At 41.9% G+C, this 144,179-nt stretch overlaps 1 protein-coding gene and 1 long non-coding RNA gene across 4 annotated transcripts; both read right to left on the reverse strand.

Moving 5' to 3' along the window:
- Positions 1–3,760: 3,760 nt before the first annotated feature.
- UBXN2B (UBX domain protein 2B) lies at positions 3,761–32,743 on the reverse strand. 3 transcript variants are annotated; one of them, XM_074944343.1, is made up of 10 exons: positions 32,414–32,743; positions 29,794–29,897; positions 26,527–26,598; positions 24,117–24,282; positions 23,675–23,761; positions 19,748–19,857; positions 14,667–14,804; positions 9,690–9,851; positions 6,985–7,350; positions 5,925–6,378 (listed from the first exon to the last, which is right to left on the reverse strand). In XM_074944343.1, exons 1-9 carry the CDS (start codon positions 32,525–32,527, stop codon positions 7,032–7,034), a joined length of 1,272 nt encoding a protein of 423 aa, XP_074800444.1. In that variant the 5' UTR covers positions 32,528–32,743; the 3' UTR covers positions 5,925–6,378; positions 6,985–7,031. The 3 variants fall into 3 exon arrangements, with proteins under 3 accessions (XP_074800446.1, XP_074800445.1, XP_074800444.1); XM_074944345.1 differs by lacking the exons at positions 5,925–6,378; positions 6,985–7,350 and adding an exon at positions 3,761–5,668 and having other exon boundaries at positions 32,414–32,729; XM_074944344.1 differs by lacking the exons at positions 5,925–6,378; positions 6,985–7,350; positions 32,414–32,743 and adding exons at positions 3,761–5,668; positions 31,501–32,207.
- Positions 32,744–36,608: 3,865 nt separating this feature from the next.
- Positions 36,609–120,906, reverse strand: LOC141981407 (uncharacterized). The gene is made up of 3 exons (XR_012637766.1): positions 120,773–120,906; positions 68,477–68,588; positions 36,609–36,801 (listed from the first exon to the last, which is right to left on the reverse strand). It is a non-coding gene; the product is annotated as an uncharacterized LOC141981407 (long non-coding RNA).
- Between the last annotated feature and the right edge of the window lie 23,273 nt (positions 120,907–144,179).

Raw genomic sequence — 144,179 nt, forward strand, 5'->3', positions numbered from 1 at the left:
AGTTTTGTAAAACCTTTGGCACTGAGCAAATAAACTACTAAGTTATTGCTGTATTTCAAAGAGCTTTATGGTATATTTTAATTAGCCTGTCAACCTACTCCTCTGCTGTTCAGTTACTCATGTCTGGCTAAGGAACAGTATGCCTTTGTTGGGGACTGGCATGCTTAACTAGCCAATGGGAACAGGGTGGGAGTCTGCTGGACAGACTCTATTGTCTGTAGAACTATGCAAATCGGACATCGTGGCGGCTCCAGTTAACTGCAGTGTTTATACGTCAGCTTCCTAGATTCATGAGTAAGAGCTAAATAAGCAACTACATTGACAAAACTCCCATTCTGCCCATCACCTGTATGTATACAACTGCTGCTGTAACATCCTTGCACTTGGCTGCCTTCTGTCCCCACCCTTTGTAAGCTGCTGTGACAGACCCAGACCAGTGGGGTACAAGAGTCTGGTAGAAGGCAAATATACTGGCCACTGAATGAATAGTTTTCTCTAGTGCAGTCCCTGTTCTGGTCACTCAGGGAACAGAAATCAGGTACCTGCTAGAACCAATTAAGACAGGCAAGCTAATTAAGACACCTGGAGCCAATTAAGAACATACTAGAATCAATTATGGCAGGCAGACTAATTTAACCTGGTTTAAAAAGAACCTCACATGGGGAGTGAGGAGTACAAGTGTGATCAGGCTTCAGGAGGAAGATCCTGCGGTGAGGATAAAGAAGGTGCTGGGGGGGAGGCCAAGGGAAGTAGCCCAGGGAGTTGTAGCTGTCATGCAGCTGATACAGGAGATGTAGACAGAGGCTATCCACAGGGCCCTAGGCTGGAACCTGGTATAGAGGGTGGGCCTGGGTTGCCCCCAATTCCTGATCGGACACAGGAGTTGACTTGATCTGTGAGCAACACCAGAAGGGAAGGTCTAATTTGGAAAGGGATCTGGCCTGTCCCTGATCCACTAGGTGGGACAACAGCGAGACTGAAGATTGTTCTCCATTTCCCCCATGCTGGCCAGTGATGAGGTTAGCTGAGTGAATGGCAGGTTCAAGCCTCTAGCAGAAGCAGCCAAACTGAGGGCTGCTGTGAACCTCTGAGATGAGCAAATCCGCCAAAAAGCACAGGACCCACCAAGGCAGAGGAAGAACTTTGTCACACTGCATATAAAGAGCATGTACAGTGGCCTATTGTACAGCTGCATGGTTTCTACTTGCTGATCACAAGGTTCACTGAATAGCAGGCATGCTTGAGGGGAGACCAAATGTCTTTCAGAGCAAAAGTATGAGACTAATAATAAAGGGGGTTGGATTCCTTAGCAGCTTGGCACTATGACTAGATGTTGCTGAGCACACTGCTAGCCAGTGTCTGGGCTGCACACATGATAGGGGCCAGGGTAAAGAGAAGCAAGGTGTGGTGTGCAGGGGACTTCACAGATGTTTAGCAGTAAAATTTCCAAGTGTGCCCACACATTACCTGAACGTCCCTGGGCAGACTATCCCACCCCCTACAGGTGAAAGCAGGGCCAAAAGAAAGCCCAAACACCCAGAATAGATATCCTCACTGGGAAATGCTTGTTGTAGCAGATTAAGTATTAGTGTCCTGCTCCAATAAACTCTTTGGAGAGAGAGAGAGAACACAGAGAGATGTGGTTGAATATTGTGGTTCAGATCTAAGATGCACAGTGGCCTGAAAGATGAGCCTCTACCCATATCACACTGAGATCAAGGAAGACCCTCAGAGGGTCATAGACCTGGCTTTAAGGGTAAAAGCATCTCCTCCTATCCACCTTATTCTCCCCCTTGTCAGACTCCTTTCCTTTATTTACCTCCTAGCATACAGAAGTCCAAGCACAATGATGTGTTGCAATGCAACCTTGCTCCCTGATGCTGTCCTCTCTATACCCACCCCCAAAGCACCAGTATATGAGCTCCCCACCATTTTCACTCCTCCCTCACTTATTCTGATCCCTGCCTGACTCCACCACCTATCTCTATAGTATTTATAGCTACTCTAAGCTGCATATCTGTGTGGATCCCTACTCCATGCACTGTCTGCTTTAAGTGTGTCAATACTGCAAAGCAGCCAGTGAGACACGGCTGCTTGAACACCTTAACCTGTGCCCCTTTACTTAGTTATGCTTCAGATACAATTTCGATAGAGAGTACATGGGATGAAACCCAGTGCCTTGGCAGCCCTTACCTAGGCCATTCTTGAACATCCATCATTACAGTACTCAATTTGCTGGGCACTCAGACAACTTAGCCAAGAGCAACTACCTGTAGTGTAAATGTGCTGGCCAACCAACTCTAACTGTTATCCAGAGGTAGCTGGCTAAATGGCTATTTGTGCCCATACAAGCTTTTGAAAATGCAGGTGTTTAGTAAAGGTTCTGTGGCTTCCACGTTTGGCACACAGCTCCCATAGGGTGGAGGAGATGATGTTATTCCCAAATATAGAAGTTTTTAAACTGTCGCGTGGCCCTCCAAGGGGTGTGTAACAGGACACACACCCCTCTTGTGAGCGCTCCCTTGGCCAAGTGCATTGTGCCTGCACTCTGTTTGTGGTGAGTCTTCAGTGATTCAGCCCTCCAGCAGTCTCACACAGTTGGTCTGTGAAAGCAAAGCAAAATCCCTTCTGGGGTACAAGTCCTACAGGGGTGTATCTCAGTGCTCTCTGTAACATCTCCCTCAAGTTGCCCAGCTCTGGGATAGAGCGGTGCTAGTCGTGCCGCTGCTTTAGTTCCCTGGGCCACTTCTCCGTGGCATCTTCACCTTTACCTCAGGGCCTTGTCCCGATGGAGTCCCAGCAACCCTCTCAGAGCTCCTCGCTCTCACCAGCTTCTGGCAGCACTGCCTCATCCAAGGTCCTGCAGGTCCCTCAGCCAGCCACACACCATCCATGCTCCTCCAGCTCCAGCAAGGAACTGGCCTTACTCTAGTCCTGCAGCTCCTCTTATACTGACCTGCTGGGCTCTGATTGGCTGTGTCCCAAACAAATACTCTAGGCAGTTTCTGGGCCCTTTTCTGGGGTGGGACGTGGCAGGGCTGTGAGGCCTTCAGCAGGGGGCCTCAGAGGGTCTGGTATACTCTGTCACAGGGGGGCATGGAGGAACATTTGGGGAGGAGGGTGTGAGTGGCAATGCCTACCTTGTGCAGTGGAGCATGGGGAGGGAGTACAATCTCTACCCCTTGACTTACCTCAGCAGGCCATCCAGCCTGTGGGTCAGGGCCAACATCCGCTGTGGCCACACCCAGCACTGGCTCTGGCCCCAGAGACCATTGGATGCACCTTCCCCGACCCTGAAAACCTGAGGGGGGAGTGGCAGGTATTGGGTCTATTTTTGCCTGGGTTGGGGGGGCGCAACCCAAAATTGTAACTCAAAGTGGGGGGGGGGGGCGCGCTCAGCTCAAAAAATTTAAAAAACGATGCCTGAATACCTCCAAAGATATTAATAAATACAAATGCATGCTGTATTTTCTCTGAGCGCTTTAATCTTGAAGTAAAGACTTTTACCCAGATGTTACAAAGCTCTTACATCAGAAGTTCACTGGCTATTTAAAATAAAGAAAGGGTGACAACATGTAGTTAGTGATGTCTTAGATTCTCATTTTTCAGGGTTGTTCAATTTCTTTTATGTAACCACAGTTCCTTACGCATTAAACTGTTCAATTTGTTATTACCTGAGCACTGCTTATATTTTATTAGGTATGGATGTGAAGCTAATCCTTGATTCCAAACATGCCCAAACTTTGCAGTGGTTCAGATCCACATCAGAACTCTGACTCGGAAATCTATATTTTATGTACCAAGTATTTAGGTCTAGTATATTGTTTTAAACATATATTTCCTTCCTCCCTCACCCCAAATACACAACACTCACCATGCAAAACACACAAACAACTCGTTTGTCACAGTGTAAAAAATAAGAATATGAAAGTTGTCTGGGACATTTTTAGCTTAAAATGTTTTCTTTATTGAGTAGCACACACAATGTATTTGTGATTGTTTAAATCATGCAGATATTTGTCTTACAAAACATTTGACCTCCTAAATGGTTGTAAATGATTGAAAATTACTTATAGTTGGAAATGCCTACTCTGAGGTAAGAACTTAAAATAAATTCTACTGACCAAGGGTGAGCGAAGTATAGTGAAATAAGTTTTCAAGTTTTTGGGAAATAATATTAAAGACAATATTCTATACATACTGGCACATGGGAGGCAGCCCATTCTCCTCATCTAAGATTTGATCCTCTCTTTTGACTCACAGTATGCAGATTTATAATATCTGTGGCTGTATAAATACAGGAGCCCATTTTCCATTTCACGCTATTTCTATCTGCATAGCAGAATGAAGGATTAAACTCTTTGAAAAGAATATATTTTCAAAGAATTGTCATGGTTTAGTCACGCAGCTGCCAGTGAGAATAAAGAAAATTGTATAACTAAATTCTCATTGCACTACTTTGAAAATTTAACACTTTTAGACAAAATATCAAATATGAAGAGCTAAAGTCCAGGTGCAAAATTGCATGCACAACTGCACATCTTCTTTTGTGCATTCAAATGACTAAATAAACAAGTCTTGTGTTTGTGCACGCATGTTATTTGGACACCTAAATAACTGCTTGTGCATGGAATTATGTATCTGCATAGGTCTCACTTGCACATGTGTGTTTGAATGTGATCATCAAGCCAATTCTTTTGAAAATATGGAGCTTTGTTTGTTCATTAGTTGCTATTACTCTCTACCATTTCTATTTAAAGTAAATTCTTTCCAACATGAGAATTACACCTGGAGCACAAGTGAGAAAAATATTAAATATGAATGAGAACAATATTAAATATATTCAGAAAAGGCTGAGATTTGTTTTTCTTTTGTTACTAATCCATTCATAGTGACGGTTATAGGATAATTTACAGGAAAAATATTTATAGGTTATTTTATGTAATTATACTGCACCAACAAAACACTACAAACAGAATATTTTAAAATCATATTAGGGCATGTAAACATGTCATCTTACAAAGAGAATACTTGAAAATCTATGTGCTAAGGGAGGTAAACATATCTCAACCTACTGGGTTAAGTTTTCAAAAGGCTGTTTGTCAATGCAGCATAAAACATTTCCTTAGTGCAAGACTTACCAAGTGTGTAAAAAGACACTGACTCCCTGAAAAAACTCCTTTTCTCCCCTAAAAATATCTGAATAATAAAGTGATATCTGTGTTTCTCAAGTAGCTTATTAGTTCTTGCTGAGTTTTGGAACATACCCATTTATACAAGCTTAGTTTTAAAACTGTAAAAACATTTGGTGAGAAATCGCTCTAAAATCTGATTCAAATATGCTATCGTTGGAAGACAGAACAGAAATAAAAACAAAACTGATCTGTGCAAGTGAAAAAAGATGTTGATTTGATTCCCTCCCTCTGCACCACTGGAAGCATCCTTGTATGACAGTTTGGCACATTACCTATCCGCAAAAGCTATATTGGACTGACAGGTGCAAGGTTACTTTAGTTGTTGAAGAATCACAGTGTTAAGTATATCTGCTTCTTGTAGTGTCAGACTTTCATCTGTTAGTTCTTTATTTGGAAATGTAGTCACAAGAACAAAGTCAGATGCTGCAAATGCAGGACGGGACTGGATAATAAAGTCTCGAACATCCATAATCCTGTTGAAATAAATATGATATAAACACTGAAAATTACTAATGATTTAATTTATACAGGAATCAGCTGCCAATACCAATAAAGGCAAAAAATTTGAATACTGCAAATACAGCATGCACTATTTACAAATGCACTTTTGATTGTATACCTATATTTTGATTATATTCGCCAGATTAGGATGATAATCTAGGGATTCTTGCTTTCTGAATACAAGGACTGAAAAGAAGAGTAGATGTATGGTTTGTCTTATATAATAGAAAGTTACTCATCTTGTAAAATCTTGAGCTGTTTCCCTCTATAAGTGCTCCACTTCAGGTGTGCAGGTGCCTCTTGAATCATTGATCGGAGATTTTCAGCTATCAGTGTCTGTTTAGCCTGTGTATTCGCCTATGCCTCCTTGTGCCAGACACCAAGGCTGTATAGGTGTGTGCAGGCAAACTGGCCTCAGGTCCTTCTCTACCCAAATGTCCCCCAAGGAACAGTGAGAAGCAGAGAAGAAGGAGGGCAGGTACTGGAGCATCCAAGGGGACACACATCTTGAAGACTGTAGTTACTGCACAAGTTGAGTAACCTCCTCCTCTTCTTCGAGTAGTCCCCCTATCGGTGCTCCACTTCAGGTGATTTCTGGACAGTATCCCCAGAAGGAGGAGGGAGCTTCAAAACAGAGTCCAGAACTGAAGAGGATGCTGTAGAACCTATTGATGTATCAGATCTGACCACATGGATAAGGAAATGAAGCTGGAATACAGGGTTGGTTCCACCACTGTTGATGACCAATACAATCTTCCCTGGGACTAGCCAAAAAGGAATTCCTGAAGGGGCAGGTTGGTGAACCCCTGACCAAGACAGAGAAGACTGATTGAAAGTCTCCCTCTTTCTTTTTTATGTCATCACATGGGGTCGGGGGGCACCACTGAAAATGGTGGAGATTCCTATGGTGCCAGAGGACAGTAGCCCAGAGACTGGTGTCTCAGTACCGAGAGGCACTTAGTACCCATAAGAAGCAGGGACTCTGGTCCATCAGATAACATAAGGTCCTTAGAGTGCTGGAATGCCTGTGATACTGAGAAGGGATCCAGTACTGAAGCAGTAGCCCAGGCCATGGTCACCAAAGCCAACGGTACTGATGATGATTACACTCCAGGTGAAGAAGGGGGTCATGCCAAATGCGCTGGCACTGATGGCTGGACAAACTGAATCAGTACCAATGGCTGGGCTAAGGGGAGTAATGGCACTCCTGGCTGGGTCGGATGCATTGGTACTGGCTGCTGGGCTGAACTCAACAGTGCCCCATGCTCTCCTTGTGGGTAAAGGATACTGGCATCCTGCCAGAGCAGTGTCTTCTTTCCTTGGAGCTCCAGTGCTTCACAGCCCCACCAGTCCCCATAGAAGAGTCTTTGGACTCAACAGTACCCTCGGAGACCATAGACTTGGTGGAGAGACTTGGTCTTTTCTGGTGCTGGCTCCTTGGATTGAGAATCTGCACTTCTCTTTTTGGGAGCCTTCCCAGAAGCCTCCAAAAATCTTCCCTTCCTTGGGGGAAGCTTGCCCCGGCGTGCTCTGGGTCTGTCTGAGGACAGGCATTCTGGAGGTGGGAGGTTTCTCCTGACCTGGTTCTGGCGGCAGGGAGTGTTCCGTCATGAACAGTCTTAGCTTGGTCTCCCTGTTCTTCCTTGGCCTACACCTGAAGATCAAGCAAAAGTTGCACTTCTGAGAGATATGGGACTCCCCCAAGCAATGAACACACTTAGAGTGGCCATAGTTTACAAGAATAGCCTCATTAGGAGAGGCAACATTTGAAACCTGGTGAGCCAGGCATGTCCTGCCAGGAAAAATGAGTCTCCCAAAGGAAAAAAGGGTAAGGAGAACAAAGCAATCCCCCCTCACTATCTACAGAAACTAACTATAACTATTACTACTAGTAGTCTCTCCATAGTAGTCGTCCATCACTGATGATGATGACAATATTGTTACAATTCTCATCTATGGCCATGCATATGACTCTGAAGTCCAAACCCTGATGCAGAGTTGGCTGCACTGAGGGCGCAGGAAGTCCGTATCCATGATATTTGACGATGCAGCTCTACGGCATCTTTCGTATGCAGCCTGGAAACAATTTGGTCAATCCCGCTCAAACCCATGGCATGCTAATCTTGTCAGAGACTACCAGTGAGTCCTGTTCTGAGCGGTTTGCTCAAGTTCTTTGAGATTGATTCCAGCCCACAACAGACCGCATTTCAAATTATCTTTGAAGCGCTCATACAGATGACACTTCTTTGTTTTGCCCTGCCTCAGCTCCCCATACAGGATCTGTTTTGGGAGGTGGTGGTCTTCCATTCTGAGGACATGTCCAGTCCACCTAAGTTGTGCTCTCAATAACATTTCCTCGATGCTGGTTGTGTTTGCTGTAACTATATACCATACTAACTATACTACCAACTGCTAAACTAAGTATCTTAACGCTAAGGAAAAACAGAATGGCCAATGTAGATACACTAAGGCTCCGTCTCAGGCTGAAGTGGTTGAGAAAAAGCTAAGGGCGGTTTGCCTGTGCACCCATATATAACCTTGGTGTCCGGCACAAGGAGGCACAGGGCGCATGCGAGAGCTGAACAGACACTGCTAGCTGAAAATCTCCAATCAAGGGCTTGAAAGGCACATGAGCACCTGAAGTGGAGCACCCATAGGGACACATCTTGAAGAATGAAGGTTGTGGCATAGGAGTTCACTAGATAAACTCCTTTTATTTTTCAACGTAAATTACTCCTGCAGCAGTTTGAGTACATGTGTAAAATCCAATACCCCACATGTAATGACAAAGCCAAGCTAAATAACGCCAGTTCCTTAATCAGCTTCAATTCTGAGTGATCAGTGCTGTCCCTACTTCCCAGACATGGCCAAATCTGAATGAAAAAAGAGAAGCATTACACTGTACCCCTGTGGTGTAGCTAGGTATCGAAATTTGGGTGGGCCCCAAATTCTGATGGAAGGGCAATGTCTAATACCTGAGCTCCCACCTTCACGTTGCATGGTTCCAAAATAAAGCCCATTAATAAATTCACTTAAACTTGGCATTCACACAGACTCTGATTCTGGTGGGCCTGAGTGAGCTACGATCCACACAGGCCCACCCATGTCTACACCCTTGATGTACCCTGAAAGTCAGCAGACTAGCTCTGACAGAAAAATGGTGGTTGGGGACAGGAATGTGTTCCAAGACCAAAAAGTTTTCTGCTGAATATCTACCACCCACAATCTAAAAACTGTCAGCAAAAGTACTTCAGATGACATCATAAGCAGTGTCAACACACAGAACAAGAAGTCATCTTAAGACAGCCAAGGTGCAAATTATATAGGGCTCGAGAACAAATTTAATGCTGCAAAATTGTCCCAGAAGAAAATAATAAGCCTGTGCAATCTTTGAAGAGTTAGTGTAAAATGTCCTCTTTAACCAATAATTAAGCAAGCAGACAGCAGCATCCTGCAGTAGCTGTAGTTCCTTACTGACCGTCTAGAGCAGGAACTACATAATTTCCTGTACATCTAATTTCCTGTACATCTAGAGCAACTACATAAAATGTATACTGTTTTGTCCATATGCAACTACATTTTATGTAGTTGCTCTAGATGTACAGGAAATTAGAGCAGGAAATGTGACAACAGTATAACTTTGCCAAACTCTGCACTCTTAGAATGGATAAGTAATTGCATAACACATCAAGCAGCCAAACAGAAGTAATTCTCAAGGCTATATCCAAACTAACATCCAGAATGATATGAGTATGGATGATGAAAGTTATATGAATTTAACAGTTACCAAATGCCTGAATCTGATCACCTCCAAAAGTGTAATTCTACATCTAGCGTTCCTCTACCGCAAACATTCATAATTAATAAACTGCTTACACACTTTACCTTTGTTACCATCATTCTTGCCTTTTTATATGCCAGCTGCTATTTTAGTTCTTTTTCTATCTTACTGAAAGAAGTGTGGTTACTTGTATCTCTGTGGCATTAGTTTACCTGTGTGTTTGATTGAACCTTTGTATCAAACGGCTTCCATCCGCTAGCCTAATCTGAATTTTAGTTGTTGCAATGGAGTCATCAATCAGAACAGTTGCATTAAGAATGGATTTTTCCTCTTCTTCTGGGGAAGAAGGTGTACTGACAATTTCAGGTGTGAGGCTAAAGGATTGAAGTATAGGTGTTACTGAAAGAATTAAACCACAACTGAAAAGATGTATTTTAGAACATTTCTTATCTTTCTTTTCTATCTGAAACCAGTATCATGCACTGTATACTAATTGACCTGGGTATTGAAAAGAGTGTCAAAGCTGTCTGCATTAATACACGGATAAGATTTTATAAACATGCACTTAGTTACACAAGAACATTTTCTCCATACATGAGGTTTCTTGTACATATTTTTTATATACAGAACTATTTCACACAGAGATATAAATATTGTTTAAAAAGTTAACCGTTTAAACGATTAAAATTTTTTCACTTAAATGGTTAACCGATTAAAGGACCAGAAAAAGGGCTGCTCCTGCCCTCGTGGCTGGGGCCAGCAGGTGGGCTGGTGTGGGGGTTAACAGTTAAGGCGGGTTAACCAGTAAGACTAATGCTTACAGGTTAACCAGTAAACATTTTACATCCCTAATTTAATGCACATCACTATGAAAGAGGGAAGGCTAATACAGTTGCATAATTTTATATATATGGAAAGATGATTATAAAACAACCTGCGGGCCGCAGGTTGCCCACCACTGGCTTACACTGAAAGCTCCAAATCAAAAACCCATGCAATTAATGGAACCAACTTACCTTACCTGCAAATGAAAGGTTTTTCAGCAAATTCATTTGAATATGTCAGTTAAGTGCAAAGAAGGAAGACTTGGAGAGGGAGAATCTGAAGAGGAGTTTTGAAGCAATAACAACATGTAGCTATTGCCTGTTGTAATCAAACAAATCTGCTTATGTGATCTTAGATATGTTATATAATTATTTTAACATAGTTAAAAATTAATTACCATATATACTTGTTTATAAGCCGACCCCCTGCCAAATGGCTATGTAAAAATAGTAAAAACTGTATGACCCTTTCATAAGCCGACCCTATATTTCAGGGGCTGGCAAACTTTGGCTCCCGGCCCATCAGGGTAAGCGGCTGGCGGGTCGGGATGTTTTGTTTACTTGGAGCATTCACAGCCATGGAGCCCCTCACTCCCAGTGGCTGTGGTTTGCCGTTCCCAGCCAATGGGAGCTGTGGGAAGTGGTGCCACTTTCTGCAGCTCCCATTGGCTGGGAACAGGAAACCACGGCCACTGGGAGCTGAGGGGCTCTGTGCCTGCAGACGCCCCAAGTGAACAAAAGGTCCTGACCCACCAGCAGCTTACCCTGACTGAACAATAACTGAACAAATATGTCTTCACTTTCAAAATTACAATCACTTTCAAAATTACAATCAACTGCACGCCACTTCCCGCACCTCCCATTGTCTGGGAATGGCGAACCGCGGCCACAGGGAACTGAGGGGCGCCATGCTCGCAGGCTCTCCAGGTAAACAAAACGACAATGTATTAGATAGTCAATTCAATGATTTCATAGAGTTTAAAATCATCAAATTTTGGTGTAGACCCGTTTATAAACTGACCCCTGCTCTTTGATGCGTCCTTTTTTACCAAAAATATTCGACTTATGAACGAGTGTATATTGTAAGCTGTTTCCAAAATGGTATCAGAACTGCCTTGCTGACAAAATTAATACACATTATATAACGTGGTGAGCATCAAGCAGTTGAGGTGTTTACTATTCAATTGCTAGGCATTATTGAGTTAGTCTATAAGATTGCTCTCGAGCCTATAATTCTGTGTTACATAAAAGCTTGAGGACAGAATGTTACCCGTGTATTTTTTGCTGCTTCTTCTTGCTGAGTTACCTTGAATAGTTTTTTAAAGCCTTGTCTAAAAAGGTATAATATCTCAAGTCTGATTAGGGATGCAAGCTGACTGTCACATCTCAGATGCTCAGTCACTAGAACATATTTTGCAGTTGCACTATTATGTAACTGTTTAGAATTTTATCATCCACATATTCTTGCCCCCAGATACCAGATTAAGCAATTCAAAGGCAGATGTCACATTCTTTAACATTATTGCTTATGTTTCAATGACTATTATCTATGTACTTCAGCTTTTTGTGGCAGCCTTTGAAGCTCTCACCAGGATTTCATTGGAATTCAGGTTTTAACATCATGCAATTTATTGTTCATATTCATTTTGTGTAAAATAAATCAAGCGGGATTCTCAAATTAATATCTCTTCTGTTTAAGGATACTGGACCTGTCAATTGTGTAGCTGGGAGTCTTATATTCAAAGGTGTCACCAGTTCATATATTATATCACAATATTTCTGCCACTGGCATTTCAGCCAATAGATACTTTAATTGCTGCCATACAGAAATCCCATCAGGAACTTGGTCAAGTATCAGACTATGAAAATGTTTATGGCTAAAAGCAGAAAATGACAGAGAAGGATGGGGGTTGGATGGTTCAGGGAATTAGTAATGGAATATACAGTTTGCTATTTATACTGAACGTCATTGGATTAAATACAGACCAAGTACTGACAGCTATAAGGTTGAATGAATTAGTGGTCTCAGTCAAATTCCTGTTGAACTGGTGCCTTCTTTAAAATCTCCAACAAAGTAGGCAAAGTTTTTGGCAGTCTCACGTGAGACAGCAAGGAATTAACAACGATCAAGACGTAAGTGTGAAGGACTACGTATAAAGAGTGGTCCTTCCAGATCAGGGTTGAGGCATATTGGCAAGGTTGCATGAGGAATCCTATACTACAGCTCTCGGCATTATACCCATTCAAACAGTAAAATAAGGGCTTCAATCTGGTTGGCAATCCATTACTTTTAATCAGCTACATTTCCTTAATAAAGGAAGGACAGGTCTTTGTATATATTCATTTATCAAGTGTCTAGGTAAACTGATCTGGCAGATTGGAATGACATTCCACTATGAATGTCAAATTCCACTTCATGATTCTCTAGAAACAGTAATAAAGCAGCAAGTTTAAATCTGAATAGAATAATCTTAACATCCTGCATACATTTTTTTCCGATGATTATAAGTAGAACTGGTAGCACCACCCTTCGTTAATGTTGCCCAAAAATGTTCCATTATTAGGATGACCATACATCCTGTTTTGGTGGGACAGTCCCCTTTTAAAGCCCTGTCCAGGATGTCCTGACATTTTTGGCAAAAGTGTGCATTTGTCACAAAAGCTAATGGGTCAAATGCACAGTTTTGCCAAAGCAGAGGAACGTGGCGGGGGGGGGGGGGGTGACGATGTCAGACCTTGGGCTGTCAGCCCTAGCCCTGGGTGGTGGGGCTAGGGTTTTCAACCCTGTGCTGGGGGCAAGGCTTGGGTGAGCCCCACACCGGGGGTGGTATGGGTGTGCAGTGGTGATAGTGTGGAGTGGTGGTGGAAGGCTTGCTATGTCAGCCCTGGGCAGCGGGGCTCAGGCTTCAGCCCCAGCCCTGGGTAGCGGGGCTAGGTCTGTCAGCCCTGCTCTTGTGGGGAAAGGCTTGGGCAAGCCCCACATGGGAGATGGGGAGAGAGAGGGCCTTAGGCTTCAACCCCAGCCCTGGGCAGCAGGGCTCAGGCAAGCCCCATGCGTCCTGTTTTCCCTTTGGGAAATATAGTCACCCTATCTATTATAAGACCCTGTTTTTAGTTGCCTATAACTTGGCCAAATGTTAAGCATTCAGGCTGAAATGTTCCATTCTGGGTGTCCACTTCAGGCTGAATTTTTTGTAAAATTTTAGCAAAAATGGCTGAGCCACATCTGAGAATAAAGATAAGGGTAAAATACATTGTTTTCCCAGTGTTAAAAAATATCTTATAACTTTGGCAACTCCATTCTTTGAAACAGGGACTTGAAATTTGGCAGGGGTATCACCCTGATTTCAAGGGTGCAGCTTCTGCTGTTCCCACAAAAACCCCCTAAATTTGACCAATTTATACAAAAAAACCCCCACAGTATGTGATCATGTAATTAAGCAGGGCTGCCCAGAGATGGGGGGGTGGGGAAGGGGCAGTTTGCCCCAGGGCCCCTGTTTGAGAGGGCCCACAAAATGACAGAGGTGTGGCCGAGCCAAATTTGAGTGAAGAGGTGTTGCAACATGGTGAACGGGATTGCAATGCTGCTCAGGTTTGATGCCTGCCATCAATAATGCAGGGAGCGAATTGCCCATCTCATCCAGGCCCAGAACCCATAGTCACCGTTATTGGCATCTTTATGTCAGGCTTGAGGCAACCTGCCACGCTGACAGCCCAGAGGAAGGAGTAAGGTCAGGGATACTGTTCCCGCTAGTGGCAGGGCTAGAGTTCAGGGAGAGGCAAGACCTGGCTACATGCAGAGAAGAGCATCCCCATTCCTGTGGGGAAGGCAGCAAACACACAGGCCTGGGGCCTCGCTGACCCCCTCCCCCTGTATCCTTTCCCCTCTTCTTAAATTTTCATTCCATGGTAATTTTTTTTTTATTTGGACGGGGACATCAATTTCAGATTTTGAACCGGACCCCCAAAACCCTCTCTGCAGCCTTGAAGACTATAAAATAAGGCATGCACACAATGGGACAGAATTACATTGCAAAGGCAACCTTAATTGGTCTTCTAACTTCAAAGTTTTGACATATTTGACTTGTGATATTTTAGATTAATAAAGTATTTGTTTTCATTCACTACATTCTCTGACCAAGATTGATCAGTAAACACTTCTGGTATTAACTGCCGTAAGTGGAAAGTGCACTGAGTTACCTTCTCCAGAAGTCTCCTATAACTCAATTAAAATCAGTGTTTGAAAACATTACAAAAATAAAATGCATCTTTTGCGGTCATCCTGAGTCCTACTCTTCTCTTTAATTGCAAATTACACATGCACATGACAGAAGAGAACATTAATTTGTTTACATTGATTTTTACCTTCCAAGCTTTTGTCCTTCTCCACTGAAAGCTTTGAATTTCAATCTAGGCTTTACATATTCCTGTTCTTGGTGGTCTTCCATATCCAAGTTAACTTGGCCACCATGCACCAACCGTTGAAGTTCCAAAGGAATCTCTCTTAAATGCAAAAATAAACCATTTTAGCTGTCTCCTTAAAGTACACAATAGAAATTCCCAATTACAGTACAGTAAAACATTTCAGTATGGATCCTACAAGAGCCTAAACAATATTTTAATAAAGAGTGAAAACTACTGCCCTATCTGTATCAAAATGCAGAGGAATCCAATTGCGCCTACTTCTTCTAGAAGCTAGAGTTAAAAATAAAGACTAATGGAATGTATAATTAATGTAGTTCATTATTAAGTCACAAGTTGAAATCTAGGGTGCACTGATAAAATTGTACACTCATTCATTGTAATAGCTACATTTTGCAAATGATGTTCAAGCAGATGAAGTTACTGGGGAGTTCTGTGTTTAAAAAAAAGGTGAGACGGAATATTGCCCATACTTAGATATTTTTAATATTTTGGTTGAGAATTTAAAAAATAATCAAGAGGAACAGAATTAGAAATGTCTAAAAATAGTTGCTGTAACTTTAAATTTATATTATAATTTTTCACTCAAACATTTTTAAAGTTTTCTCAAGTAATCTCTAATGCAGGCGTGGGGAACCTTTTTTCTATCAGGGGCCACTGACCCACAGAAAAAATCAGTCACGGGCCACACACAGCCCCACAAGCGGGGGGGGGGGCGGCGTGGAGGCTCAGGGCTTCCCCCACAGCGGCAGGAGCCAGCTAGGAGCTTACCCTAGGCTCCGGGGTGGAACTAGAAATGAGGGGTTCAGGGTGCAGCAGTGGGCTCCAGGCTGGGACAGGGGGTTGGGGTGCGGGATGGGGTGAGGGTTCCGGCTGGGAATGCAGCTCTGGGGTAGGGCTGGGGATGAGGAGTTTGGGGTGCAGGAGCAGGCTCAGGGCAGGGGAAGGGGATTGGGGGTGCAGGTGGGGGTCTGAGAGGGAATTAGGGTGCAGGAGGGTTTCAAAAACTGGGGTGGGGGTTGGGGTGCAGGTAGGGGTGCAGGCTCTGGGAAGAAGTTTGGGTATGGGAGGGGGCTGAGACCTGGGGGTTGGGATGCGGGGTCTGGGAGGGAGTTAAGGTGTGGTAGGGGGCTCAGGGTGCGGGCTCCGGCCAGGTGGTGCTTACCTGAGGTGACTCTGGTTGGCTGCGCGGTGGGGCTAAGGCAGGCTACCTGTTTGCCCTGGCCCTGCACTGCTTCCGGAAGCAGCTGGCATGTGCAGCCCCTAGGCGGAGGGGCAGCCAGGGAGCTCTGCACAGTGCATGCTGCCCATGCCTGCATCGCCGGGCCCGCAGCTCCCATTGGCCGTGGTTACCGGCCAATGGGAGCTGTGGAGCCGGTGCTGGGGGCATCATGCGCAGCTTCCCTGATTGCCCCTCCGCCTGGGAGCTGCGGGGAGAATGGGGGGTGGGAGGGGAGGGCGCAGAGGCTCAGGGCTTCTGGCCCACAGCACAGAGACTTGCTGTGAGCTGGATTAAATTAAGTAGTGGGCTGGAGGTTCCCTACCCCGGCTCTAATGGAACACATTTTTTTTGCCTGTCAATCACAGTCCTTAACAGGGATCATACTCCAATTGAGGGGAGGAAAAAGGCCTTGAGAAATAATCAACTGATTATTATATTGCAGTAGCACCCAGGGCCCTCAATTAGTAACATCGCCCCACTGTGCGAGGTGCTGTACAAATACATACAAAGACACAACCTCTACCCTCAAGATCTTACAATCTCAAACAATCAATATGTAAAGGGTGGAGGGAAGAGGGATGAAATCTAATATATACATATACAGTAAGAGGTATAACATGGATTTTGAAAACTGGACTTGCAGTCACTGGAGTAATTTCAAGTGTTCAAAATGTATTTCATTTTATAACTTTTGTGGTGTTTCAATATTCCTCCTCACAATAAAACTTGTAACCCTACATAAACAAAACTAAGCATGTTGAGTAAATATTAGCAATACTATATTTTACTTTTGCATAGTGCCATCCAATTCAAAGAATCAGTCCTTTGCAAGTCTTCATACATTATTTATTTATTTATTTTATATACCGCCAAAATGCATCCACCTCTTCGGTAGAGCTCAGCTGTTTAAAAACTTATATCAACACTTTACCTTCTATACTGTTAAGAAAATACTTTTGCTAAAATTGCCTAAGATAGCAAATCATGCTCTTCACATACATAGTGGACACTTCACAGGTATTAAAACTAGGGCTGTTGATTAATCTCAGTTAACTCACACGATTAACTAAAAAAAATTAATCATGATTAATGGCAGTTTTAATCTCACTGTTAAACAATAGAATACCAATTGAAATTTATTAAATATTTTGGATGATTTTCTACAGTTTTTCTAAGTGTATATTATTTTTATTACAAATATTTGCACTATAAAAATGATAAACAAAAGAAATAGTATTTTTCAATTCACCTTATCCAAGTACCGTAGTGCAATCTCTTTGTTGTGAAAGTGCAACTTACAAATATAGATTTTTTTTTGTTACATAACTGCACTCATAAATAAAACAATGTAACACTTCAGAGCCTACAAGTTCACTCAGTCCTACTTCTTGGTCAGCCAATCGCTAAGACAAACAAGTTTGTTTACATTTACAGGAGATAATGCTGGCCACTTCTTGTTTACAATGTCACCTGAAAGTGACAATAGGCCTTTTCATGGCACAGTTGTAGCCGTCACAAGATATTTATGTGCCAGATGTGCTAAAGATTCATATGTCCCTTCATGCTTCAACCACCATTGCAGGGGACGTGTCCATGCAGACATGGGCTCTGCTCGATAAGAATCCAAAGCAGTGCGGACCGATGCATGTTCATTTTCATTATGAGTCAGCTGCCACAAGCAGAAGGTTGATTTTCTTTTTTGGTGGTTCGGATTTTGTAGTTTCCGCATCAGAGAGTTGCTCTTTTAAGACTTCTGAAAGCATGCTCCACACCTCGTCCCTCTTAGATTTTCGAAGGCGCTTCAGATTCTTAAACCTTGGGCTGAGTGCTGTAGCTATCTTTAGAAATCTCATATTGGTACCTTCTTTGTGTTTTGTGAAATCTGCAGTGAAAGTGTTCTTAAAATGAACAACATGCGTTGGGTCATCATTTGAGACTGCTAATAACAAGAAATATATGGCAGAATACGGTTAACACAGAGCAGGAGACATACAGTTCTCCCCCAAGGAGTTCAGTCACAAATTTAATTAACACATTATTTTTTTAAACAAGCATCATCAGCATGGAAGCATGTCCTCTGGAATGGTGGCCAAAGAATGAAGGAGGATACGAATGTTTAGCATACCTGGCACGTAAATACCTTGCAATGCTAGCTACAAAAGTGCCATGCAAACGTGTGTTCTCACTTTCAGGTGACACTGTAAATAAGAAGGGGGCAACATTATCTCCTGTAAATGTAAATAAACTTGTTTGTCTTACCAATTGACTGAACAAGAAATAGGACTGAGTGGACTTGTAGGCTCTAAAATTTTACATTGTTTTATTTTTGAATGCAATTTTTCTGTACATAATTCTACATTTGTAGGTTCAACTTCTATGATAAAGAGATTGCACTACAGTACTTGTATTAGGTGAATTGAAAAATACTTTTTGGTTTTTTTTTTTACAGTGCAAATACTTGTAATCAAAAATAAATATAAAGTGAGCTCTGTACACTTTGTATTCTGTGTTGTAATTGAAATCAATATATTTGAAAATGTAGAAAACATCTAAAATATTTAAATAAAAATTGTATTCTATTATTAACAGTGCAATTAAATCGCACAACTAAAAAAAAATTAATCGCTTGACAGCCCTAATTAAAACATTATTCATGTTAAGGAATAACTACACCTGTTTTGCTCAGCCCAGCATAATATGAATATTCAAACAGAAGGAGGCATTTGTTGCAGTGAATAAACCGTGAATTATTTTGAATCACAGTTGGCACTTCTGAACCTACTGCTGGAGGTGGCCATCACATTGAAGTATTACGTTATTCGTGGCACAGGCAAGGTAGAGACCCAATCTTAGCATTTGACTACACATCACAGGGTGTGTGATTTGTAAAGTGCTCTAACATGCTGCACTCTAACTGCCCCACGTAGACTCTGCTGGCATCATCTAAAAGCTAATTAGTTCACATTAACATAGTCCAATGAGAATTAGGCACCTTTTAGAGTGAATCAGCAGGTCTCCAAGGAGTAGTTAGAGCATTTTACAAATCCCACCCTCTGGCACATTTTGCCGGTGCTATGTACACAAGGCCTAAGAGACTGAACTAATGTACAATTTGCTTTAATAGCGTTTAACCATCATAAAAATATGGTAAACATAATATTTTAATAATTAAACTTCAGATATTTTCTTCTGACTGTAAAAAGCATGGATGTGCACCTGTATTCTGCCCAGCAGGAACTAAAAGCATACCCCCTATGGAGATTGTTTCTGTTTAAGCATATTCGCAGAAATACATTGCATGGAGTGGCAATGTGTGTAGGCCCCTCGTTGTGTCAGAGGGCGCGCGTGTGTGTGTGTGTGTGTGTATATATATGCAGATAATGCTAGCTAACATCTAGGCTTCAGAGGTGTCCTCAGTGCAGCTATAGCATAATAAATAGACAGTCAATGGAATAGTCCCATACCGCAGTCCTTCTCCCATCACAAAAAAAGTTTTCAAGATAGGAGGAAATTAAGAAAGCGTATAACATCAATCCTTATAAAATTGCAGGAGGCATAAATGCCTTTTGATCCATTGCAAAGAGGTCCCTATGACAGTATACACTGTCTGTATCTCTGCAGTAACATTAATCAGCCTAATCTTGTTTCTGGTACAATGATTATTTAATGTTTCAGTACTCGGTTGCTTTACACTGCAAAAAGGTCATATACTTTAATATTCACCACTGTTTTATTACTATTTCCCTTCTCTCCACCCGATTGCTCCGATATAGTCAGCAAAGTAACCACCATTATAACTTACCCTCTTTTAACAGACTCAAGAAACTGAGCATTTGTTGGGTCTGTGTAAGATCTCAACTCTCCATCATCTAAACTGAAACCATTCCTCCACAGTTTAAGCAAAATTTGAACCTATTGAGCAAAGAAAGTATAATAAAAAACTAAATGAAAAAATTTCTAAGCAATTATCTGCTGATCGTTTTTGTTAGCTTTGTACATATTGGCAAACAGAGTACTGAATCTAAAACACACACATTTTGGAGCAACACATAGATACATAAGACAGAAGGCAAAAGAAATAAAAATACTGTGTTAGTTTTTGTAGAGAGATTTTGGACTGTCATTTTTAGATTCCCCCCCAATAGTGATATTGACTTCTAGTAACATTGGCACTGTTGCTACAGTTGAAATTACAAATTCAATGGGACTGAGACCTCAGACAGTTTGGCACCCTTGAACTTCACAATAAGCCTTGACTTTTAACAGTGACATAGCTAATAGATAAAATACAAGGTACACAGAAAATATATGCCAACAATAGTGTACTAGGCTTAACAGGTGATGCAACTGCTTTCAAAATAGTGAATACTGTTTTTGTTTAAAATTGACCTAGCACCCATAAACTTGCAGACTATTACTACTATTCTAATCACTTGTGGAATAAAGTGAGAGTTAGAATTAGTAATTCTGATAACTGGTTTTATCATTGTTATTTTTATTGTAACACCTAGGAGCCCCAAGTCATGGATTAGGACCCCACTGTGATAGGCACTGTACAAACACAGAACAAAAATACAGACCCTGCCTGCCCCCAAGACCTTACAATCTAAGTATAAGATAAGAGACAACAGATGGGTACAGACAGACTGACCAGGGAGTACAAGGAAACAATGAGACATATTGGTTAGCATGATAGGTATGTATGTATTCTCAGCATACCCAGCAACATAATGATTGCCATATTTTCTGTAGGCTTCAGGGCAAAGGAGAATTTTAAAGAGGGATTCAAAATAGGATAATGAGTTTGTTTTGTTTTACAGGGAGCTTCTCCAAGGCACAATGGGTAGCATAAGAGAAAGCATGAAGGTACTTGTCTGCCAATTTAACAAGTGGGTGATGGAAGCTAGCATCATGGGCTTATTGGAGGTAGGAGTCAACCTTTCAATATTGAATGAGAGATGACAGGTAGGGAGGCAGATAATCATGAAAGGCCTTGAAAGTGCAGACAAGTAGCTTATATTTTATACAATAGAGAAGAAGGGAGCCAGTGAAGGGATACAAAGAGAAAGGTTACATGGTCAAAGTAACAAGCTAGGAAAATGATCTTTGCAGAAGCATTCTTAGTGGAAATAAGCAGGGCAAGACTGCATTTGTCAAGGCCAGAGAAAGGATGTTTCAGTAATCAAGATGCGATTACTTAAGCATTTATACAACACTAAACAATTATGCAATGTTTTATAAAACATAAAAGAAGACATTCCTGCTCAGAAGAGCTTGCATTCTAAAACAGACAAGGAAAAAATTCAGGAAAATGTCTGGGTGAGAGTGTGACTTACTGCCAGGGAAAGTTGGTAAGAACAATTCAGGGTAAACAGAAGAAATATGTGGAAGTCTGGATTTACAGGAAGCAGCAAGAGAGGGCTCCCAAGTTTAGGAAAAGCATAAAAGATGAGGTATAGAGTAAGAAAAAGGAGAATGAGGGAGCAGCAGATACAGATGATTATAGCACAGAAAAGGAGCATGCAGGAGCATAGGAAGAAAGAAGAGTAGAGATAAGGATAGGGCAAAATTATGCAGAACCTTAAAGGCAAGGATGAAAAACCTGATGCAGTAAGAAAAGAATCCAGCAAAAGGGCTGAAGGGGACAATTATAAGGGCAGAGTAGATACAGATAAAGATGACTTTAGCAATGGTGTTTTGGAAAGTTTGGAGGGAGGTAGAGGTGAGAATTCCAAAGACCACAGAGGAAGTGGTTGCAAGAAGGAAGAGGAAATATGACAAAAGCATAGACAAGGGTTTTAACAGTAGCTATAGCTGAATTTTGGTTTTTTAGGGCTTGCAAACACAGGACTTGTGCAGAAATCCAGGGTGTGAATCTAGAGCCCACTAGCCTACTGCACAGTAGCAGGCCATGTGGACCCTGCTACTGTGCACTAAAAGTTCTGTAGTGTGCTTTGATTTACTGCTGTTTCTTACAACCTGTTTCAAACAGCAGTATGTCAAAGCACACTACAGAACTGTTAGTATGCAGTAGCAGGATCCACACAGGATTTAGTGTGCAACAGGCTAGTGTGCTGTTCATTCACACACTGGTTTGCCGCACACTAAGTTTCTATGTAGACAAGCCCTTAGAGAGGAAGAAGTGACAGAACTTAGCACTAGTTATGGTGGGGAAAGAGCAGAAGTCAAAGATAACACCAAGGTTGCAAATATGGGAGAGTAGGGGAGTGGAAAATGGTGTTAGAGAAGAAAAGAAAATGAAGAAATTTTAGGAGAAAAGTTCAGGGTTGGAGAAAATGAGTTTGAGATGGCAGGAGGACATTCACATAAGTATATCAAACATACTTGAAGAGGTGGACAGAGGGATGAAGATTAGAGGCAGAGAATTAGATTTGTAAAATTATTTGCATAGAGGTGTTAGCTGAAATCAAGTGGAGCTATCTTGAGCACAAAGGACAAAGAGGAGATGACCTAGCACAGGACCCTGAAAGGCACCAGAGAGAGAAAGATGCTTTAGTGTTAATTTAGTTTTACTGATGATATTATAGTGTAGTTTTACTCTGAAAACTGACTATATAAAATGGCATCATCTTAGTTCACAATTCTATTCCCTGTGTATATTCTGGGTCATGTCTGCTCTCGTTGGTGGCAAAAGTAAGTTTGACTCTTCTTTACTCCTGTTAGCACTGCCGACCAAGCTCAGCTAAGATTCAATTACTGCTGATGTTTTTTCCATCTTGTGCATCAACTAAGTTGTTTATTAAGCTCCTATCAGTCACACCTATCCAAGTCTGATGAAAACAATGGCAATCAGGAAACAACTCTTCTATTCTATTCAATTTGTCATACTGATCCCAGCACTTTCACAGGTGTAGTTGAAGGCCCAATTTGGATGTTAGAACATTTATTATTGGTGATGATGCATGATATGGAAAGAACCCTGTTTGACTCTCACTGTGCAAATAATATGAAAGGCTGACAGGAAAAGACACCTCTTTCTAACTATAAACTGACACAGAAATCACTGAGCTACAACAACACAGAATACTATGAAGCAGGAAGAGATTGAAGCCTCTTCTACAAAGTAGAACCATTCTGGTTGTTTTCTCTTCACCCTAAATAGGACTTAAAATTAGTCAAATATAATATTTATTTTCTTTCTACACAATATCAACTTTAGAAGGATCTTATTTAGCTAGGGAGTATTCCAGTAGCTTATTATCAATGACACTCAGTTTTCTATCTCACAGGGAATATAGACAACACACAAAATTACAAGTTATGAATTGTTGTGAGATGCTTAATAGGGCTGAATCAATACAACTAATTCCTACAGAGCCTTTAAATATTGTAGGCAACTCCTCACAAAATTAAGCTTTTAATTCCAAAGGAGCACTTTGCAACTCAGATTAGAATCACAGAGCACTCACAGCAATACAACCCTTTCTTTTCACAACACTGGACCCAGTCAGCCAACTTCTTTGCCAAACACCTCTTTCCTCTACCTGCAGAGCTTATGTACTTCATAATCTATGTATTGTTGTCCATGTAGACCCTTTGGCTTTAAAAAATTATTCTTAAAACGTACATTACATGGCTCTATAGCTATTCATTATAAACAAAACTATTGTTATATAAAAACATTATCTTGAAAACTTGGGCTTCAAACATTGCTAACCAGCGGTCAGAATGTGTAGCCCTATTTTCTGCTGTTCAACATTTTACGTACATCTTGCCCATTCTGATTTTCTCCATATATATATTCAGAGCGCTTCCGTGATGAGTCACCCAATCTGTATCCACCACCTGAAAATGACTGATAAAATATTTAAAAAGAAAGTTAATTAAAAAAAATTAAACAGCCAGAATAGATACATGAAACAAGTTACAAAGATATTTAATGGGGTGCAAGCATATAAATTAAAATGTGAACAAGCCTGCTTTTTTAGTTAACACAAACACATAATGTTCTAATTGATATGCCTTCTAACTAGCAAATTAGGTAGTTAGAAATTATAACCATGCAAAGCAGTCAGTGTACTATGAAATGTTAAGATTGGAAATTGAACATTTGCAAGCATTAGTAATATAATTCACGAGACAATAAGCCATTTAGGCAAAAATAACTATAATTCATTTGGTTTTCACCAAACTATCTTTTTTATACTTACTTTAGCTTTACTAAAATCACCTGAGGCTCTTGCGGCTTCATCCAGTGGAACTGCCCCATGTTCTTTCGCCTCTTTGAAAAGTTCATCAACAATTTTACTGGGATTCTTATTATCAGAAGGCCCAACAATCTGTAGTCCGCTATATTCTGAGTCACCTGAGTAAAATCTTTAAACAATAATGTACATCAGTGACAATCCTTTTGAAGTAATTGATGGACACCCATTTTTCAATAAAAAAGCTCAGTAAACAAATGGAGCCAAATTCTTGCACAAGACCTCTTCACTTTGATCACAGAAGGATTCATCCAGTTCTGGCTTTTGCAATACACAAAGAAGCACTGCTCAAAGAGTTGTTACAGTATTGGACCTCCAAAGGTATAGAGGTTCCCAGAGGTTAGGAACCATGGTCATATATTATAGCGAACACAGTCCTGACATAGCTGTGGCTTTACATGCCTTATCTTATGTGGATTCCACCAGCTCCTGGAAAGAATAATCTCCACTGGGAGGTTCTGTGCATGAGACTATGGCTGGTCTGATCAAAATAAGGATACACAATTAACACTGCCTTTGTAGAATTAACATACAACTGTTTGGGGGAACAACTAAAAATAGCACCAAAGTCAGATTTTAGGCTTACTGGTCAATTATGGTCACATTTCTAACAATATTAGTTCTTTTTTAACAACAATTAATTTATATTCTGAGGCACTTTAGAGTCTGCAGTAACTTCAGAGAAAACCACTGAATAAAAGAAACAGTAGTAAACATCTAGTTTATTTTCAAAATAGACTAATTTCTAGCCATTGCAGGAGATCCATTTCATAGGAGTGTATTATTTAGTAGTTGTATATAACTTCTGATTACAGATAATACATGCCGGATAGTAAGATTAAAAGACTAGAAGTGCTTGGGGCTAATATGTGCTTAGACACCATGGTGATGGATGCTATCCAAATTTAGACAGATAGATATGACATACTGTCAAGCTGTAGCATCTTTAATGTCTGTTTGATTTGATTTTAAACAGATAATAAAATGCTGAATGCTTCCTATTCTCTTTGGGCATAGTATTTAAGCATAGGAGGCAAGGTGAGTTGATTCAGGATGAAACAAGTCAACCTGCTGCTGCTTACTAGAATAAAACTGATTCTGCTATCTCAACACTGATGTCTATAAACTAAGGGTGATGTGATGAAGCGGAGCTGGAGGTGATTGTTCTAACAAGTTAATAACTTATTGCTAGCAGTTTAAGGATTAAGTGTTACCTTTAATATTAAATACAAGATTCACACAACTGAAGGTAACAAAGGAACAAAGTTAAGCTGTGAAACAAGAACACAAACACAGAGAAGAGTTGCAAGGAAAAGCGGGGAAAAGATTCATTAGAAAAGATTTTTTGAGTAATGGACAGAGTTAGATTATTCTAGAGGAAAATTACTCAATATGCACCTGTGTAAATCTGACTATGAACCAAAAACCAAACTATTAAATAAAAGGTGCTCGAGTGGCTTACCAAACATAATGGACAGTAATGCGGATGTAAAAAATAAGCATATTTGGAAGAGCTACTAGCACATTTTAATACCTCTACATCATATTCATTTCAGTTCCAGAAATAAAATCTCAGAAATATATAATTATTTACAAAATATGTAACATATAAATTTGATTTAATTCTAAAATTTATTTTCCTAAATTTGGCCTGGGCATTATGGATTATCAAGAGCAATACTTTGCCAGGGGGGAGGGGGGTTATAATAAATATTACATGTAAAACCAAAGAGATTAAGAATGGAAGCCTACAGTTCAGAAAGATTCAGATTATAGGTTGAATGTTGGACAAAGCATTTTATTTTAAATAGGAAAGGCTATCCTCCATACCTTGTGTTGCCATTTCCCTCTAATGAGTCACACAACAGCCCTTATGTTACCACTTAGAGCAGTGGTTCTCAGCTCTGATCTGCCGCTTGTTCAAGGAAAGCCCCTGGCGGGCTGGGCCAGTTTGTTTACCTGCTGCGTCCGCAGGTTCAGCCAATTGTGGCTCCCACTGGCTGCGGTTCGCTGCTCCATGCCAATGGGGGCTGCAGGAAGGGTGGCCAGCACATCCCTTGGCCCGCGCCACTTCCCGCAGCCCCCATTGGCCTGGAGCGGCGAACCGCAGCCAGTGGGAGCCATGATTGGCCAAACCTGCAGACGCGGCAGGAAAACAAACCGGTCCGGCGCACCAGGGGCTTTCCCTGAACAAGAGGTGGACCAGAGTTGAGAACCACTGACTTAGAGGAAAGACTAAGATCAACACCATTATGAAGAAAGAAGAAAGGAAAAAAATGTGTGAATGAAAAAAATAAAATCTAAATTAATATATTCATAATTGTTATAGATAAATAAGCTTCTGTTTTTACAGTACCTTTGGTTTTCTTTGTCATCACTCATGCTTCTTTCTGGTTTTCTCAAGCTTCTGAAGGAGTCAATTTTTAGACTGCCAACAAATATTTTAAAAAAATCATTCGATTAAAATCATTACTGATATATACACTGCATCATATATCCATGGTGACAAGCACTTCACACTTTATGACTGTCCTATGTAAAACAGTTTTTTGGTTTTTTTTTTAAGTATACAAAAAACTAAGAGAGAGAGCAAAAATAAGATCTCTCAAAAGTTCTGACCTGATGGGCTCCAACAGCCATTCAGGCTCACTGTTTAAGCATTTTATAAAATAATTCTAAATCGTTGACACACTGTAACAGCATATGTTCTTTTGACCACAGTAAATAGTTCCAAATATTTGCCATGTAGCAAGGAAAGAATGGAGGGCAGCTCATTTAGGACCACACAGCAATACCCTTATGCATGCTGAATGACAATTTACTTCAAAAGTGGCCTCACTGACATCAATAGGTAACATTCAGTGTGAATAAGGGTTGCAGAATCTGGCCCTTAACTTCAATTATATTTAAAAACTGGTTTTGTAGTACAGTAACTCCTCGCTTAACGTTGTAGTTATGTTCCTGAAAAATGTGACTTTAAGCGAAACGATGTTAAGCAAATCCAATTTTCCCATAAGAATTAATGTAATTGGGGGGGGTTAGGTTCCCGGGAAATTTTTTTCACCAAACAAAAAACTATATAAACACACACACACACACAATAAGTTTTAAACAAACAATTTAATACTGTACATAGCAATGATGATTGTGAAGCTTGGTTGAAGTCATGAAGTTAGAGGGTGGAAGAGGGTGGGATGTTTCCCAGGGAATGTCTTACTGCTAAATGATGAGCTAGCATTCAGCTGAGCCCTCAAGGGTTAACACATTTTTGTTAATGTAGCCTCACACTGTACAAGGCAGCACGAATGGAGGGAGGGGAGACAGCATGGCAGACAGAGACACACACCCTGTGTGTGTGGGGGAGAGAGAGAGATACGCATTGCCCCTTTAAGTACGCTGACACCATTCTAAGTACATTGCCTCAAAGATCAGGAAGTTGAGACAGCAGCTGCGGCCAGCGTCCTGAGTCCTGTCCCCATATGGAGAAGGGGCAAGCGGGGGGGCAGGAGTAGGGGGAGGGGGACACCCTGACATTAGTCCCCCTCTTCCCCCCTCCCCTGCACAGCAATCAGGAGGCTCCCGGGAGCAGCTCCAAGGCAGAGGGCAGGAGCAGCACATGGCGGGGGGGAGAGGGGGGGAAGGACAGCTGAACTGCCAGCAATTGGTAGCCTGCTGGGCGGCTGCTGCACAGGGAACTTAGGGGAGCGGGGAGCTGGTATGAGGGCTGCTGGTCCACCCTGGTTCCAAGCCCCCACCAGCTAGCTGCAACGAGCTGCTCTTCCTGCAAGCGGTGGACAAAGCAGGCGGCTGCCAAACAACAACATTATAAGGGAACACTGTGCAACTTTAAACGAGCATGTTCCCTAACTGATCAGCAACGTAACAACGTTTACCGGGACAAGTTTAAGTGAGGAGTTACTGTACTTGAACCTGCAATCGGACCAACCAGCATTACTATTATTTATTTGTATTACCAAAGTGCTAGGTGCCCCAGTCATGGACCCAGACCCCATTGTGATAGGTGCTGTACACAGACCAAAAAGACAGTCACTGGTCCCAAAGAGCTTACAAGCAGTAGTTTCCCAAATCCTTACTGTTTATTATATGAATTCAAAAATATTCTTAAAGCCAACATTGCAAAAGTTTACAGTAAACATTTAGAATGAATTTAAAAGATACTTTGAAATAGGGAATCAGAACCACGGCACTAGCTTCACATCCATGGGATAGGTCCACCACTGGTGCAAACTGTCCTAGCTCCACTGACTTCAGTGGTACGTTGACAATTGATGTAGACTACAATCTATCCAAATTAGGAATTATTTAACATTGTGTAGTTAAGGGGGCATCTTTTCTTTCCAAAAATGATTCATCTGAGTCATGGTATGTGATTGCCAATAAAGAGCCAGAGTTTGCCAACATATACCATTCTGAAGTATTCAAGATACAGTACCAACCTATTCCCTACTTGGAATAGGAAGTAAGTATAAAAACTTTGTGGTATGTATTGGCAAGCAGTTTTTTCATAGTGATATCCATAGATGGTTAACCATCCTAGATTGGCGATCTCAACCAGAAACAATTATTATTGTCCCCCAAGTATCCGACCCTGGGGTGAATTTCATCTTTCCAGAGATCCATGTGCACAAATGGACTGGAGGTTGTCCAGTCATGGAGATGTCCGCTGGTATACACCCATTTTTTAAAAAATGAGATTCACATTGACACATCTGTGTGGATGGGGTCTTTTTGGAAAGCCACAAAAGCCTTGTGTTTGGTTCATCATGTCCCAGTCACTTGCCACATACAGATCATTTTAAAAAACAAAACAAAACACATCTTACTGTTCAGTTGTTTTGTACTTGATTAATTTAAACTTGGCAAGATTTTTTAGAAGATTATTTGAGAGTGCTATAATGTGTCTCCATATATTCTGTTATGTGTACCCTAAGTACTTAAAGCAAATTCTTGTTGGCTGCATGCACCTAAACATGCTAGAAAAACAGAGAAATATATTCAATTTCTCTACCACACAGAGGTTGTCCACCCAAGTTCTTTGTTCCCATGAAGAATCTTAGACGATATTTGCCAAATCTCCTATGGTAAATGCTGCCGAGGGATAATTTTGGATAGGGCTTAATGGTCACGGATCATAGTCCTCATGTTGACATGAGCACTATGGTTTCCTGACCCAAAAGAGGCACCTATGCATAGTCCTCCTTGTGAATTGCTCCTGCTCCTAACACTTGTTCCCCTTAAAAAAGAAAACAGGTCATATGTCCAAATCTGTGCGACAGCATAACTACTTCTGCACTTAACTTTGAGTCTTTTTCCAGCATCTAACAGAAACATATAGTGGTTGGGAACAGCTGCAGAATGAAGACTACTCAATAAATAAATATATGCTACAAACACTTCCTAAGGAAGCAGAGTGGACATAGTATTATAGGGACGCCCACTTTACTCTTCTGTGTTGTTACTGTTTTTTAAATAAGTATTGGAATATAATACTTCTTTGATCTCAAATTTCTGAATGTTGTGACAAAAGCAGGGTTAGTAAACTGAAACAGATATTACAGATGTCAAATAAATTACAAATCCTAATGTACAAATCACTTCTTACCTCTGAACAGGTAGTCTTGGGTTACCGACCACTGTAGCTGGTGGTCTGTCAGAATGGGATAACTTGCTTTTAACTTCATCTTCATATAACCCAGCCAAAGCCAACTACATACAATACCAGACTTTTTAGAAAATCGATAAGACTAGAGATATAAACTATACAAAGAACAAGAGAATAAACATTGTATGCATTGTTTTAGAAGCCTAGGTTCCTTATTGATTTAGAAAGATGAGTGACATTATTCAGATACTCATAAATATTTGTCTGGATACTTGTACTCTGAAATAAACACACTTGTATTTATTTACATATTAAAATAAACACAAGTCTGAATTACCTCATTAAGTATGTAATAAGGCTACATTAGCACAGAATGACTAGACTTTTATACAGAAGCATCTGTTCAGAATACATAGAAAGCACTCACATTACTTGTAAAAGGTTAAGACAAAGATATTCTGTGTTCATGTGAAGCAATATGCCACATTACTTTCAATAAGGTTGTTAGAGAACACAACAGTAATAGCTTTTGATTTATATTTTTCAGTTTCTATATAACAGGTTTATAACCAGGACAGAATGTACTAATATTAAGATCCCAATTTAGCAAAGCACCTTAGCATGTGTTAACACTGACTTCAGCAAGTGTTTAAAGGCTTACACACAAGCGTAATAATCTGTATTAGAAAGGCTTTTCCCAAGGATAGTCCTAGATGCTGCCATTTCTCTGGCAGATTCAGCTTTAAAAACAGTACGCGAAGGGATACCAAATACGACATTTTTAGTAGCTTGATTTCTATTGTCTTTAACAATGTTGTACTTTGGTTCTGAGACAAAAATTTTAATATTTTAAAAAACATTAAATTTTTTGTCTCAAAACCAGAGTTCTAAAATTTGATTCTGCTTTTCCCTGGAGTGATATTAACATTTTACCACATGGTGCTGCAGGGCTGTAATTCTACTATGGTTTGGCTTACAAACAACAAACATTCAAATAAGGAGAGCCCTCTGCAAGACAAACTGTTTTAGAATCACAGTATTTAATACTGTAATAAGTGTTGTCATGAGATGCTTGTTATCCAGGAAAGTAAACTAGTTGAAGAATTGAGGGCTATTAAGAAAATTGTACAGAGTAGTTAGACTGCAATAGAACTTTTAAAAGACATCCAGTGTCTCAAACTTAATATGCATTCTACAGATTTGTGCTAGTTAAAAAGGGAACTTTTATTTCAGATACATTTAACACCATGAAAGACCATCTACTCAAAAAGCCTGCTTATCTACAAGTCCGATCTTCAACAGTTTGGAAACCTGAAGATGAATGTAACTACTGAATGCTTCAGTTAAAAATGTTATTCTCAATAGACTCATAGGCTTTATCAACAATAATTAACATGCAAATCTAATATTAGTAAGTAGAAAGGAAAAATGGTCAGGACTGGTCAGCAAAGTACTGGCCTTATGTGTAATGTAAACAAAAACAGTAACACTGCCTAGAGTTTCATGTTTCTTTTAGTTAAGTAATAGCTAAGGGTAGGTCCACACTTGTGTATTGTGCAGAGTAGACATAGCACGCCCAATCAGCAAGGGTATAAAATAGCAGTGTAGACAATGAGGCATGGTTGAGTAGAGCAGAAGGCCCTACATGCCTGAACGTTAGGGTATATACCCTACACAGCTCTTTACATGCCCAAGCTCTTTACATACCAGTAGATCTCTGCTGGAGACTTTCGCTGCCACAGCGAGTGTGGACACCACCTGCCCTTCATTGCGGCATGTAGCTACATGCAGTGGCATTGGAACTATTTTTATTGTGGGGGTGCTGAAAGCCATTGAACAAAACGGACTACCCTGTATATGATGGAAACCACTTCAAGCCAGGGGTTGCTAGCACACCCGCAGCACCAGGACCCTGGCTACACATACCCTACATGCCGCTGCAATCATGGGCAAGCATAGACATGGTTTTAAAGAATTTTATTTGGAAGCCTTTCATAGTTTTAAAGTTGGTGGGGAAAATGAATGCTGAAAAAGAAATGGTTACAGCTGAAAAGATTTTATATCCTTTCTTTGCAGGAAGCTAGAAATGGGAGCCAAACTCTCTCCAGGCTGGGGCACCTCTCCATTGCTCCGGTGTTTGAAAGCCAGGCTCATCGGTGCAACAAGAGGGTTTTTGCATTAAGCAGCTTTATTCTGGCCCTGCAAACAAGAGCGGGCAGCCTCATCGGGCCGGGCTATTAAGTCCTGAAAAATGTGGGTCTCGTGAGAGAAGGGGTGTGACACAAAGCCGCCTGGCGGATCACTCCACGCCCTGTGGCACGTTACGGCCCCGTGGGGAGGGACACGGCGGCGGAGGGCCCAAGGGCAGGGTGCCAGGTGTGTGCATGGAAAGGGAAGGCAGCAGCCCCTCGCCAGCGCTCAGTTCCTAGTGCCCCGCTCCGCCGGGAGATACAGCCCCCCGGGCAGGGCCCTCCGCGCGCCTCCCACCGCAGAGACTGGCCTTGCCCAGCCCCGCCTCCCCCGCCCAGCAGCCCGGAGCCGCCGCTGCACCGGCACCTGTCGGGGCAGCCTCCGGGCTCTTGTTCGTCGTGCCCGGGTACCGCCCCGGCCCTTTCCACACCTGTAAGTCCCGGGCCGTGGGTGGCCGGGCAGTAGCCCGGGGCCCTTTGTCCCGCCGCGGCCCGTCAACCGCCGCCTCTTCCCTCTGGCCCGCGGCTTCCCCGCCGTCCGCCATCTTCAGCAGCACGGAGGGAGCCGCTCCCCGCGGCCCGGCTCCGAGCTGCGCCCTACGGACCTGGAGGGAAGCGCCGCAGAGCGCTTCCGTAGCCAGGCTGCCATGGCAACGGGAGGAGCGGGACTGGACCAGCCCCGGAGCCCTAGCCCAGCCCCCTCCGCCGGAGCCGCCCCGTGCCCGAACCGCGTGTGATTGCGCGCGTGCCCGCTCCCCTCTGTGTGTGCGCGTGCACACACATATGCCCCCCCCGCCCCAGCCCCCATGTGTGCAGGGCCTCGCGTGCCGCTTTGTGTGATTGCCCAGCTGCCTGTTGTGAGCATGCATAGGCGTAGGTGCTGGGGGTGCTGCTACACCTCTTGGCTTGAAGTGGTTTCCATTACATACAAGGTTTACAGTTTGGTTCAGTCATAGTGTTTTCCCCAGGAATTGAAATTAGGGGTGGGTGTTTGAATTTACAAGGGGGCGAGGTCAGGGCCGATGAGGGGTGAGACTATGGGCTGTATGGCACCATAGTAAAAACTGAAAAAAATGTTTCATGACCATTTTATTAGATTTAACTCACGTTTTAAAATCATCACACAAATTAAAGTTGGCTACTCAAGCCTTCTCAGAAGCACTACATCTACATCCTTCTTGGTTTCTTGTTATAATTTTGCACAACTCTGTTAATAAACTTCTTGAATGCAATGCGTTCATCTTTGGTGGCTTCTCATGTGTCTGGTACTTTCATTCCTTCAACTGATATCCTCATTAGTTTATTCATATGATCAGGCACAAGGCAACTTCTTTGAGAACACAAAATTCTATTCAATGATGAACAAGAACACTCAACTGCAACTGTTGTGACTGAGAGTAGCAAGAGATGAATTCCTACTTCTTTCAGCCCAGGAATCGTAGCACAAATGATGATAAAAAAGAAGTTGAAGTCAAATCTTCATTCATTCATCGTATGATAGTCCACTCTGTGTTCAAATTCTCTGTTCTGTCCTGAGCATGGCAGCCCCATTGCTGGTAGTGCCTCACTCCACTCAGCTGTCAGTGTTTTATAGGACAGGGATCTGTAAAAGCTACGTAGAGGTTGAGTAGAATCTAGAAATCGCTATTGTAGATTTATAACAATCAAGTCTGTGTACTTTTTCAGTTGTCTTAACAAACACTTCTTGTCCTCTTCACTTAAGGATTCAATATAAATGCCTTCATTAGTCAACTTCTGGACCGAAAATCTTTGCTTCTTCCAGCACTTTTTCAATGGCTAGCTCTCTGATTGATCCAAATATAGCTTCTATTTCTGGACAAAGATCTACTACTGTTGTAGCAGATGCCTGGATGCATTGTTTAATGACCCAAGTGGTTTCAACAGTAGACTTACAAGAGGGAGAGAATGGCAACAGTCTTCTCTGAACGTAGTAGCAAAAGTAATCCCTCAGCCTCACTACTTAGATCCATCCCATCTTGGTAGATACTTTCCAAAGCCAGTAATAATGGCTGGAGTAATTTTAAGACAACAGCCAAGGATCGCTCATGAGAAAGCCAGAGGGTTTTCCCAGGTTGGACTAATTTGAACTTTAGTCCCAGTGTAACTTCTATATTTTCCAAGATATTCAGTCTTTTTGGACTCTTGCTGAAAAAAGAATATACTGAAGACATTAAATTTATAGCTTTTTAAATGTCTTTTGAAGTGTAGTACTTGTGGCACCTTAGAGACTAACCAATTTATTTGAGCATAAGCTTTCATGAGCTACAGCTCACTTGGATGAAGTGAGCTGTAGCTCATGAAAGCTTATGCTCAAATAAATTGGTTAGTCAGCTCGTACTAGTGCTAGTTGGAGTAGATGGCCTCTGCAGTGTGTATAGGAGAAATTAGGGTTACACTTTTCTCTGAGCAAAGCTTGTACTCCACCATGTCTTCCAGAGAAGTTTGCAGCTCCCTCAAATGCATAAGCAGCCATCTGTTTGGCGTCCAATTGACAAGCATTTAACTCTTCTAAGATGTGGGTTGTCACAGGTGCAGCCAATGTGTCTTCTATAACTTGAGCATCTAGAAATGCATCTAGTGGCCTACCACTGACATCAAGATAACGTACACAATGACTTAATACTTGATGCCCATTTGCATTGGTGCATTCATCAGCCATGTATGCTGTCAGGGTTCCTTCCTCACTCTGAACTTTAGGGTACCGCTGTGGGGACCTGCATGAGAGACCCCCTAAGCTTATTCTTACCAGCTTAGGTTAAAAGCTTCCCCAAGGTACAAGCTTTGCTTTGTCCTTGGACAGTATGCTGCTACCACCAAGCATTTTAAATAAAGAACAGGGAAAGAGACCACTTGGAGACGTCTTCCCCCAAAATATCCCCCCAAGCCCTACACCCCCTTTCCTGGGGAAGGCTTGATAATAATCCTCACCAATTTGTACAGGTGAACACAGACCCAAACCCTTGGATCTTAAGAACAATGAAAAAGCAATCAGGTTCTTAAAAGAAGAATTTAATTAAAGAAAAGGTAAAAGAATCACCTCTGTAAAATCAGGATGGTAAATACCTTACAGGATAATCAGATTCAAACCACAGAGAATCCCTCTAGGCAAAACCTTAAGTTACAAAAAGACACAAAAACAGAAATACACATTCCATCCAGCACAGCTTATTTTACCAGCCATTAAACAAAAGGAAATCTAACACATTTTCTAGCTAGATTACTTACTAACTTAACAGGAGTTGGAAGGCTGCATTCCTGATCTATTCCCGGCAAAAGCAACACACAGACAGACAGAACCCTTTGTTCCTCCCCCCTCCAGATTTGAAAGTATCTTGTCCCCTCATTGGTCATTTTGGGTCAGGTGCCAACGAGGTTACCTTAGCTTCTTAACCCTTTACAGGTGAAAGTGTTTTGCCTCTGGTCAGGAGGGATTTTATAGCACTGTATACAGAAAGGTGGTTACCCTTCCCTTTATATTTATGATGTATGCAAATTTTTGGAACTTGGTTAAAGAATTCTTCACTTTTTCAACTGTTGAGTCTTTCACTGTTGCACCGCATGCTTCTAGCCATCAGTTCAGTTTCTTGCAGAAAGATAGTGAGCATATGCTGGTCTTGTTCGGAACCAGTGTTCAACTTCAGGATGAACAAGTGACAATGCACTTAACATTGGCCTCCAGTTTGTAGTGTGTGGTATCTCTTGCTTAAATAGAAAGTATGATGTCACAGCCATGTTTGTTCTCATGAACTGTGTTGTGTCTCCAGCATTCTTAACAGCCTCATTAAGTACTTCTAAAATTGGCTTTGAAAGTGGGGTTATAAGGCTTTCTGCATGTTGATGCAGTCCAGAGGCATGGTGTTTTGCAGCCTTTTCACATAAAGGGTTAAGAAGCTAAGGTAACCTTGCTGGCACCTGACCCAAAATGACCAATGAAGGGACAAGATACTTTCAAATCTGGAGGGGGGAGGAACAAAGGGTTCTGTCTGTCTGTGTGTTGCTTTTGCCGGGAACAGATCAGGAATGCAGCCTTCCAACTTCTGTTAAGTTAGTAAGTAATCTAGCTTGAAAATGCGTTAGATTTCCTTTTGTTTAATGGCTGGTAAAATAAGCTGTGCTGGACGGAATGTATATTCCTGTGAGCATTGGCTTTGCTGATCAGTTTGACAAAGCAAGCTCCTCCACTTTTACCAATTATAGCATTGGAAAGCTTTCTTTCTTCATCAGCTTTTTTGCAAGGGTGCACCAGTAGCCATCTTTTGTAACTTCAATAAATGGGAACACGTTGACCGACAAACATCAGGCCTACTAGGAAACATATTTATATAAGTTTCCATTCCCAGTCACAAACCTAGCATTCTGGAGCAAAGTCACTAAAATATAGTCCAACAAACAAATGTTTATTTAACGTGCCCCTCACTTTTCCCTCCACTGCACCCCACTCACCGGTGTTGTCGTTGGTTAGTGGAGACTCAGAGTTCAGAGGTGCTTTCACATGAGTTTACCTCCCAGGTGGGGGGCAAGAAGGCACCTTGCTCATTCCTCCAGCTGCTCACTGTTCGCTCTGGCCACTGTTGTTCGTTGTGCCACCGTTCACTCCATCGCTCTGTTGCCAATGGCCCTGCACCATCACCTTCTGCTGCCACGTGCCACTGTGACCTCTGCGAGTTGGTCTCTTGAGGTTCCACCCAACTATCAGTGATTTCAGTTGAGCTCTCAGTGGGGGAACCTCACTGCTAGTGCAGGCTGAGCCATCTCTTCCACAGAAACAGTATCCCACAGCAGGTCTAAGCACTTTGACCTGATAATCAGTAATTTCAGCTGTAGTGGTCACTTAACAAAACAAAAGACTATATGTGGAGCCTAATCAGATCTGTCTTTAAACAGCGGAGAGGGGCAGGTCAAATAGTACTTGTGACTCAGGCAGACCATCAAGCAAAACACCTGTCCCCACCCTCTTTATTGATGCCCTCAATCAGCACAGGCTAAGTACACTTCTACTGCCCTTTACTCATACAATACGAATAACAACATTTCATTTCCCTCCCACCCCATTCAAGTGATTTGTAACCCAACCCCAGCCAAAATTTATCACTTGGGCAACACAGCCCTGTTTGCTGGATACCTAAGTAGATTAGGTGTGAATGTAAATATAATCTGGTCCTGAAGCCTTTCCGCCCAGCCTCCAGCTCATCACTAGCTGTCAGGGAGAGCTCATTTAGACTTTGCTTACAAATCATAATTTGAAATTATTAGGTTGGCCAACATCGCCAAAATGAATGCACTGACATTGTCAAAAAAAACAACAGCTGTATAAGGAAGCTAGTCTATGTTCATACTTTTCAAATCAATTATACTTTTTCAGATACACATTTTATCATACACTGTATATGCTTTTAAAGTGTGTATTAATGTTTCAATTTCAATTCAAATTTCCAAAAAATCACTAAATTGGCCACACTGCATGTAATTAGTTCACAAAACTGAGGTGGGGGTCTAGGGAAATCGCTGGTTCAGTGGCTCTCAGCAGCCCCACTATACAAATTGTTCCAGCACCTGTGTGCATATGCCCACCTGCCTATGTATGTGCACTCACTGCTGTGTGTGTGCCCACAGGCACCCATGTATGTGTCTGCCTACTCATGTGTATGTTTCTGCCTGTCCCCATGTGTGTCTGCACGTGTCTGCCCCTGTGTGGGCCTGGGTGTGCTTCCTGCCCCCCAGAGTGCATGGGTGTGTGCACCTGCCTACCACTGTGTGTGTATACATCTGCCCACCCCAGGGGTGTGTGACTGCCTGCCCCGTGTGTGTGTGTGCCCGAGTGTTAGAGTTGCCAGGTATCCGGTTATTGACTGGAACGCCCGGTCAAAAGGGGACCCTGGCAGCTCCGTCAGCACCACTGACCAGGCCATTAAAAGTCCGGTCAGCGGCACAGCAGAACTAAGGCAGGCTCCCTGCCTGCTCTGGCTCCGCGTGGCTCCCAGAAGCAGCTGGCATTTCCCTGCAGCCCCTAGGCCAGAGGTGGACAAACTACAGCCCGCGGGCCACATCCGGCCCGTGGGACTGTCCTGCCCGGCCCCTAAGCTCACGGCCGGGGAGGCTAGCCCCCAGCCCCTCCCCTGCTGTCCCTCCTCCCCCGCACTCTAAGCTTGCCGCGCGGGTAGCACGGCTTGCGCCCGCCCACCTCCCAGGCTTTCCAATAAGCCTGTCCTGCCATTCTGAGCAGCCTGATAAGGGGAACGGGGGTTGGATAAGGGGCAGGAGGTCCCGGGGGGCAGTCAGGGGACAGGGGGTGGTTGGATGGGGTGGAGTTTTGGGGGGCAGGGGCTGTCAGGAGACAGGGAGCGGGGGGGGTTGGATGGGGGGGGTCCCGGGGGGTCGGAGGGTCCTGGGTGGGGGGGGAGACAGGGAGCAAGGGGGGGTTAGATGGGGGTGGAGTCCTGGGGGACAGTTAGGGATGGGGGTCCTGGGAGGGGGCGGTCAGGGGACACGGAGTGGGGGGGGTTGGATGGGTTGTAGGTTCCGGGGGGCCTGTCAGGGGGCGGGGGTGTGGGTAGGGGTCGGGGCAGTCAGGGGACAGGGAGCGGGGGGGTTGGATGGGGGTGGGGTCCCAAGGGGGCGGTTGGGGCAGGGGTCCCAGGAGGTGGTGGTCAGGGGACAAGGAGCAGAGGGGGTTGGATGGGTCAGGGGTTCTGTGTCCAGTTTTGGGCCCCACACTACAAGAAGGATGTGAAAAAATTGGAAAACGTCCAATGGAGGGCAACAAAAATGATTAGAGGACTGGAACACATGACTTATGAGGCGAGGCTGAGGGAACTGGGATTGTTTAGTCTGCGGAAGAGAAGAATGAGGGGGGATTTGATAGCTGTTTTCAACTACCTGAAAGGGGAATTCCAAAGAGGATGGATCTAGACTGTCCTCAGTGGTAGCAGATGACAGAAGGAGGAGTAATGGCTGCAAGTTGCAGTGGGGGAGGTTTAGGTTGGATATTAGGAAAAACTTTTTCACTAGGAGGGTGGTGAAACACTGGAATGCATTACCTAGGGAGGTGGTGGAATCTCCTTCCCTTGAAGTTTTTAAGGTCAGGCTTGACAAAGCCCTGGCTGGGATGATTTAGTTGGGGATTGGTCCTGCTTTGAGCAGGGGGTTGGACTAGATGACCTCCTGAGTCCCTTCCAATCCTGATATTCTATGATTCTGAGGGGGGCAATCAAAAGGTGGTAAATGGGAGGGGGAAGATAGAGGGCGGGGGCCAGACTGTTTGGGGATGCACAGCCTTCCCTACCCAGGCCATCGTTTCGCAACCCCGATGTGGCCCTTGGGCCAAAAAGTTTGCCCACCTCTGCCCTAGGCAGAGGGGCAATCAGGGAAGCTCTGCGCACTGCCCCACTCCTCCAGCGCCGGCTCTGAAGCTCCCAATGGCTGGGAACTGTGGCCAATGGGAGCTGCAGGGGTGGTGCCTGCGGGCACGGGCAGTGCACAGAGCCCCTTGGCCCCTCTGCCTAGGAGGAGCCTTCTGGGAGCCGCGTGAAGCTAGGGCAGGCAGGGGTAAGTGCCACCCAGCTGGAGCCCGCACCCTGACCCCCCTACTGCACCCCAAGCTCCTCATCCCGGCTCCATCCCAGAGCCCACACCCCCAATCGGAGCCCTCACTCCCTCCCACATCCCAACCCCTTGCCCCAGCCCTGAGTCCCCTCCCACACCCAAACTCCCTCCTGGAACCTGCAGCCTGCATCCCCTCCCACACTTCAACCCCCTACCCAGCCCTTAGCCCCCTTCTGCACACCAAACCCCTCATCTCTGGCCCTACCCCAGAGCCTGCACACCCTCCCACACCCTAACTCCCAACCCTGAGCCCCCTGCTGCACTCCGAACCCATCGGTCCCAGCCTGGAGCCCCCTCCTGAACCCCAAACCCGTAATCTCCAGCCCCACCCGAGAGCCAGGACCCCCAGCCGGAGCCCTCACCCCATCCTGCAACGCAGCTCTGCGCCTCAGCCCAGAGCCCCCTCCCACACCCTGAACCCTTCATTTCTGGCCCCACCCCAGAGCAACACCCCCAGCCAGAGCCCTCACCCTCTCCTGCACCCCAGCCTCCTGCCCCAGCCCAGTAAAAGTGACTGAGGGTGGGGGAGAGTGAGCAATGGAGTCGGGGGGATGGAGTGAGTGGGGGCAGGGGCAGAGCAGGAGTGGGGCCTCAGGGCAGGTCTGGGTCAGGTTAGGTTTTGCACGATTAGAAAGTTGGCAACCCTACCATATGTATGTGTGCGCGCCTGCCCGCCCTTGTGTGTATGTGTCCAACCACCCACCCTGTGTGTGTGCCCACCTGTCTGTGTGTGTTTGTGCACATGTGCGCACCCACCTGCCCCATGTGTGTGTGTAGCCCTGTGTGCCTGTGCCTGTCTGGCCCTGTGATTGTCTGCTTCTACCTGCCCCGTGTGTGAGTGTGCACCTGCCAGTCTGTCTGCCCCTGTGCGTCTAGGGCTGCCTGCACACATGTAAGGGACAATGTGTGTGTGTTTGTGTGTGTCTGCGTGTGTGTATCTGCCTGCCTGCCCTGAGCACAGGCGCTGACTTTTGTTTTTGCCAGTGGGTGCTCCTGTCTGCTCCCCTCCTCCCCCATGCGAGCAGTGGGTAGGGTCTTGGGGGGAAGAGGCCGAGCGGGGCCGGGGCCTCGTGGGGTAGGGGGAAGAGGTCAAATGGGGGTGGGGCCACAGTTCGGGTGCTGGGGCCCACAAAAGCTTAATCCGGTCCTGCAGGTGCTAAGCACCCTCTAATTTTTTTTCGATGGATGCTTGAGCCCCAGAGCACCCACAAAGTTGGCGCCTATGGCCGTGACTGTATCTGCATCTGCCTACCCCTGTGTGTTTGTGTCTGCCTGCCCCTCAGTGTGTATGTGCCTGGCTGTCCAATGTTTGTGTGTCTCTGGCCCTTTCAGTCCCCTCCTATACAGCCCTGTTTGTGGGATGAGTCTCTGTTGCCACAATGTAGTGTGACATGCCAGAATCATCTCTTTATTTTTACTTTAGAGTAATAGCTTAAACTCCGTTATCAAAATAGCAGTGAGAGTGTGCATGCTAATTTGGGATAGATTGACACCCCAGCTTGCAGTAAACTAAATTTTGCTGTAAGCAAGCCATTATAGTAACCATCCTATTTTTAAGATTTTCTAATAATAGTAACAATCCGACTTTTAATACAGGGTTATTAACTTAAATCTTTGGGCACCCTTATAACATATTGCAGAAAGGCACAGAGACATGATGAGTTCATCATTCGTTAACAGTATTGCCAACCCCACACATTCAAAAACCATGAGTCAGGCCCTCAGAATAAAAAAGAGTGCCTTAAAAATCCTGCAGTTTAAAAAAAATACTTCTGGTTTCTTTTTATTTGCTTTCTGGTGTTTGAGCCTTGGGGTTCTCTGCAACCATGCGGGTTAGAAACTTACTTTTAAAAAATATGAAATCTGAGATTCTCACATTATCACATGAGTCCAGGAACTGGGGCTTTAAGAAAAAAATCTACATATTATGGCTCTCACAATAACATTACCAGAGTTGGCAGCACTGTGGGTAGGATGAGTCAGAAACCAAAGTTACAACTAGAAATTTAGAAAGCAATAATTATTTCATAATCCCCTCCCTCAGCACCAGGTAAGTCCCACGTGCTTATTTTCTGCAGACCATATTAGTGTCAAGTTGCAGTGAAATCAGAGTTGAATATGCATAGCTAAGCCTCAGTGTGGCCGTATATGTAGGTAATGTATAGTGAGTAATGTTTACCCTAAAGCATAGCTCCTAATTGCTATATAATGCGTGCATTTCTGCTGGTTGTAGTGAATCATCTGGTACAGTGGACAGTTTCTCACTTTGGCACAATGTATCAATTGGCCCCTTCCTGCTTTGCTATGTTGAATTGCCACCGCTGAGTATAGCAAGGTGGATTGTCTCAATCACTCAGGATAGCAAGCTTTGAGAAAGATCACCTTAGCACAATATAGGAATAAAGCGGCAGAATGGTAGTGTTTGTAGATTACAAGAATAAAATTAAAAAATAATCTGTAGAGAGTGGGGCAGAGAAAGAAGGAAGGATAAAGGAATGCAAATAATAATAATGAAAAGAAACCTTAACTTGAGTTCCTAACAAATATTGGTGTTCATTCATGAGCTGCACACCTACCGTAAAATATCATCACCAGCTAAACTGCTAAAAATAAATAAAATAGAAATAGAAATCAACCAACACCAATTGGCTACATAGTTGAGGACCTTATTCGAGTATGCCAAAGATGAAAATGTACTCAAGTGCTTCATTTACCCTTCCTTGGGCTGATTAGTGAAATACAGTTGTTGCCTAAAAGAAAATGCCATCTTCCTGGAGTGACAGTCTGAATTAGGAGAGGGAAACCAAATTGTGATTGCTCTAAAATCCAAATGAATTTATGAAGAAATTAATCTTATTGCAGTCAGATGTCCCATATTTTGAATCAAAGAATCAGAGAATAGAATCATAGAATATCAGGGTTGGAAGGGACCTCAGGAGGTCAGGAAGGGACTATCTTCCCCCAAACACTGGCACTATTCCTGCTTGCTGCTCTTGATTGCCTGCTCTAGGGTAAAGGCTGCCAACAGCATTGCAAGATATCACCTGCATACAGATTACCATTATTTTTTTTCATTGAGAATGTATATAAACCCAAACATCTGCAAATGCAAATCTGGCTACCCTAAGATGCCATTTTAATTTACGTAATATTATTGCTGGGACCAATGCTTTTCTGCATAGCTGTAAATTTAAAATAGTTAATTACTATCTTGCAGCTATCTTTCCTTAATTAAAAGTAATCTTCTATTTTTCTTGATTTCTAAAATGTTTTTTCAATTATCCCAGTTATTTCCTCCCTTTTTCTGCCACCCCCCTCCCAAAATTAAAATAAGATATATTAGGGAGGGAAAAGGCGTACATTCAAAGCCAGTCACATAGATCCAGCTCAGGTGATATTTCTAGGCATGTATACATGACAACATACAACCCCATCTGCAGATCTAGTTTAGGAATGATTGTCCTGTGATCTAGTTATAACTGATTCCTGTAACATAGATGCACCTTAACAGAGTTCCATAACTATGCAAATTTTAGGTAAAGCAAAGGATGGCTGCTTTCTATGGCATCATCCCACACTAATCCTGTCACAAATGAACACTAATTAGGTCAGCATTAACTTGTATGGCTTCCCATCCTACTTAGTGAAACTCCCTAGCAAAGCATAGTTGGGTGAACATCAGGAGGAAGGGAAGACATAGAGGACTAAAAAAGGCAGTGGGGGCGGGAACAAACCTATTCTCTCAAACCCACAGAGGAAAACTGATAAGGGAACTTGGCAATCGGAAATGTACACCATTTCTAGTCTTTCATATGGGAACGATGTATGTAAGGGACAACGTGGCTCTTTATTTCCAAAATCCCCACAGAAGTTTGTGCCATGAGGCTTGAAAGATTATTAAAATACAGTTAATATGTATTTTTAAAAGTATTGAAAGACAGCACATGAAATTGTTCTGATTGTCACTCTGAAACAAACCATTTTAAAGATCTTCCGTAAATTGTGTTGGGATTTATTAAACACTCTTGATTATTGGGTAAGATCTGAGTTATATATTGACCTGGCTATGTGGCTGATTTTCTGGGATTAGAAGAATTCTATTTTTGATTAAATTGGTTTTCAGTAACCACTCATCTTAGAGCCCAGTGTCTGAGTGGTGAGAGAAGGGTTGAAATGCCTAAGGAGACTGTGTCTTTAACTTCTTGTTAACCAGTGTGGTGAGACAGAAATTTACTTTTGTTACTGGCTTGGCATAATCTAATGAGATAATCACCAGTTTGAGGTGCGTCTGCCCTATTTCTCAGCAGTTTGTCCTGAATTTGGCATCCTCAGCTATGACCCACTGAGAAATGGTGACAATCGAGTCAAAATACCATATCCCAGAGTCCCTAGCACCAGCCGCCCACCTACGCCTGAAATGCAGCTGCGAAACCCTAAGACCGTGGTGCTCCGTGGAAAAACTTTACTGCTTATCCTGGAAGTAAAGCTTCCAGGAAGTAGCTTGCTTTGCAAAAGGCTTGTTCAGTTCACTCTCCATTGCAAATCCAGAAGACTCTCTGACAGTGTGCTTGCAGATCAGTGATCAGAAGAGAATGGGTTAACATTGACCTGAGCTTCTGTTGTTTGCAAAGGAATGGGTGGATTCTGTTTTCACTAGAATGGATTGCAGATTGTTGGATAAAGAGGACTAAGAAAGTTGTCCTGCAGAATTGTGGGATACTCCTGGGACCTGAGTCAAGCGGGGCTGTGTCTACAGTGCAAAGTAATAAGGACTTGGACTGTGGATCCAGCTTAACTCAAGCTTGGACCCTCCAGCCCTGAGATCTGAGCCCTGGGTTAGCATAGTTACAGTGTTAACGCAAAGGGAGTTGGGCTTGAGCCTGGGCTCAAGCATGGGCTTATGTTGCAGTGTAGATGTACCCATTGACTTCAGTGGGGCTTCATGTGGAAGCAGGGTTCTGCTTCCATGCAACAAATTCAGCATTAGGGTCATAGTCTTTTGTCAATCACAAAGCCATTTTTGTTTTCATGAGGGTTTGCACTGTTCTTTGGTTTTCTGCAAGTGTTCCAAAGACTGAGCAGTCTTTGTGCTGGTCATATTTGCCCACATTATTGAAAATACATTTAATAATATAAGTTCAGCTGTGGGATATATAAATGAAATGTAGTTGACCTTTACTTGACAAGACTTATGTGTCTGCAAAGTTTTCTAACATGAAATAGAAACAGCAGAACAAAATGAAGGATAAAGAAGAGAGAACAGAAAAAAAAAACCAGAAAAAAACCCCTAGAACTATCAATGTTGTTAAAACCCTCACGGAACTGAACTGGTTGTAGCAGCAATGGACAGGGTCAAGGAGAATATTTAATGCCTTTGAAATGAAGGCATAGTCCATTTGAACTCCACTCTGCCTTATCTATGCACCTGACTGAGTAGAAGCACACCAAGGGTTCAAGAATACCCAAAAGAGAACAGATGCACAGAGAATAGATGAATCATTCCACAGACAATCCATTGCTGCAAAAGAAGTAAGGAAAATGTTTCTTTTTGATAAATATTGTAAAGGTATTTTTTAATGATTACATTCTTACAGATTTTGTAGATGCTTTCAAAAATCATGGGACAAAGTTAATCTTAGTTGGGCTATTCCTTTTCTCTGCTCTGCTACCCAGCTCCCTCTCCTCCTCAGGGCAGCTACCAGCGGAGAGAAACTTGGGCAGGCATGGAGAAGGATTAGGGAGGTGAGGTGAGGGTTGGAGGTGGACTAGGCTCCATAGGCTACATAAGAGGTTTGGAAAGTAGGCTGCAGGAAGGAAGCAGCAGCCTCTTAGAAGAGCAGGAAGGGCACGTTTAAGATGCTGGCAGTTAGTTTACAACAGCACTCCTACCAATGCTACCACCAATGGAGCTGCAATGATGGAAACATTTAACACAAGGCTAGTGTAGTCACAATCTGCATCAGACTATGCAGAAGACTCTATGCACAGGTGCTAAGCTCCAGGGCTTTGACTCTTTACTGTTTTTTAAGCAGAACTTATCAGGAGAGACGCAGCTACTAAGGTGATTATGTTCTACCTAGAGAGAAAATAGTCCTAAAAATGCCATTTTTATCATATCTGAGTAACAGGCTTTTTTTCCAGGAGCATTGATATTTTTCCATCAGGTTTATTTGTATATGTTCGTTTTCTTTTTAATATAGCATGCTACGAATATCCTCCTTTAAATATGTGGTAAAAGGAGAGCAGCGGGAAAATTACATGATGATAGGCAAAACCCTGCTTGTCTAACTCCCTTGAATAGTCTAACTGAAATCAAGTAGGTGTAAAGCAAACAGGATTTGGATTAATATATGTAATATAATATATCTTCTGTGACCCGCACTTGACAATATCTATGAAGCAATAGTCCCACAGCTATAAAAAAATTCAGTTTTTCTAAAATGAATGGGTACTGTGTTTTTATAGATATTCTTAATAACTATGGCCTCAGTCATGCACAGCCCATGGGACTACTCACAATGTGTAAAATGACCATTAATCTAATTCTGCTTAGACTGTACTTTAGAGATGCTGAATTAGACTACATGGAAAAGAATTAAAGTTGTGTAAAAGCTCTGACTCTGAAAAAGATTTGGGGGTCCTGGTGGATAATCAGCTGAACATGAGCTCCCAATGTGCCACTGTGGCCTAAAAAGTTAATGCGATCCTGGGATGCATAACCAGGAGAATCGCAAGTAGCAGTAGAAAGAGGTTATTTTGCCTCTGTATTTGGCATTGGTGCGACCACCACTAGAACACTGTCCAGTTCTGGCGCCCACAATTCAGGAACGATGTTGATAAATAGGCGAGAGTTCAGAGAAAAGCCATGAGAACAATTAAAGGATTAGAAAACATGCCTTATAGTGATAGACTCAAAGAGCTCAATCTAACAAAGAGAAGGTTAAGGGGTGACTTGTTTACAGTCTATACCTATCTACATGGGAAACAAATATTTGATTATTTACTCTTCAGTCTTGCAGAGAAAGATATAACATGATCCAATGGCTGGAAGTTGAAGCTAGACAAATTTAGACTAGAAATAAGGCATACATTTCTAACAGTGGGAGTTATCAACCTTTAGAATAATTTACCAAGGGTTTTGGCAGATTTTCCATCACTGACAATTTTTTAAATCAAGATTGGATGTTTTTCTAAAAGATCTGCTCTAGGAATTATTTTGAGGAAGTTCTATGGTCTGTCATGCAGGAAGTCAGACTAAATGATCATAGTGGTCCCTTCTGGCCTTGGAATCTATGAAAAACAAAGAGTCAGGCTCTGGAGCTTTTGCTCAAGTTTCAATGTGAATTTTGCCTAAGTCAGCCTTTCAGGATTTGGCCTACTCATTTCTTCTAAACTTCATAGAATAATTTGTGCAGAAAATTATTTGTTTTATGAGATCTCCATACAGTTCAGAGCAGGAGTGCTGGGGATGTGGCAGCACCTCCGGTTTGAAGTGTTTTCCAGCATATACAGTTTTTAGTTTTGTTCAATGGCTTTCAGCACCCACACTATAAAAATTGTTCCAGCACCACTTGTTCAGAATTAAGAAAACAACAGTCATTGGTTTGTCTCCCACTAAATTCTTCTTATAATGCAAATAAAATGCAAAAGGAAAATAATCTTACTACAAAAGAGAAAAATGTTGGTGATGTGATTTACCACTAGGTGGCACTCATATAACAGTAAGTAGTAACTGTGAAGGGAATATTTGAAAACTTTGTTCCCAGCTATTACATTTTCTACACCACTGTTTATTATTTAATATTATTATCATTTCTTATTTGTATTGCCATAGTGCCTAGGAGCCTAGTCAGCAACCAGGGCATCATTGTACTAGGCGCTGTACAAACACAGAACAAAAAGAAAAGTGTTTTGTTCCTCCACTATTTCAGGTTACAGGGCAGTTACATGCCACATAGGACTCTTGGGGATTCCCAGGAGTCTCGTTAAAATTCTACCAATAAATTGAAGATCAGGTGTAGAGGATTTACCTCTCTCTCATAGAGCTGATCCTATATGGATACCATATCAGATGCAGAAAGACCTCATCTCGAGAACTGCCAGTTACACCAATTGGCAGGCACTTTATAAAATAATTCCCAGGGGGATATTCCCCCATCAAGGTATCTTACCCGCCACTTCAAATTAAGAGTTGAACGCTGTGCTATATTTTTAATGTACTCCATATTTTTTTTCAAGGCAAAGTAAATTTCCAGCTTTTAACGTAAGCATCTCATCTCCTTCCTTGGTTACGGAAAGCATTTTTGTTTAACTTGGAAAACAAGTGTACATATTCTCCAGTCTTGTTCCCCTATTCATCAGACCAAGGGGTTTATCACAGGTAAAGGGAGAATAATTTGGGGGAACCCCTTGTTGAAATATTGACAGCACGTCACAGCCAAAGCTGATTTCTTCCTTGATTTGCTAGTAGCAATCATATTGAATTCATCCCTTTTGAGATTAATTTGCAGGTAGGGTTTTATCATGTGCCCCAGGCTGCTTTATTTTTATGGTGTTGCTAAGTCTTATGACTTTAGCTAACAATATTTGGCCATTTTCTTAAACCTCCAGCTTCTGGAGTCACGTGAATACCTGAAAATCTCAGCTCTCAGTTTTTTTAAAAGCTTTCTAGACTTTGTGGTGGTAGAAAAATGTTTGAAAACATGGCCCATGTGCACCCTAATAATAATAATTAATAATATAAAACCAACAATCCAGAACACAAGTAAAAAGAATCCCAAATATATTTTAAATTTAAATTTCATGATTTTAAGCTAATATTATGATTTGGGGAGTCAGGAGATGGGTGACTCATGAGGTTTGCATGCTTGGGATTAACCATTCTGCTTTCAGGAGTTCAAAGAGTTGTGGCTTTTAGATCTGGAAACACTTGCTCTGAGAGTCTTTTTTGTTCTTTCTGTTTCTTTTATCTCTCTTATACCTATTTTTTCCCAGGACAGATTTGAGTTGAAGTTGGGGCAGGGGGGAGGGGTGGGGGAAGAAGTGGGAAAGGAGCTGGGAAGTGCATGAGATGGTCTTTCTCCATTCACTTGCACATCCAACTTTTACCTCATTGTATGGCCTAGAGTATGATTTTCTGCGGGGGTTTTGTCAATGGCGCCTCTTCTCCATCCCCATTTCCCTGAGCAGCGTTAGCCCTGTTCCTTCTTCCCTGGCTGCTGTCTGTGCTGCAAGAAGCATGGCAGCAACTGGTAGGAAAAGCAGTGGGACAGGAACCTAATGACAAGAGGCAGGTGTTGGCTGCTGCTCAGCAGCCATAACAGTATCCCCATGATACTTAAAAACAAACTGTAGGAATGCACAACTGCAAATCTCCTACTGTTAATGTGACTTTATCGGGTTCTGCCATCAGTGGGGTCAAGTAACATGTGTAACCTGTCACAACCTGTTACCTGAGATTTGGTTGGCACAAACCATTATGGTGAGGCACATCAGAAAAACACCCCTGAAGAAATGATCATCAAGCAGACCAGGTGAGTCTCTGCATTGCTCAGCCCAGGGAGAAATTGTGGCCTTAGCAGAGCAGAGAATCCAGTATAGCTGTGCCTGGGCCCTGACCCTTACTTCTCTCTGTCATTGCACTGAAATGGTGTTTTAATGTGTTTTTTAAGATTTCCCATTGACACCTGAAAAGTTCAGACCCAAGTAAAATATTACTGCCATTCTGAGGAAATGTTTTGACATATTTCAAATCCAACTGCCCTCCAAGTTATGTGTGTCCCACCTCCAGTTTTGTGGAACTGAATTTCAGACTGTCTGCTAGGAAATGAATATTCTTATCAGATAAGCCAAAGGTTAACCTTTTGTAATCTAGCCAGGGGGAGAACTCAGCATTCACATTCCAAGGAAGGACTATGACAGAGATATGTGTTCATCCCACTCTTATATCGGCTGTAAATCCATTCAATCAGTCATACACGGTTACAGTAGTGAAGGGTTGCTGGCTGACCCTACAGTTCAGATAAGCGGTATTAACAGAATGCAGACTATCCGTTAGGATTAGTGGAAGAGTCAAGATGTGCATTCCCAATTTCGTGTTTGTGCGGCTGAGTAGCTTCTTACAATTTACATAGTGTTGCTAGCTTAGCCTGATTTCAGAAAACAGGTGCTGATTGCTGTGAGTTTCTTCTGGTACTTTTACAACAAATGCTGATTTCTCACTCTCCCTGAACTGTTTTGCATCTACATGAAAATTCTGTATAATGGGATCTGTTCTCCAGCCACTCCTAGAGTACTAAGCATTGCTTTTTATTTTCTACTGAGTCCCTACATTATGAGATGCTAACCACAGGCAAGGTTCTTCCTGGGCCAAGCATGCAGATGCAGTGAAGAGCTAAAGGGTTCACTTACAGAGAAAGACACGGCCCTGAGAATGGCTTCATACACTCCTGTGTCTGTCAAAGTTTCCTTGAGCCAGTGGCTCACTGGGCTGTGGATGAGACTCCTAAATAGCCATGTGTGCGGTCTATGGTTGTATACACACATGTGGCTTGAAATTCATTTGCTTTGTGCTCTATTCACGAGTCTCATGTTGATTATTATTGGTGGTATTACATGACTGTAGTTCCCTACTCTCATCAGTGTCAAATCTATGCAGGTAGATATGCTACTAGCAAGAATGTATTTGGCTATTAGTGGGAATGGGGTTCTTTTACATGTCTTCTCCAAGGTCTGTGGAATTGCACCCAATGTTTTTGATTTATTGCTCAGTTGCTCCACTAGTCAGCTGGTATTGGCCAAGGAGGGAAAATATGATTGAATCTTGGCACTTACAGACAAGCCATAATTGGTTTAGTAGAGTTGGAAGGTAGGCTGTGTAATGTAGCTCAGTTTGCCAAGGATATAGGTTCTAATGGGGAAACAATAACAAAATAAAAAGAGATCTTTGATCAACAGAATGATTACTTCTTATGTGATAAAAGTGGGACAGCGTCTTCATGAACCAGTTACATTTTACTACATTGTGTCAGGAAACTAATTAACCCATTTCATCTTATGCTAAAAGAAAAAGGGAAAGAACATACTAAATTAGCCAACAGATAATTGCTAAATTAATTAATTAATAATGATCCGGCCTATTTGTAGCACTGTTTGGCACTTTTCTCATGACTAGGGATATTAAATCACATTCTGCCTATCCAAACAGCTCCTGGATTTTCAGTGTCATAGGTATTTTCACCTCCGGCCGCAAGCTTTTGTATAGTATTGCACTGTGTTGCAGAACTGCTAGTGGGCTGCCTTTTGGTGATGGATGAAAAGATCACTGTGTAGAATTATATAGCACTCAAAGGGCTTGTCTACATGGGAAAGTTATATTGATATAAATTAAGGTGTGAATTTAAAGAGAAATAATACCACGGGATAATGCTGCATGTGAACACTCTTATTCTGGTGTAAGAGTACCTTTTTTTGGTTTAGCTTATGTCACTTTGGAACAGATTTAAACTAAACCAAAAATACCCACTCTTATTTTGGAACAAGCGAGTCCACATGGGAGTTATATAGGTTAACAATATTGGTTTAACTGTATTAGAAATATACTGATATAACTGGTAAAACTGTCCTGTGTAGACAAGCCCTCCATTTTCAAAGTGCTTTCAGAGTCTTGAGGATGTAAAGTTCTCTATACATTTATTATAAAATTCTTAGTTATTATGCTTATTATTTTCCCCTGGAAAGCAAGCATGTTTGAAATAGAGATGGAGCCAAACCAAAACCCTGAATCATGGAACATAATACCTTTGGGAAAGTTCAGATCCAGAGAGAAATGTCATATCTTTTTGAAACAGATAAAACAAGTTCCACATTGTTTACTTTTCAGAGGCTGTCCAGCCAAAACCTTAAAAACTGAGGTCTGCGCTGCATAGACATAAAGGAGTCCATGGTTTGTTTTGTTGGATTGGGAATATGCCCCCGTTGTCTTTGGGCTGAATTTCCCTTTTCTTCCCAATTTTGTGCAGGACCTCAGATGATTGCCTCCCTCTGTTGTAGAGGGTGCATTTGAATGTGTCTGTAAAGGATCTTTTTTAACCTGGTTTAAGACACTGCAAAATTATTAGGCATGTGAATCTGCTGCTGTTGCTGCTTTCCCAAAGTTGGTGATCTAGCAATTGTGAGGGAGTTGTTTCTGTATCACTGTTTCTGACTAAGAAACAACCATCATAAATTCCATTTGCAGTTGTATGCTAGTGATACGCTTATTCTTTTCCTTGGACAGTTTATCTATCTTTGGTATTTATATGGCCCCCCCATTACTGTACTATCTGAGCACTTCACAGTCTTTAATGTGTTTAGATTCATGTCACCCTTGGCAGTTTGGAGGTACTATCACCCCATTTTACAGATGAGGACTGAAGCACAGAGATTTTTTTAAAGTATTCAGGCATCTAAAGATGTAGATAGGCATCACCATAGAGGGACTTTGAAAAGTGCCTAGGCACCTTAGCTTAAATATCTTAAAAACCTGGCCCTAAGTAGTTTGTCCAAAGTCATACAAGAAGTCTGTGGTAGTCATCCAAATCCTGGGCTAGTGTCCTTTGAAAAAGTTCAGATCCAGAAACAAACTTCATATCCTTCATAAATAGTTAAAATTAGTTTACTACAAGCAATGCTGACATAGTATAAGTAGATCTGGTTTCAGCCAGGTAAGAAAAACAGAAGACAAAACAGCTAAATTCCTATTAAACCAGAATATCACTTTGCATCTAGCAATCTGAAATTAAATATCACGTTTCTAATTTGGTTGGATTTTACATTCATCTGTAGTCTCTATAGTTAATATACTTGTTGGAATTCGGCTTTTGTTTTGAGCAACCAGAATGAGGTTGCTTCTGAGTAGCAGTCAGAAGCTTAAATAATGGAGTGTGTGTGTTTTGTTTAAACTGAACTCTAACGTTAACCTTATGTTACACAATTAGGTTAAAAATTAAGAGAAGAGTGGAAAGTAAATTACATCCCTCCTTTGGCTCTGTGGGGCATGGCTATATACCTCATAAGTAAAATAAATCTAGAATTAAAGTTTATTAACAAACCAATGTAATAAGGCTGAATAAATTAAGCTGTCAGATGCCAGTCATTACATATTCTTCTGTGATGCATGGCAGCTGGAGACAAAGACTGTGAATATTATGCTAATATTATTTAGTCTACTCAGTATCCATGACATCGTATCCTGGTGAGTCTAGGCTACAACAAAATTATTCCTCATAGGGAAGAGAAAGAAATAAGGTTAATGAAATTGCATTTTAGGACCATGGTGAAGTAAAACACATCTCTGACTAGAGTACAGAATAGTATTTGGGATATTCATGAGCTATTCTGTGGGCTCTCTGATTCACATTAGCATGTGTAACATAGAATCGCCCTGTCAAAGGACACTTATTGTGTTTAACAATATAAAAAGGGATTTACTGTGATTGTTGGATTATAGAGTCCAACTACTTAGATAGATTTTTGGATTGTGCACAATGTAAAAATTACATTAAAGGCCTAATTTTTAAACAGCCTCCAGAAATACAGCTGTCATTTGAAAATATTGCCCTAAAGGTATGAGTAAAACCCTGGAAATTTAGCATTAAAAGTGGACTTTTCATTTCAATTTGCCTTGTTATTCTGTGGTGTTAAGTGGCTTCTGATTTCACTCAAGACAAACTTTCCATTTCCAACCAGGATCTATTTATCTTAAAATAAATGAATGGATCTAGATCAGTGGTCCCCAACCTTTCTGTGGGAATAGCATATTCCTATTCCCAGACGACTGTAGCGGGTGCCAAACACCCCGCCGCCGAAATGCCGCCGAGAAGTGGCAACGGCAAGAAGCAGGAGCACACAACTGACCCGGTGGGCGCCATTGCGCCCGCAGGCACCATATTGGGGACCCCTGATCTAGACCAAAAATCTATGCATTGCTTCTATTATAGGGCCTGATTCTGTCACCCGTACTGAAGCTGAGTAGTACCTTACAATCAATGGAACTACTGAGCCCCATAGGGCAGGGACCATCTTTTTGTTCTGTATTTTTACTGCACCCAGCTGTCCTGGTCTATGACTCAGCCTCCCATGTCTCAACAGCCCATGAAAGTGAGCCTCCCAGCCCAGGTAGACAGATTTGGGCTAGCAGGACTCACGCTAGTGCTCTAAAAATAGCTATCTAGGTAGTTCTTTGATGTTGCAACTCGTGCTCTGAAGCTGAGGGCTTGGGAGGCCTCACAGCCTGATCTCCAGCCCAAGCCATAACTTCCAAGTGCTGTCTACACAGCTATTGCTAGAGCACCAGCATGAGCCTTGCTAACAGGAGTCTGTTGACCTAAGCTGGGAGGCTTGCTGCCATGGGCTGTGTAAACATATCCTTAGGTACTATGGTAATACAAATAACAATACTCCAAGAGTAACATACTACTCTGAAAGTATGGGTGGGCCCATAGTTAATTTACATATTTAATTTTTTTTGTGTACTACACACAGTCTTAACTACAGGAGAACAACTGTGTCCCTTCTAGTAAGCCTTGAATCCTAGTATTACTGGATGTTGAGTCTTCCTAATGTACCATATAGTGTATAGTAACAGCTAAAGATATTGATACCAGAGGACTTAGTGACCCATCGTTGGTCTATGTTTAAAAGGAAAACATTGTTATGATACTAGCTACTTTAACTATTTTTTAGAAAAGGATAAAGCTTTTAATTTATCATAGTAAATTTGACATTTAGTCTAGTATTAGCTAACTAGTACAATAATACTATTATCAATAATGTAGAGTCTACAGTATGGATGTACACGTGAGGCTGGTGGTCTGGTAATAGTGTAATGTGCTATTATGTGGGGTTTCTGAGTGTGAACTAGTATTATGTGGTCCTTTCACTCTTAGGTCAATACCAAGGGCCAAGAACATTGCAGAAAGTAAACAGAAGAGAACCTCACAATTCTTGATAGCCACCTTTCGGACCCTTTCAGGAATGGTTTTGATATTTTCCCAAAAGATCTATGGCCAGCTCTCCTTAGATAGAAAAGCTGGGGCAGATCCTCAGCTAGTATAAATTTTAATAGGTCAAGTAGAACTATGGCAATTTAATCTTATTAAGGATCTGCCTAAGGATACAAGGTATGACACAAAAAAATACAGAAGGTTTGGAAGAGTGAAAGTGAATAGTCGAAGGAGGGGGCAGGAGGGAAGAGTGGAAATCCTTGGGATTCTGAAAAGGTATACATGTCACTAAGAGAAAGTGTGGACGTTTAGTAAATGGTCAAGGAAAAAAAGAAAACATACAAGTGAACTCATGCTCATCTCTGCAATAACATATCTGATGCCTAGACAGGTTCTGAATTGAATTATGTAACTAATTACAATGACATTTTTCATGGCCTTGGTGTGTACCTTAGACGCTGGATTAGGATTCAGTTTGATGTGGATGTTTTTCCTGACAGAAAGTAGAATTTTCTAGATGAGTGGCCAGAGACCTATAAGTTAACTAGAATGGCAGTGGGATGATGGTTCTGTTGTAGCATAAAGTATAAGGAATCAGTTGAAAGGGATAAAAATCCAGTTTGGGGATGAGGTGAACCATTAATTGTTTCAATTAGATAAAACTATAGAAGACAACAGATCACACGTGGAACTGTGAAGTGCAATGAATTAATTTATACATGATGTGTTAATATTTCTGATCAGACCAGCACCGATTATCCTCAATTTGCTTTGCTGATCAAAGTATTTTAATTATAATAAATAGGGGGTGAGAGGATTTAACCAAATTTCTAGAAAGCAGTTTCACACCACATTTTAGCAAATGGAAATTTGGATAGCCTCCCTTCCCCCTCCACCCCCAAAAGGATCTAAAATATTTAATCCTTGTTATCAACAATACATCTAAATATATTATTTAATTAAGTTTAACTTCAGAAATGAATAGAGCAAAATTAGAGCTAGCTAAATGAGACCAGTTAAAATTTAGCATATGGAGAAAAAAGGGTTCATTTAAATAACTTAGTTTCCAGAATACTATATATACTCAGTGCATTACTCATGACTATGCCTAATCAATACTTGCTGATTTTAACAGTCAGTTTCAGAATGTTATCTGGAGAGTGGGAAAAAAATCTCCAAATTTCATTTTTTAAATTGGACATCCACTGCACTTCCAAAGGATGGAAGATTTGGGAACATGAAAACAGACTGTGATTTATTTACCACTAGGCCAATTATATACTGATTAAAAGAAAAATTCCAGGATGAGTTGGACATGGCAGAAGGGAATAATGCATGGAACCTATCTGCCTAGAAGTGCTTCTGTGCAAGACTCACACTAGCAGATTATGCTTTTAGCCAGATACTGTAGATGGATTTCAGAATTCAAAATAGGATTTGCAAAAAGGGCTCAGCCTTTACCTAGCTCTGCTCCCATTGAGATCACAGATAGAATTTCCACTGGTTTCAATAGCGGCAGATTTGTCCAATGTTAAATGCTTTTGAAAATCCCCCCTTTAAAGTCTTTAAACACTCACCTAATAACATTTTTTTTAAAATCAACTATGCCATAAAACAAACTGAAACCCCCCACAATGTGGTTGAAGCTTGCATCTCTCCCTGGAAGAAAATGCCTCTGCAGAACTCCAACATCTGTGTTAAGATTGCTATTTAACTCAGGCCGCAACAACTTGATAAGCCTCACATAGCAATATAAGACTTTACAAATGCTTACTGAACAGGAAGATATCAAAAACAAAGCAATATGATTTGTTTGCCAGGCAGATGGGAAAGACATTCAGCATAACAGCAATCTCAACCCAAGGCCATTTAATTTAATGAGAGAATCTCCTAGCTCTTATGCAAATACTCCTACAGGAGAGCCTGGGGAGCAACAGGTCAGCTTATCAACCAGTGTTGACCATACTCTTGCATTTGTGTAACTGTGCATGTTTTTCTTCTGTTTAATCTCTGCCGATACTTTTGTTCCTATGTTGTTGCTGTTCGTAGCCAAATGATGCTATTCTCTATTGCTTTTCAGCCTGGACTAAATTCTACCGTTGTACAGACCCTATGTCCCTCTTTTTTAATGTAATACTGTCAAAAATGTTAGTCATCTGTTTACAGTGCTGACATCTCTATGTTGTTGATTTACAATTCTGGCACAATTTCTCTATTGGCATGGGTGGTCCTGACCCCAGTAGAACCATCCTATTCCACTGGGTGAGAATGGCAGGGGTAGCTTGAAAGTGGACCTTTGGTACTGAATCCCAAATAGATTATGCAAAGGTGCAACAGGGAGGAGAGGATGTTCTAGGCATTGCTTGGGGTGTGTTGGGGAAAGGTATACAACAGGGTGACAGATTTGGGGACCTTGCAGAAGGATACATGGCTCTTCTGTTGGGTAACCTAATGTCAGGTGCTTGTACAGTTAATAGAGACATAGAGGTATTTTTGCTCAATTACTCCAAGGTTTGATCAGTTTTGTCTAGCTAACACTGATCTAGGGCAAATAACAGGGACTGAAGTATCTGTCTGAAGCAGAAGGAATGGGGTGGGGAGAAAGGGGAGGATGGACAGACAGAGTTTGCAGCTAGGAACAGCTAAGGTAAAGGAGATAGGTTAGGCTGACATGTATGTTTGGTGGCTGTTGTAGGAGTAACCAAAAGAGTCACACTCCAGAAGGGGCTAAGTCTGGACTAGGTGCAGTGACTGGGATTTTCAAAGGCGTCTAAGATAGTTCAGTTCCCAAATCCCATCAACATTCACTGGGAGCGGGGTTCCCCTCCTTCCTTTGAAAATCCCAGCCATTCTTTTAGATGAAGGATAGAAATATGCCCTGCTTACAATATAAATAATGGTTTGGAAAACAAATCCAGTGAGACCTTGTGACAGAGTGTGAGCAGCCTAAGGGCTTGTCCACACTTAAAACGCTGCAGCAGTGCACCACTGCAGTGAACGGCTCTACCATTTTTGCCGCCCCAAGCAGCATGCCGAATTGCCGCCGCCATGAGCAGCTGAACAGATAGAAAGTTGCCACTGAATTGCCGCCACCTCAAGCGGCTCAAGATAGAAGTTGCTGCTGATTTGCTGCCGCAGGCAGCTGAAGAGAGAGGCTGCCGCAGAATTGCCACGCCACGGAAACGCCCTACCGGCACACGGACTGCCGCCCCTTGCAGATTGCCGCCCGAAGCACCTGCTTGGAACGCTGGAGCCTGGCAGGGAGCTGGCCTGGCAGTGAAGACACTATCTGCGTTGATAGGAGGGGTTCTCCTGTTGGTGTAAGTACTCCACCTCCCTGAGAGGTACTAGCTAGGTTGACAGGAGTATTCTTCCATCAACCTAGCACTGCCTCCACCGGAGGTTAGGTCAGTTTGACTGCATCGCTCAGGGGAATGAATTTTTCACACCCCTGAGCGACATAGTTATACTGACCTAATTTCCTTGTGTAGACCAGGCCTAAGGCAGACTTGTCCCCACATGGGTCAAACCGATGAGATAATAGATTAAGTACCAGGTGACTGACCAACTAAGAAGGTGATCCAGCTGAGGACAGCTGAAAGAGAGACAGGAAGAGGCAGAAGACAGAGGGTGAAGTCTGGAAGGAAGGGCTAATGGAGCCTGGTGTCTCCGAGAGGTGAGAACTATCACCCCATATCTGCAGAGAAGGTAAAAGCCTTATGCTGTGGGGAACAAGCACTTGTATAGCATGTCTTTTGTTTATCTTGCTCTGGAAATGTGCGAGGACTGTTCGCAGAGAGAAATCGAGGGTGAGGGAACCCTGCCCAGTGATAGACCTTAACTGATCTGTTGATATGTGTGACTGGGATTTTTTTCATTTAATTCCAGTTTATAATCTTGGGGCCAATTCTTGCCTTCAAAGCCTTTGAGGCCAATTAGGTTGTAAGCCAGTGCTGCATTTGGCCTGGTAACTTTGTCAACATTTTATTTTATATATTTAGCATTAAGTCTGATAGTTTTTATTAAATTAGAAGTTTTGGTCAAGAGCAGGAATAACTGGAATTTTACCCAAACTGATGTTTGTCTCTTTTCTTTCCTTAAATATTAATATTCACATTCACCAAAGGCAGAAAAGCATTAAAATATACAGCAGTCTATTCTGTTCTGTTCCAAGAATATGTCAAACAGTTAGATATTGAACAGGCTTGTGTGCAATAGAGCAGACTTAACTGAGATGACTAAAGAAAATGTTATCATTAGTTCAGTGGGCAAACTGCATGAGGAGACAGAAAACAGTGGGTGGAAGCCAGTAGTATTAAGTCATTACTTACTGGTCATAATCACGTTGCAAGCCACATCCAAAAATATCAATACTGCTGCTGAAGGTAGAACTGACAAAAAATGAAAATACAGTGTAAGAGGGAGAAAATGAAGTGGCAGACATTTCTGCCCATTCCCTTCCCCCACACTGAAACTAGAAGTCTGAAAGGTCTGGATGAAGGAAATTATTATCTGGCTCTTCCCTTACCCATATACATGGAGTATTGAGGAGTGAATTTAGGGATGGAAATGAATCATGATGGTTTTTGACACAAAGTGGTTGCCATAATGTTTTCCAAAAGATTCTAAGTATATGGAGAAAATGTGGTTCTCCTATGCCATTGTGCAGTAACTGTGTCAAATTATAACTTTTTAATGGCAACCACTTGTGCGATACCAGTATCTATATATTTCCACCAGCAGCAAAACTTGAGAACTCAGAACCAATGCACGTAATCTCCTGCCTTAATTCCAATGTAGTGTTCCATAAAATGTATTGTACAGCGGTAAGCAGACTGTTGATGCTTAGAAAAACATAAGAATGTAGTCATTAGTCAGTGAACTATATGTATTTGAAATATTGTGCATGTGCCCAGGTACTGAATATGTGAATTTTGTAAATTTAAAATGCATACAGAACTCACTTGCAGAAAAATCATTGAGTTACTGAATAGCATCTAGTTTACAAAGAGACATCATATATTGTCAAATAAATACCATGAATAGATATCATAGAGCTACCGTCTAAGGTTTATCTAATTGTCTTGAGATCAGTGTAAGTTTACACACACACAATCTAGTGTTTCCTCTTTTCCAATAAATCCTACCCTACCAACGAACAAAGTAACAAAATAGACAAAGGCAGGTGGACATCATAGGGCAGATCCTCAGATGATATAAATTGTCATAGCTCCATTGAAGTCAGTGGATCTATGACAACTTACCCCAAGGGAGGAGTTGCTCCCATGTATGTAGTTTGGTGTGAGCCATCCCACACAAATCTCATCACTGAATTAGCTCGTGTCAAAGGGTACCAATGGTATTACAAAGGCCCCGATTCTGCCAAAAGAACTGCATAGGCAGATCTCTGTGCCTAAGTGAAGGACTATTTCCAGCTTGAGACCAATTTTACCTTAAATCTCATCAGAGGCCTAAAGGGTATGAACAGCCTTATAGTGTACCATTGGCAACATCATCTCTATGTAGCTTTTCCCAGGGAGTAGGAGAGCACCTTATTGCACCCTTTAAAACAGCTTTCATTCACATCAGAAAAATATTTTTATACAGTATTTATAAAATGTGTTGTTCAGGGTAAATCTTTGGAGAAGTGAAAAATAATTCCCATGCATCACTTTAAAACGTACATTTACAAGTGTGTTAATATTGTAGCTTCTTTTTGCAAATACATTTGTATAGGCATTTCCATTGCTGTAAGATTGACTGAATTCATCTGTGGTGTATATCCACTGAAGTAAATGCAACATCAGGGATAAATTTGGCATATTTACAAACTAGAATCCAAATGAGAGACATTGTTAATCCTTACAGATGAAAGGCAGTGGTTTCCTTAGCAATGAGAATGACTTGAAAGCTCCCAAAAGAGTTTCTTTCCTCTTTCTGGTGGTTTTCTTCTGGTAAATTCATTTGTTTACCTGCTTGCATCAAGAATCAGATACTTAATGTCTAGTTTGAATTGATATTGTGAACTGATGTGGAGAAAATGGATTAACTGTTTGTTCTTATTGCTAAACCTCTAGTAAACTCCAGCGGGTTCACCTCTGTCTACATTTAGAAACATTAATGAATTTTTAATGTTAATATTCAATTCCTTCTTCATGCTAAGGGTACAGATTTGCAGCTATAGTAACTGTCACAGCGTTGAAATAATCACTGTGGACTGGTGTCCTTTAGAATGATTTCTGTTCTAACATTGGTGGGTCACATGAATGAGTTTCATTGTAAAAACCACAAGCCTTAAATTTAGCACTAGGGAGGACAGTAGGCAGCCAGCCACCTGTTAGGAAGCCAACATCTTTTGATTACAAATTTATTTCTGGATCCTTTATCTGGAAGCTCTTTATAATAATCCACACCAAGTAAAAAGAATAGAGATACAAAATATTTGGGATCTGATTCTTAAAGCCCCTTTACAGCACTTTGGCAGGGTGAAAGGGCTTTAAGCCCATTTTACTCTGAAAGAATGGTATAAAAAGCCCTTCATGTAAAGAGAATCAGGCCATCTGTGTATGATCAGTGATAGGCAGAATTATAATGTCATTTTGATGGGCCACGCATGTCTTTTTCTAATGCTGCCTCCTCCCTAGCTATACATTCTCTGCACTAAGTTCTACATTAGCTAAGTAGCAGAAATTCACAGTACTGCTGTGTCCCCTCTTGTGCGAAAACACCGATGTTTAACCAAATTCACCCTCAGATAGTGAAGTTACATTGGGATTAGTTTGCTTATTATTTTAAATAGGAGTTGAATTGATATATATCAGTTTGTGTGGAAAGAAGCAGTAATGTTTTGTTCTCCAATTCTCTTCTCGAAAGCCCTATGATCTATGGTTTAACTGACAGCAGTCCTCAAACTTCATTGCACCGTGACCCCCTTCTGACATCAAATATTATTACATGACCCCAGGAGGGGGGCCGAAGCCTGAGCCTGCGCTAGCCCCACCGCCCCGGGCAGCGGGACCAAAGCTGAAGCCCAAGGACTTCAGTCCTGGGTGTGGGGGCCTATAACCTGTGCCTTGCTGCCCAAGGCTGAAGCTGAAGAAGCCCTCAGCATGGGCAGTGGATGAACCATGGGCTCGGGGAGGCTAGCCCCTGGTCCAGCCCACCCCTTCCGCCTAAGGCCACTGCCCGAGCACCTCCAGCCCTGGAGCACCGGGTGGGCAAGCTGGTGGTGTGCGTCCCCCTCCCCAACCCCAGAGCACCGGGCAACGCAGCCCCAGCACCCCCAGGAGCAGTCTGCATGGGCCAGGGCCAACTAGCAGCAAGCAGGAGGGAGCCCCGGGGTGGAATATAGGCAGGGCCAAGTGAGGCTGTTTGGGGAGGCACAGCCTTTCCCAGCCAATTATATGCGCTGCCCATGGCCCTCACACTTGGGCTTTGTCCCTGGGTAGTGGGTCTCAGACTTTGGCCCCGAGCCCCAGCAAGTCTAATGCCAGACCTGGCGACCCATTAAAATGGGGTTGTGACCCACTTTGTAGTCCTGACCCATAATTTGAGAACTGCTGGACACTTATCTCACCTACACCAGTGACATCAGAAATAATTCCTCTGCAGTTAATTAATTTATTTTTTTACTTTTATTGAGCTAGCACCTACAGCATTCAACCAAAACCTCATTGAGCTACATGCCATACAAACACAGAACAAGAGATTGTACTTACTTCAAGGCAGCGACTAACTAAACTGACCAAACAGATGTTGGGGGGAGAAAAGGATGTTTGGGGGGAGAAAGGGATGTTCATACATGCCAAGCAAACAGTGGTGGTTTGCAAACGTCATGTTAGTTCCACAATATTTTTTTAAAAACTATATTTTAGTGTACAACCGGTGAGATCAAAATCAGCCCTTAAGGGTCTTCTTTCAGCTACTTGTCCACTGGCCTTAAGAGTCTACTTCAGCCACTAATTGGCTGGAATGCTATTGTGAGACTTGGAAATCTCTCTCAGAGCCCCACATCCAGCCTCTAGGCCATTTTGATATGTGCACTCCCATATCTCCAACACCCCAATATTTTCAGATTGATATTCAGAAATACTTGTCTCACAAAATATGGCTAATATTTATGCTATTCAGTAAGTTTACCCATCACAACTACAGATATACATGTGTATAAATATATTCTCTCTCCTACATACTTACTGATTTGGTAGGGTTGACAATAAGCTATTTGATTTTTGTTATATTTGGACTCCCACAAAGGTCTCTTTACACTGCCAGCATAGAGTGAAAGAACCTCCATGTAAATGAGAATCAGGTCATTAGTGTTTGGGCAAATTTGGTTGCTCATAAAAATGACACTTTAATGACAGTGACTGAAATCAAGGCAAAGTGGACTGGAACTGTGTATACTTCCCCACAGTTATTCATTCCCCACAGTTATACTTCCCCCCTCAGTTATTCATTATTTCTCCATTTTGAGCTGCAGGGTCTCTTCTGATTCAGTTCTGGATCAGTGCCAACAAGAATTGTGCCAAGCTTTGTGATCAGCGTGTGATGTTGCGATCTTCCAGTAATGTAAGTCTACCACTAGGTAGCATGATTGCCTTTATTTATTTATTTGGTTATATCCTGAAACTACTATTGCCTTCAAAAAAAAAAATATCAACCCTTCTTTGCTGAAAATCATCAACTCTTCTTTGTCCAAGCACTCAATACATCCAAGTGCTGAGCATTTTGGCCCTGATCCTGTTGACTTCATATGCTTATAGATAAGCATGCACTTAAATGTGTAGCTGGATTGGGGCCAAAGAACTCAAACGAGTAAACCCTCAAACTCCTTTTAACTTCAGTGACATTACACCTGTGTAAGGTCACAGGCGAACCAGGCCAGAATAGTGGAAAAGAGAAGTTTCCTGCCAATGTAGGATTATTCCTGATTGTACATTACAACCTGGATAGCAGGGACCACAAGAGTGAAGGCTGCACTTTTTTTTTTTTTTTTTACTAACTGGTTTAAGTTATACATAACTTCCCGTCAATTTCACCTATCAGGCTGAACTTTCCATGCTTGATCTCTATTTGAAGGGAATCTTTTTCTTTTTTAAAAGTTTGAGCAAAAATAACACAGCTGTTTCTGAGTATGAGTGAAAAATATGTTTTCACATTATACAAAATAAACCTTAACACCTAAAAAATAAATAAAAATGCAGCTGTAGTAGGGTAAAAAGTAATTTTTTTTTGCACCTGAATAGCCCTCACTGGGAAAAAATTAGTTGTGTGTTCTAGTAAAAACTGGTTTTGACTTAGTTGATTTACGATACAACTTTGAAAAAATGTGCTGCAGGATGAACAGAACATTTTTTAACATTAGTGGTTTTTTAATAATGATCACAAAACGTTTTGAACAACTGGAAGATGTGCTGTGAATATGTACATATTAATGTAGAAATGTATTCAAAAGTGACACAAGAACGGCCATACTGCATCAGACCAAAGGTCCATCTAGCACAGTATCCTCTCTTCCAACAGTGGCCAATGCCAGATATCCCAGAGGGAATGAACAGAACAGGTAATCATCAAGTGGTCCATCCCCTGTTGCCCATTGCCAGCTTCTGGCAAACAGAGGCTAGGGACACCATCCCTGCCCATCTTGGCTACTAGCCATTGATGGACCTGTCCTCCATGAATGTATCTAGTTCTTTTTTTGAGCCCTGTTATAGTTTTGGCCTTCACAACATCCTCTGGTAAAGAGTTCCACAGACTGACTGTGTGTTGTGTGAAAAAAATATTTCCTTTTGTTTGTTTTAAACCTGCTGCCTATTAATTTCATTTGGTGGCTCCTAGTTCTTGTGTTATGAGAAGGAGTAAATAACATTTCCTTATTTACTTTCTCCACACCAGTCATGATTTTATAGACCTCTATCATATCCCCCTTTGTCGTCTCCTTTTCAAGCTGAAAAGTCCCCATCTTATTAATTTCTCCTCATACGGCAGCCATTCCATACCCCTAATCATTTTTGTTGCCCTTTTCTGAATCTTTTCCAATTCCAATATATCTTTTTTGAGATAGGACGACCACATCAGCACACAGTAGTCAAGATGTGGGTGTACCACGGATTTATATAGAGGCAATATGATATTTTCTGTCTTATTATATATCCCTTTCTTAATAAGCCAACATTCTGTTTGCTTTTTTGACTGCCACTGCACACTGAGTGGATGTTTTCAGAGAACTATCCACAATGACTCCAAGATCTCTTTCTTGAGTGGTAACAGCTAATTTAGACCCCATCATTTTATATGTATAGTTGAGATTATCGAAAAGAAAAGGAGTACTTGTGGCACCTTAGAGACTAACCAATTTATTTGAGCATGAGCTTTCGTGAGCTACAGCTCACTTCATCGGATGCATCCGATGAAGTGAGCTGTAGCTCACGAAAGCTCATACTCAAATAAATTGGTTAGTCGCTAAGGTGCCACAAGTACTCCTTTTCTTTTTGCGAATACAGACTAACACGGCTGTTACTCTGAAAGTTGAGATTATGTTTTCCAATGTGCATTACTTTGCATTTATCAACATTGAATTTCATCTGCCATTTTGTTGCCCAGTCACCCAGTTTTGAGAGATCCTTTTGTAGCTCTTCGCAGTCTGCCTGGGACTTAACTATCTTGAGTAGTTTTGTATCATCTGCAAATTTTGCCACCTCACTGTTTACCCCTTTTCCCAGATAATTGATGAACATGTTAAATAGGACTGGGCCCATTACAGACCCCTGGGGATACCACTAATTACCTCTCTCCATTCTGAAAATTGACCATTTATTCCTACCCTTTGTTTCCTATCTTTTAACCAGTTACCAATCCATGAGAGGACCTTCCCTCTTATCCTATCACTTCTTATTTTGCTTAAGAGCCTTTGGTGAGGGACCTTGTCAAAGGCTTTCTGAAAATCTAAATACACTATATCCACTGGATCCACCTTGTCCACATGCTTGTTGACCCGTTCAAAGAATTCTAGTAGATTGGTGAGGCATGATTTCCCTTTACAAAAACCATGTTGACTATTCCCCAACAAATTATGTTCATCTATGTGTCTGACACTTTTGTTCTTTACTATATTTTCAACCAGCTTGCCTGGTACTGAACTCAGGCTTACTGGCCTTTAACTGGTGGGATCACCTCTGGAGCCTTTTTTAAAAATTGCTGTCCCATTAGCTATCCTCCAGTCATTTGGTACAGAAGCTGATTTAAATGATAAGCTACAGACTACAATTAGCAGTTCTGCAATTTCACATCTGAATTCCTTCAGAACTCTTGGGTGAATACCATCTGGTCCTCTGGATACAGACTAACATGGCTACCCCTCTGACATCTGGTCCTGGTGACTTATTACTGGTTAGTTTATCAATTTGTTCCAAACCCTCCTCTAATAACACCTCAATCTGGGGGGAGGGATAGCTCAGTGGTTTGAGCATTGGCCTGCTAAACCCAGGATTGAGAGTTCAATCCTTGAGGGGGCCATTTGGGATCTGGGGCAAAAACTGGGGATTGGTCCCCCTTTGAGCAGGGGGTTGGACTAGATGACCTCCTGAGGTCCCTTCCAACCCAGATATTCTATGATTCTATGACAGTTCCTCAGATTTGTCACCGAAAAAGAATGGCTCAGGTTTAGGAATCTCCCTCACATGCTCAGCTGTGAAGACCAATGCAAAGAATTCATTTAGTTTCTGCACAATGGCCTTATCATCCTTGAGTGCTCCTTTAGCATCTCGATTGTCCAGTGGCCCCACTGGTTGTTTAGCAGGCTTCCTGCTTCTGATGTACTAAAAAAAAACCCCTTGCTATTACTGTTTGAGTCTTTGGCTAGCTGTTCTTCACATTCTTTTTTGGCCTTCCTAATTATATTTTTACACTTCATCTGCCAGAGTTTATGCTCCTTTCTATTTTCCTCACTAGGATTTAACTTCCACTTTTTAAAGGCTGCCTTTTTGCCTCTCACTGCTTCTTTTACTTTGTTGTTAGCCATGGTGGCTCTTTTTTGGTTCTCTTACTATGTTTTTTAATTTGGGGTATACATTTAAGTTGAGCCTCTATTATGGTGTCTTTAAAAAGTTTCCATGCAGCTTACAGGGATTTTACTTTTGATGCTGTACCTTTTAATTTCTGTTTAACTAACCTCCTCATTTTTGTGTAGTTCCCCTTTCTGAAATTAAATGCTACAGTGTTGGGCCACTCTGGTGTTTCCCCGCCACAGGGATGTTAAATTTAGTTATATTATAGTCACTATTACCAAGTGGTCCAGCTATATTCACCTCTTGGACATGATCCTATTCTCCACTTAGGATTAAATCAAGAATTGCCTTTCCTCTTGTGGGTTCCAGGACTAGCTGCTCCAAGAATCAGTCATTTAAGGTGTCGAGAAACTTTATGTCTGCATCCTATCCTGAGGTGGCATATACCCAGTCAATATGGGGATAGTTGAAATCCTGCATTATTATTGAGTTTTTTATTTTAATAGCCTCTCTAATCTCTCAGAGCATTTCACAGTCACTATCACCATCCTGATCAGGTGGTCGGTATTATATCCCTACTGCTATAGTGTTATTATTTGAGCATGGAGATTCTATGGTACAGTTTGGTTCATTTAAGATTTTTACTTCATTTGATTCTATGCTTTCTTTCACATATAGTGCCATTCCCCCACCAGCATGACCTGTTCTGCCCTTCCGATATATTTTGTACCCTGGTATTACTGTGTCCCATTGATTATCCTCATTCCACCAAGTTTCTGTGATGCCTATTATATCAATATCCTCATTTAATACAAGGCACTCTAGTTCACCCATATTATTATTTAGACTTCTAGCATTGGTATATAAGCACTTTAAAAACTTGTCACTTTTTAGCTGTCTCTCATTACATGATTTAATTGAATGAGACCTTTTTTCACGTGACTGTTTCTCATGTGCTGGTGATTTGCAATGAATGAACTCATTGTACAGTGTATGGTGAATGAGTCAAGGGTTCAAGATGTTGAAAACAATGAGGTTGCACAGGTGTAACTGAGGGAAAAATTTGTCCTATAGAGTCTTCATTACTGGTAATAATGTGCAAGCCAGAAAGAACAAAGTGTGATTTTCCAATCTCTGGAGGAGTTTGCAGTGCTAGCATTTGGGGGAAGTGGGGGAGGAAATATTTTACTTCTGTACTGAACAAATTTAAACTAGAAGTCAACAAGATGCAATAAATATGGGACCCCCTACTTCAATTTTTGCAGAAACGAACTTTAAAATTGTTTCTAAACAATATTCTCATTCTCATATCTTCCATAAAATTGGTGCCTGTCACTGGCGGACAAGTTTCTTTAATCATTTATCAGGTGATCAACATGCAAAGCACTCTGACCTGAGTCAGTTCCCGAGCTGCTTCTTAGAGACTGATTGCATGATATGGACACAGATTAGTTCCATCTAGAAAGCAAGGTTTACCATGAAGTATGAGCCTTACAAATCCTGAGGGAAGGGATTGGACTATACTTCATTCCTAAATGTTATCACTACCAGCCTCCTCTGAATCTATGTGCTCTGACTCAGATCAGTTTGGAGCAGACTCCCTAGTCAGATAATTTCACATTCAATCACTGAATGGTCTCAGGGTCTCTAAGTCAGAAGTATTTGACTGCAGGTTGTTCATCTTTTATGTTACATTTAAAGGGGCCAAACTAGTGACAAGTCAAACCTGTTACAGAGTGTCTTTCACTGTCAATAGAGGTCACTGAACATCTCTATTCATTCTTTTACCAGGAATGTTTAGCTGATAGTCTCTTTTTCCTGAAGATGGACTTCAGCTTAGAGTTCTCTGGCATGATGTTTTGAAAGCATAGCCCCTTACCTTTCCAGACTTAGTTCACTTGCTTTCTGCTCCACAGTATGCTCTTCTCTAGACACAGAAGTCAGCTCTTGCGGGTTTTGAATTGCATCATTGATCATACAGATATCCAGGGCTGTGGATACACAATTATTTAAAAAAAAAGTTTTAATGGTTTCATTTATATAAAGATGAAAGTATTCTCTAGCTATTTTGCTCTCTCATAACTTAGTTTTCCATTTAGTCTCCTAAAATTGTATTCTATTCCCTTGTTTGATCTCTAGCTCATGAGAAAACTTAGATACACAGTATTCCCCTTTTCCCTGTTCATGCATGGTATCTTCATATTTCCAGGCTGTAGATGCTGACTAGTCTTTTTGGCCATTTGCCAACACCATAATATATGTTTGTGCTTCAGTCTCTTTCTTTTCTACTCTATAAAACTCAGCATTTCTGGGGGGAGTGGAAGGTACAGGGGACAACATGTTAACAGCTGCTGAGGCTACAGTGGTCACTAAGGTGACATAGCTTTGATGAAGCACCTCCACAACTAGGCCATGGTCTTGTATGGAAGATTCTTTGCCTACTCCATCACCCCTTTCAGGCTATAAAGGCAGGATGCTGCATTTTGGACTTGGCCGCAGATGTGCTACAAAGCAATACTAGTGATAAAAAGCATTTTCAGCATATAATATAAATGTAATGTCTACTGTGGAAGCATATCTGGCATTAGACATTAGAACTGCTGTTCTGCTTAGGGCTTACTTGGCTTTTCATCCTTCTCTGAAGTAGACAAACTGAGCTCCCTAGAGTTTACTGTGTGTAAATATTCAAAACCAGACCTTAAAAACGAGGATTTTGTCAGCTCTGCGTAGACATTAATGATCTCTTGGCTCTTATAGTAAGAGAGATTCGCCCTAGTGTCCTTGGCCCCAGTTTCTCTTCCTGTCACTATTGCGTCACTGCAACAGGGCATGAGTTGTCTGCCATCTTTCACCCAGGAACGACTGTATTGCACGGCCACTGCATGCATATCACTTAACATGCTTTAGCATCCTTTGGGATGACAGGGGCTATATGAATGTATTGCCTTCATATAAGTTAGGCTTGGCTAAAGCCATGCACACTTGGTATGGCACTCTGTCCCCCTCTAGTGGTAGCTAGACTACGGAGGTTAATGAGCATGCTACAGCCTAGGCTAAGAGAGCTCAGTCTTTCAGCTCAGGAAGTTGAGGCTTACGCATTAAGATCCAGAAGTCCCAGGTGTTGGTCCCTGCTGCTGATGACCCACCCACGGGCATCAGTGTTAGAAGTGGTGTTCTCTTTGGGGAATTGAACTGGGAAGATCCAGAAGCTTGGGATGCGCTTCCTGGCCAGGGGGAGTATGTAAAGCCATGCCCACTCATTGTGGCATTCAGACCCCTTCTAACAATGGCTAGGTCAGACAGAAGTTAACCAGCTTGCTACAGTCTTGACTGACAGAGGTGGAACTTTTAGCTCATGCAGTAGAGGCTCACGTATGGAGCTCTAGAGGTCCCAGGTTTGATCCTGCTGCTGACCACCCACCCAGGGGTGTCAGCATTACACTTGGATAACTGTTCATCCAACCCTAGCTGTTGAAATGAAAGTAAAGTGCATGTAGATTATATCTGTACCCTGTAACTTAAAGGCAGCATTAGCAGTGAAGTTGTCAGAAGCACTCTATTTGGCAGGCAGAAATGATATAAAACTGCAAGCAGCACAGAGTCACAGAACATTCCTGTCACATGGCATTCTCCTCTTCTCCACTTCTGACTGCTGGCCTGGGTCTTCGAAGCTTAAATATTTTGTTTTGTTATAAATTACAATTTTACAGTATGGGCCTCATTCAACCCCACTGAAAATTAGTGCAACGCCATTGAAATCAATAGAGTTGTAGGCATGAGTTCCATCCACCCATGAGGAAGTCCAAATTCAGGGCTCTGCAGGGGCATACAAACCCCATACTGGAGAGCAAGGGGTACAGCTCTGGGCCCAGACACACCTGCAAAGCCTGCCCAAGCTGGAGGCAGGGCTTCAAAAAAGAGAGAAGAACAGCTCAGAAGGGGGCAGTGGAAGGAAGCAGATGGCTGCTGTGAGGGGAAGTACAGCCCAGGAGTTCACTGACTGAGACCTGATGCCACAGACCTGTGCAAACCTCCAAATGAGAGGCCAGTGAGTGAGTGTGCAGGTCAGAGTCTAGCCAGAAGTGATTTACTCCAAGAAGTTAAAGAAGGCTGAGGTAGGAACTGGGGGCAGCTGCTTAGCACCCCAAGGTGCTGATTGGAGCTGCCCACCACTGGACCCTGGACCAGAGCCTGGTGGAGAAGATGGGCCTGGGCTCCCCTATCCACTCCAAAAGGACATAACAACAACAAAAGCCTTCACCTTGGGTGAAAGGTTAGCGGGAAAAGACTTTGGCTGTTTGAGGGACCAGTCCCCCAAATCCTTGTGCTAAAGGGGAGGACTGGAAACCCTTGGGGGCAGGGCGTTAAAAGACAGAACTATTTTTCAACAGGGAGCTGGCCTGCAACTGCTGTCTGACCACGAGGCAGCACTGTCGGAGGTTGTGAACCTTCCACAGGGGCATACTAGTCTTTCCAGTGTGTGTGTTTTGTAAGATAGCCTGTAGTAGTAGTCATATTTGGCAGAGCGAGCCCATTAGAAAGGTACAACTGGCACTATTACACTGGCTTTCTTAGTTTGATTGTGATCTCAGAAGTGACATTCATTCTTTTACCATCAAAACCTGTCCGATCACATCAACAGTCTGACTGTCTCTATAGATGTTGTTATATTCTCCAGGAGGTGAGGGATATAGAATTAAAATCAGGGCATGAGCCATTATTTGAGAATACATTGTTTCCCTTAGGATTGAGATTTCATCTTTGCAAAGTCTGAATATGAGAACACATTTTTCCATCTAATTTTTAATAAAATACAGCCTTGAAATTAACTCAGGTAGTCTGGAAACATGCTGAAGAGCTGTAAAATAGTACAGATCATTCTGCTCCAGAAGCATCTGCTGAGCTAAAGGAGAATGTCCTAAAGAGGATAGGAACATCTTGAAGAAAAGAGGTGCCCAGAAGAAGCTTGTTTTGGGACAGAGGAAGTTGTGCAGGTTGACCTAAGTTACATCAACATACAGCCACTGCAGTAATTAAATCACTTTTGCATATTCACACTACACTCCTTGTGTCGGCGGTGCGCATCCTCCCCAGGTGCGTTTACATCGATTTAATTGTCAGTGTGGGGCATTGTGGGATGGCTTCTGAAAGGCAAGAATAGATGATGTAAGCAATGCAGTGTCTACACTCGACACTGCATCGACCTAACTTCATCCGCTTAAGTGCTACACCTCTCGCGGAGGTGGAGTTGTTAAGTCAGTGTAGTGGGCAAGTTACATCGGTGGGAGCTGCATTTTAGTGTAGACGCTTGCAGAGTTAGGTTGACGTAAGCTGCCTTAGGTCGACCTAACTGTATGATGTAGACCGGGGCTTAGTCATGCTGAGGGCTTCTGCAGTCCCCAAAGCAGCACAGATGTAAAGCCACCTTAGCCCCATCTCTCAAAGGAGCAGCATAGACTCAACCCTGGTCTACCCTACAAACTTATGTCAGTATAACTACATCACTATGGGGTGTGGAAAATCCATATCCTTGAGTGACACAGTTCTGCTGACCAAACTCCCAATGTAGACAGTGCTATGTCAACAGGGTGGCTTCTCCTGTTGAGATAAGTACTGCCTCTTGGGGAGGTGGAGTACCTATACCAACAGGAGAAGCCTTCCCGTCAGCATAGGTAGCATCTTCACTACGTGCTACAGCTGTATAGCTGCAGCAGCACCACTGCATCGTAGACAAGCCCTAATACACTTCAAGGCCAGAAGGGAACAGCATGATTATCTAGTCTGACCTCCTGCACATTGCAGGCCATATACAACCTTACCCACCCATTCCTGTAATAGACCCATAAACTCCTGCTGAGTTACTGAAGTCCTCAAATCTTGATTTAAAGACTTCAAGTTACAGAGAATCCACCATTTACTCTGGTTAAAACCAGCAAGTGACCTGTGCTCCTTGCTGAAGAGGGTCTCTGCCATTCGGACCCGAGGGAAAATTCCTTCTCAACCCCAAACATGATGATCAGTTAGACCCTGAGCATGTGGATGAGACCCACCAGCCGGACACCTGGGAAAGAATTCTCTGTAGTAACTCAGAGCCCTCCCTCTCCAATGTCCCATCTCAAGCCATTGGAGATATTTACTAATAGCAGTTGCGGATGGCCATATGCCATTGTAGGCAATCTTATCATACCATCGCTTCCATAAATTTATCAAGCTCAGTCTTAAAACAAGTTAGGTCTTTTGCCCCCACTACTCCTCTTGGAAGTCTGTTCCAGAACTTCACTCCTCTGATTCATCTAATTTCAAGCTTACACTTATTGATGGCCAGTTTATATCCATTTGTTCTTATGCCAGTATTGTCCCTTAGCTTAAATAACTCCTCTCCCTCCCTGGTGCTTCTCCCTCTGATGTATTTATAGAGAACAATCATATCGCTCCTCAGCCTTCATTTGGTTAGTCTAAGCAAGCCAGGCTCCTTAAGTCTCCTCTTATAAGGTTCTTCTTTCCTCTGATCATCCTAGTAGCCCTTCTCTGCACCTGTACCAGTTTGAATTCATCTTTCTTAAACATGGGAGACCAAAACTGCACACAGTATTCCAGATGAGATCTCACTTAGAGTGGATGTGCATGCAGATGTTTGCATGGATAGTGAGTGTGTATGAGAGAGACTGGGATTATTGATGAAGCATATAGCAACACCTACAGTTAAGATCAAAGGGATTTTTTCCAGTCCAAAGGGCTTCTTTCAATTGCTTATAACTTACTCAAATTCTTATCTTTTGGCTGAAATCTTCTAGGACTCCAAACAGATGTAGGTGGGGTAAGACCCTGCAACAACAAGCAAGTGATCAAGTGTCTTGTTAATTCCATAGTTTTTATTTAGAGGGTGTTTAAATGTTACAGTGCTGAGTGTTATATGTAGGCACACATGCACATGTCTCTCTTTTAACAAAATTGTCAAAGATTCAGTAGATGTTTATATGGCTGAATTGCTTTTCTAGAGTACCTTGACTTTATTCACTTGCAAAATAGTTTAGATGATTTTTTTCCCTTGTCGTTTGCTTTAGAAAAGTGTCAAGAATAAATAAAGCTATAAATAGATAACTGGAAAAAGGCAATGGGCATCGCAGTAAAGGTAGAACCTCAACAGAATTTGAATGAATAGCCTTTGAAATATGTAGCAGATACTTTATCCATCAGGATTCACAGCCTTTCTGTACAATCCAGGGGAATTTGCAAAAGTAGAAATAACCACAGGAGGGCTCCCCTATTGTTCCTTGAGAGCAACAGAAGCACACTGTGAATTACAAGTAAAAAGTAATTAAAAGTTGAATATGAAGCTATAGGGTTCTGACAGAGCGTCTTTTCTTGTGCATATAGTATCAAGATTTATCTGTACATGCATGGAAAATGTCATGTAGATCTAACTATAGAAAGAAGTCAAACAGAAAACAATGCAAACATTTATCCCTAGCTGTCTCCATAAATAGGCATCTGTTAAAATTATTTTCTCCAGACGTTAGGGTGATTAGGTTTATATAAAAACCCCCACACACCTGTTTTCCTCCATAGTCTCTCAAGGGCAACCACTCAAGGTTTCTGGCTCCCAGCCATCACCTTTCTTGGATGGAGACCTGTGTCTCTCTCCCTCTGGACCAGGGTTTTAAGGCTGCACAGCTTCCTTCCTTACATTGTGATATGCCTAAAAGTCAGTCTGCGCAAGGCCCATGCCTGAGGGCTATGACCAGTGTATTGCCAGCAGTTACAAGTTATCACACAGCTCTTTCTAAGCAATCACCTTTATGCAGAGGGTAAAAAGCACTACAGTGAAAACAGTAAAAGTTCCTATACACAAGCTAAAAGCTTACCAGAGGTCATTTGTCAGTCTTATGGGGCCCTACTAGATCAAAGTCCTTCCAATCCACCCGCAAGGGTTGGGGGCTCTACCTTGGACAACAGGGCCTGTCTGTTGCTGGATCAGAAAGAAGTCAATTAGACTTAGATTAGAAAGAAGTCCTGAGTCAATTCAAGCTCATCCTTTTGTACCAAAAACCCTTTCTTTGTTTCCTAGTCTCCGGAAAACCCAGCCTGAACCAGCATATGCAAACCACTCCAGGGGTGGAACTTCTCTGGAGTAATTTACAGTCTCAGGAGTACTCACCCCACACTGTTTTCAGTTCTTGAAGGAGCTGTGGTAACCCACCTCTATGGAGTATAACACAATCATATATAAACTATTCAAAAATTTAATACAATGGTCCCCAAATTTACTGCGTAGAATTGCAATATCTGTCACTCACTGCACCCTGATTTTCAACAATTTCATTCTTATATAGATAGTAAAGGTGCTGTTTTTCTGGCTCATCTTTAAGTCACTCTTGGGCTGGTGCTGTGTAGTGGGACTTCACAGAGAATGCTCACAATTATTTTGATTGTTTTAAAGGACAAGAGATCTGCTTTGTATTCAAAGAAAAAGTTTTTACCAATCACATGAAGTATTATGGAACCTGGCCCCAGTGAAGTCAATGGCAAAAATCCCATTGACTTCAATAGGGCCAAGAGGTCACCCCAGAGGTTCAAGTGGTGAAAATCTCCAACGCTCTGTTGAAATCAATAAAGCTAGGTTGATTAATACTAACTGTAGATTTCATTGGAATAATTTGTTTAACTGCAGTGATTTTTTACTTAAAAAAAAAGCAGGTTGTTGGGGGTTTCTTGCATCAGGAGAATTATACTTCATCTATAATTAGTAGACTAATGCTAATGTTCATAAGCATTAAGTGAGAATTTGCCAGTCCCTCATGGTGCTTCATTGACCGTAGTCACATAAATGAGTGGTGGTGGTGGTGGTCAGGGGGGAGGGGAATGCCTATGTAATTCAAATTGGGAACGCCCAAAACATTCTCAGGTCTTTTTTGAAGATGATTGTGGTGCATGTTATCAGCCAAATCAAAGTCTCAGGACACCCCCCCAACCCTCTATCTAGTCTGCTGTCCTAGAATCCTTTCCAGTCACACATCAGCAGAACTATGGTAACAGAGGAATAATACATTAGTAAATGTTCTCTCCATTTTACAGTGGAGAAACGCTTGACAGAAGGGACCAAATTATTATTTATATTCAGTAGTCTCTAGGAGCCCTATTCAAGGGAAAGGCCCCCCGCACTGTATTTGGTGCTGTGCATGTATGTAGTAAAGAAGCAGTCCCTGCCCTAAAGAGTTTACAGTCTAGGGCCCTGATCCTGAGTGTAATTAACTGTTGGAATAATTTACCATGGGTGGATTCACCATCATGGGCAATTTTGGATTTTTTTTTTCCCTAAAACATGTGCTCAAGGAATTATTTTGGGGAAATTTCATGGTCTAGGACATCTGAATAGGTAATCTCAATGGTCCTTTCTGGCTTTCGAATCTCTGAATCCTGTGAATGCAACCCCAGCTGGACTACTCACATTAGTAAAGCTGAGCATAAGCATATGTGTCTGCAGGATCAGGGCCTAGGTTAATGAGAAGACACCATGGTACAATTCCTGTCACTTCCGTGTGGTCGCCTACAGTGTTACTGAGAACAAAATTAGGCCCAGAGAGACTAGATCATGCTGCACTGCTGCTGTCTGATCTTATGAGCACAGACACCTCGCCCAGACAACAGCAAGAGAGACTCCAAGCAGATTCACCTGAGATGTATTTTAAGTACATTCACAGCCATGCTCAGCTCACAGATTTTTCACTGGGCTTCTCAGAATGTCTACAGCCAGCTTTTGAGAGTTAATTGTATGTTATGTCAGTTGGGGAAGGGCTGCTGATGTTTACTCTAGTGTTTACTCTAGTGTTTATTTTTGACCCTTGGCAATTACACTAGAGGAGAGAAGGCTGAATTTCATCCCCCATTTTGTTTGCTCTATCACTATTGTAGCAATATGCTGAAACAAGCATATTTTTATGTCGCAATGAATTGCCAATGTGTTCACTTTATACTTATGCTCCTTGTTTCTTCCATACAGCAAAACAATCCAGACCTTTAATCCAGACTTTCCTTGGTTCATTTTCTCATATATGTTTTTAGGTCAATTATAGCCTTGCATCACTGCTTGCCTTGTTCTCTGCCAATATTATAAACACTGGAGGAATTTTCAATATTATAAACACTGGAGGAATATCAGCCTGGCAGTATCTCACCAGATAGTCCTTTAAAAGGACATTTTTCTTCAATCAACTCCATCAGTTACCATTTTTTAGCTTTGTATTATTTCCCTTTGTTTTCTGCAATGCAAACTGCAAAATGTACAGAGCCATTCTCGGTCCCTTTGTGATTTACCACCACTCTGGCACCCGCTAGTACCAATCTACTCTCTACAAGTATCTGCTGGCATGTGCATTATGAACTCTGTTATACAGGGTCTAATAACTCAGCTGTTCAGAATCAGTTGGGCTGAAACTTGGCATTTAAATTGTCAGCTCACATGGTAATTATTGCAATAAAATGATTATAGCGTGGCCTTTCCTGTTACCCTAGCCTCAGTCCCTGCAGCAGCATCCCTGGAAATCACTCAGTCACATCCGAAATTAAACACAGAACCTGCTTTCCCCTGCTGAAAACAATATGTTGACTCCAGGGGTGGAATCCTGGCCTCAATAAAGTCAGCATGAGTTTTGCCATTGACCTCAATACAGCCAAGACTGTACCCCAGATCTTTTAGTATTGAACTAGGATATTATTTATAGTAATGGGAGAAATATTGCTTCTCCTCAGTTTCTGTAGTCCTTGAGAAGCAGATTTTATTGCTTAAGCATTATCTGCTCTTCTCTCCGCAATGGACACAACTATATTCTTGTCACCACCCCCGCCATCTCCAGAAACTGGCTGTTCTTGCTGAGTCTACCAGGCTTCTCCAACTATCCACCTCTGGCTTGAGGTCCACTTCTCTCTCTGTTCAAGTCTTTTAACTACTTTGCTCCAATCTGGTCCCCCAATCATTTAATCTCCTCTCTGCAGCTTCCTGCTCTTTTGGGCAGTGCTAGAAGAGCTCTGAACAAAGTGTGTTTGTGTGTGTGTGTGGGAGGGGGGGTGCTATCATAACCTGGGAGCAGCAACTTTGGTAAGATGGTGCTTAAAGTGTGTCATGCTGAGTCTTTGTTTACTTATTTTGCTGGGGTCTGCAACCCCTTGTGAAATTCTCCTCTCCATTTTAAGCATTGCTTCTAGAGTTCTCTTTCCGCCCTGTATTGTTGCACCTATCTAGTTTTCCCGCTTGCTCCCATCCTCCAACCCCTGAGAAGAGTAGCAGGTAAAGGAGAAAGTTAGTGGCCGATTGAGTGATTGCTTGGGAGAGCATGGGGGACACAGAAAGTGACTGGGAGAGGTGGAAAGAAGGCCAATTTGAGGACAATGGGGGAGACACAGTGTTGAAGGGTGAAAGTCATTTTTTTTAGGAGTCTTTGTACCACACAGTACTGTGTGGATGTTGAGAGGAATGTTCAGCTTGCAAAGATAAAGCAGAGATAAGAGAAGTCATGGCTGGAGTAGAACTGGGCTATTGTCTTTAAAATATGAAATAGCTCTTTTCAGGAGATAAGCAGAAGATGTGAGTTTCAGGCATCCAGGCTGAGAAAACCAGGCAACTATGAAGCCCTAGGGTGATAGATCTCCAGTTACCAGTTAATGTGGATTATGGATTAAAAGAGGGGACACTGCCCACCCCCATCTTCACAGTCCAAAATAAATTACACATGAATCATAAAATAGAGACGTGGAAGACCCACCCCCAACAATTTCTCTTTGCAGACTATTTCCTGAAATTGTTTCAGGTATTAGAGAGAGAGCTGGTTGGGAAATTTTCAAAGAAGTGTGGTGGTTTTGGTTTGGGGTTTTTTTGTTACAAATGTCTATTTGTTGAAAATGAAAGTTTTTGTGGGAAAAGGTCTGTTCTGATGAATTTCTCAACTCAATTTTTTAAAAAAGTTAAGAAATTGTCAAAACACCCCATTTTTGACATTTTTCAAAATTAAAATGATTGGTTTTCTTTCCAAACAACTTTTCATTTAGCTAATTATGGTCTACTAATTTTAAATTTTAAAAAGTGGTTGAAATTGAAGCAAAACATGTTTATTGAACTAAAATGTTTTGATGAACCTGAACGGAAATGTTTATAAACTTGTTTGAAATTTCAACTGTTTGTTCCAATTTGGGGCAGGAAACATTTCCCAAATCTCAATTTTAGTGTGTGTGACAGGCAAACCATTTCCTACCTGGGTATAATTAGTGGCATTATAAATATCAATACTTCCAGCTTCAGGAAGAAGTTACACTCATTGCTGAAGATGCAACATCTGTATTGCCAAACACGGGATACTATTTGGACATAGTATTTTGAGACTTGTAATTACCTACTAAAGATGTGCAACAGTTTTTACCCAATAGAAAAACCAAGCAAATCTGAGGCAGTGTATATGCACTGGAAGAAAAAAGCATGTATGCTGATTCTTAGAAAACAGTTAAGAGTTAGCACACAAAGTGTTAGTTGGTTTTAGTAGAGGTAGGGACAATATTTATGCTCATTATGCATTTTGATTTAAGACAATTTTAAAAAATTTCTATAATTCTTGTCAGAGGCTGTACAGAGAATATGCATGTGACAGGGTGTACCAACCCTGCACGGGGTCAACAGGGGCTGACCAATCACTGTGGGCCCAGGAGGCCATGCCCCCCTTTTTCTTCCGTGCATGCTCCAGGTGGAAGAGCCAGATAAAAGGAGGCAGCCCAGCTCAGTCAGGGCGGTCGGCGGAGGGAGCAGGATGAGTACTGCGGGTTCCTGCAGAAGTACCTGCAACACTCCAGACAGTAGAGTCGGTAGACCCAGACTATGCCGAGGACAACTCGCTGGCTGCAGAGACTGACGGGAAAGCCAAGCCAGTTGAGGAGATGCCCAGGACACACTTAGTGGTAGGAAGTGACTCAGGGAAGGTAGTAGAAGTGGATACCTGAGACCCTGATGGGAAGTTCTCTGGCTTCATAGGACCCAGTGGAGAGAGCAGGGCCAGGTTCCCCAGCCACACCCTGAGTGCTACTGTTTGCCCCAGCTAGGAGGCTGCAGGGCTTTAGACTGTTTTTTTCCCCACCCAGAGGCTACGGACTGTTTATGTGACCCCGTCAGGGGACTGGAACCCACCTGGCTGCAATCACCCGCTTAATGGGGAGTCCCAACAACTGGGTGATGGGGTGTACCAACCCCATACAGGCCAAAGGGAGTAACCCAGCTCAACACGTAGGGCCTTCGTCACAATGTACATCTAGATACTCTTTACTTTTGCTGATGGGTTATGATTTTGGCTCTCTTTCCCCCCCAGTAGTTGGTTTCCTTCTTTTTGGTGTCATAGGTAGGAATGAAGGGGTTGACACCCAGTTGGCTTGCCTGGTTGTATGTCTCATACCAGGGTTCACAGCTTCATGCTCCTCTCTTTCCTGGCTTCAAAGGAAAACATTCCAGCTTCCTAGCCATTTATTTTACGATCAAACACACTAGGCGAAAAAGTTGTTCTCCTTTCCCCTGTTAATACACAGGGAAATTTAACAAGTGCTGATGAGTGCACAGTCAGTGCTTAAATAATAATAATTACAATAGTATTAATGTGAAAGTTAAGCAGAATTCCTGGACTCATAGCAGAAGGTGACAAAATGAGGAATTTGAAGATTTTTGCTGAAAGATCCATTTGTAGATACTCCCAAATCAGTTTAAACCTGGCTTCTGTTGATTTAGCTCCATTCACTAAGAATTGACTTAGTTTATACCAGGTTTATATTAATTTATCTTAAGTTGATCCATTACTGAATTCAGCTAAATCAAACTAAACTGTCTCTTTATTAAGAGAAGTCTTTACAGAGATAGCGCATGTAGCATTTCTAGCCACATTCTTGCAGACTGACTTCCAGTTGCTTCTTCCAATCTCTTCCTTGGTGTAACCTGTGTTCCTCCCTCCAAGTTCTATGCAGTTTGCTACAATACGCAGGGGTGTTAAGCTGCTGAATAGGCACAGTGTTGGATCTTGTGACTCCAAAGTATGACCCACACCCTGGGCTTATTCAGGCCTAAGGCAAAGCCTCAGTCTGAGCTGCACAGAGGAGGTGGAGGCCCAGACTCCTGTGCAATATCTCTATTCACAGCCCACTCTGCCCATGTGGTTTAAGTGGCAACAAACACAGGGAAATCCTGTTGTAAGCCATAATCATGATACAAAGAAGAAACCTACTGAAACCTACAAATGAAACTGATACACTGTTGAATTGTCATGCTGTACAGTTCTTGCACGTATTATGGGGATGATATTGCAATGCCTGGAAGTGATAGGGTTGCCAGTTTTGGTTGGATGTAGGTTTCATTACATGACATAATCTTTAATTAAAGATTCATCTTTAATTCCTAGAGACTCCAGGACAATCCTGGAGGGTTGGCACCCCTAGGAAGTGGATTCCCTAAAGTTGATACTGAAAGGGAGATGGGCTGGTCCCTTCCATTTTCTCTTGACCCACAACTGAATAAAAGTGAGAGCCAGGATCAGCGATTGCCCAAGCTGGCCATTATTTTTTTCCTTAAGTTTTGCCCCGAGGGGTATAGGGCCCCTCAGGAGCCCTGCTACTGCTCCTGGCAGCAAGAAGCAGCACAGTGCTACATTGTAGGGCTGAAGAATCTGTTTGTAGAGCCGAATGAGCACTCCTATCCAGTCCTGCTATAGCAACGTGGGAGCAGAACATACACCCACCCCGTGATATTTAGCACCAAGAGGGTGTCTTAAAAAAGAACAAACAAAAAAAACTGATGAATACAAGAGCCTTACCAGCCTTTTGACCATGGCTGCCCCCAATTCCCCCCATCCTGGAAGCTGAAATATTGGGTGGAGTCTGAGTGCCCAGCAACCCTGTTGCAAACAGACAGATGTTTGGTGAGGGAATTCCCTCCCACTTTTGCCTGTCTCTGGGGATAGCTGCTCCTGTCCTTGTTCCCAAGCATCTCTGGTGGGAAGGAGAATTGCTGGTGCTAAAAATACATCAGGATTTGAGGGATGACGGGCGCTTAATGCTGGCTGCAGCCCCTGCCAGCAACTCCAGGTTGTACCTCTGTGCCCCACAACAACAGCCGTTCAGCTGCTTCTCACTGTTAGCAGGAGAGAAGCCAAGGAGGTTTTACAGACAGAGCTGATTCCTGGTTTGGGGCTAGGAGCTTCCTGGGGACCCTCCAATGCCTCCCCCAAATATTGATTTAAATGGCACTAATATTGGATAATTGCTAGGCCTAACCTTGATAATTTTGTAAAGCCAAGGCTCAGGGACAGAGCTGTACATACATTTTTGGAAGGTCCTCCTTCCTTCGGTATAAATCGGTGGTAGGTGTTTGATCAAGGACACTCTTTGCGTGGTTAGGCATATAAATAGCTCAACTAAAAAGCTGTCTGGCATAGTGGGTCCTACCTTAATGACACTCAGTACTGACAGTCAGTATTGTTTTTTAAAATATATATTTTCTGCAAAGATAAATTTTAAAGAAGCTGACTATATTCCCATTGTAAACAAACCAACCATACACATGCAATATATAACAGGAGATCAACCAAATGGATTTCCCTTTGCTATACTATGTAATTTTACTGATGGTAATGGAATGAACCCAGGCTGCCAGCACCAAGATTAGGAAAGTAGTTCATGCTAAAGCACATGTGAGGTTAATAAAAATAAATCCTCAGAAGGAAGATAAATTAGTCTTTAAAAAGTTATGCTGATGATGCAATTCTAAAAATTTAGCAACTGTTATCGCTATTTCAATCACCCTGATGCTGATTCCTTTGTATGGGAGGCTGATGTAGTGATAAGACTATTTCTAGGAAAATTATCCTCTCATAGGAATTCAAATGTGGCCGTTCATCATAGACTTCTTTAATGGTTTTGCAGAAGAAGTGTTAGCTTTCTGCACATTGTCTGTCCCTGTTGTTGTATCTAGGCACTCACCATATCACATCCACTCCTCTCTGGATCCTGACTGACGTTGTATGCCTTATTCCCTGCTCTTCTTCCTCACACAGTTCTCTTCCATCCACCAACCTTGTCTCTCTACGTGTATCATCTGTACTTTTTTCTAATTTCCTCCCAGGAATCTCCCACTACAGGCTTCGTTTCCCGGCAGCTTGCTCTCCTACCTTCTTCTCGATCAGTTCCTCTGTGTCCTTCTCCTTTTTTCTAATGGCATCTGTCCCAGTCTGGGCTCTGCACATCGGTCACCATCCATCATTCATGGGTGGGCAGGAAACCTTAACAAGTCCTCTCTTATGCTGACCTTGAAAAAGTCATCCACCTTTGTTACCTTCAGCAAGACTACGGTAATGCACCCGACGAAAGGGTTACCCTGGAAGTCCCAGCTAGTGCAGGATGCAGCCTCCTATTTTCTAGTGCAGTGAACCTGCTGGAAGCTCAAGTCTCTGCCTTAGCTTCTTGCTCCAGTTCAAAGCGTTGGTGACGATGTGTCTGGGAGCTGGTTATTTGAGAGGCTGTCCATCACCTGATAGTTGTGCAATGAAGATCGGCTGTTTTTCTAAAAAGCTATGCTCTCGGAATTATTGTGGGGAAGTTCTATGGCATCGTCTGCAAAACGTGGACAAGGCTTCCCTACCACAGGGAATGTGAACAAAAGTCCATTGAAGACTGTGAGATGCTCAAATACTATGGTAATGGGGGCCAGATAAATACCTTATCTTGATATGGGGACTTTCGCCCGTATGGTAGGTTTCTTATCAAGTCTGACCTACGGGAGTAACAGAAAGGGCTAACGAAATATATTACCTGTTCTGAGAGCTCAAATTTGGGAAAGTAATTGATGGTCTCAATCTAGGTCTTAATCCATGTCACAAAAACATCAGCACAATTTGTACATTTGATGATAACCTCATCAGAAAGGCCATAAAAACTGAATATTAGGGAGAGTGAAATATGCCAAATATATTTCCCTTAGAACTGATGATGCCATAAGAGAAGCTTACACTGCGATTACCCATGCTGAATGTGCTATGTGGAAAAGATTTCTGTTTTCAAGGCTCTCAATACAGCACTTAAATACATATATGAGAGGCGAGAGTCAATTATATACTACATATCGTAAATCAATATTTTCCCATATTTTTGTTCCAGTTTGCATTAATATATCTTGTCACAATCTCAGTTTCCAGAATCAAAAGTGAAATTAAAAAAAAAGTTTCTAATCTCAGTCTCCATACATCACAGCCACGGAGCAGGTTTGACATAAATTGGGGTATTTTTGCTGCACCTGTTTGATATATAGAATACAAAGGAGAAAAAAACCCAGTTACCATAACAACTGTGCTACCACCTATGAGATAAGTGACACTTCCTTAAAGCAACACATTGTTCAACATGTCATATGAATGTTTGGGGCTTGTTGTACCAGATTTATGCTAGTTACATTGCTGTAAAATTTTAGTAAAGGAGTGGAGAATCTGCCCACTGTTTTAATAATGCTTTTTCACAGTTTCTTATTCAGGTACATTTCACCAGTAATCATCCTCAGTGGCCATACAAAATTTAATGATTTTTTTTAAGAAAGAAAAATTAATATACATTTAAAAATGTAATAGCGAGTAGACCTAAAGTTTAACACAATGAAACAGCAGCTCCTCTTTTTTCACAAGGAGCTGGGTTTGCAAGTCTGATATTTGGCTTATTTGATGCGGGATATTTCAGGCAGGGCAGTGTTCTTACAGGATGTCAAGGCCTGGAAAACAGTAAACATGTTGGATAACATGAACTGAGGCTTCATTGGCTGCTGCTGGATTCAGTGAACTATAGAAGGCTTCTGCTACAGTTCTTTCTTCTGCTACAGTACAGTAACTGCTTCTTTAAGGCCATGTTGCATTTAGCTCAAGACTGAAAGGAAAGTTTGTGATCTTTCCACAGCCCATCAGTACAGAACTTTTTGTATTATGGTCTAAACAGACACCTTATTATTGAGACTTAACTTCTTTTCTGAAGTGTAAACAAAGGAATGTCCATTGTTCATGAGAATGTAATCATACTGTGTTTAGAATTTACCCCGGTTTATTTTTAGCTAGGTACAGTAATTATATTTAAAAAAAGGAGTACTTGTGGCACCTTAGAGACTAACCAATTTATTTGAGCATAAGCTTTCGTGAGCTACAGCTCATTTCAAGCTTATGCTCAGATAAATTGGTTAGTCTCTAAGGTGTCACAAGTCCTCCTTTTGTTTTTGCGAATACAGACTAACACGGCTGCTACTCTGAAACCAGTAATTATATTAGTATTGGTAAACCAAAGTAATTTGCATTTAATGCTGCCTCACTTCATCTATCCATGGAGCTTCCCAAATCCCTAGTGATATTTTCAATCAGAAGATTATGCATGTAACAACAATAGACCTTTTTATCCCTCAAGTCCTCCAGTTAGCCTCCTGAGGCAAATAATATCTCTTAGCTTGTTAGTGTGAATAGGAAAATACTCTCATCAAATATTCCTCCAGGCTGTCATAGCACATAATAACAGGGATTTTGATGGCTTTATCAGATGTGCATCAGAAGGCTCACTTTCACAAGAGGCACAAATAATTTCACTTTAATGCAAAGCTTTGGGATACACACTAGGAAAGATAGAAATCAGAAGATAAAAGGGAGGGATACAACTATTATGTTTCCAATGAAACATACTAAAGGCCTTTATATTATATGTCATTTAAATTAAAACATTCTTATTAGCCATTACTGGGGTTTTCATCATGATTTCAATTGCTTCAGTGGGAACGGATAGTACACAAGCATCAGCAAATCTTATTACATTAACTGGCGTGACAATGCTGCCTGCAGCAGGCCTCCTCAGGATATGAGATCTAACAAAATCACAAGAAAAAACAAAAACAAACCAAGATCAAGCTGAGTAGGTATGTGGATTATACACCTCCGAGGAAAGCCTACAGGAAATCATATTGCTGATTTGGTGGATGCTAGTGTACTGAACAAGTGTCCCCGCAATGGTGTTGAGATACTGTGCTGTTGATGGTGCTGGCTTTAAGATGAAATCTAAAACTGAGGTCCTGAGTCCCCAGTGATCTTTAAAATTGTGGCTTCTATTTGACCACAAACAACTTTGTGGTCACAACTTACACAACCACATTTCTTCACACTATCCCTTGTGCATACAAATGAAGAGATTAACACGAGGCCTATTGTGCATACAGATTGGGCCTCAGTGTGTTTTGACTGTACTTTCTCATTTGTGTAGATAAATGAAAAGGCACAAATAGATGCACAAGCCAGTGACTGTGCATGCAAAGCTGAAGTGCACACAAATGAAGACCAGGTTCTGGTTCCTTTGAACACCTGGCCCTTAGTATTCTAAAGGACTTTTTAGGCTAGTGTTTTGTTTGGCTAATTATATTCAGTCTCTCTCTCTACTTCCTCCTGACAGCTTCTGTTTTATCTTCACTTCTTGACCTGTGTAGTATTGCTGTAATGGCAGATACAGTTCAATGGTGGGTTATATATATATTTTTAGATAGATACACACTGTAGCTCTGTTTATTTTAGTGCCTGTTGATTTTAGCATGAGAGAGATTGGCTTTGCTTGTTCATTACATTCATATTCGTGTTCCTACATGGCTATTGCATGTAAGAACTGCCATTTCATTTTGCTACATACATTTATTTAGAACTGGACATAGTGGTTGCAAATTGATTTTTGCTTTATTTGTGGGATAGCTAAATAAAGCAAAAATCCACAAATAAAGCAAAAATCAATTTGCAACCATTATGTTTATAAAGTGTTTTGAACTCAAAGGTGCTATACATTACATACTCTAGATATTGGTATTGCCATTATTCAAGCTCAGATGGTTAGAAGGTTTGCTATTAAATTCCCAGAGCACAGTCATTAAGCATGTTGAGTCTGTAAAGCTGCTAAGGAGCAATGCTTGAAAAATTCTGGCATGTCATGATTTCTTGTAGAGGCACAAGAGTTCAACCATTAGAACATAGAAAACAGTGCTTCAGTATTTACAACAGATAAAGCAGTTAAGCAGACAGCAAGAGATGGGGAGGATGCTGCAGAAGAAAACATGAACTTAGAATTCTTAGAAGGCAAAATGTGGCTGCTATTTTGTTTATACTTTGCAAGTTTACCATGCAGGCAGTTTTAATAAAACCCTTAAAGGCATCTTAGGAATGTTTTATGAAATTCATTTAATGGAAGTTCTCATAAATAATTTCCACATGTTACTTGGTATCTATACCTACTTCATACCATCTGGACAGATGTGAAAAATGCTTGAACTGAGCCACTCAGCTGGTGCAGCTGTGGAGGTGTTGACAAGGTTAGTTTCTTGGGAAAGGTACCAGCCAGTTCACTTCATTAGCACTCCCAGCAGGTGGATTTAGTCACAATTATGCATCCATCTTAAAATAATTTTCTCACCCCTTCCTATGACTTGAGACATTGCAGTGATAACAACCAGGCAAAGAGAAATTACAGATTTTTAAAATATCTCCAAAGAACAGCTTAATTAAATAGAGAAAACGTTACTCTGTCCTATTGCATAAGGAGGAAATAAACATTCTGCTGATAAAGTACCTGAGAGCTATAATAATAGGACACTGTTTTCATAAATATCTCTCACTTATGTCATGTTTTCACACTTTTGGAAACCTAAATTGTTTGTTTAATTCTAGATTACGGTTCTATCTTTTCTAAAATGTTTGAGTGGATTCAGTTCCTCATAGAACAGAAAGTCAACCTAATGCTTTAGTTATTGCCAACAGGTACTCTGCATGTTCCCCACATGGCTCCCACCAATGCACCTCAATCTGCCCTACCTCCTTTTTCCATTTCAAAAAGCTCTCTAGGTTTTCTTTAGTGTTCTCAAATACCAGCTGGGGACTATGTTAATTTCACTTGTGATCTGCAGCAAAAATGAATCAAGGCCTCCAGAGGAAATAGATCAGCAAGCACTTACCTGAAGCAGAATGTGGCATTAGCTCCTCCACAATCTCCCACCCAAAAATTTAGTGTGAGATCTTGATCCTGTATTCAATCCACTAGAACTGACTCCCTGCAACCATAGAAAGCCTTAGTGAAGTCAAGAGGACTCTCCACAAGTAAATAAATGTATTTATTTTGAAATGTGGGTGAGTAATTAGTGAACCAAGACAAACAAAGAACCCAACTCCCCCAGCCACAAAACCATCCCAGATAGAGAATGAAGGGAAAATAGAAAGACCTCGGTGTGGGGCTTATCGTGTGCCCTTGCCCCCTTAAAGTACCCTTTCCCCAAGATCAAGGCAAACAGAAGTTTTAAATTCCTTTGTCTCAGATTTAAACAGACAAACTCACATTTGCTGTGTAGGATCCCTTCTGCAAGAAACTGGTACTTCTCACTGAAGCTTTCTGGCTCTCTGGTCATTCTTAATAGCCAACCCCGATATCCTCCTCCTTTTATATGCTGCTGGCTGATTTTCTCTGAAGCTAATGGGCTGCAGCTCCTTGTGTTTCCTGCTTCTTAACCATTATATCCCATCACAGTGTCCAAGTCCAGAACCTGGGGGCTTTCTATCCTGGATATCAAACAGGGAGTATATCCTGTCACACTCACCTTAGATAATACTTAACCTTTGCATGGAACACAGCTCAGAGTGCTCAGGGAGGCCATACCTGCTACCCCATCCTCCAGATAGAAATGTTATTTTGATACAAAATATAATTTTTCAAGAGAATTTGTGAATGTGGTCCACCCCCACCTCCACAGGGCAAAATTTCACATAGGACAAATACGTCTTGTAAAGGGCTTCTACATCCATAGTGGCGACACCAACATTCCACACAAAGATGGACTATAAGCCGTCAGGAACAGTATCCCCGATAATGTCACGGCAAACCTGGTGGCTGAACTTTGTGACTTTGTCCTCACCCATAACTATTTCACATTTGGGAACAATGTATACCTTCAAATCAGCGGCACTGCTATGGGTACCTGCATGGCCCCACAGTATGCCAACATTTTTATGGCTGACTTAGAACAACGCTTCCTCAGCTCTCGTCCCCTAATGCCCCTACTCTACTTGCGCTACACTGATGACATCTTCATCATCTGGACCCACAGAAAAGAAGCCCTTGAGGAATTCCACCATGATTTCAACAATTTCCATCCCACCATCAACCTCAGCCTGGACCAGTCCACACAAGAGATCCACTTCCTGTACACTACGGTGCTAATAAGTGATGGTCACATAAACACCACCCTATACTGGAAACCTACTGATTGCTATACTTACCTACATGCCTCCAGCTTTCATCCAGACCACACCACACGATCCTTTGTCTACAGCCAAGCTCTACGATACAACCGCATTTGCTCCAACCCCTCAGACAGAGACAAACACCTACAAGATCTCTATCAAGCATTCTTACAACTACAATACCCACCTGCTGAAGTGAAGAAACAGATTGACAGAGCCAGAAGAGTACCCAGAAGTCACCTACTACAGGACAGGCCCAACAAAGAAAGTAACAGAACGCCACTAGCCGTCACCTTTAGCCGCCAACTAAAACCTCTCCAGCACATCATCAAGGATCTACAACCTATCCTGAAGGACGACCCATCACTCTCACAGATCTTGGGAGACAGGCCAGTCCTTGCTTACAGATAGTCCCCCAATCTGAAGCAAATACTCACCAGCAACCACACACCACACAACAGAACCACTAACCCAGGAACCTATCCTTGCAGCAAAGCCTGTTGCCAACTGTGTGCACATATCTATTCAGGGGACACCATTATAGGACCTAATCACATCAGCCACACTATCAGAGGCTCGTTCACCTGCACATCTACCAATGTGATATATGCCATCATGTGCTAGCAATGCCCTTCTGCCATGTACATTGGCCAAACCGGACAGTCTATGTAAAAGAATAAATGGACACAAATCAGACATCAAGAATTATAACATTCAAAAACCAGTCAGAGAACACTTCAATCTCCCTGGTCACTCGATTACAGACCTAAAAGTCACAATATTACAACAAAAAAACTTCAAAACCAGACTCCAATGAGAGACTGCTGAATTGGAATTAATTTGCAAACTGGACACCATTAACTTAGGCTTGAATAAAGACTGGGAGTGGATGTGTCATTACACAAAGTAAAGCTATTTCCCCATGTTTATTCCCCCCCCCCACTGTTCCTCACACGTTCTTGTCAACTGCTGGAAATGGCCCATCTTGATTATTACTACAAACGTTTTTTTTTCTCTCCTGCTGGTAATAGCTCACCTTAACTGATCACTCTCTTTATAGTGTGTATGATAACACCCATCGTTTCATGTTCTCTCTCTCTCTGTGTGTATATATATATATATATATCTTTCTACTGTATTTTCCACTGCATGCATCCGATGAAGTGGGTTTTAGCCCACGAAAACTTATGCTCAAACAAATTTGTTAGTCTCTAAGGTGCCACAAGTACTCCTGTTCTTTTTGTGGATACAGAATAACATGGCTGCTACTCTGAAAATAGTTCAGCAGAGTACTAATATTGATTTGATTTTTTGTTGTTTGGATTTCTAAGACGAGACAATAAAATGATCTTTATTTTAAACTAGAAGCAACCTAGACACACAAACTTCCATAGGAGCAGAGTTAGGCCACTGCCGAGTGCTCTGTAAATCCTTCCCTCAGTGCATAATCAGACATAAAGGCAAAAGCACCATCACCCACAATACCTGATAGTAACTTATTAAGCAGTACAGCAAAGGAGAAATAAGGGAAGTACCTCATCCTCCCTCAATATTGGATCATCCACCAATATCTCCTTTCTCCAAAGGTATCTATAAAAAATAAATCTTGCAAGGCCCTTTGAAGGTCAAAACATTTGGGCTATATTAGCCCAAAGTAGGGGAGCGAGTCTGACAGCCAAGGGACTGTCATGGGACCCTGCTAACACCTCCGTCTCTTTTATGGCAAAAGAGATCCAACTCGAGGCCCTTATACCTCCACAACTTGTCTGCCATGGAGATGTATGTTCTCACTCTTAAAAACTAAACCCATTTTATCAGCAATCCCCACATACACACCCTGCTCAGTGTTACACACAGGGCTGGCCTTAGGGAAAATGGCAACCTGGGTGAACTTGTATTTTGGTACCCCTGACCACTGCTGCCTTCCCTAGCCCCCCACCCATTCTCTGATCACCCCAGCTCCTGTTGCCTCCCCCCGCCCCATTGCCCTGAGGTCCTTTCCACAGCCTCACACCCCAGGCCAGCCCCGCTCCTTGCCTCTTGACCACGGTGTCCCCTGTCCACGGTGCCCTAGGCATTCGCCCACCCGTCAAGCTGGCCCTGGTTACACACACAATTGTATTTATGCTACAGTATGTTGAGTTATGGCTTTGGATCTTGATTCAAGCATTTGGCACATTCTTTGCCATATATTCTCTTATTCCATTTCTGCTCTGCTTCAGTACGGGGTAGGTGTGTATGGAATGTTTGGAAAGAGTTTGGAGATTAATGCCAGGCAAATCCTGCAGTTTGATTCACAAATGGAAGTGAAGCCTCTCCTGCTGTTTTGCTTGGAGGTTTAAATTCAATAAGGTTTAACTCTCAAGCTTCAGTTGCACCCCTTGCTATTACAGAGCCTCTTTCTACTTCTCCTTAGGAAATTTCAGGCAGGAGGGGAAGAGGAGATTACTGTGGGGTGGAGGGAAGTTTGCCAGCATCTCCAAAGTGTAAATATTTTCCATCTGCATTTGTGAGGCTTTTGCAAACATGAGCTGAGGTTCACAAATTCGCTCAGCCTTGAACCCAACATTCAGCCTGAGTTGAGTCTCCAGGTCGATGTGAATGTATCATGTGGCTCTATGTAGGAGGAAAGGGTCCATGTGGAGAGCTGTTTCAAATGGAGTGAAGTCCTTCCTTTCAAATGGAGTGAAGCATTATAATTTGAGATGATCTCAAAGGAGACCAAATCATCCAAACCCTGGTCTGGAGTTGAACTTTGTAACTTGGGCCTCTCTCAGTAAAGGGTCAAACCTCAAACTGAATCTGAACATACTAGACTTGAGGAAAATTTGATTTCACTTCCAGATCTGAACTCTACAGCTCTGCGCCACCTCTAATTTGAACACGTACTTCAGATCTTATGAATAGACTTCAATATTTTTCTTCCTTAAAAACAAACAGCACATAGGCAAGTAGTCTCAGACTGCTGAGCTCCATCCCTGTATACGTGCAATAGATTTATTAAGCTTAACATTGAATAGTAGTTTCCATGGATAACAGCAAATTACGTATAAAATATCATCCAATGGCCTAATCCATTCAGAGTTCCCCTAGCTTCATTCTGATATGGTATCTTACAATTACAGGGGGACTATCTACTGTATAAAATGTCCCACCAGAAAGCATATGGTCTGTGGTGTGCTAACCTGGGGTAGTGATTAAAAACTAGAGTCTAAAGGCCATAACCTCAGTCCCTATTATGTCCCTTTTGGAGCACTCTTAGGGGAATTCACAGCTGGCATATGCTGACTCTATGCCAGGCTGCCCCTCTCAACCGCTTCCCTCTCCCCCACACACCAGAGGGTGTGAAAGATTTATGTGCCCAGAGCACTTTCTGCTCTGACAAACCTTGTCCACATGACCGTCTCTAAAGATATGTCTGTAGGGAAAAAACAAATCCTTCCAGTCTCAAAGCCTGGGTCTACAGACTTGGGCTTGTGGGGCTTGTGCTACAGAACCAAAAATAGCCCTGCAGACATGGGGGTTGTGGCTGGAGCTTGGGCTCTGAAGCCTGGAGAGGAGGGTGGGTTTGACTGACATGGATCAGCAAACACTCAGGATCCAGGTCCCAGACCCTAAGGATACATCTACATGGCAATAAAAAACCCAATGTACCAAGTCTCAGAGCCTGGACCAATTGACTCAGGCTCACAGGGCTAAAAATTACAGTGTATATACTCAGGCTCGGGCTGGAGCCCAGGCTTTGAGACCTACCCCACTCCTGGGGTTTCAGAGCACAGGCTCTAGCCTGAGCATCTACACTGAAGTTTTTAGCCCTGCAGCCAGAGTCAGCTGACCTGGGCCAGTCATGGCTGCACTGTGGGTCTTGTATTGCAGTGTAGATGTACCCTGTTGTGGGAAAGGAGGTGAGAGCCCGAGTCCCACTGAGACTCAGGTCCAAGCCCTGTCATTTTTCATTGTGGAAGCAGCTCATACCACAGACCCCAATCAGAAGGTCTGCAAAGCACAGCAGTGAAACTCACATCCAGCAGTTGCAAGCCCAGGCTTGCAATGCTGTGTGGATGCTCATACAGCATATGCCATAAGCCTGGGTCCCACAGATACGGGTTTACAATGCACTGTAGACATACAGTAAGGGAGGCCTAGGTATACTTAATCCTGCCTCTCGAAGTCCCTTCCAGCCCTACATTTCTACAATTCTATGATTACCAGTCAACATAAATTAGAGGGGCCCTGAGACTGGTTTAACACGCTAGGGGCTGTGTTGGCTCCTGGCTGCCCCCAGATTGGCAGGAACAGTGCAACATGGAGACATCTGAGGGGACTTGCTGCACCCAAAGTGATAGAATACAGTTTCATCGGGTCTAGCCCTCAAGGAATTACAAACCGTACCTTTTTGGCATTCAAATCTACCTACTCAAGCAGGGTCTGTGCATGGGGATGAACACTGGAGTTGATTAAAGCATATTTGAAGTTGTGTGGCTGGCAGTAAATAGCCTTGCTTTTTCAGTTCAAAGATTAAGGGAAAAGCCACCATTTAGCATGCGGTAGAACTCAAAGTAGGTAAATTGGATGGGATGTTCTGTCACTTCATTTTATCCCTTCATTCAGTTGTGCTTTCATTTTAAGTGAAGAGATTATTTCTGTAGTCTGGTATACTTCTGTGCTCCTATTCAATGATACACAGGCTGTTAAGAAAACCAGGCCTTGATATGAAAATGTCATTGAAATCACAGCTGATGAATACATTAATTCAAACACATTTTAAAGATCTTTTCAAAGCAAAAAATAATCTTTTGGAAAGTTAAACACGGCTTAACAATCAGTACAAAACCACTATCTGTATCACATGAATGTGTGAGATAAACACAAGTGGTCTAAAGCCGAACAATTTTATTTGTGTAAAAATAAAGGAAGCATATTTTCAGTTTTGATACCATGTAACACCTGGAAGCTATGCTTCTGCACTTTGGTGGATATCTTTATTTTAAATTAAATTCAAGTGAAATAGACAAGACAGTTTAGCTCCTGATATTTATTTTAACTTTTTCTCTGTTATGTTAGTCTTATCCAACTCCCTTTCAAGACAGTGGAAGCTTTTCCATTGACCTCAGTGTGAGTTGGATTAGATCTTTATTGCAAATGTCAAACTCTGTTTTCATTTAAACTGGTGGTTATTTATGGAGCTTGGAAGTTTTTAACTAGATTTGGACACAAATCTGAAAGCCCAGATCTCAACAGAAACTTCCTCGGAGTTTGGGGATTTTAACATCCAGGATATTTGTTTGGGTCTCTCTCTAGTTTCAATTTGTAGGGTTTTTTTAATTATGTATATGATATATAATACTGTATACCAGGGCCTTTTTATACATTCAGTCAATGATAGTTTTTAAAAATCTGAGCAGGAATATCTTGCTTACTGAACATAACTTCCACATTTACATGAAGTGTTTGTGCTTTCACTCTGTTGAAGACTTTTCATCAGTTTTAAGCACAATTTTTTCCTTGGGGAGCATCTACTCAGAATACAAGTCCTCAAGTTTCTAATTTGCAGATAAATCACTATAAATTGATCCTGCACATGTTTGTGGTAATACATAATATACAAATTCTTTAACAGGTTGCTGTTTTTTCAAGCCCTGTGTAAAGTGCCTGCTATTCAGGAAGAAAGGTCTACAGACATATTTTAAAAGTAGACAAGAGAACAAAGGGCCTGATTCTCCTTTCATTTTTATTGGTGTAAATGAGGATCTAACTCTGACTTCAACAGACTTACTCTGGTGTAACTGAGAGGAGAACCAAGCTCAGTATTTTCAGGTTCAGGCTTAGGTCATGTCTACACTACAAAGTCTGGTCAACTCAAGTTACGTTGGCATAAGCTGACGCCGTTAGTATATTGCTTGCATGCATGCATGCTTGTCTCCTTGTGTTGGAGCTGTGCATGCTCACCCGGAGTCCTTGTGTCAATACACAGTGCGAGGCACTATGGGTAGGTGTCCCAGTGTGCAACTCACCACTGTCCAGAACACTGTCTTTTGGGAAGTTCTGGCAATGCATGGTAGGGCAGAAACAAGTTGCACAGGGGTGACTGGGAACAAGGGGTCAGCTTCCCAATGTGCAACTGTCTCCTCCTTGTCTGGTTCCCCCCACAGGTATGGAGGGGAAACCCCTTAAGGCCACAATGGCAGCAACTGTAGATAAACACAGAGGTACCATGATCAATATAGTCACAATGAAAAGTGAAAGTTAAGATTCAGAACTCCCTTCCCTTGCTCCTTTAAAGCTTTAAGCAAGACATGCTTATTGACATTTCTGCTTAGGAGTGCTTGTGCATGGTACCACTCATAGCACCAGTCACGGTGAGTGTGGCCCACCAGCGGTGAGGAAAATGAGGAGGGAATTGCTCAGTTGCATGAAACTATGGGTCTAGGGCAATGGCACTGAATACTGCCACCATTTTTCACAGGCAGTGGGGATTTTAGCTGATATCTCACTCCTGAGGGTAACAGAGGCAGAGAGAGCACAGCTGCTGCTACTGCTGCTGTCCTGAAGCTGCCCGGGCCCATATGCTGCTAGCCTGTTTATTGCAATGGTGCCTGCTGAAGTTATCACTGACAGGCATGGAAAACTGTCCTGCCGAGGAGGAAGAAATAAGGCTGCCATCCTTAGAAACTTTCGGGAGAGGACTACAGAGTACCTCCTTGAAATTTGCATTGAGAGCTCTCAGGAGGATTCAAGGGACATCTCTGTGTATCTAAACAAACTGCTCTGCCTGCCCCTCCCCTGCATCTCGCTTACCTCTGCAGGGGAACAAAAAGCAGATAACAATGCTACCTCTGTTTGTTGTACCACTACTTCTTCTAGTATGAGTAAATTCATGAAAAGTCGCTAGCTGTGTCCTGTTAAGTTGGGGGCACCATCAGTATATTATTTGCACACTTACCCAGGGTTCCTTCCCCTGTGTCAGGCTCGCCCATGCTCGACTGCTGGTAGTGACTCGACTGCAGCGGAGTCTCAAACAGGTCCTGGCTTGTAGCATAGCTGGACTCCGCAGTCACATGTCCCCCATTCTCCTCCTCCTCCTTTCTGTTCATGCCAGGGGTTGGTGGGCGGGTTGGTGGTAGGTGTTTCATGGTGGGTGGGTTGGTGGTGGGGGTCTCTGCCAAGTATGACATGCATACTTGTAAAAGCAGCAGGTCTGTGGCTTGATGCCAGGTAGACTATTGGCCTCCTGGCCTTCTGATATGCTTGACGCACTTCCTTTGCTTTCACTTGGCACTGCTGCTGGTCCCTGTCATACCTTTTCTCCTGCATCCCCCATGCAATCTGCTTGTAGGTGTCCACATTTCTATGGCTGGTCTGTAGCTGTGCTTGCAGCCTCTTCTCCTCAGAGGCCCAGGAGATCGAATATCTCCTATCTAGTCCAACGTGGAGCGTGGAGCTGGCATGGTCACAGGGGCTGTAGCACAACAACAGAGAGCTGCTAGGTGTACTTGCCAAACTGGATGATCAGGAAAAGGCATTTCAAAAATTTTTAGGGCTTTAAAGCAGAGGGAGTCCTTCTGGTGTCTATGACCCCTGGGCAGTGGAGTTCATAGTTGTGACCAGAGCAGTCAGTGTCAGGCATTATGGGACAGCTGCTGGAGGACCATTAGGGTTGACATAAGTAACGTGGTATTTACACTCATGCTGTGTCAACCTCAGTACATCGACCATGGCGAATGCCCCTCGGGGAGGTAGTGATACGGCATCACTGTAATGAGGCACTTACATTAGTGAGAGACAAATTTAAGTGTAAACACATGGACAACTAGACTGACTCAAGGTAGCTTATGTCAACCTAACTTTGTAGTCTAGACCAGGGCTTAAAATGGGAAGATAACTTAAGAGTTCCCATCTTAGCTTCACAAAGTACATCTGGCTGGTGGTTCAAAGTTAGGCACTTGCTGATGTATGTTTAACAGGGAGGAGAAAAATTGATGATTTTTTAAAAAAAAACAATTTAAAATATTGGATTTTTTAAAATATAAATTAAATAGTTTTCTTTGTTTTAAAATAAACCTATTTAAAAATAAATTTTAAATTGACAACCTATGTTAAGGCCTAATCTTATAATCAGTTAAAAGCATTTACATTAAATAAAAATAATAATATTAAGACCATGTTTGCCAAGTTTTAAAGAAAGTGAAATAACTGAACAGTCAGTTCAGCTAAGCACCCAGAACCAGAGTGTATTGAACTGGTAAACAAGCTTTTGACATCAGTAGCCTCTTATGCAAGTGCAGAGAGAATATTTTCTTCATATCAATTTATCCAACTAGTTGAGTTCAGTGACTAGCTCATTTGAAGTTAAGAAAGCAGATGGGAGTTGAAAAAGCAGGAAAGCTTGTATTCCTCTTCCAATCTATGAATAAAAACTGTGTGTGAAAGAATGAGATCTACTAGTTCTAATAATTTCAAGGTCATAATGACCAGAAACAATCAGTTCAATTCACTAACTACAGCTAATCCTTCCTTTGTGTAGTAAATCATTTAATTTTAAATGCAAAACATGTTTTGAAAAACATTTTTCTTAAGTATCTAGCACTTTTAAGGTAGTTTTATTTAATAAAAATAAAAATGGCTCATTTTGTTAATTTTTAATTGAATTTGATTTTCCATCAAAATATAGCTTGACACAAACCACAAGTAAAGATATAATCTAATAAATAAATATATTATTTACTACAATAATAAAAAATGTAAAAATTAAGAATCTGGATAAAAGTAAGATGTATAATTGCTTATATGAATATGTATTGATATAGTGTATTCTCTTGGTTACCAAATTTAGTGCAAAACCTGTATTTAGTTGCAAAACTACATGTTTTAATGATTACCAACCCATGAGAATCAACCTCTCTTTAGGAAATTAACTAAAAAAGTATAAACATATGTCCTATTTGCATGCACAAATCAGATATTTGTGCACCTCTGTCCATTTATACACCTACCACTAACTAGCCATGTGCGCACACATGCTTTGTGCTCTCACATCAGATATTTGCATTCATAAGTTAGATGTACATGTATGTCTGTGCCCAATTGCATGTGCTAACTGTAACTTTGAAAGTCTGGTTATTAGTGCAGAGAATGAAGAATGCACCATTGTTTGTAGAATGGCAAAGAAAAGCCGGAGACCCAGCACAGTTGTTCCTAAGCAAACTCTTTTTTGCAGTTGCAGCTGAAACAACAGTAACACTTTGAAAACAGGCATTAATCAAAATAGCAGATTTTTCTTTAGTGAACGGTAATTAGCAGCTCTGCCAGTTTCCAGTATGTGCTGGAGAGCAGACTAGATGATAGGCTGGTAGAAAAATTTTTGTGACAGACACATGAATGTACACACATCCATCCACACATCCGGAGCAGATTATAAATTAGCTTTCCCAGAGAGGCTTTGGTAAATAAAGGGTTCTTTCAGCAAGGGAAACTCTCTTTACAAAAATACTCAGGCAAAATCCTGGCAGCATGGAAGTCAATGGGAGCATTGCCATTGACTTCCATGGGGCCAGGCTTTCATCCTCAGTTCTGATAATATCCACGCCCCCACTACCCCTCTCCAAGTCTAGTTTTCAGGAGTTTTTTATGTATCTGCTAGATTCTAATAGCAGAAAGACCCCAGCTTCCTCTAACTCAGATAACATTTTTAGCCACTGGGCACGTGCACATCTGGATTCTGTTGAACACTGAATAAACCTGACAATGTGTATGTCTAGGTCCCCAAAACAGAAGCCAAAGAGCCATCACTAATTTATAGTTCTTCTGGCAAATGGGGATAGAGTGTGTAAATTCAAGAGGACTACTCAAATGCATAATCTTACTCGCGAGTACCTTCATTGTGCAAGGGCCTTGGATTACTCCATCTCAAAGAATGTTCCTAAACGAAACCAAAACAATAAATTCATTGTGATTGGCCATATGCATTCCCAGAGTCTGGAATAAAGAAATCACAAGTCTAAACTCACAGGAAAAGAAAAAGATTTACTTTCTCCTTAGCACATTTATAAAGATTAATGGTCTTGCCCTTTAGTCTCAAGAGCCAAGGCTAATGATTTGGGGCTTAAGTGCACACACGCTAGCTTTGCTGATAGGACAAACTGTACTTATTCTGAAGCAGCAGTTATGTTCCAGAGTCAATAATCCATTAACTGAGTGGATGGATCATGATCATGGAGAAGAAACAGTTACTTAAAATGATGCGTTCCATGCAAGATCATAACGAAAAAGCGTAGGAAAGGGTAGCTGCCCTCTTGTGATTAGTGCATCACATTGTCAGGTGAGACCCCTGCGTACAGGTCTCAGGTGGAGTCTTTTCTTGACTGAGGCACTGGGGATGGAGACTGCTGGGGAGGAGGAAGTGTATTTTGCCCCAGAGGAGAGTGGGTTACTCGCCTCCCCCGGCTTTGACATCTTGCTGGTGTGAGAGAAATTGAAACTGATTGATATTATTTCAAAGAGAGACCCATTTCTTCATTCAAAGGGAAAGGTTTCTGTGATGCAGGACCTCAAGGGAGTGGATGAGGGAATCACATGGGGGCTTTCACCTCTTTCCTCACGGGAAAAAAGCATGGAAACCATGCCAAGCTAAGAAATATAAAGTTGAAGCTGACATTTCATCCTTAGCCTGTTTTGTTACGCCAAGGTACTGATCTCGGTGTCAAAGCCTGACTGATATTTAAAAACATAGGGCCTGCCTGTCCCTTCGTTGCCCAGTGTAAAATGGGCATAAAATGCTACCAGTCCCATTTTGCATCCATTTTGTCTTAATGTAAATGACTGCATAAGGATCAGAGCAATGGAAAACCAGGCTCTCTGAATTCAATGTCTGCATTTCACATCTATTCTGTCTGAGTCTGAGCTTTAAGCCCATTTAGTAATCTTGACCCACTCTACTACACATACGTTTCTTCTCTCATTGGTACAGATACCCAGGCCTAAAAACGAGATCTTGGTACATTATGAAGAGTTGTCTGAAAGAGAACCACCACCCACAACATTGCTTAGACAATGCCCTTGTTTCACTGCCTCTTACACTGGTGAAACTAAAGGAAAAATTCTTCTATTCCCAATATGTCTGAGAACATTGGTAGCTTGCTGCTAGGTATTTTGATAACTGTAAGAACAGAGTGCGTTATTGAGTTCCAGATAATATTTCTTCATGCTATAATCCAGTTCCTGGATTTCTTGCTAAATATTTTAAACTTCTAAAAGGGCATAGATTATAACAGCTGGGAGCTTCCAGAAGGACTAATTAATATAATAGACAAATGGAGCTCATTAGTACCTTTCTGTTTTCTTTGGTCACCTGTAAGTGGGGGGAAGGGATCCCTGTGAAACATCCAATGAATGCTGAGAGCCTGGTAAGGAGGAAACAGAGAGAAATATTTCAGGTTTCCCCTCCCTTTAAAAAGAACAATACTGATAATAGTCTGTTGCACTTTTCACTATAGTTGTTCCAGGAAGTGTTTTCTATGAAACACCAGGACATATTAAGACAACATACAGCCCCAAGGATAAAAGGGATTCATGGATGCACCCAATGCACTGTTTTTTATTACTAGTGTGAAAACAGGTGTCAGTATATTTTATTAAGAAGTAACATTGGAGAGAGAAACCCTGTTGGTTAAGGATGTTTGATACACTACGGATAACATGACACATCTATTGACTATTCCATTACAGTATCTGTTTTTATTTATCGAATTAGACAGTTTTCTCCCTTTTCCTTTACACACTCTTCTGGCCCTTCTCCCCCATGTAAACATCTACAATGAGTTGTGGCCATCAGCGCTAACAGCTGTCCCATGTCCCCTCTTAAAGAACTGGCTAGTGGTCAAAGTAGCAATCTCAGTTGCTCACATTCATGCCCAGTGACTTTATCACATCTGTGGACTTGAAAGACTTGGCTGTGCAATAATTATTCCTCCCACAGGCATACCCTTAATATTCTTACTAAATAAAGGGCAGTTCATCCCCACAGAGGAGATGAAAGTATTCAAACCATCACCAACACTGCTCAAAAGGAGAGAATAGAAGGAAGTCTACGAAATCATCTCATCTTCCTCCACTCTCACAGGAGCCCCTCCTTGGCTGGGGGAAAGCTGCTCCTCTAGCAAATTGTCCTCCACCAAAAACCAGCATGAATGAACACTGGCTATGTCAGCATTAGCTCTCATGAGTTTCCACTCTTGCCTCAATAGCAGGACTCCCAGAGTTTGGGGGAGGCAATGTCAGCATACCACTTCAGGGAATCATGCTACCGGCAGGGACAGGAACTACCAGGGGGTGAGCTCTGTATGTGAAGATCTCAGCCTTCTACAGAGATCCTGGGGGATGTGGAATTCATTCCTGGCTCTTGGGATAGCTATGGGGTTGGAGGGCCAAAACCCCTGCCCAGTCTTCAGCGAGGCAAACCAAACCCAGCAACCACCTCATCCTTCAGAATCTCCACAAGTGCAAACTCACAGTGTTTATTGCGATACTCAAAGGCCTGGGAGGGGCTGAGCATCCATCCCCAACTGCCATTGGGTGAAGTTTACCAGAAAGGCACAAAGCTCTTCCCTGGCTGAGGACTAGCAGCTCTTGCACCCCAATAGTATTGTCCTTAGCAAGTCGGAAGAAACCTCAACACAAGCAGCTGGACTCTGCCACTGCAGTCAGGGTGGGGAGCGGGCTCCAAATATCACACACACTTTTGACAGACCATCAGTTAGTTTTGGGGCATCTATCAAAGACTCACCTGATGATTTGCATTAAAATCCTCAAGCTGGTTCTGGGCATGATGGTGTGATCAGGGTGGACTGTAGTTGGTGGTCAAAAATACTTAAGAGGGCTGCTCAGCCAGTTTTCTGGAGTTATTAAGAAGTATAGGAGGTAAGTGTCAAATTTTAACAGCTCTTTCTTATCATCCTTGTATTTCTCAGGGAAAGGCAGCTGTTTAGGGGAAAGTTACAATGATTTTGATTTCAACTTGTTCATGAGACAAGCAATGGTGCCACATTATATGGGGTTTGCACTCCTCAAGTGAAAAAACAAACAAACAAATAAAACTGGAAGGGTATTAGCAGATCTTTTTAGAAAGTGTATGCTTGTCCGCACAACTGACAGACAATCCTGAAAACACAAAGGAAAATACAAGGCAAACATCTCTTCAGAAAAAGGGAGGTATAATGCTGCTGTTTGTGGCACAGAAATAATAGTATTCCGCTTATAAAAATTAACTATTTTGAATATCGTTATGCTCTGCAGCCTACTCAGTTCTTTCTAAGCTAATGTTTACTGGAAAGTTTTGCTTGTGTCATTTCTGTTCAGGGCTGGCTAATCTGTGGTTCCATGTGGCTTAATCACATTTTCTTCAGTCTCCTATTGACAATACTGGCCCCAGACAAATAAAAAGCTATCATTCAAAGCAATAACATACCCATTTAACTCAAACCGACATAGGAAACAGTGCAAGCTAGAGCTCAGACAAGTTTAAATGTGCTCTATTAATGGATGACATTTTTAACAATAGAGCTATTGGACCCCGTTGGAAATAATGGGCTGTAATCATGGCAGGAATTAGTGCACATGACGGGTGATTCTGTTCTGGAAATGTTCCAGGACCAGCTGTGTTGAGTCACAGTATTAGTAACCTCTGTAATTACAGCTTTTCAAAACAATTTTTATTTGGAATTGGGGAAAGCCAGTGCAGTGGGGACAAAAACCACCACCACAATTTGCCAAAAGAAAAAAAATGTGTCAGAACTAGAACAATGCTGCCCTGTTTTCTGAATTCCCATCTTAGACTCCCTTGTTCTATTAAAAGAAACCCTCCTATAATCACTATCATATCTTTCTTTTTTTCCTTTCTCATAGTTTAATTACAGCACCTGCTTACAAATGAATGGTCCAGCAAGTATCTGCCTAATGCTTGTGGAGGGAATTCCTTCTGAAACATCAAAATGGCTGAAAGTGTAAATGCTGAGTCTGTTTACTGGATTTATTTGAATGTTAAATAAGCAGCACTCTGCTTATTTTAGGGTTAAACCAAAATAGGAGAGATGGAGAGAGAAGCTTTAATTGCTTATAAATGGCCATAATATATATTTTAAAGCACACACAAACACATGTAGATATATCAGAATAATCAGATTGTGCATATAACAAGCCTGATTAAATGCATGATCTTACTGCTATTGTCCTTGTCCTCATTTTTTCCTCTAGTTGGTTTGTTACTCTCACTTGTCACATCTGGCTAAAATTAGAGTGTGAAGCCTGCAGAACAGGGGCCATGTCTTGTCTTTGTTTTGTAAAGAACAGAGAACGCTTTTGGGTGCGGGTATAAATAATAACTCTTTCCAGTCGCTAATCTTACTTGCACTGGCATTGTTGAAAGAGTCCAGTTTTCGCCTTTTTATTCTTTTCTTTAAATCATATTTGAATACAAGTTTAAAGAGCTGATGGACAGGGAATGGATTAAAAGCATTAGACAATTTGACTGCCAATTAGAAAAGTGCCACGTTACCAGTCAGCAATGCAGTTAGTCAGATTCCTAGTGGAATATATAATCTAGACCCAAGTCAGCTTTTCTCAAAAGCAAAACATTCGGTACTTTTGTATCTGACATCTGTGATTTCTGAAACCATTGAGGGGAGGGAGGGAAAAGAAGTCACATGAGAAGGGAAGGAAGTTCTAAGAGCTTTCATAGGGTTCTAGTTGCTAGGGTAACCATTTTACTTGGTAATCAATATGTTTAGTGTGTTTCTGTTGCTTTGTGCCGACCTCCACAGGCAACATTGTAGGGTGGCACTGGGGAAAACACTAGAAATGAAGAAGACAACAAACCTTGAAAACAATTGCTTCAAATAGAAAAAAAAAACAACCCTAAATAGTTTAAGGCCCCCTAAGATTTTAGTGGAAGTGGGTGTCATTTTCTATAATAGAATTGCAGGTTTTGCTAAGGTTGATGGGAGACTTTGAGTTTCAGAATGATGCCTGCTAGGCAGAACAGAAACTAGAATTTGATTTAAACACTGAAAACAATGTGCTACTTCATGTCATTCTCTCTATGTCCGTCAATCAACATCACTTTCAAATGGACAAAGTTTAGGAAAATGAAATAAATGTTTCTTTAGCAATATCTGAGCAGCAAAGCATTTTTGATTTTATATCTGTAAGGGTATAAAATTATGGGTTTCATATTATAATAGATACATTTTTATATTTATAATTATAGAAGCTTTCAGAATTAAAACTACATAATACTTTCATAGCAAATTTCATCCATGCATCTCAAGGTGCTTTACAAACGAATGTACACATTAATAATCTCATTTTTTAAAATAAGATGATTTACCCAAAGTTATACAGCAAGTCAGTAACAGCAATTCAGACTAGCCCTGAGCTGTTTTTATTGCTATTATGACTTATTGTTTCTATGACACCATAATTGTTAGGGCCCTACCAAATTCACGGCCACGAAAAACGTGTCACGGACCGTGAAATCTGGTCTCCCCTGGTGAAATCTGGTCTTTTGCGGTGCTTTTACTCTATACTATACAGATTTCACAGGGGAGACCAGCGTTTCTCAAACTGGGGGTCCTGATCCCAAAGGGAGTTGCATGGGAGTCACAAGGTTATTTTAGTGGGGGTCGCAATATTGCCACACTCACTTCTGTGCTGCTTTCAGAGCTGGGTGGCTGGAGAGCGGCAACTGTTGGCCAAGCGCCCAGCTCTGAAGGCAGCGCCCGCCAGCAGCAGCATAGAAGTAAGGGTGGCAATACCATACCATGCTACCCTTACATCTGTGTTGCTGCCTTCAGAGCTGGGCTGCCGGAGAGCGGCAGCTGCTGACTGAGGGTGCAGTTCTGCAGGCAGCAGCACAGAAGTAAGGATGACAATACCATACCATGCCATCCTTTCTTCTGTGCTGCTGGTGGTGGTAGCTCTGCCTTCAAAGCTGAGCTCCCAGCCAGCAGCTGCCACTCTCCAGCTGCCCAGCTCTGAAGGCAGCACTGCCACCAGCAGCAGCGCAGAAGCAAGGGTAGCAGTACCGCAACCCCCTCACAATAACCTTGCGACCACACACACACACACACACACACACACACACACACACACACATTTAAATAGCTGAAATAATTAAATTTAGGATTTTAAAAATCTTATGACTGTGAAATGGACCAAAATGGGCCATGAATTTGGTATGGCCCTAATAATTGTTTATGGGGTTCTCCAGGCAAGTGAAAGAAAATGTCTCTGTTCTGAGGAATTTACCATCTGAGGCCCCATCCAACTTTGCCCCACTCCCCCTCAGATGCTGCAATGGGAGGACTTCAGCTGTGCCCATGATGAATCTGGCCAAGCCAGTGGTGGCTAAGAGAGCTGGAGACCAGAAAATCCAGTATTTTAAGAGGAATACAGGTTTTGGCTCTAACGTGTTTGTCACATTTCAGAATCTCAAACTAGCATCACATTCAGTACAGCACTGTACCAAAGAGACACCAGAACATTAGACAAACTATTTTTTGAGTTCAGTCTATTTTTTATAGCCTTTTTTAAACAGAGAATCTTAAAATACTTCACAGTGAGAGATAACAGAATTAGAAGTTACATTACCGAATGGGTTGTAAAGAAGGCACAATTGCAAGATAAAAGGCATAAGAAGATATGTCAGAGTAAAAGAGAAGAGCACTTTCATTTAAAGTGCTAATGTACATAACAATTCTCTCTCACTAGCTGCAGTGCAAAGGCATAAGGGAAGGATGGAAGAATGGAAAGGGGGTTAATAAATGGATTGAATTATTTTATTTTATATTTTATATATATTATAGTTAACTAAGAATTTTATTATTTGTTTAGGATGGCTTCTTATGGATTTTGTGGTGTGTTGTGATGCACTATGTGAAAAATTCTACATAAGAGCAATTTATACTGTATTGAGCTCAATGAGCTCCCTACGAAAAACAATGAAAGATATTTGTGATGAATTTTGTGCTCCCAAAAGGAGCACAAATTGTAAGTTATAGAGACTGCAGTGCTCTATCATTGAACACACACAGCATAGCCAGTGATTTGGCAGTGCTGGCTGCCTCCTGCCAGTTTGCCTCACCTGGGGCTGGAAACTACTGCAAAATAATTCTGTAAATATTTATTTCAATGTTTACATTAATTTGCATCAGCTGTCCTTGTGCCCTTTTTGTGCTTTCTAATCATCATGTGATTAAGCTTTACTACTGTTATTAATTCTTATTGTTCTTGTTTTAACAATTACTTTTCTTATTGTGCCAGCACCTACAGACCCAAGTCAGGGATCAGGGCTAAGCACTGTACACTCATATGTGACCCAGAACTTCAGCTGCTGTAAGTTGAATCATAGAATCATAGAAGATTACAGTTGGAAGGGACCTCAGGAGGTCATCTAGTGCAACCCCCTGCTCACTGGACCAACCCCAACTAAGTCATCCCAGCCAGGGCTTTGTCAAGCCGGGCCTTAAAAACCTCTAAGGATGGAGATTCCACCACCTCCTAGGTAACCCATTACAGTGCTTCACCACCCTCCTAGGGAAATAGTTTTTCCTAATATCCAACCTAGACCTCCCCCACTGCAACTTTAGACCATTGTTCCTTGTTCTGTCATCTGCCACCACTGAGAACAGCAGAGCTCCATCCTCTTTGGAACCCCACTTCAAGAAGTTGAAGGATGCTATCAAATCCCCCTTCACTCTTCTCTTCTGCAGACTAAATAACCCCAGTTCCCTCAGCCTCTCCTCATAAGTCATGCACCCCGGCCCCCTAATCATTTTCATTGCCCTCCACTGGACTCTCTCCAGTTTGTCCACATCTTTTCTATCGTGCGGGGACCAAAACTGAATGCAGTACTCCAGATGTGGCCTCACCAGTGCCTAATAGAGGGGAATAATCACGTCCCTCGATCTGCTGGCAATGCTCCCAATGCAGCCCAATGCTAATGCAGCCCAATATGCCGTTAGCTTTCTTGGCAACAAGAGCACACTGTTGACTCATATCAGTTTCTCATCCACTGAAATCCCCAGGTCCTCTTCTGAAGAACTGCCACTTAGCCAGTCGGTCCCCAGCCTGTAGCAGTGCATGGGATTCTTCTGTCCTAAGTGCAGGACTCTGCACTTGTTCCTGTTGAACCTCATCAGATTTCTTTTGGCATAATCCTCCAATTTGTCTAAGTCACTCTGGACTCTATCCCTACCCTTCAGCATAGCTACCTCTCACCCTAGCTTAGTGACATTCACAAACTTGCTGAGGGTGCAATCCATCCCATCATCCAGATCATTAATGAAGGTGTTGAACAAAACTGGCTCCAGGACCGACCCCTGGGGCACTCCGCTTGATACCGGCTGCCAACTAGACATCGAGTCGTTGATCACTACCCCGTGAGCCCAACAATCTAGCTTGCTTTCTATCCACCTTATAGTCCATTCATCCAATCCATACTTTTTTAACTTGTGGGAGATCGTATTGAAAGCTTTGCTAATGTCAAGATATATCACGTCCACCGCTATCCACAAAGCCACTTATCTCATCATAGAAGGCAATCAGGTTGGTCAGGCATGACTTGCCCTTGGAGAATCCATGTTGACTGTTCCTGGTCACCTTCCTCTCCTCCAAGTGCTTCAAAATGGATTCCTTGAGGACCTGCTCCATGATTTTTCCAGGGACTGAGGTGAGGCTGACCGGTCTGTAGTTCCCTGGATTCTCCTTCTTCCCTTTTTGAAAGATGGGCACTATATTTGCCTTTTTCCAGTCATCCAGGACCTCAAAGATAGTGGCCAATGGCTCTTCAATCACAAAGCCAACTCCCTCAGCACCCTTGGATGCATTAGATCCGGACCCATGGGCTTGTGCATGTCCAGCTTTTCTAAACACAGAGCTACCTCTGATCTACTGGAGGTGGATCTAAGTGGGGGTACTGGCAGGGAGAAGGAATCAGGGTAATAGCCTGTCTGCATGGTCTGTTGAATTGCATCCTACAGGTCATTTGGGACCTACATTTAAAGCATCATGATATTGCTGCAGCAGCAACAGTAACTTCTCCTTTGTTGCTTTTCAACACTGTAGTGGGGCTCTCCATGTGCGGGCTGGCTGGGCAGACCTTGTGGCAATGCCACAAAACTAGAACACCCTGAGAGGCAGAAGGCTGACATGCAGAAGACCGTGGATCTCCTCTATTGATCTAGGGCCCTGCATCCTAGGAAAGTCCACTCCAGGAGAGGACAATGCAACAGAGCCAGAGCTTCTCAGGGGCTATGATCTGTCTTTCCCGTCTAAGGCTCGTAAGACATGAATGGGAGTATTTGGCGATGGTTTAATGAGGCTGTGCCAAAGTCACATCTCTGGCCAAAAAGGAAAAAAACTCCTTGATGTTTGTCTTATAAGATATTTAGGCAAATGTACTATAAACATTCTGTTTTCCTGGTGATTTCATAGTGTAGATTCAGTGGTTTTCAAAATATAACAGTTTTCAGCTGTTGAGCCTAAAGAAAACATAGCCAGTAAAGAGTAGCCAGATAGATAGTCTGAATAGCCTGATGAGAAATAAAAATCTGTGCCCAGGAATATATGACACAACAAAGAGACTAAAAACCACACGGGGTATCTGGATTCTAGCAACCGGCTTTGCTACCAGCTACAATGAACTTGGCAACTCAGCAATAGAGCATCCCCTCATATAATTGTATTAAGAAAAGGGGAATTTGGAAGTGCATTTTTTTTTTACTGAACCAGGGTCAGGATCTATGCAGCAGGATGGCAGCTATGCAGGAGTCCCAGCTTAAGAAAAGCAAACCCTCTCCATTGAGAAGGATTTTTTGTAGGTTAGGTTTTGTGCAACCAAAATAACATATATGCAAAAACCATTGCACTGTCTGGCCACCTTCCCTTCAGCTTAAATCCTTAAACTAAAAGAAAAAAACAAAACAAAAAACAGCCATTCTTTTATGTTTCCACAGCACCCCCTAGCATAGATTCTACAGCATAGATTCCACAGCAATCTTCTGGGCCTAAATCCCCTTTTCTTTGCTACACAAAAATAGGGTTCTAAGCTTGTTAAGGCACTTGATTTCTTCAGTCTATGCTTTTAGGGTATGTCTACAGAGCAAGAAAAGGCCCATGGTAGTGAGGCTCAGAGACTGGCTCAACTGACTCAGGTTTGTGAGCCCCACGTTGCAGTGACTAAATATAGCAGTCTAGATATTGGGGCTTGGGCTGGAGCCCAGGCTCTGAACCCTGGTGAGGGGGGGATGGTGTCAGAGCCAAGGCTCCAGCCCAAGCCTGAATGTCTACACTGCTATTTTTAGCCCTGCAGCATGAGCCCCACAACCCTGAATCAGTTGACACAGGCTCAGAGGCTCACTGCCTTCGGGGTTTTTTTTTTTTGCTGTGTAGATGTAGCCTTAAAGTCCCTTCTGGAATGGTGTAACAATTACATTATATCTAATTATTTATGCTATATTGCTTGGGACATTTTAGAACGAGTCTGGACAAAGTATAAGAAAACTTATTATAAGGAACCAAACCTGCCGAGAAGGCAGCTAGAGTGGATGAGCTAATGGGTCCTTCTGATTTTTAACTTCTATGATTCTGTGAAATAACGTATCAAATAATTAGGAGCAAGGCAAATAATGCAGTGAATCAGTGATTACAAATTACAGTTTATTCACACACACACATATCCTGAGCCAGCAGAGGAATGTGTATTATTTAATCGTAACATAAGCAATCCATATCTCTTCTCCTTTTATCCAACTAATTGCAGGCACATTCTATGACTATGATAAGCAAATCCTGTTTATGTATTAAATACTTGGGATTTACATGGGGGGGGTGTAAGGTTCTGCCATTTGTTATACATGAACTTTTTGTGTTTTCTCCTCTTCTATTCTTCATCCGCTAAAGTGAGAATGTTTTCCTTCTATGGAGGACTCTTCTCTTACTCTTGTACTTCATAAATAGAATGGGCTGTTCTGTTTGGTGTTTTGTTTTCAAAACAGCCTCAATCTGGTTTTTTGCAGACACTCCAAGAAAATTTTCTGGTCTGGAAGATGTTTGTTTGATGAAAGAGCAAGCCTCTGAATAAATGAGCAAGGGGCTTGCCAAAGCTACATACATAAGTAAATTGTAGCTAAAGATGGTATTAGTTTCTGGAGTGAATATTCACAAATTTGAAATTGGTGTTTTATGAGCATTCTGCAGTATTCACATAAAACTGACCATTTCAGTGAACATGCCTGCCAACAATCTCATTTGCTACAAGATTAAGACTGCTATGATTATTTTGCTGGTGCAAATTCCATCCCTGTTAAGCAGCATACACAAAGGAGTTAGACTTCTTTAAATTCACACACAGGATGTTGCGCCTGCAAACTGCAGATGCATGTAGGTGCCTGCATAATTTTGCACACACAGAGTGTCCTGGAGCCCCTGAATCTCTGGTGTGATACTTACTTGTTCACATTGGTTTGGCCAACAAAGACCAAGTCACAGCTGGCAGTAATAGAACATATTATAAGTTGTTTAATTTCTAAGGGAAGTGGATCACTAGCTGAATGGCACTGCTTCCCCTCAAACCTGGAAGCATTGTTATTCTGAGATGATATTGCAGCTTGTAAAAGCAGAATAAATCTGTTACACTCCAAAGTTTTTCTTGATGGATGCTTTTACTCATTGAGATTTCTAGACATTAATCAATATATTCTAGGAGCGTTCACACAATGTTATCTATTGATTTTTTTCCAGTAAATTTATTAATTTTGAATAACTAAATTGACTGCCATAACAAGCAAAATGTTCTAACCCCTGAACAAGTACAGAATGGACACTGACAGCTGGAGCTTCTCTTTTCTGGAGTTCCCATCACTGGAACACAGAGGGGTGTTCCATCTCTAGACCTATTTAGTCTGGACTTCTCTGCTGAGACTGCCCAAATGGCTACCATACACAACCTCCATGTACGTATGTTCACCCGTGAGCAATGAGGCTGAGACTACCAATTAATTGCTCATATGCCAATGAACAGCTCTCAGGAAATAATGACTTTAGGTTAGTTGCAGACTGAGCTTGTTTGAACCAGACACCTAGAGAAGAAATTTTGTAATACCCATTACCAATCTCCAAGTCATTCAATCCTCCAATCAGTAGGGGTACTTTGAGTTATTCTTGGCAGCACCACTGAGATAATTTTTGGCAGATGAACAGCCCAATTAACTTCACTGGCTTTGTAACTGAGAGCAAAATGTGGTCTTACATTTACAAGCCAGAGTGTAGCTTCAAAGCTCCCTCTAATAAGACAACCAAAAGCATTGTTCATGATAGTCAAATGACTATCACATGCAGGTTTGGTTTTAAAAGAGCAGCTTTCCAGAAAATACTGTTTTATACTGGAAAAGTGTGCATCAAATAAATGTTCTTGTATATCTGACTCTCTGTCCCCAGGACAATCAGTTCAATATTCTCCAGGTCAATGTCTCACTAAGAAGAGATACATGTCTAATGGCTCGGGTTGCACAAATCAGCAACAGCACAAAAATGTGCTAGAAAACAGTTGAGATTTTCAGCTCTACTGTGATTTATTTGCCAGAAAAACACCCACCTTTTTAATGTCAAATTCCAAAAACTGTAAGTTTATTCATTATGAAATTATTTTGTATGAATGCAGTAAACAATAAAATAGTAATTATACAAAGATCTCTTTGCCCTTCAAAGGATACAATCCATATTGAGTTTAAAATGATAAAATGTCACAAACCTACTGAGCTAGGTAATGAATACAACACTGCAATTTAGTGATTCATTTCTGAGCTGCTGTTAATAGTTTAAATGTTTCTTATTTTAGTGGTTTTTTTTTATAATTGTGGTAACTGAAGCTAGATTATAAAAATGATTCTTGTCTAGGTCATTCCAGAAAGAAAAAACAATTAAATCCTAATGATATTTCACCTGCAAAGAAATGGTAGTAATAGTTTTAATATAACATGATGGCTATTGTGCCTACGGCTGCCATCTAAAGATGATAATGAACATGCCTAAAGTTAGGTTAAAATAACATTGAGGCAGAAACACAAAATATATAAAGTATCAGGGGGTAGCCGTGTTAGTCTGTATCCAAAAAAACAACAAGGAGTCCAAAACGAACGTTTATTTGGGCATAAGCTTTTGTGGGTAAAAACCCACTTCTTCAGATAGCCCTTTAGAGCCACTTCTTCAGAGAGTGGTTTTTTACCCACGAAAGCCTATGTCCAAATAAATCTGTTAAAATATATAAAGTTGAGTTTCAGAGTAACAGCCGTGTTAGTCTGTATTCGCAAAAAGAAAAGGAGTACTTGTGACACCTTAGAGACTAACCAATTTATTTGAGCATGAGCTTTTGTGAGCTAGAGCTCACTTCATCGGATGCATATTGTGGAAACTGCAGAAGACATTATATACACAGGGACCATGAAACAATACTGCTGGGAGAGTGGGGTGGGAGGAGGTATTGTTTCATGGTCTCTGTGTATATAATGTCTTCTGCAGTTTCCACAGTATGCATCCGATGAAGTGAGCTGTAGCTCACGAAAGCTCATGCTCGAATAAATTGGTTAGTCTGTAAGGTGCCACAAGTACTCCTTTTCTTTTTATAAAGTTGAGTGTAATCAAAGAAGTGCCTGATGCTATGTCCTTTGTAATCCCCATTGTTCTCAGGCCTATGCAAATCATACAACAGTAAGCATACAATTCATTTTGTCTATAAAATCATTCATATACAAGTGTCACAGGAGACTCCATGACCTCTTCTATTCAGGTTCTTATACCATGCCTGGCACCTTGGTATCTGAGCACCAGCCAGTAGAGCAATAAATGATGTGACTAGCATAGATCACATATGGTCTGAACCACAGTGGTCTCATAGTCATGTTTAGACTCTGGAAAAGGGCACACATAATGTGGGCTACCAATATAGCAGAAAGCGGGCCGATGTAAATATAGTCAGGCCTAGTCAAAGAGGGCTCAGTGAAATGGCCATGTTTCATATGGAGGCTAACAGCACAGAGAAACTAGGGGGCTCATGGAATAGGCTACAGAAGGGAGAGTATTAGCAGTGAGAAGGCCAGTGAGAAGAGATGGGTTTTCACATTGGATTTGAAATGACTTGGGGAGTCAGGTAGATGCATACAAGACTGTACCAAATGGTGAGGGAAGCATGGGAGAAGGGTATATTGCTCACTTTAAATATAGACAGCGAGGTCGAAATTTAAAAGAAAGAATTCAGGTACCAGAAGAGTATAAGTAACGAGTTTGAGAATACAAAAAGATGGTTTCAGGAAGATGGGAGAGGAGGACCAACCTGTGGAGGTGCTTGAGGTTCATGAATGAGAGATTTTTTTCTGGGTTCTGAAATGGACAGGAAACTAGTAGCAATATCTAAGGTGGGAGGTGAAGCTCTTCCATTTCTAGGTATGGCTGAACATTTTGGACAAATTGAGCATCAGAGCTTGAAGACAAAGAAGTTTGGGCAAAGGAGTGGTCGAGATAGTGTCCCACACGCAGACAATGTATGATAGAAGACAGATGTGTAAACCTAGGGAATGTGAGAAGACAGAACTATGTGAGAACATTGGAAAGAGATGGAAGAAAAAGACAGCATCTGAGAGATGGTAGGAGGAGAAAAGAGAAGCACCAGCAAATTGGTAAATATTATATCTAAATCAGAAGGGGTAGAAGAATGAGATAAATTGGGCCAGATCTGACTTGCACCCTATAGCAGTGGTTTTCAAACTTTTTTCCTTGTGACCCAGTTGAAGAAAATTGTTGATGCCCATGACCCTACATAATTATATCTTTTGACTAGAGTTTTCATAAAATCATAATATTGCAATTCATTCCAGCTTAACCCACTTTACATAACTAACACTAGACACTAGCCTTCGTAAGCCTCTGGTAAAGAGTGTGGGAGGTGGCCCAGAGTAGGGCAGAGGCTGGGATGCGAGGGTGAGCGCTCTGTCTAGGGGTGAGGGCCCTAGGGTGCAGGAGGGGGCAGAGGGCTGGGATGCAGGGGTGAGGGCTGCAGGGTGGGGCTGGGGTTGAGGGGTTCAGGGTGCAGGAGGGGGCTCAGGGCTGGGGCAGAGGGTTGGGATGTGGAGGGGGGGGTGAGGGCTCTGCCTGGGGGTGTGGGATCTGGGTGGGGCCAGGGATGAGGAGTTTGGGGTGTAGGCTTGCTGCCCCAGGGCTGGGGCCAGAGGACTCTCCCCAGCCCTCTCCCTGCCAGCAGCAGCTAGCTCCGGGAGAGGGGTCTCTCTCCCCCAGTGCCAGCAGGCAGCATGGAGCTCTGGGGGAAGGGTCCTTTTCTCCCTCTGCATGGAGCTCTGGGGAAGGGTCCCTCACTCCCTGCGGGCAGCAGGGAGCTCCAGGGCCAGGAGACAGGCCTGCAGCAGCCCTGCAAGCCCCAACTTGCTCCCTTCCCCAGTTCCCTCCCACCCCCTACCTCTCTCCTCTCCAGGTCCCTGCCACACAGCCCTTTAGAGCTGCTGCGGGACAATGATTATTATAATTCGAATCAGCAAGGCGACCCAGTGCCTGACATTCCACGACCCAGTACTGGGTCGCGACCTGTACTTTGAAAAAGACTGCTCTATAGGGATGAATTTACTTCAGTGGCATTACCCATAAGGTAAGACAGAGCTAAATTGTAATCATGAAAGCCCAAAGAGGTCACAGGATAGAGAACACCAGCAAGAACTGAAAAAATACAAAATCAGATTTCTCCCCTGCAAGTTTGGTTGACTTCCCCACCCCCTCATCTTTTAAACTAGATTTTGGGAGGTGGGTTTCCCTGTCAAATTAAAAGGACATGAATGCACTGACACATGAAGTCAATCTTGAAAATATATTGGGGCATCCGTAAGAAAAGTCTTTGTGTAATCTAAATGCTGTGAAAGTGCAGTAACCATTTTTCAAAGCAGATATTTTGGAAGTTCTATGAAACAATGCATTGAAAATATCAAAACCAATGAGATTATAATGTAGACTTACTCGTGTTCCAAATTTCATTTTGTAACTAAAAACCATTATTGAATTATTTGAGCAGAAATGACCTCTTGGATCAAGAAGCCTCTGATATTTAAGAACATAGAAAAAAGACAAAAAGTCTTTATACATGAAACAACTTCAGCTGTGTCACCCTCATTAGCAGGCATCACGTGCCATTGCAGCAGAATGGAGAGAGAGGTTTCTTAGCAATAAGAAAGGTGTTTAATCCCAAAGCTATCTGAAAATTTATGTGCAATCAGCTAATTTTTCAAAGTGTTCTTTGAACGCAAACTCTTGTGATCAGCATTTTTATAAACGAGATGCACAACACTGTTTGAGCAAACTGTTCATTAATACTTTGGTATGACAGGCCACCGGAACAAAAGGAGGCAGACACAAGTGAGAAGAGAAGCTCCGTGGAATGGCTGGGAGAGTAACAGAAAGGTGGTAAATAGCAATAATAGCACCAGCACCATATATAGCAATGGCTTTTGTGTTTTCAATGGGTTGCTCTAGTGAGATTCTCACATTTCAAGGTATGCAAAGGTGAAGGATCTTGATCTAAAATTTAGACTGTATCATAACACTGAGAAGCCAACCAGCAACAGACTAAAGATAATGAGGGAAATCAAAAGGGGAATTTGAATTAATCATTATTTGAATTAATCATTATAAAACATCCAAAACATTAACTAACCCAAGAGCAGGGGAAAGCAAAGAGGGGAGTTCTTGAAGCGGTCTTGATGCTTAAAGGTTACAACAAAGTTGGAAGACATCCTGTAATAAAATAAAATAACTGCTATAAATAATGATTACCCAGAGAGCCAAGGAAATTGATTGCTGAGCCTGTGAAAAATTCCTATATATGACTGAAGTTCACAAAAAATCTATATGAATATAAGTAATGAAATGCAAACTGATCACTGCCATGAAAGATGGAGGAGGGAGGTATCAAGGAAAACTTGATGCTTACTGAATAATAGAAAGGAAATTGACATGGAGCGATTTAACTTTCATACCCCCAACAGGTTTCCTGTCCCTGACAAGATAGAGGAAAAACCAGCAGCCAACTATTGATCATGAGCTGACAGCTAACTGAGTGCTGCCAGAAAGAAGGGCTCCTAATTGGTGAAGAATCTGAACCATGATATCCATGTCCCAGATCAATTAAATAGGATGGCTGTTGTCTCTGGGATTGTAAAATGTATTATCACAATAAGAAGCGCTGGCCTCTTAAAGAATGCTACATTTTTTCTTATGGGAACAAATGACACGAGTGAAGGAAGACTGTAGAGAAGAATCACAATAGGGACACCGGAAGGAAGGTGAAGATGAGGTGAAGCAGCCTGTCTTCTTAGAGATCCAGTATACAGTGCAAAGAAGGGAGAAGAAAGATATTGGCAGCCAACTCTGAATGGGTAGACAGAGGGATATGGATTCCTAGAACAGTTTCTGTGGTGACAGTCTGGCTGGATTCAGAATCTGTGTTTAAGTAGGGCTTGGTAGATGGCCTTAACTAGGTAAGAAAAGGGAGAAAGGTACTTTTGCTTAACTTAAATAATCCTGCAGGTGAAATGACCATATAAAGTAAGGCAGAAGGTAGACTTGTTCTGAAAATAAAATAGATGGAGAATGAGTATTAATGTACTAAAATGTCTGCGTGCAAATGTAAGGGCACGGGAAACAAGCAAGGAGAACCAGAAGTGTTACTAAATGGTGGTGATTGTGATCTGAAGCCAGGTGGGAAGATTTTCATAGGGCTAGATCCTTCAAGATGCTGAGGGATCTCTCTAACCCCAAAGAAGTTATGAGTATATTATGGTACAATTAGATATCATCATATACAAATAGATAAGAAAGGCTTTTATAACTACTGTACATCAGAGGAAAAACCACTGGGGAGAAAACAAGCCTTAATAAACAAGGGGGTGATTAAGTTGAAGACTCAAAAATAGCTGAGACACTGAACTGTTTTAAATTGTTTTTCCTGTTGAAGTCAGATAAATCTGCACAATTAGAAAGAGAGAGAAAGAAATAGGTAATTTTTTCATCCCTGTCCAGTCACTCCCCACTCTCATCTAACAAACTTTGCTTTTTTCTATCCACAAGAGAAAGAAGGGCAGGTGTGCTGGTTTCATATTTAAAAATCTTTGGTTTAGTCAAGTACCTTTTTGATAACACTCTTTCTGGTTCTTCTTTGTGATGCCAGCATCCACCTGTGCCATAATCCCAGGCAGTCACCAGGGGTGGTTAGTGACATTTTTTTTACGTCTTTCAGTCTACTAGTAAGTTGGCTTTCTGTTGTATGTATAAACCACATCATCTCACAATTGCAAGCTGCCTTTGGAAAGGTTTGAACCCATGAAGTTTGATATTGTTATTATCCCTACTATGCTGCCAGTGTATCATAATACTGCTGTATTTAAGTGCAATATGGAAAGGAGAGTGCACTGTTATAACCCTACCATCTTGAAGCTCCTCTCTGAATTGTTTCTTTGTACTTACCTTATTCATTACATCTTTCAGATTCATACTTAGCTTTTTCTGCATTATTCAATCAAATTTCATTTTGCTTTTCTTTTTGTATGTCTCATATGGATGTTGTTGAAACTGAAACCAATTAAGCAACATCTGCAGACAGAATGTGAACAGAATTTCTTTCAAGAGAGACTGCTCTGAATAAATCAGGGAAAGCTCCCTCAAATAAAGAGCTTGCTTAAGTCTTCACTACAGATGGTGTTTGAACACGGCTGTGAAGAGAACAGTAAGCTGATATAGTGCACCCCATGCCTTTACAGTTAGCTGCACAAATTGTGTTCAGACAGGTGTCAGCTGGTCATGGCTAAACCCTAAGGGCTGGAGGAATTGATATAGTGACCCATGCAATAGCCGTTCAATTATGACTAACGCATCTTAGTGTCTGTGGTCCCTGATTAGACTGAATTGAATTTTAAAGATTATTATTTTTCTTCTCAAGAGTTAAGGCTCTTTGGGTGCCTTCACTATGCATGGCTGTGTCTTAAAATGTTTAGATCTCTTTTAAGCTTAAACATTAACTCTGAATTTTGGGGGTTGTAATGCTTGTTTTTGGGATAGTCACAACATCCTTGTAACATTTTTTTTACCCTTAAATTACTGATATGTACTTTCAACCTGAACTCGGGTTTAATACGTCCCCTTCCTCCCCCCCAACCCCAAAACCATATTAATGAAACTTAAGCTTTCACATCACGGAAAGAATATATCCCATTCCCTAACTGTTTGACTGAAATTATAGTCTGTCACCAGCTGCTCTTGAATCTAGTCAAGACTAAATTCTAGCAGGTTACTACAAAACAGCTCTATGGAGGGTTGAATTTTTCTGGCCTTAATTGGCTATTCTGGTAGCACATTCCATCTGGGCTTGGAATACAACTCGTCTAGTCAATATTCATAATGGATGACACTAAACTGCGGGGGCAGGTAGATATGCTGGAGCATAGGGATAGGGTACAGAGTGACTTAGACAAATTGGAAGATTCAGCCAAAAGAAATCTGATGAGGTTCAACAAGGACAGGTGCAGAGTCCTGCACACAGGATGGAAGAATCCCATGCACTGCTACAAGCTGGGGACCGGCTGGCTAAGCAGCAGTTCTGCAGAAAAGGACCTGGGGATTACAGTGGATGAGAAGCTGGATATGAGTCAACAGTGTGTTCTTGTTGCCAAGAAGGTTAACAGCATATTGGACTGCATTAGTAGGAGCATTGCCAGCAGATCGAGGGATGTGATTATTCCCCTCTATTAGGCACTGGTGAGGCCACATCTGGAGTATTGCGTCCAGTTTTGGGCCCCCCCACTACAGAAAGGATGTGGATAAATTGAAGAGAGTCCAGCGGAGGGCAATGAATATGATTAGGGGGCTGGGGCGCATGACTGACAAGGAGAGGCTAAGGGAACTGGGGTTATTTAGTCTGCAGAAGAGAAGAGTGTGGGGTGGGGGGTGGATTTGGTAGCAGCCTTCAACTACCTGAAGGGGGATTCCGAAGAGGATGGAGCTCGGCTGTTCTCAGTGGTGGCAGATGACAGAACAAGGAGCAATGGTCTCAAGTTGCAGTGGGGGAGGTCTAGGTTGGATATTAGGAAACACTATTTCACCAGGAAGGTGGTGAAGCACTGGAGTGGGTTACCTAGTGAGGTGATGGAATCTCCATCCTTAGATTTTTTTTAAGGCCCGGCTTGACAAAGCCCTGGTTGGGATGATTTAGTTAGGGTTGGGCCTGCTTTGAGCAGGGAGTTTGACTGATTCATAGATTCATAAATATTTAGGTCAGAAGGGACCATTATGATCATCTAGTCTGACCTCCTGCACAACACAGGCCACAGAATTTCACCCACCACTCCTGCAAAAAACCTCCCACCTATATCTGTGCTATTGAAGTCCTCAAATCGTACTTTAAAGACTTCAAGGAGCAGATGACTGGATGACCTCCTGAGGTCTCTTCCAACCCGAATCTTCTGAGATTCTATGATTCTATAATGGGGAAGTATTCCCTTGGTCATCCATGGGATGTAGACCTTTCAGATCCCCTCGATGCTCTATAAACGGTAGGAAGCCTATGCTCCCAAAATCGCAAGCTTCACAAGCTGATTTGCGAGGGAACAATGCATCTTGCTGCCTACTCTTATTAATTCCCTGAGAACACCAGGTACTGCAATTTAAAAAGCAATACAATTTTATCTCTGTGCAGGCTTTGTAGGTTAATGAAATGTTAATTGAGGCTGTGTGTGTGTGTGTGTGTTCAGCACATTATGACAGAATGTGCAGTGCAATAAACAGATTTCTTCCTCTTTGTGGTAACACCTGAAATCTGATTTCTTCCCCCTTTGTGGCATCATTACTTCTAGTTGCTTCCTGTATTCCTTCATCAATACCCATCATCATGGAGGTTGCACCTGCATGTGTCTGGCAAACTAGGAAGATGTTTAAAATAGTAACAAGGGGAGGTGCTTTTTGTTTCTTCACTGTTATTATTTGGGATGGTTCCACTTAAGAACTTTGGACCACTTCCGCACATTTTCTAAGCTGCACAATGGTATTGATTGCTCCAGTTTCTGCTGCATGGGGCTCTTAGTAAAAAGCAACGACTCAGCTGGTCTGCTCAGTGAAGCGGTTTTACACGCTCAGAATGTGCTGCTGAGTGGTTAAATCAAAGGCAGCCCTTTTCATGTAGCCAAAGTAGCATGGCAGGCAATAGCAAGGCTTTTGGGTAACTTTGTAAAGATCATTGTAAATACTACTAACAATAGGTCTGATTCTGATCTCACTTATGTGGGCAGTAACTTCTGCGGAATTGCTCGCAATTTACTTCATTGGAGATGTGTTCAGAATTGGACCCAATAGCTTCCATTCTGGTCAAAGGGATCAATACATGAAAAGATACCTAAAAACACCCATGTAACTAAATGTATAAGCAGTTAGATCTTTGAGAAACATTGTTGTGATTCAGAACTTTTCAGAAGCTTTGTGGCACCATTATAGCCACATAGTTCTCTGCATAAGTCTCTTACTGGAATAGTTCCTACATTTCTAGGCAGATCCTGTACTGGGGATCATAAAGCTGTTGCCATCTACCCATATTCTGTTTTAATGTATAACGATTATAGCAATTTACTGGATTTACAAAGAGGACACAATCTTGCACTTCCTGATTGAAGCCACGTGGGTTTTGACTGCACAAAGGGCTTCTGAGCCTCCTAGCCAGTGAAGGGAGGAAGATGCTGTGGATCGTACCTTAGCCCTACTCCAGAAAGTAATAATAGAGGAAAAACTAACAATGGACTGACCTGAATAGAAAAGCCTTGCAGTGAGCCTTGAACAGTATCACAGAGAGATGCTGGCAGAACTGGAAGGAATTCACAGGTGGAGTCTCTGAAGCAAGAAGCCCTGGCACCTTTGAGATGGGAAGCAAGGACAAACTGATCTGACTCAACTGCATTGTGTAGGATGAGGGCTGTATATGCTATGAGGGAAACCTGGAAGTGCCAGCTGTAATTAAAAAAATGATTTCCAAATGCAGTTCTCCATTCAGAGAAGGCAAGAAATGCTTCTTACGATTTAAGCTCTGAGAATGCTGTGCTGAGCAAAAGGAATACAGTTTTCTTTCAAGGGCTGTATGCTAATTGGATTTATGCATTTAATGACCTTGGCAGCATTACAGACAAAGCCTTTAACATAGAGATGAATTGTTTGTGTGCAATTTCTTTAAAGATTAGGCATCAACATACTTTCCCTCATCATCAGATACACAGATGGTTTTTGTTCCCTTTTCCCTTCCTTGAATAAACCTATTGTTGAGTGTGGAAAAAACCACCCCAGCTGTTTGATTTCCACATTATCCTTCCTATAGCATCCCTAGATAGTAGATACAAAACAGTATTCATGCAGCTTTTTCTATCCTCCTTCAAGACACCAGCTTCGGAACAAACAATGACTTTCTACCTTAGCAATTCCAGTTTTTTTGGCAATGAAACTGATTTCCCACATCCAGACCGGCAGAGATGCAGTAAGTTTTCCTTCACTGGAGAGCATGCAGTGATACTAGGCAGACAGAGGATGGGAATTTGGAAGATTCCCAATTTAAACATAGGATTTGCTCTGCTGCATCAAACCATTGTTTCCCCAGCTCAGGAATCCTGTCTTTGGCAATGGCTTTCTGTCTCATGCTCCTGAGGAAAAGGACAAATCTACCCTGCAAATAGTGCACCTGGCCATTATGGTGTAGGGAGCTAGGGAATTCTTTTCTACCCCTGGCAATAAACAGCTTAAACAATGAGGTTTTATTGGCATGTATAACTGCAAGGATTATTATGGGTTAAAATATCTGTCCCCTGTTAAAACATGATCCAAACAGACTGTTATTAATGGTTGTGATATTATTGAGGGATATCAGATGTTGCTACTGTACATTGTTTACCAAGTTTTGATTAACTAAATGTATAGCCAATTAGATCTTTGAGAAGCGTTGTTGTAATTCAGATCTTTTCAGAAGCTTTGTGAGCACCCTTATAGCTTGTTCTCTGCACAAGCATCTTACTGGAATAGTTCCTACATTTCTAGGCAGCTACCTATAGGCTATACCTACGCACGCATAACAAAAGAAAACTTTATGTAACATGCCAACACATTACAAGGAATTCCTGCGAACAGTGAATTCCACAGGTTGCCGAGCTATCCTATGGCTATCCAGATAGGAGAACCTTACATATTTTCAAAAGAACAATCATGTAACTTACTCCCGTCACACCAGTACAGCATGTGAACAGATTACAAAATCTCTCTTTATCTTCACACAGGCTAATATGATGAATTACACCTGGCAATTAGTTAAAATAACTGTGTTCTAAATAATCCTGTTCTTTCAAATCCCCTGATGCCTCAAGTTTTTCTTCTTATAAATGGAGGCATGCTATGCAATGCTAGTGATGATGCAGCTTTTGGAGCAGCAGTTAGGTGGACTCACCAAACCTTCTTGTCCCTTCGTCTCTTTGTCTATGTTGACAGTGGCGTAATCCTTTCCAGCATAAAAGCATCACTTTATTTCAACAGAGTTGCTATGTTATTTTGTGTGATATTATGTAACAAAATATTGCTATTGTCCATCTTAACATTTATGTTTCCCCCATCCCTAGTGACCCCTCCTTGACTGATACTGGCGTGAGCAGTCACTACAGAAAGGGACGTTTACTGAAACACGCGTCTGACTCCCAATATTTGCACGCTTCCAAAAGAGTTCCTCATTCACCTTACGGTTAAGCAACAGTGTGTTCTCATTACCCACTTTTGAAATAAAATTCAACAAAGCACTTTACCTGTGCACACATCACATGAAGGAAGTTATCAGGAGATTACTGACATGCTAGAAGTACAACAGCTTTCATGACAACACAAGATATTTACAGAGGAGATGTGACATAATACACAAGAGAGACAAAGACAGCCAGAGAGCAAGCAAACAAGAGAACCACGCTGTAATCTGGAAAAGTTTAAAATAATATTGCCCTTCTTTTTAAGGTGAACAACCCCGCAGCTATACCCCATACTTAAGGCTGACCCTATATGTTCAATCTAGCACATAATCAGAGTTTATCTTATTGACCTGCTTCTGATTTGCTGATCCTGAAATTGTTTAGTGTGTCTCTTTGTGTAAGGACTGGTCCAAAGCCCGTTGTAGTCAATTAAAGCATAGTTTAACTCTGAAACCTGTTTGTATACAAATGTGCACATAACTGGCCTATTTTAACACATCAGAGAGACAAGGTGGGTGAGGTAATATCTTTTATAGGATCAACTTCTGTTGGTGAGAGAGACAAGCTTTTGAGTTTACACAGAGCTCTGCTTCAGGCCTGGGAAATTAACTCAGACACAGGTCTACACTACAGACCTATATTGCTATAATGACATTACTCGGGGGGGTGAAAAATCTACATCTCTGAGCGACATAGTTATATGACCTAACCTCCTGTGTAGGCATCGCTATGTTGACATAGCTTCAGCCTCTTGGGGAGGCAGATTAACTACTTGGATGAGAGAAGCTCTCCCGTCAGTGTAGTAGCATCTTTACTAAAACACGACAGTGGTGCAGCTACACTGCATGCAAAGACAAGCCCTCAGAGTGTCACAGCTAAATACAAGGTGGAACAGATTGTTTAGCATAGGTAGTTAACATGTTTCAAGTAACCATTCAAGGTGAAGCCACCTATTAACACCCCTGCAGTCATAGGAAGGAAAGGAAAGGAGGAGGAGGGGAGAGCAACTGGGGGACAAAAAGCAGAGTGACGAGCGCGTTGTAAAGGCCCAGGAACAGATGATAAAAATGATGGAGGAGCAAACAGACATGTTGAAGTCCCTAATCACGTTCCGAGCACACTCCATGCATGCTGGCCCTCTCCCCTAGAGCCCATACAGACCTGCTTTCCATGCCCTCCCGTAACTCCTACCACACATTCCTTGCAACTTCCCAGAACGTCTTGGTACCCCCTTCACTCCACCCCTTCGGACAGCGTCCAAAATGATAGCTAGACTTACACGCAGCTATGAGAGCTTACGCTGCCCAGCACTCTTACCTCCCTTCCCATCCAGCCTTTTATGTGTGTGTTGTTAATTGGTATTTAATAAAAACAAACTCTCTGAAAGATAACCAAACTTTATTTGTCTCCTACATGTGTGGTTGTTGCTGGTAGTGTCTGTTTGATCATTTGCTGACTACAAATCCCGGGCAGGAATCACCACAATTTTCACGCAAGGTGGCAAGTAAACAAAGCATAGCAGAGTGCTGTATAGAAAGACACATTACTGGTGCTCATTGTCAAAATGTTGCCTCAAAGTTTCCCTGATTTGAATAGCCCCATGTTGTGCCCCTCTAATAGCCCTGGTATCTGGCTGCTCAAATTCAGCAGCCAAAAGATCCACCTCCATGCTCCATCCCGAGGGAACTACTCTCCCATATGGAGTGTGCAGCAGGCTGCTATGACCATTGGAATATTTTCCTCATTTAGGCCTAACCTGCCATAAAGCCAGCACCAGGGCACTTTTAATTTGCCAAAGGCTCATTCTACGGTCATTCTGCACCTGCTCAGCCTATTGTTGAAGCACTTCTTGCTGCTGTCCAGGCTTCCCATGTAAGGCTTCATGAGCCACGGAAGTAAGGGGTACTCTGGGTGTCCCAGGATCACAATGGGCATTTCAACATCCCCAGCTGGAATCTTCTGGTCTGGAAAGAAAGTCCCTGCTTGGAGTGTTCCTGAAGGTGCGTGCGTCATGTACCTTCCCAGACCACCCCACTTTGATATCAGTGAAATGCCCATGGTGAGCCACAAGTTCCTGCAATACCATAGAGAAGTACCCCTTTCTATGGATGTACACCATCACAAGATGGTCTGGGGCCAAAATTGGAATGTGTGTGCCATCTATCGGCCCACTGCAGTTAGGGAATCCCATTGCCGCAAAGCCATCCACTATTTCATGCACATTGCCAAGAGTCGGAGTCCTTCGTAGCAGGATGTGATTAATGGCCCTGCACACTTGTGTTACCACAGTCCCAACAGCCAACTTCCCAACTCCAAACTGATTTGTGACTGAGCAGTAGCAATCTGGAGTCACCAGCTTCCACACAGCAATCACCATGCGCTTCTCCACTGAGAGGGCAGTTCTCATTATGGTGTCCTTGTGCCGCAGTGCTGGGGCGAGCGCCGCACACAGTTCCTGGAAGGTGGCTTTTCAATCTAAAGCTCTGCAGCCACTGCTTATCATCTCAGACCTGCATAACAGTGTGATCCCCCCACTCAGTGCTTGTTTCCTAAGCCCAAAAGTGATGGTCCACTGTGTTCAGCTGCTCCATGAATGCCAAAAGTAATTGCTGTTGTTTTTTTCCATGGCACATATCAGGTCAGGCACCTTGGATTCCTGTTTGGATTTGGAGCTCATCATATACTGCATGGCCATCCACAATGTGTTCATAACTGTGGCCACAACAATAGAGAGCAGTGTGGGATCCATCCTTTCAGACAGAGATGGTAGGCGGACAGTAAACAGGGGATGTTGAAAAGTGCCGCGAAATGCAGTCGGAAGCCCATGGAATGCTGGGACAGAAAGAACTGCATCATGGGAAGTTGAGCCCGCACCCATGATGCACTGCGATCCACTCCTCCTTCCCACAACTCCTAGCTGTAGAAGGTGGTGAGTAGCACAGTGAGATAGCTACCCACAGTGCACTTCTCTCACTGTCGATGCTACAGCACCAATTTTGGATGTGCTCTGCTGACATTGCTCTGCGTTGTGTGATCATGCACAAGCGAAGCAATTATCCCAGGTTTTGATTGTTGGTGTAACTTGCACCGACAAATCTCTGTAGTGTAGACAAGGCCTCAGATTAAGGTCTTATCCACAGGACCTTCCTTTCTCGTCAACATATTGACACATTAAAAAAACCTAAAACCAGCACAGCCCATTCATTACTTTGATTGCTCTGAGGTGGGGAGTGTTAGGTGAGGTATGTCTTATCACAGCAATGCCCAGGAATTCTAGAACATACTGAAATAATCCTCTTGTGGAGCTCAATGCTACTGTAGGCAGATATACTGTACCCTACCAATCTGTCCCTGCTTTCAAGGTATTGAAAGATGTAGGACTCAGAGACTAAAGGCAATTTGTTTAAACCTTAAAAAAGTGAAAAGCAGAAAAAGAGCAGCTATGAGCAGATAAGTTTAGGTTGACATTAACAATAAATATCAAGAATTCTAAAGGTCTAGGGTTTTATACTTGCCACAGAAACTTGATATAAGTTGCTTTCACCTCAGCATCAAACTTAACATAAAAATATCTGACTGACAAAAACCAGACAAGAGATCTAAAATATTCACCATGAAATACAAACTTTTGGGTGTTGACTAGTTCAGGTTGCTCCCTTCTACAAAATATCCTGTCCTCAATATCTGCAAACCTTTGGATACCTTTGCACTTTGTCTGAAGTACTTTAAAACTTCAGGTACCAGAATGACAGCCTTGGTAAATAAAGTTCACTGTCTCACCATAGAAAAAGTGAAGCATTATCAATGACAATTAAAGTTTCCCCACACTGCCTGGAGTTTAGATACCACAGTAATGGGTGTGGCATAAGTAGATGGATTATCCATCCTATCTATGTGCCTCAACCATATTTTGGATGGAACACATTGTGACTGAATGTTACATTGTATTCACACCCTATACATTATTGTAATCATCTTTGTACACACCTTGTGAGATACTGTTTGAAAACTAATAACACCACATGATGAGACGTGTAGCAAGATTATATGTAAAATTATAACCATAAACTGAAATTAGGTCTGAAATGTGTTTACCAGACAAGACTGGGTCAACCACTTTTTCAAAGACAAAGGACAAGCCAATGCCTCTAGCCAGGTGTGAGAAAAGTTGATGGGAAATCAACTTATCAAGTAGCCCTTCTTTGGCAAGGAAGAAGGGCAGGAACTAACAGGTCTGCATCTTAGCAAACAACAGCATGAAACCTTCACAACAAGTCCCCCCTTGTCTCCTTCCTCACAGAGGGAATAAATTTTATCTAGGGGTAACCCTCAAGAAAATGCATTTCAAAGGGGGCCTTATATAAAAGCATACAAAAACACCTGAAAGTATCTCTCCCTATCCATCCCTCTCTTTCACCTAAGGAGACAAAAGAAATAGCCTTTCGACTTTGGGAGCAGGTCCTGGCCTGAGAATTTGATCAGCAATGTTACTGTGAACATATGTTAAGGTATTTCACCTTGAACAAAGTCTAGTTTATTAAGTTTCAGTTACTAGAAGGCATTTTACCTTTATGTGTCATGTAACCATTTCGGACTTTAATGTCTTATACTTTTACTCATATAAAACGTATCTCTTTGAAGTTAAATAAACTTGTTTTATTCTTTAATCAAACTAATTCAGTGTTGTGTTTAAACTGAGTTGTGTGGGTAACTCCATTTAAAACAGCAAACTGCTGGATATTAATCCCCTTAGAGGGGCAAAAGACCTAAAATACCTGAACTGTCCAGGACTGGGAGTGTGTTGAGGTCACCCTGCAAATGGTAACCTAGGCTGGTGGAAACTGGAGTGTGACTGGAATGTGCTGGTAGGCTGCAGTGTGACCCTGTACACAGATGCTCGGGGTGCAACTTGCATGCTGGCAGGCTGATTGTGAGCAACCCATGTTGGGAGCTCCAACAGCAAAGTACTGTGAAGCACCCAACGTTGCAGGGCAGTGGTGACCCAGCCCCTCCTGGGTCTGGATTGCACCCCCAAATGTCAGAGGGGTATTTCAAGTTACAAGCTTATTCAGTCTTTGATTTTTCTACTGAAACTGCCTTAAAATAGTTATTTAATGACCGTTGTGATGGCTATGGTTTACTCATATCTATCTGGAACTGGATGGAAACCACCAACTCATTTCACATTGGACACTATCCTATGGCAGCTTTAGTTCACTGCTAACATAGGCCAGATTTAAACTGGTGATCATGACATTCCATGTCCCTGGATCATCTGCAGAAATTAAACCTGGGACCTCTGGATCTAAAAATATGATACTGTTCTCTTTGAGCTGAATGACCAAGGCTATTAACTTGCTGACTGTAGAAAACTCATAAACCTCTACACACGGACAAGCGATTTGCAAGGGGAGGAGTTGGGGACGGCTTACAAACACACACACAGAGTGAAAACAGGTCATATCCCCACTCCAGTTCTCTATGCCATGTCACACATTTGTTTTAAGAAAAGTCTCTAGACACAAAGGCCTTCTCTACACTAACATTATTCTTAAAAATTCCCACCATTATTTGCAATAGTGGGGATGCTAACAGAGACATGGTGCTGGTGCCAATGGTGTTTTAACCACCATGTTGTCTAACAGCCAGTGGCCTGTGCTAGCCACTAAAGCGAGTATCAGTGGAGAAACAATGATGTGTATTTGAAGACGAAAAGACTTGTGTAGACCCACCCATTGAGCCTGTCTGTACTAAGCTCCGCTGGCCCACATTGTGTGTTACATTGTGAACCCTGACAGCTAGATGCTAAATTGTGGTAACTTTCATAGCTGAAACAGGTAGGAGAGTTGAAGTATTTTTGTATGGGGGGTGAAAGCGGAAGACAGAAAAGAAAGGATTTAAATACTATCATCCAAATCAACTGTATTTTCTTTCTTTTTTAAAAACAGAGTCTGTTTCTTAAACACTTCTGTTCTATTGTCTTTGGCTCTATTCTGCTCTAACATGAAGGGAAAAAATTTGCTCAAGAGATGTCTGGCAATAGAAAATGGAAGACAAAAGTCCTCATTGATTATTTTAGGCAACAAATAAAAAGGCTGAACAAGATGGTAATTAAAGGAAATTCATGAAAGCTCTTCATTCTGCAGGGTAAAAATAAAAAGTCTCCAAATCCCAGTTTAATTTTTCTTGTCATGTAGGCTATCCAGCTCCAATGAATAGACAAAACGTTCTGGTATCTCTCCCTTTGTGTACATATTTATAATTCCCCTTTCTGCACTTACATTACAAAAAGGTTGAGAGGTTGGAGGGGTTCCCATGCACAAAGGGTAGTTGCTGAATGTTCTGCAGACTATCAGGTTTTAAACCTATTTGAAATACTGAATTGTGATATGTGGTAATTAAATATAAAACAGTGGTTAATTTGATATTATTAATGAAGCTGACCAAGAACAATTTCTTCAAAAGATTCATTTTCACTTTTGCAGAACTTCCTTTGTAGGGAAGATATAATTTTCTTCAGCTTCCATACCTTTAGTACAAGGCAATCTTACAGGGCATATGCAGTTTTAGATGTTTAAGAATCTGATTGCTTTATGATATATAGTGTTATAATATAGGAAATATAGGATTATCATGTGGGCTCCGTTCATCCAGTAGGGAGTCACCCCTGTTTACCCAGTATGCGGGGTTTCTGCACCCTGTCACACAATTGTCTAGATTCCCTGCTGGGTCAAGCAGTCACTATCAGGCACTCTGGCCCCCCCCAGGGCAGAGCAAAGCAAACAAATGGTCTCTGGCCCGTCAGCCTCCTGGCCAGGGCAAACAAAGGCAGTCTGGGGGCTCCGAACCCGTGGGCGGGGTGGAGCAAACAATCTGTATCAAAGATCCCAGTCAGCAACACCTAGTGGCAAGGGAGGAATGGGGGCAGGGGAACCTGGGCCCAGCCTACTCCACCGGGTTCTAATCCAGAGCCATATGCAGTCAGCAAACTCCCTATTAAGGGTTCAAATTATTGAATCCCATCATATTCCCTGGGTCACTTCCTACCCTTAAGCCTGCCTTGGACATCTCCTTGGTTGGCAGCAGCTTGGCATCCCCGTTGGTCTCTGAGTTCAGCTGGTCTTCCACAGCGAAGTTGGGTGCACAGCCTCAGCGGTCTGGAGTGGCAGTGGTTCTGCGGGAGCCTGCAATGCATTCCCTTCTTCCTTCTCAGCTAGCCCAGACTGAGTTGAACAGTTGTCATTTATCTGTTCCCTCCACAGGAAGCATGCGCAGCAGGAACAAGGGGCCTGGCCTCCTTGACCAAAAGTGATGGGTTAACCCCCACTTGCCCCGTGGAGGCTTTATACAGCCCCTCACAAGGATAATTGTAGAATTCCTGTATCAGTTATTCCTGCTAATGAGAAACACACTACCTGTATATAGATACTTTTGTCCCATTTGATATGAGCAATTAGCTATTTCATCTTATTTAAATAGTGGGAAAATCTCTCAAGGTCATCCCCAAGACTTGAGGAATCATTTGAAAATGTAGAAAAGCATTGGAGAATGTACTGCAGATTTGTTCTTGCAGGGAGAGAGATTAGGGGACCTAATGACTTCTCACTCTTCAATACCTATGATGCTAAAAATGCTAAATTAACTCTTATTACAAGATCTCAGGCCAAGAAATGCATATATTTTTATATGTTATTCAATATTATTCACATTTTAGTTGTTGAGTGCTCTTCTACTGTGGCCCTGATCCTAGACTTTGTCTGAAGGGCATTTGATAAAACTTAGGTCGTGGGGAAGGGGTATGCAAAGTTGCCAATTGCAACCTCACCACTCTAGATCCTGATCCATCTGGGTATCAGTCTGGTCCCTGGCATAAATTAGAATAGCCTGAAGACCTCTTAAAATTACACTAGCAGCAAATGACCCGCAGGGCAGTTATGATAGCAGAAGTTCACCAGAAGTTCACCAAGGCAAAGAGACACCTTGGCCATCCCCCGCTTTAGGCTCTGGCCACACCCTCTACAAAGAGCCTCCTTGTTGCATGAAACATATTTACAAAGATGTAATTGATTTATAGGATTTGTCTGCCAATACCCAGCACCCTGGCTGTACAATTCCAGGTACAATTTTCTTTCATAGCCACTTGGGCTCAGTGCAGCCATTTCCCCAGCGGCTCAAAGCAAATAGAATAATCCCTTAAAACTGAATAACGGTTGAACTTTTTAATGAAAGGAGTTGCCGAAGGCAAAGCATTTTCTGGGCTCTGAGGATATAGACTAAACAATGAGAACTTGAGACACAGCAACATTGGCATGTCAATATTTCACCAACAATGCAAATATTTTCTGTGCCTTGTGGAAGCCCAGAAGAGTCTGTGGTAAAGGGGATGTTTGTGGCTGGTACACATGCATGCACACCTAGAGAAAGTATGTAAACACCATGGTATTGCAATATATTCATTGTAAGAACAGCTCTGATTTTACTGAATCCCACCCTAAAATATCTTATTCTCACCTATTAAGCATTTCACAGGATTGCGAGCATCTCAGTTCCCCTTTCTTCATTGATACTATTGCCAGTTCCTTCTTTGTCCCCAGGTCTCCCCAATAATGCTATAATAATATAATAATGCCCCTATTCTGTGTGTCTATTCGAAGTTTGCTTGCATTGGCTGCTGTGTACCTGCCCTAAAAACAAACCACAATTTTCACTATGGTTAATTCCCATAACTTGCATGTGCACACATTAAATATAAACAGTCACCCTTCCCCAGTATCATGCTATGCTCTTTTGGTAACCTTATGAGGCTTGCAGGCTGAGTCTTGCTTCCCTGCAGGTTTAGAGGGGGACGGATAGGGAATCAGCCTTTTATCTGTATAATTTCCAGACAGATCAAAGTTTAGTTATCATTAGAATGTAAATGTCACAATCATATGAAACTGGCACATCAGGATAGAACACATCTTCTTTTCAACTTTGAGAGCATTTATACATAATGTGACATTTTGGTAACATTTGAGGATGTTTTGAAAAAAATCTAACTCTCCGTTTTTCTGTCTTTGTGTAACTAGGCTGCTTCCCAGCTGCTAAAATAACATTAAAAATAAACTTGTTTCTAGAGACACCTTTTCTTTTAAACAGACTCCACCATCAATTTAGTTCTTTTATTTAATCTGTTTCCCAGGGCAAGAGGAGAGGATTTATTTTGAATTAATGGATATGGAGTAAATGCAGCATCAGAACTTGTTTCTACATCTTCTCAAATTACTAATGTGTCACAGCAAAAGGTAGACTGTTCGGGAGTACAGGAACGGAGGAGCTATATGAGAAAGATAGAATCTGTTAAAACAGTTATTCTCTTTGAACAGTAAAGCAGTTTCCATTTGAGTGGTTTCCGTTTAAGCCTGTGAATCTAGTATTAAAGCTTAAAGTACCATTGCCCGGTAGCAAGGACACAATCAGCTGGTTATCTGGACAGTTTCATTTCTTTATTTTTGCTCCTGGCATCAACCCTAAATTGGACCAGAATCTATTATTTTCTAATGCTTTTCTTTGGATTAAATGTATGTCATTATATCATACGTTGATGCAAAAATCTAAGGTCTAAGTAAACTGACAACATTCTAAATTAGAGAGAGAAGCACATTTAATCAAAGCTATAATAGCTTGCAAGACATCTCATGTCTGTGATTTCCCCCAAATTTTCAAGCCCACCAGCGTAGTATAATTCAACGGAGAAGTTATAAGAGACAATGTTAGATAGTTTGATCTACCTTAAATATTATTGTAATATTATTGTAATCTAGTTAGAATCATCTTCTAGAAATAGCTATGTGTGTGTGTGTGTGGGGGAGGGGGGGTTGGGGTTAAATTCACCCTTAAAGGAGAGACGTGCACATTCTAAAACAGCTGTGGCAATAAAGTTTTTTATTTGCGGGCCCCACGAAATCAATGCACTTCTGTTGGTGCAATTCAGTAAAGACTATTCTGAGACCAGTACTGATAAAAATGAATATTGATGCATGAACTAAAATGGTTTGGCGAGATAAATTTATCTCTAGATGTACGCTGGCTTTGCTGAACAAAAACAGGCATAGTCAGTTTTAAAACGTGAGAAAAAAAAACAATGAAAATTTGCCAAATGTAAACAGGACAAAAATGAAAAGTTAAAGATTTTCATTTTAGGTCTACTAGGTATTATGAATAATTGGAGGAACGAATACCCAATAAACTCTAAACTTTACACTCTATGTGAGAGAACTGAGCACTCGGGAATTTAAGAACAGACATCCATTTGTAGCCAAAGGAGTGCATGTTTCCCACACTTGCCAAAGTACTTAGGTCCTGACCTCAAGAAACCACCTCTAGGGTGAGAAGATAGGTCATGCTGGATGCTCATTCAAGCCTTGTCCTCTCTCGTAAGGCTGCCTGCAAGCAGTCAATCAATGGGGAGTCAATAGGCAGCTGGACTGAAACTTCCATATTTCACACTGAACATAGGAACTATGTGATGGGAACAGTATCAATTCCTGATGACTATGCTGGACCAATGACCAAAAATCAGTGATCTAGAGAAGAAAGGGTCTATTGACCATTATCCACAGAGGCCCCGGACTGTAAGCACTATTTAAGTGCTCTTTTACAGTAAAAAATAAATAGAACCGTGTTAATAGTTATACTCCATCAGAGTAACTCATGTCAAGAGAAGCTAGTGGGCTGTGATGGGAATAATCATCAATGTAAAGTACAGAATATATAAGCAATAACACATGACAGTGGATGTAGTTATTCCAGATGTGGGCTGCACAGGCCAAATGCTTTAGCCACCTATTGACTATTATAATATGTTTAAGTTATGTTTTTAAAACTATAAATAGAGCCCTGTCTCCAGTGTTTGGGCTGGATATCTGCCAATCAGAATCTTCTGTACATAAAAACACATTTTAGTTGGTTGATTTTTAGCTTAGTTGATTTAGTTGGTGTTGTTTCTTCTTTGAGCAGGGGGTTGGACTAGATGACCTCCTGAGGTCCCTGCCAACCCTAATATTCTATGATTTTATAAATCAAATATAACTATAAAAATTCGCGACTTTCCCCCCAAAAAATATTTACCATTTTTCAAAGGGGAGGGAGCAAGAATAGTATCCAAAACTACTTTTAACTCCTTTTTTGAACTTAACTGAAATTCAAGCTGTTTCAAGTTAATAAGTATTACAGCTGGGAAAACTAAGGCAAGAAGGTTAAGTGACTTGTCCAAGGCGACAGAGGGAGTCAGTGTAAGAGATGGAATTAGGGCTCTGAAATTCCTGTCTTGCAGCCCTGTGCAGAAAACATCTGTATTTTAAACAGTGTCTTTCGCAAATCAAAATTTACAGACCTATTGCCCTGCCTGTTCATCTGCAAACGTCCACAAAGCCAGAGCTTTTTCTATCAAACAGGTATTTCAATAACTTCAGTTATTTAAAACAAATTTGTGTAAATAGAACATTAACATCGTGTTCCTAAACATTCAAAAATCAGGAAATTTGACAGTTAAGGATGAAGACGCAGCCCCCTTGCCTGTTCATTATGTTAGTGTATGACCAACCATGCAATTAAAAGAAAAGGAGGACTAGTGGCACCTTAGAGACTAACCAATTTATTTGAGCATGAGCTTTCGTGAGCTACAGCTCACTTCATCGGATGCAGTCAGTGGACTCTCCTTACAGTGTGTATGGTAACACCCATTGTTTCATGTTCTCTGTGTATATAAATCTCCCCACTGTATTTTCCACTGAATGCATCCGATGAAGTGAGCTGTAGCTCACGAAAGCTCATGCTCAAATAAATTGGTTAGTCGCTAAGGTGCCACAAGTACTCCTTTTCTTTTTGTGGATACAGACTAACACGGCTGCTACTCTGAAACATGCAATTAAAGACACCATTTCTCTAACTATAAACAATATGCTAAAATTCCAGTGTATGGATAACTATGCATGACATTCCGGTTTGTTTTGTATTAGGCCTTCTTTGACGTGACCTTCTGTTGAGATACCACATATCTTATCCCATTTGTGTGGCAGAACTGCCCAGTTTCTGCTGCTCTCTGTGCATTCCACGCCTGCTGAGTGGCAGGATTTGCCGTTGAGATAATTATTCATTTGCTTTATTGAACTCTGATAACTTCAACTGAATAGCCACTGTTTGTTGCAACACTCTGCTTGAGATTTGAAACACACAACTCTCTAGAAATTCAAAGGTTTATTTAAGCCACAGCTACTCTAACTTGACCTCATCATGTTAAAAGGGAATAACATTTTGCCACAGGATGAAATACTATTTATGAGCAAGGAAGACAAGTAGTACTTGCTATGAAAATGTTCTTTTGCATTATTAAATTACTCATCTTACGCATTTAAAATCTCAGGTCAGGGTGATTTTTTTAACATATGATAATGTAAACACAGAGTTCCTGAGAAGTTGTGTATAAAATAACTCAGAAAGAGTAATTGTGGTGGTGGTATTATTATTATTTCTTATTTGTTTATATTACCCACAGTACAACAGGTGCTTTCCAGACATGCAAGAAGGGATAAACCCTGCCCCAGGAAGCTCACAGACCAAGGAAAGAGAAAACAGAGAGAGGTTAGGGACAGGGGAACAAGACAAGGGGATTTTTAAAAATATACAAATCAACATACACAGTACAAATATGCACAATAGTCTATACTGCAGAAGTGACCTTAAATAGGGAAAGCGAAATCCGGACTCCACTGAAGTCAACAGCAAAACTCCCACTGACTTTTATGGGGCCATAATTTCACCCAGAGGGTAGAAGTCTTGCAAATAAGCTCAGATAGGTCAAACCACATATGGAAAATCTGTATTATTTATCTTTAGAACCATGTGGGAATACACATCATTTTACTGTAAATATTTGGTGCAATCTTCATATGCAACAGCAATATAATGTGATTTGTAGAGTCACTGAAGTCTATTTCAGGGAATTTGTTTGTTGGCACAAGCAATCATGTGCTTCATTACCATGGAAGGCTTTAATGTAATGCTAGAAGCAATTCAATAGAAATGTATTACAAAGATGCTTCTGTATGAAAGAAAGCAAGTTGTCCAAACTGTATGCTTTTTACACATTGGCTTGGACTTCTTAAAAAAATAGCTGCACTTTTAATTAGATTATAATTTTTTGTTTGTTTATAGTGCGGCCAAATTATACTCTGCAATAGTTCTGATAAAATTTTGGGGAACATAATTTATTGGTTTTTGTTTTTTCCATTTTCCAGCTCTTGCTCAGCTTTCTGAAGCTTCCCCCCGCCCACCCCGAGATTCTCACTCTCTGTGTTTCCCTATCATCTAAGTCTCCATGTTTAATAGTTAGCTTAAATGCAATCGTCTCTTCAACCTCTTCTTACAGCTCCAATTCTATTTTATAATTCTATTCTAGTTTATAGTGGGGGTGAGTATTAATAGGTAGGACGCTATCATTTCAGCAACGAATGTAGCACTGTGCGCTGGTTCATATTTAGTGATTATACAAACTAAACAATGAGGAGCTTCGTCAACTGTGATTTATATCAATCTGTGTCATAATAACAGCACAGTGAGTTGGAACAACTTAATTTGTTTTTAATAAGTTTTGTCTGAAAGACTGACAATTACACTGGGGAGGGGGAATTTACCAAATGGAGATCATAGTAAATGTAGAAACAAAAACAGTATAAGGATTTTGCATAAAAAAGTCCACTGAGTCAAAATATAGGTACATACATATTTATATTATAGTGAATGCTTGGTGGCACTCATGACAGGTTAGGATGCAAAGTGGTTTCAGATATAAATTCATTATTACATGCTCACAGCCTTGGGAAACATTAACTTTTGGGTTGAGATTTTCTGAGCATGGCCCCAAAAGGTGATTTTCTGATTTGTCTTTATTGGAAAACTTGAATACAAGTTTGGAGTGTGGTCTGGGTGAAAAAACATCCCTTTTCCATTTTAAAAAAATTCCAGGTTTTTTGGATGATACTAGAGCAAAATCTTGATTGCTTAAGTCCGCACTGAGCATGTGGAGGAAATAATGTCCGAAAGTCTCAGGTGCATGCTGAAAAGCTGTGCTGGGGAAATGTGCACCTTTGTGGATTCAAAGTATCTAGGAGTCCTTGTGGCACTTTAGAGACTAACAAATTTATTGTTAGTCTCTAAAGTGCTACAAGGACTCCTCGTTGTTTTTGCTGATACAGACTAACATGGCTACCACTCTGAAACCTGTCAAAGTATCTAGTATCCCTCCCACACCTGGCAAAGCCAGCAGAATTTGTCAACTGCTTACGGCAAAGAGGGGAGAGAAACAAGGTTTATAAGCTTCTCTGGTCAAGCGAAGTCACTCCAGATTTTCTTTAAAGAAAGACACACAGGAAATGTAGTCAAACCACCCCAAACCCTGTTAACTCAAATTTGAGGTTGAATGAACAAGTACCTAGAAGTCAGGATATTAAAAAACATAGCTCCAGCAACATTAACTGGACGATTGCATATTTGTAGCACCAGCTTGTGCCGTTCTTACTCTCTCTTAGCAGTACCATACTACACCAACAGTTTAATTGATCCTGAGAGCACAGCTAAATGATATGGCAATAAAAATGCTTGAGCCATGTGTACACTGGTGTTTCCACCATTGCTATGCCTTATGCTGCTCTACAGGTCTGAATATTGCTAGTGCAGAGAAGCCCTAATCTTTCTTAAGGCCTCCTACATACTGGACACCAGGACTGAATGATATTAACCCAGGAATTCTGATGCAATTTAAGAATGAAGTGGCTGAGCTACTAAGAAAAATATGCAAACTCTCATTCAAATCCGCTACTATACTGGAGTAATGAAGGGCAATAAATATTGTAGCTGTCTTTTAAATGTCTCTCAGAATGACACTGTGTGACTAAGCGGGACTGTCCTTAATGTTTCCTCTGAATATTGTAGGGGTGCCTCAGTTTCCCCTATGCAGTTCTTAAGTCTCTAGGTGGTGGGATAAGGGGGTGTAATTGTTGGAGAGCAAAGGGCCAGTGTACATAAATGGCCAACACTCTGTCTCCTGGCAACTGATGGCCTGGGCCCTTCTCCCCTGCAAGGTGATAGCTAAAGGGTTGGAGAACAAAGGAATCAGGTGACCTCCTGGCCCAGGAAAGGGACAAAGCCCAGAGGAGGAGGGGCTGGAGGGTGAGTCAGTTTGGGGCTGGCTGGGGATGTGGAGTGAAGTGCAGACATGGTTGTCTGGCTCACTGCCCCCCAAGATGGACCCGGCTGAGGGGTCCTGTTCTCTGTACCTACAAGCTCTGTTTTAGACCATGTTCCTGTCGTTTAATAAACCCTCTGTTTTACTGGCTGGCTAACAGTCACGTCTGACTGCGGAATTGGGGTGCAGGGCCCTCTGGCTTCCCCAGAAGCCCCACCTGGGCAGACTCGCTGTGCGAAGCACACGGAGGGGCAGAGGATGCTGAATGCTCTGAGGTCAGACCCAGGAAGGTGGAAGCCGTATGAGCTGTTTGCCCTGGAGACAGTCTGCTCACAGTCAGGAGACTTCCCCAGAGTCCTGACTGGCTTCATAGGGAGCAGTTCCAGAGCATTGCCCAGGGACTCCATGACACACTGGCATCACAGATTAGTAAGTCTAAGTCTAGAATTGTACCAGGTAAATGGTTGAAACGTCACAGAGCATCATATATTTTTCAGGAAGGTCTATTTAGATACTGACCAGATCTGACTCAGCCTAGTTTAAGTGATGTGACAAGTTCACAGCTCAAGATGTTACCTTTTTTCACAACACAGTTAATCAAATTCCATCCTACAGTGGTTTCCCAGGTTACCAGTGTGATACTGGCAGACCAGGTGCCAGCCCTTGCCAGGGCTTTAGGCCTCAGCTGAGCACTGATAAATTAATTGCTGGAAAGCAGTCCGGCTCACCTGTGTGTTAGTGTGGTGAGGATGGGTACTTAACTTATAACAATGTGTGCCGTGTTTAGACTTGGTGAAATGCTTATAAGTTGCTGCATGCATTAATCTCACATATAATATCTTTATCACATAGTAGAAGATAATATTTAAGTTTTTGCTTTATAACTATAAAAATGTGTTCTCTGAAACCATGAACCCAGTCAGGAGGGATAGCCTGCTAAGCATCAAGAAGGACTCTCAAAACTAAAGGGACCATTGTGGAACATCACAATACAAAGACTTTGTTAATTGCCCCTTCACAACCATGCAGAGGCTATGTGCAAAAGGGCTCATCCCATCAGTCTGAATTCTGGAAGAAGGAAACAAAAACAGCTGACAAGAAAATTTTTCCTCTCTCTCTTTTGTTGTTTGGACTCTGACAGGGCTGGAGCTACGAAGTAGAAGCAGAGATCCCCAGGGTCAAATGGATTAAAAGACATTCTGAGCTGATAGATTACTACAACTGTGTCATCTTTTAAAACCAAAGGCTCTAATTCATTTGCATATATATGTTTGCTTCCTTTAACCTTTTAATAACTCATTTCTTTTTCCTAGTTAATAAATCTTAAGTTCTTTATTACAGGATTGGCTACAAGCATTATCTTTTGTGTGATATCTAAGGTACAAATTGACCTGGGGTAAGTGACTGGTCCCTTGAGACTGGAAGTAACCTGAATCCTTTTTGATCTTTGGTGTATAGGAACCAACTATCGTAAGTCCTGCTTGCCTGAGTGGCAAGACAGACTGGAATGCCCAAGGGGACTATTTGTGACTCTATGGTAAAACTGCTATAGTGCTTTTGGAGTTCACACTTGTTACTGGGTTAGTGAAATCTAATTATAGAACATACAATCAGTTTGGTGTGTCTGCCCTGCTTCTTGGCAGACTGCTCTGAGGTTGGCACTCACGGGCATGAGCCACTTCAGAGAGTGAGACAGCTATTATATAGCTATAGAAATGAGCTGCTCTCCAAAATCAAGAAGCAACCTCCTGATCCCCACAAAATAAAACAAGAGAAGTTGTCTCAATTTAATTTTTAATGGTTTAAATGTGACAAAGATAGACAAAATGTAAGTACTTAGCTGTGCTTCCCATGTGGGGAGCATGCCCCCAGTGGTGGCATGAAAGATTAGCTGGAGGGGATGAGATGGAAAGACTTCTCAATTGTTCCCCAGAGTCTCAGTTTCCATTTTTCTTTAAATCATAAGTCTCTGGATGTTACGGCTCTGAAGAAAACTTTCAAAACATGAAGCAAGTGTAAGTAATCGGATGTCTGCCTGAGTTCACAATAGCTTTGAGGAGTGAATACAGCTGTGGGGAGATAGGTAATTCCCTGTTGCAGAGGATTTTGAAAGTTCAAAATTTGGATTCATTCTGATTTGGAATGAAAACCAAAACTTTCAAAATTCTCCACAAAAGGGAAAGCTCTGGGGGACCTGACCTCTGGGGTAGTCTGGCTGGCCTGGTCTTTGGAAAATCTGGGAGACTGGGTTGCCAAGGAGCTGCAAGCTTAGATATGGGCACTTAGGCTCCTGTCTCCCCATCAGCCCACCAAGCAGCCTACTGAGGAGCTGGGTCGGTGAGTTGGCAGGATACTAGGCAGGTTTCTGGTGGAACCCTGGCTGCTTTCCATCAAATCTTGATCAAAAATCAACCCATCTGTTCAGATTGTTTTGGTGTTGACAAATCTGCATTATCCAACAGAAAAACATTCCACCAGAATTTCAGACCAACTCTAGTGGTGAACTGCTCCATTCTTAGATGCAGTGATAATACTTTAAATTCCAACATTGTTAACTATTTCACTGCTTATCAAAGAGTGTAAAGAAGGAGAGCAAGTATCAAATTATGAAGATCTACCCTACCTTTTCCCAAAGGGTTAGTGCAAAGGATTAGTTGGGGGACATGGACACTGTATAAATCAACCTGGGTAGAACTTTAACACCACTTGTGGGGAGAGGGGTGCCTGCACATGGAAACAATGGCTTTCATTTTCCTACAGGGCGCTCAGCTTTCAAAAATTTGGGAAGCAGGGCAGCAGACAAAGTGGGAATGGGATAAACAATTCAGTTAAGGGGGAGATGAAACCTCACAAGGGAGGAGCTACTGAAGGGAAAAGAAGGGAAGGGAAAGAGCTACGGCTTTTGCACGATACAATAGGAAATACTTTGTTAAAAATAATGCACAAACATTCCAGAGAACCTTTTAACTTTGGGCACCTCTAACTTGAAAGTGGCTTTTTTCCCTCTCCACACACAATTTTGTAGGTGTTGAGTCAATTATGTGCCTTTGAGAAATAAACAAGGATCAAAATGACAGTTGTTTCTTGTGGGAAATGGAGAGTTGGGATGACATTACACTTCTCATTTGCTAATCAATATTTTATCATAATTTTTACTATGTATTGCAAATGCATACAGCCTGTGTAACATCTGCATTGCTCAGATAGACTGGAATGGCTCCAAAGCACTTCTCAAGCATCTGTTTCTAAAACTTCCCCTATATTTACTGTTTATCCAACCTGGTCACTAGTTCATACTGATTCAATGGAGCATGTACATACTTACTGCACATTAGTAGAGAGGCTACATGGGAGTTTACATATAATAATTAGATAGTCTTTCAAAATACATTGCGTTGCTCAAAGAAATAAATGCTGAAACCAGAGAAAACCCAAAGACTAAAATTACCAATAAGAAAGATTAATGGTCTGGGATTAAATTAATGAAAACAATGACACCGTTCAAACTTCAATTCTCTGCTTAGGAATCTAGTCGAGAGCTGGGGAGTTGGCAGAAACATTTCAGGGATGAGCCAGTCTGGCAAACAGTGGCAGCTATTATTTCTAATATATCACCATTCACTGTAAGCAAGAGGCAGTTCAGGCCAAGTAATGTTCAACTCCCTGAATATTTTACATAAAAATGCATGAGTCAGGAAGGACTCAATGCTCAAAAACAATTGGAAATGGGACCAGGAGCATGGAAGGAAGGAGTTGTGGGGTGGGGGGGGGGCATTCTTGTATGGCAATGCATCCTTGAGGGGCATGCCCCTACTCAGTGTGTTAGGAGGCTGCATGATGAGGGCAAGGCTGAGTAGTAGAGCTCCTGTACATGGCATTTCCCCCTGCAGCTCAGTAGATTTCTATATAGATGTTGATGTGCTACTAACAGCATGAACTTGCTTGTGGCATCTGCCACACACGGTATTGTGCAGAGGTGATGGAAAAGCCAATTTCCTCAGCAAGGCCAGAGGGAGTCTGGGGAACAGCAACGCTGTCTAAAGGGCTGACACTTTCCAGAAGGATGCTTGGCATCCATGGGGTTTGGAGGCCACTCCCGTTGCCTTTACTGTCCCTAGGGTTGCCACCCATCCAGTTTGCACCAGAAGAGTCCAGGTTTCGGCTTGTGAATCTGGGTGCCATTTGACAAGTCCTGACATCCAGTTTTTTTGATGGTGGGGGGAGGGGTGGAGCAGGGGTGGGGTTTTGTGGTGGAAGAGAAAAAGATGGAGGTGGGGCATCAAGGGAAGAGATGGAGCAGGGGTGAGGCTTTGGGGAAGAGGTGGAGAAGGGGCAGGGCCTTGGGGGAAGAAGCAGAGCAAGGGGTGGGGCCTTGGGGGTCCAGTTACCAGCCATTAGAAAAGTGGCAACCCTATCTGTCCCACTCCAATGCCCCTTCCCAGCAAGGAACATTTTTTAAAGGAAACTCATTGAGATGAACTTCCACAATTTCTGGGCTCAATGGCCTCCTCCCCTGAGTTTTTCTGCTAGAAGGCCCAAGGCATCTTAAACAGGCCCATCCTGTCTGCATTCCCAGTCTAGGGCAATGAGTGAAACATTGTAACTTTATATTAAGTGATGTATTTTGTATACAGCACTAGGCACCAGGGGCCACGTCCAGTCAGATCTTTTTTGGAGCACTGAAGAGTGAAATTGTTCAGTGTCACTCGTCTGAGGTGAGCCTGAAGTCAAGCTCAGTATATTTTCCCTAAACCTTTAAATAGACACACAGATTTCAAGACCAGAAAGGATCATTGTGATTATCTAGTCTGACTTCCTGTATAACACAGGCCACAGAACTTCCCCAAGGAATTTACACATTACGTACATCACTTAATGCTCTCTAATGTGACACATGGGCTTGTGTGTTGCGACAGTTTCTTGAAGTTCGGCGGTGTGGTACAAATCACATATCTAATCTCCAGTCTGACATCAACAGTAGATCAATACTGAGACTTGATGGACACAAGTGTGCTGAATCCAGCTTCACACAAATACATGCTCATGAAAGGCACCATCAGTTTCAAGGCATGTGTTGAGAGTGTAGGATATTCATCCTTCACAGTGAACCAGAACTCTGGGGGAGAAAGTTGGGCATATGTTCCCCACAAGAACTGATTACAAGAAATTTTGATGAGCTGTTTGATTTCACCAGGTGGCAAATCCAGAGCATCAGCCTTGCACTGAAAGCGGTTACACACCCAATCATACTTTGTCACATCCACATTTGGGGAAAAAGGATGCAAACCACTTCTCCAGCTGGCTGAGATGCTCAGCCATCACCTGTGTGGGAGGCTGAATAATTTCATTGTCAGCCAGGAACTTGCAACGCTGTAGGAAGGATTCATAGTTTGTCTGCAACAGATTATTCTTCCAGAAAACAATTTTCTTCATGACTCCTTCGATTACTCAGCTGAAGGGCGTGGGTGTTCTTTTCTTGCAAACCTGCATTCAATTTATTCAGTCTCCCAGATATGTCTGTGATATAGGCAAGAAGGCACATCTCCCTTTGACCACGTAGAAAATCAATGAATTCACTCTTTTTGTAGTCCATTGCAAAAGTACACATTTTGTCTCTCAGTTCAAAAAATTGTCCCAGTACTTTTCCCCTTGAGAGGCAATGAGCTTCAGTGTGGAACACGACCACATGATCGGACTTCATTTCTTCACGCAGTTTTGCAGACGCACACCAAGAGGCTGAGTCTTGGTGTAGGTCATATAATTGTAGATCAAAATGGTGGCCTCCTGGTATGGCATTTGTGGAGCAGATCTGAACATGTTTGGGGGCAAACGGCATCATCTCGTGGGCTCAATCTGGCCCATTGGACCTACATTCCCCATCTGCAGATGGTGCAACCCCATTTGGGATCATGACCCAGAGTTTGGGAACCTGTGCCCTAGTCCAACTGACATCACTATGTCATCTGCACAAGAAGCTAGCACAATTCAGGATAATAGATCTGGTGTGATTAAAAAAATAGCACAAGATCTTAAAACCTGTCCTGTGTTCATATTCAGCTATTTCTTTGACTTAATATAATATCGGGCTACATGATTGCATCAGCCAATCAGACTGCAGGATTTCACATGCCATTTACTGAGTCTGAATAGTCTGTCCTAATTTAAAACAGCAGAATGCACACTTTGTATTCAATAAACGAATGGTCAGGAAGCCCAGTTCTC

This window comes from Natator depressus, chromosome 2 (genome assembly GCF_965152275.1).
Source record: "Natator depressus isolate rNatDep1 chromosome 2, rNatDep2.hap1, whole genome shotgun sequence".
Taxonomy (NCBI): domain Eukaryota; kingdom Metazoa; phylum Chordata; order Testudines; family Cheloniidae; genus Natator; species Natator depressus.

What these genes read in the sequence shown, in the direction of transcription:
- UBXN2B (XM_074944343.1), bottom strand. Translation starts at nt 32,527, where the DNA reads ATGGCGGACGGCGGGGAAGCCGCGGGCCAGAGGGAAGAGGCGGCGGTT. An exon ending in CCACGGCCCGGGACTTACAG is followed by an intron (nt 29,898 to 32,413) that starts GTGTGGAAAGGG and finishes TATTGTATGTAG; the next exon opens with TTGGCTTTGGCTGGGTTATA. An exon ending in CTTGAGTCTGTTAAAAGAGG is followed by an intron (nt 14,805 to 19,747) that starts GTAAGTTATAAT and finishes TTTGCATTTAAG; the next exon opens with AGAGATTCCTTTGGAACTTC.